The sequence below is a fragment of the Meriones unguiculatus genome, chromosome 4 (genome assembly GCF_030254825.1).
Source record: "Meriones unguiculatus strain TT.TT164.6M chromosome 4, Bangor_MerUng_6.1, whole genome shotgun sequence".
In the NCBI taxonomy this organism is placed as follows: Eukaryota; Metazoa; Chordata; class Mammalia; order Rodentia; family Muridae; genus Meriones; species Meriones unguiculatus.
In genome coordinates, this window is record NC_083352.1 from 76246550 (window position 1) to 76364915 (window position 118366).

Here is a 118366-nt window from a genome sequence, read left to right on the forward strand (position 1 = left end):
AAAGCCTTTATTCCCTAAGAACAAAAAATATAAAGAAAACATAGCAATAATTATAAAACATTTGAAAGAATTAATTCTAGGGAAAATGTCTAGATTCTATTTGAACTCTAGACATCAATCCTATACATTCCAGCTTTTACAGTATAGCATTGTTATAGAAAGACTTTAGTTCAACCTGAGGACATTTCTAACAATTGCCATTTGTTCACATTGTCATTCACAGCAGATTTTAAATGTTTTCAGGAAAGTACCAGCTACCCGTGGCCACTAGCCATGTTGATCGTGCTGATCGTGCTGTGCTTTCATCTTGAGCACATGGATTGAATAACTTCTGAGATGGAGCTGCATATCACGTGCAGGTTAAACTTTTATAGGGAGTGCAGTTATACACAACAGAAAATAATTAACCCAAGCTTAAAATGGCATCTTCTTTGGAAGAAACACTGTGCAGAGGAAAATGTAAATGAATGGAGAATAAATGTTGTCTAGAGATGCAGGTGCAGGCAGGTGCGTGCCTGGGCTCTCTTCTCTCCTCGTTTTCACTTACAGTCATAAGGGGGCGATACATCTTGAAATAATTTCAGTTGACTTACTCACTTCTATGATGTGCCTTTGCATTATAGCATTGGAGACAGTTGATAGTTCCTTTTTTTTTTTTATCAGTCTTTGGTTTTGTGATGGTGAGTGGCAAAGGATCCTGCGTTCATGAGCATCATTAGTCTCTCTGGACCATGCTGTCCTCTTGAGAATCCACTATGGATTTTAGAACTTGAACAGAGGAACATTTTGTTTTGCTTCATTTGTTTCTTTTGTTAAATTTTGAGACAGGGTCTCACTATATAACCCAGTGGGCCTAAAACTTGCTATGGAGACGAGTCTGGCCTTGAGACTTGAGCAGTCCTCCAGACCGGAGTCGGGTCACATGCCACCACTTCCAGTATGATAGTGAAGCTTTTTAATCTTAAATATATGAGTAGCAAAAAATTGTTTATGTTAGATTAAGACCAACAGAGATTTCAAGGAGATGAATTAAAGGGGACTTGGCTTGATCAAATAGATTCCAGTATCCCTAAATACCAACTACTCTTTTAATACTTATGTGCATATATATTTAAACTTGTGACATCAGAATTGCTAAAGAAATGTTATTTCCAGCTAGAATGGAGATGTTCTAAGAAGTATCTTTTAGGGTTATATCTGTTAAATAATAGTCTGTGTGTTAGGTAACTTTTAAAAGTACAGACTTTATTTACTTATTTATTTGATATTTTTGAGGCAGAATTTCTCTGTGTAGCCCTGGCTGCCCTGGAACTCCCTAAGTAGACCAGGCTGGCCTTGAACTCACAGAGATTCACCTGCCTCTGCTTCCCCAGTGCTGGGATTAAAGGTGTGTGCCACCACGCCTGGTTGGATTTTATTTTTTAACATTGAAATATAATATAGAAAAAATGTTGTAATTCGGACTGAGTTAGATTCATAATTCACTTCCATGAAATAGTGTTTGTAGTTAAGTTTAAATACTCCAGCTCTTGCTTTTAAAAGCAAACACATTCATATACTGGAATTTTTAAAGATTTTAAAGAATTTAAAGATAAATTTGTATGAAGTTTTAGATATGTTTATTTATAAATATATAAAGAGTTATAATACCCTAGCCCCCAACATGGAAAAAAACTAGTATGCAATGTTAAGTAAGAGACAGAAGCCTTGGGATGCCACTAAGCCCTGTTACCTGCCAGCTTCCCTGAGAGCGGCTCCCTGAGAGGGCCAGTCAGAGCAGCACTTGCTCGGGAGCTTGCAGTTAAACATTTTCAGAGCTGTTCACTTCAGAGAAAGGCTTTACAAGGTACCAAATGGGAATAAGGGAGTGGGGTACAGTGTGCAAAACTCTCTAAAACACTCTGTGATCTCTGGCCCATTACTAGGATGCTTGAGTGTCAGTTCTGTGCCTTTATTTTAATTTTCAAATACATAATGTTCAGATTTTTATACAAAATAAGTACTTGTTTAGAACATTTCAGTAAAAGAATTGTTTACATAAGAAATAACAGCTGTAGACTGGTACAGCTTTCCCATTTCTATACTTTAAGCTTAGTTGTACATTAAGATTTAAAATTTTAATATTATTTATGTCTCATCTTTGACTAGAAATCATTTTAATTAGAAGTTATTTCTGAAAGCCAGGCATTTATAAACTATCATTTTCCACTTATCCTCTCATATCATTCACACAGACTGTCTAGGATATTTGCAGTTTCAGCCTAGCTAATTGTAAATGCAATGTTAGGGTTGTTTATTTTTTGATAACTCACCAGAAAATTTGATGAGGGGATCAACAGAATCCTGGGCAATGTAGACATCAAAATGCCCAAAGAGTAGAACATGCACTCTGCTTGGCTTTGTTCTAGATGAAAATAAAAGGAGGAACTGATTTGTTAGCCTCTGTTTATTATCTTTTTGCCTGAAGCAACAGTAAAGTAATCCACTTTGAAACATGATAATGACTTTTAAAACACTAAAAAAAGACCATGCTGAATACCCTAGACTCCAGCATATCACAGCGGTGAGAGTTTGAATAAGAATGGCCGCACAGACTCGTGTTCTGAATGCTTGGTCATCAAGAAGTGGCACTACTTGAGAGGGATTGGAAGGTCTGGCCTTGTTAGGGAAGTGTTCACTGGGGATGGGCTTTGGGGTGTCAAAAGCCCAAGCCAGTCCTGGTGAGCCTCTCTTCCTGTGGAAGTTGCCTGTGGATCTGGATGTAAAACTCTCAGCTGCTTCTCCAGCACCGTGTCTGCCCGCCATGATGATAATGGATTAAACCTCTGAAACTGTAGGGCAGCCCCAATCAAATGCTTTTCCTTATAAGAGTTACCGTCATCACAGTGTCTCTTCACTTAGAACACTAAGACAATTGCCATTGCTCAGTAATGAAAAGCCTCAATTTTTTAATACATTTTATTCAAATTTGAATCAACTACTTTTTTATTACTAAAAAAAAAAAATCAATGCACTTTACTATTCCAGTGTTTGGTGAAGTGAAAACACATGCCATGACCTGCATTCATCCCTTCTCAAGATATCTAATGCCTTTAAATCAATTATTTTATGCTTTTCCTGTGCTTAACTCAAAAACCTGTTTTTAGAACAGTGATTAAAGAGGAGAGACTTGGGACAGCAGACACATTAAACACGTGAATACATTCAACCATCGAGTAATAGTGCCTAATGTACATCAATAGCCACAGTAAGCAGTCATTAGATGGTCTCTGTGCACCAAATGCTGGAACTTTTTGTATGGATTTCATATTTATTGTACTTACTGTGCTCACTTACCTATACAAAACTAAAGTTTAGAAATATTGACATAGTCAAATTCACAGAACCAATGTGGCTTCGATACTTTGGTGGAATTATTTATCAAGGCCATATTTTTCTAGATGCTTTTAGCACTTAAAATGTGCTATTTTAAAATACCCATATGCTTAATCCATAACTGAAATAAGCATGCTAAATTTGACATCTCAAATTGAATTCTGTATTTGGTAGATAGATTGTATCTATAATCTGATCTTACATATTTATGAACTCAGTTTAACATAGGCCAAACATGGAAACATGTAGAGAGGTAATTTGAATGTTACGTATTTTTTCAACAAGTTGGTTTTCTCCTGATTTTCAAGCATCTCGATCCTGTCTGATGTGATCTATGTTTTATTCGTGAGCACCCCTTTAGATACATGAAATTAGACACTAATTTTCACCTGAGGAAGACGAGGCAGAGGGTAGGTTATTTCCACTTCAGCGTGGTTTTACCCTGGGTCCTACTTAAAGAATGGTGTTCTGTTTCAACAAATGCATACCATGCTTCACGGCACTACAGGCTTTAAAGATAAGTATAACCACGCCCTCTACTGTGGCTCAGAAAACCTGCCTAGATGAACAGGCATGTGTACTTTAAAATGTTTAAAGGGGAAACCATTTTATGAGCTCAACCATCTCTCTTATGGGCAATTCAAAATCATTTCTATTTCATTAAACTATTTCATTAAACTCTATAAGGTGATTCTTCACCTAAACTATCAATAGACAAATGGTGCATTATGTTAAATTACTGAAAAAGCCGGGTTGGTAAGCAACAGTGCCCTTATGATCCAAAATGCTAGGTTCTTATCAAGTACTGGGTGGTCTTTTTCCCTGTGAAATTTTGATTGCATGGCTCATTCAGATCAGCTTTATCATAAATAATTTTGGTTTTAGAAGTAGTGGTGTTTTTTTAAGATAAAGTTTGAATTATATTTTCTGATTATATAATTCATGACTATGATATATCATGTTATAGTTTGGGTTTTTATTATTTTTGTAATTTTTCATGTAAAATATCTCAGGAGATTTTCTTCATTCATCTTTCTTGTCCACGTCTGCGGGCACCAAGAACATACATGGTGTACAAGCACGTGTGTGCTCACACCTAGAACTCAAACACAGTAGCAGTAACAGGTTCAAATGTCTGCCACAAGACAAGGTCCGGATCTCACTTTCTCTGTACACTGAGGAAATTTCCTAAGAAAACATTTCTTCATTTTCAGTAAACACTCTTGATCCTCAAGATCTGACCATGTAACTTTCAAGTGAAGGTAAAAGATTCTTGGCTTAAATGATCAACACAATTGAGGGAAAATTCCCAAGCTCCCCCCACCCCTCAGGTAAGGAGCTGAAGCCGGTATTTGCTGAGGAAGGGAGAATCAATTTTCTTCAGGGACAAGTCCACTAATTTATTTTTCCAAGCCGTATGACCAACACTAATTGGACTCAATAGACATTCTCGCGCCCCCCATCTCTCTCTGTAGAAATACTGATTTAGTCTAGCTACATTGCAGAAGACAAGGCCAATCAGTATTTTTATTCTTCAGTTATACTTCAACATTCTAAAATGTAAAAAATAATATCACATTTACTTCAGAAAACACAAACTACTGGGAGATAAAATAAAAATGACTTAAAGCCTGTGATCTGAGAAAGTAACAATTAAGTAAAGACAGGTATGTACTGCGTTCACGAATCAAGTGAGCTCATACTGTCTGAATGCCTTTCCAAAGCAATTCCAGATCAAACCTCAGTAAAACAAAACAAAAACAATAACAAGAAACCCAACAGGGACTTCCAAGATGGTTCAGTAGGTAAAGGCATTTGACACTAAGCTGGACTGATGCCTTGAGTACCTGATCCCTGAGATCCACACGGTGGAAGCAGAGAACTGGCTTCCGTAAGTTGTTCTCAGGCTTCAAAATGCATGTCATGACAAACTAAATGAACACGTGTAATTTTAAAACATTTAAATTCCCCAAGTAACAAACCTGGGGTTATTTGTTATTCCTGGGGTTCTGGGTGGCTGCCCTGGTGCTGGCTGCAGATGCAGAGGTCTGTAATGGGTCGTTTTTTCATGGTGATAGGGATGGAATGCAAGCCAGCAACAAATGTGAGGCAATCACTTACAGCCCCTAGGTAAAACTTTTCTCCTGTCACTCACACTGGGCACTTCAATTTTTCCTCTCTCACAAAGGAACATCCCAGGGTCATTCCTGGGTATGTTCATCCCTAGAACCTAGAGGCAGAACATTTAAAGTAGGAAAGCCCAAAATCCTCAGAATATACTATGCACCTGCAAACAAGGAACATTGGGTCTTTGTTTTGGTTTTTCGAGAGAAGGTCTCTCTGTGTAGCTTTGGAACTCCACTTGTCTCTGTCTCCTGAGTGCTGGGATTAAAGGCATGCAGCATTACTGCCAGGCAGTCTTTTTGCTTTGTTTTGAACTTTGAGACAGGATTTCGTTTAACTCTTGATGCGAGGCAGGCATGTTAGCTGGCATTTCCTGCTGTCACGAAGGCACTCTACCAACTGAGCCACCTCCCCAGCCTGGCTGGCTCTTCTCTACTTCTTACCTGTTCTAGGGAAGGAAGGCTGAAGCCAGATCTAATCTTCTAGAAACTACTCCTCAAAGTCCTGATAATGGAAAAAGAGGCAGCCATACCCAGCCTTAGCCCTCCCAACTCCACATTTTTGAGACAGTCTCCCTGTGTAGCCTTGGCTGGCCTGGAACTCACAGAGATGCTCCTGCCTCTGCCTTCTAAGTGCTGAGATCAAAGGCATGTACCACCCCACCCACCTCTTTCTCTGTTTGGTTATATTCTAAAACAAAAGTGCCTGAGCAGGGCACAGTGACACACACCTCTAATCCCAGCAAGTACATCTTTGTGAGTTCAAAGCCAGCCTGGTATTCAGAGCAAGTTCCAGGACAGCCAGGGCTACACCGAGAAACCCTCTCTGAGGGTGGAGAAGAAGCTCTAAGATTAAGATATATATATATATATATATATATATATATATATATATATATATATATGTATAATTTTTTGAGACAGGGTTTCTTTGTGTATCAAGCCCTGGTTGTCCTGGACTCGCTTTGTAGACCAGGCTGGCCTCCAACTCACAGAGACCCACCTATCTCTGCCTCCCAGAGTTATGGGATTATAGGTATGTGCCACCTATAAGGCTGGGCTTTCAAGCAAGTCTTAAAGTTCTCCTCACACATCGGCAAGGATCCCTACCTCCAGGAACAGCCAAGAGCCCCCACATGGAGCCCACTTCTGGTACCATTGTTCTTGGCTCTATCCCTCAGGCCATGCTCGAAGCAGTCCTCGGGAGATCCTGGGCTAAACACCACACACTTGTACTTGCACACTTGTCTATTCTGTGGGACCTGGTTCCAAGCCTCCCTCTGTATACCCCAAAGATGGCACTTTAGTGAGAAGCAGTCAAGCCAATACTCACATTCTAGATCAGTTATTCTCAACCTGTGGGTCGGCAAAAATGACTCATAAGAGCAGCAGAGTTATAGTTGTGAAGTAGCAACGAAAATAATTTTTCAGGTTGGGAGTCCCCACAACATGAGGAAGTGTATTAAAGGGTCGCAGCATTAGGAAGGTGAGAGCCACGGCTCCAGATGGTTCTTTCTCTAGCAACAAGGACAAAGACTACATCAGCTTTGTAAGCTTCAGTAGTACTTGATACCTTGAGACAAAGTCTCACTCTGTAGCTTAGGAGGGTCTGGAACTCACAACCCTAGACTAGTCTCAAACTTAAGGCAATCCTCCTGCCTCTGTCATCTGAATGCTGGGGTTGTAGGAATGAGCCCACCATTTCTAGTTTCTACCGTGGTTTTGGCAGGCCACCCTTATTTGCAGGAGTTTCTGTGCCTCGTGGACAAATTTTCTCGGTTTTGACTTGACCTTGGCTGACCCAAGAATGATACTGCTGCATTGTTTAAAGGATGGGGTTCTCGCCACATACTCAGTTTGGACTTACGTCTTGGGTAGCCTAAGCAGGCCTTGAATGTGTTTCTTGTGGGGTTTTCTTTGTTGAGACAGTAGAGCCTAAGCAGCCTTAGACTCACCATCTAGGTGAGAATGACCTTGAACTCCAACTCTTTCAGCCTCCACCTCCTAGGGGATAGATTACAAGTGTGCTCCAACATGTCTGGTGTAGGGAGTGCTAGGGATCGAACCCGGGGCTTCCTGCACGCTACACAAGCACTCTTCCAACCACGCTGTCCCCAGCCCCGGGTCTTCGAACTTTCCATCTTCCTGCTTCAGCCTCCCATGTTCCGGGGTCACAGATCCGCCCTTCTTCCCGACATTCTGCTTGCCAGTGTTCTTGCCCCACACCTATCGGCCAAGCTGGCCCCTGAATGTCTCCCTAGCGGAGGACAGAAGGCTACATTCCTAAGGGAACCCCTCTGTCACCCGCTGAAGGTATCGTCCGCGTCCGCGGAGGCTGAGGGTTGGCAGTCCATCCTGCTGCGCCCGACAAGCAATCCTGGGAACAAAGGTGCAGCCAGGCGAGGCGGCCGGAGACGGTGGAGTAGGCAGTGTCATTTCCGGCCAGGCTGGGAAGTTAGGCCTAGGAAAGCCTCTCAGGAGCTGGAAATCAGGCAGCTTCTTGGAGGAAGCTGCGGTTGGCCTTGCAGGTCAGTTGAGCTTTGGATGGGCAGGGAAAAGAAGGGCATCGCCATAGGAAGAAGCGCCAGAGCAGAAGAAGGTGTGGAGGCTGGCTGAGGGAGCAAGAGAGGAGGCGGAGCATCATCACCGTCATCCATCAGCACATTTATTGACAGCCCCTAGGAGGCGGGGCTGGGGACAGAACATACAAAGACAAGGACCTGCCCTCAAAAAGGTTCCATTCTAAGGAGACAGGGACAGAAAAATACAGAATGGTCTTTCCTGGGGATGGCAGGCTCTCACTTGTGCAGGTCGGAAGCCTCTCTTCCACCTTGCCCCAGGGCCAGCTGCAAAGCCGTTGGAGGGTGTCCCTGGGCCTGCAGCTGGGGTGTGACAGCCTGGCTCCTAGGCGGAGGGCCCCCAGCTGCAGGAAGGGTTAGCTCAGGATATGAGGAAAACAATCCAGTAAGCCTTGGCGGTTGTTCGAGCCCAGTAGTGTGGCAGAGTGCGACAGGCCCCCAAGCAAGACCTCCCTGGGGGAAGCAGGACCCCATAAAGTTCTCTTTTCATTTGGGGACCTGGCTTGGCACCCTGAATACCCCAGCCGGGGAGACGAAAAAAATAAAATAAAAAAGGCAGAGTTTCCTTGGTGACTGAGGTCCAGCACCCTGCCCACCCCACCCCCAGCCCTTTCGGGCCTCTTCGGGGAGCCCCTCTTCCCCAGCTCAGCCTCCAGGGCCCTGGGCCTGCCTGAGGCTAGGGGGAGGGGCCTGCCCCTCCCCCCACCCAAACAGTGGGGGAGGAGGAGGAGCCACGAATCAAGTTTGTCTGGACCCCCGCTGGGAGGCCGCACCCTGGCTTCTACCGATGAGGGGGTTCAGGCTGAGAGGGTCGTGGGCTCAGCAGAGGGGCTGGGCCGAAGGGGCACCCGGGGGAGCCCTTCAGTGGGGGCACTGGGCGGGAGTCCAAAGGGGGCAGGCTCCGGGGTACTGCTGGAGGTGGGCCCCGGGCGGCCCCAGTGGGCAGCACGGCAGCAGCTGGAAAGGGTTTGGGGGGATCCACGGCGGTGGCAGCGGCGGCAGCGGCAGGAGTGGGAGCCGGCTGGGCGGAGCGCTCCCGACGCCTCAGCACTTCCTGGAGTTTCTCCGCCTGGGTCCGCCTCAGGTGAGCCAGGGCACGGCCTCTCTGGAAGGCTGGCAGGAAGGCCTCGAGGCTCTGTTCCCCCAGCAGCAGCTGCTCCATCTGGACCTGGGTAGTGTCCAGGAGGGAAATGGAGAGTTGGGGAGGCAATCCGATCAGAGACTGACTCCTTCCCCACGGTGACCAGCCAGCCAGCAGAGGCCCTGAGCTTCCAACCTGGCCCAGCCTCTGGGTTACCCAGACTGGACACATGTCCACCGTATTTCCACAGTGAGGGCTGTCCCATGCCCTTCAACTCACTTAAGTGTCTGCTCCCAACCCAGCCCAGAGAAATGGGCCTTACTACCAGCCGACCCTGCCCTCTGTCTGTAGACATCCCTAAGGACTAAGGACATCAAACTCTGCTGTCACCGGCAGAGTCCAGAAAGTTCAGTAGGCAATCATGGTGGGCTTCTCAAAGAAGACACTCTCAAGTCTTTGATGTAATGACAAACCCCAATGAGACAGGACTGGTCTCCCTCCCTGTTCACCTGGACCCAGCCACCTCTACCCCTCACCTCAGCCTCCTGCTCAGCCTCTTCCAGCTCAGCCTGCAGCCAGCCCAGCGCACATTGGGGGCTCCAGCGATGCATGCTCTCCTCTGAGGACCACAGGGAACAGACAGGGACTCTGACTCTCCCCTTGACTGCAGGTGCCTACAGTCCCCAGCTCTGTGGCCTCCAAACCCTCAGCTGGCTTTGATGTTTCTTTTCTCTTGTTCCAGGCAGCCTCTAACCTTGAACTCACTGTGTAGCCCAGGCTAGCCTTGAACTCCTGGCCCTACAGTTTCTAGACCTCAAAGTGCTGAGATTATAGGCAAGCGCAAACAAGTTCAGCTTCTTTTTGTTTGTTTAGAATACTATTATTTCTTTTTCTTTAAAAAATTTTTCATTTTAAATTATATGTCTGTGTCTGTGTGTGGGCATGTCCACTTGAGTGCAGGTTCCTGAGGAGGCCAGATGTTGTCAGACACCCCGTGGAGCTGGAGTCTGTGAGCTGCCCAACATGGGAACTGTAAATCAAATGTCTGTCAATTCCAACTGCTGAGCCATCTCTCCAGCCATCAATGATATTATTATATATTTACTATTGCATAGTATAAACAATATACATATTATTATATTTATTATTATATAATTATTATTATTATTAATTTGAGACAAGTCTTACTGTGTAACCCAGGCTAGACTATCAGATGTGGAAATCTTGCCTCATCTTCCTGAGTGCTAGGATTAAAAGGGTGTGTCACCATGCCTGGCTCAGCTTCTTCAATAACATGGACACTCCAGGGTGTCTAGAGACAGATGTCCACCACCCAGGTCAAACATGACACAGTCTTATATCCTAGGATGAAAAAATAAAGCATTGTGGCTTTGACCACTCTTCGAGTTTCCTGTTTCCTTTTGCTTTCCTCCTCCTCCTCCTTCTTCTTCTTCTTTTTTTTTTTAATTTCTTGTGTATGTGTACCTACAGGTATGTAGGTATGTATGTGAGTGCCTGGTGCCCATGGAGATCAGAGATATCCCTGGACCCCCTGGAAGTGGAATTAAAAGCAGCTGTGAGCTATCATGTGGACATCAAACCCAGGTCCTCTGGAAGAGCAGGCAGTGCTCCTAACCTCTGAGCCATCTCCCCAGTCTCCTTTTCCTGTCTTCTGTTTTGATATTGGGTTTTTAAAAATTGTTTTATATTTTTATTTTGTATTCTTGTGTATATATGTGTGGACGCACTCATACCAACGAATGGTTGTAGAGGTCTGGGACAATTTACGGGAGCTGCCCTCCTATAAGGAGGTCACCTCTGGCCAGGCTGGGAAGTGAGGTTTAGGAAAGCCTCTGTCCCCAGGGACATCCCCCATGTCCGCATATGCGTCCCAGGGAATCAAACTCAAGCTTGGCCCCAAGTGTCTCTACTCAATAAACCATCATCAGCCTTGATGGTTTCTGGGGGGGAGTGGGGGAGAAGGTCTTAGGTAGCCCACACTAGCTGAGAACTCACTCTGTGAGTTTGGCCTTGAGCTACTGATCCTCCTCTGTCTGCCTCCCAAGTGGTGGGATTATGGGCATATGGCCACCATGCCTGGATTGGGCCCCCTTTCTTCTACTTCCCAGGGTTTCCATCAGGCCTCTTCAATACAACCTTTTGTTTTTGAAGCACGGTCTCCCCTCAAGAGACAGTCTGGTCCAGAACTCACTACATAGCTTAGGGCTGGTCTTGACATTTTCTGATCTTCCTGCCTCTCTCTGCCTCCCAAGTACTTAGCTTTACACACATGGGGGACCGAGCCCAGTTTTCCAGGCCTGTTCCTCCACAGCTCACAACTTCACTTTCCAGAAAGCCAAAACCAACTCTCTTCAGATTTTGTCCCAGAGGAGGTGTGCCCCAGTCCCACCCTCGAGAACCTCGCACAAATTAAGGACAACCCCAGCCCAGACATTCTCCTGGGCCACCCCTCACCCAGTCTCTGCAGTTTGTGTGCGCAGTTCTCAGCCACCTCTCGAAGCTCTTGGTACTTGATGGCCAGGGCTGTCCGACCCATCTCCAGGCGGGGCCGCAAGGCCAGGTTCTCCTTGGCCAGCGCGTAGTTAGATGCCAAGCAGGCATCTCGCTCCAGCTGCAGACCCTGGAACTGCCGGTGGAGGAGAGCTAAGAGCCTGGGCTCAGACTGCCCGGGGTCACCTGGAGTCCACCCTTGCAACACCCACCACAGGCCTCGCCAAAGGCCCCCGGGAGTCCCCAGCCTGCAGGGCTGACAGCACCAACAGGTGGAGGGACCACGCTTTGCTTTACATCTTTTCTCTGGGCCCCAGTTTCTTCTACAATTAAAAAGCAAAACAAAAACAAAACAAAACAAAAAACCGGCCTATCTTAGCGAGTTGTTGTGAGACTTAAGTGAACCAAACTATGAAGGCCTTCACAAATGTTAGTTAATTTTTAATTTTTCAATTAATATGTCTGCTCAGGTCCCGGAGGACTAACCCCTCCCTCCTCTGTCCCATTTTCCATGCTTGGACAGCTTGCCTCTCATTCCAGGCCTTTGTCTCGCTTCCTCCTCAGGTGTTTGTGTGGAAAACACTCCCACCCCCTGTTCTGACTCTTGGGGGGAGTGATGTTTTCACTCTGTATCTTCCCAGCACCCCCCACTCAGGTCACCCTCTCATCCCTTATATCCCCCCTTATACGGCTCTCTAATGGAACCCCACAGGCCCCCCTCCTCGCGCGAATACAATACACACCCCCTTTGCTTCTCTGGTCCCCTACACCTGCTGGCTGCTCACGGAGCAGAAGGCAGCACTGGGGCCCTGAAGAAGGCTTTTTGAGCCTGTTTCCAAGAGGGCCAAGCCTAGCTCCCTGCCCCTGGAGAAAGCGCTCCCCTCCATCTGTCCCCTGATCCATGCACATGCCCCTCCTCATCTGGCTCCTTCTAACACACACTTTCTCTTTCTGTACCCCCCCTCCCAACAGACAACCAGCCCGGGCCTATGTCTCCCGTGAAATATACAACTTTCTCTTATGGTGGCCTACAGAATACAAGCCTCTGTATTCAAAGACCCATCCCCAATGGCAGACACAAAGCCCCCTTCCCATCTAATGCATACACCCCCCCTTCCCAGCAATCCTCCCCACCCCAGGTGTCAAGCAGGCCTTCAGTTCTCCCCCTGGCAAGGCGCCTCCCCTTTCTGGCCCTACAGAACGTGGGTGTGATGAGCCAGGGCCCCCCACAACACAGCTCACCCTCCACCTCCCGGCCCCCAGAACACACCTCCCGGGAGCATCCTCGGGAGGGCACGCCTCGCGGCCATCCTGGGGTGCACGGGTGCATCCCCGGGCGACCTCCCCTGCACCACTCGCCCCAGGCCGGATCGGGGCGACCCTCATCCCCCGGGGGCGGCTCCGCGGGGCCCACTCGGACGTGCCAGGCTCCCATGATCCCAAGGCCTGGCAGCTCCAGAGGGGTGGCCTCCGCTGGCTGGGTCTCTGGGTCCCCGCAGGCCGCGGCCCGTCCTCTCCATTCCCCACCACCACCACACACACACACCCTCCTCCTGCCCGCGCCCCCTGCGTTACCTTCCTGCTGAGCCGCACGATCCGGTCCAGCTTGGGCTCATCTTGAAGCAGATCTCGGAGCTGCCCGGTGCTGAGGATCCCAAAGCGCCCCGGGCTGCCGGGCTCCGGCCCCGCCCGCGCCGCCCGGGCCCGGTACATACCGCCCGCCCGCGCCCCCAGCTCGGCTGCTGGCTCGGCCCGATCGGCCCCGCTCCGCTACGGCTCCGCTCCGGGCTCCGGCTCCAGCTCCAGCTCCGGCCGCGCGCTGCGCTGCCGCGTCCCGCCGCCAGGGGGCGTCTCGACCGCTCTTAAAGGGGCCGCCTCCGCGGCCGGCAGGACTGGGGGTGGGGCAGGTAGGGGGCGAGCCGCGCCGGAGATCTCCCGCCGAGGGGCTCGCGCGCCACAGCAAACGTGTTGCTCAAAGCGGTCTCTCTCCACGAGTCCATCCTCCCCCTCCCTCCCGGAACCCAGTCTTCCCCTCCTCACCCCCCTTCATCCCGCCACGCTTCACCGCGGACCCTCCCACCCCAGGCGCCTGCAGTTTGCAAGGCTCTTTTCTTATTTCCCCCTTTGGATTCCTACACTCTCTGGGCTGGGTTGGACACCGAACCCCTGTCTGGCTGCTAACTTAGACGCGTCATTCTTCGCCGCCTTGCCTCAGTTTTTTTCGTCTGTGAAATGGGGAGCGGAAGCACCGCGAGCGTTGAGATAGCGAGTACTGAGTGCCTTGACGCAGGGCAGGTGACTATGTAACTAACTTCTTGAGTTTCTGTTACTTTAGAGATATGGAGGCGTCACAGAGCGCTGCTGCTGCGGCTTGGCTGTAGTGTTGTGTTTGCCTAGCCTAAGCCATATTCCATCCCCCGCACCACCAAAAAATCAAATAATAAAAGGTAACTTACAAGATAAAATAGATTTTAAAATCTCAAAGATGACACAACCTGCCTAAAGTCACATTACAGATGATTGACAATACTGTTCCTTTTTGTGCGATGTCAACGGAGCACAGAGGCTGGGCCACAACCCAGCTGGACACTGTCCTCTCTTTAGAGAGCTCTCAGGTTAAGACCAACTCTCTTCTAGTGCAAGACAGAATGGCAGAGACATGGTGTCGCGCGCCTCTGATTCCAGCACTCAGGAGGCTGAGGCAGGCAGATCTCTGAGTTAGAGGCCAGCCTGGTCTAGAGAATGAGTTCCAAGACAGCCAAGGCTACACAGAGAAACTCTGTCTCAAAACAAACAAAAAACAAAAACAAACAAACCAAAAAAAAAAGAAAGAAAGAAAGAAAGAAAGAAAGAAAGAAAGAAAGAAAAGAAAAGAGAGAAAGTCCTGTCTCAAAAAAATAAAATGAAAACAAACAAAAAAACCCTAGATATGGAGCTCACTTTTCTGCTCACAGTACTGCAAAAGCATCTGGGTTCCTGGGACTAGCAAACGCAGCATGACAGCCAGTGTTGACCTGTTTTCCATGTGCACCCATGCAGCACGTTTTCCCCACTAACATTCAAGCATGTACACATACATAGCGAATGTGTTACCTGTATGTACACACATATTACTGTGAAAGCACACGATCGGTACCAGCCAATTAGAAAGACTTATCTGAGGAGGTGACAATTGAATGGGGTTTCATAGGCTGAATGGGTGAGACAACCATAAGCCAAGGCATAGCTCAGTAAGGACTGTCCCTAATCCAGCTCCATCCTCCTGCCTCAGCCTCCAAGTGTTAAGTCAGGTGTGCACCACCACCTGTGGCTCTTCTGTGAATGAAATCCACTCATACTAACGGTCCCCACCTCTGGAAGCCCTCTCCACCTCCCCAACAGGGCTCCTATCTATTCTTTTCCTGTAAACTCACAATTCTGCTCTCCCTTGACCACAGGCATTATCAACAGTCCATTTCCACACGCCCTGCTGACCTCCCCCCCCCCAATTCTTCCTCTCTAGTGGCAGCTATTTCTGGGAGCTTTTTAGGGGTCTCTTCCTCAGTTCCTCCTACTCTGGACTAGCAACCTTCGTCCTCCTTAGCTGTAAGGTAAGATGGCTGGAAGGGCCCCTCTTCTCTTGTCTGTTTATCAGTCCCCATGCCTCACATAAATGCTCCGTACAAGACAACCCTCTCCCCCCCTCCCCATGCACCACCCCTCAGTCCTAGAGACTGTAGAGATGGCTCAGCAGTTAAGAGCACGTACCATCCACGCAGAGGACCAGGGTTTGGGTCCCAGAATCCACCTGGTGGCTCAGTGCTGCCTGCAATTTCAGTTCCAGGGGATCTAATGGTCTCCTCTAGCCACCTCTGACATCTGCACACCTTCACTCAGACGCGTGCACACGCAAGCAAGCATGTGAACACACACACTAAATAAATAAACCTTTGTTGTTGTTTTGAGACAGAGTCTCACTGTGTAGCCCTGGCTGGCCTGGAATTCACTACCTACACCAGGCTGACTTAGATCTCACAGAGCTCTACCTGCCCTGCCTCCTCAGTGCTGGGATTTAAAGGCGTGTGCCACCATCTCTGGCAATAAATATGTCTTTGTTTTCTTTTCTTTTCTTTTTAAAGACCAATGGTCTTTTCATGCCTCTCCAGAGCTCCACTGTCTATCCTAGAAAAATACCTCTGTTAGTCCCCACCCTTCCTCTCAGGATGCTCTTTGTACCTGCCCTTTGTCCAGCTTCCCTTCAGCCTCTAGGAAGAGTGACCTATCTTCATTCAGAGGTCAACACGTGCAGATACAGTCTTGATCTAGGCTCACCTCAGCCTCAGCGCTCACCTCTAAGGTGACTGGCTAGTCCGTTACTCTTTCCTGATGTTTCCGTCTGTCCTGTTCAATTCAGTTTCTGCTTTAACTGACTTCCTTTTATCCCCACCCCACCCCCACTACTTTTTTAGTAGTTTGAGGTGGTAGGGATAGAAATGGAGGAGGACTCACCACTTACAAAGTAAGTGCTCTATCGCTAAGTCACACCCCAACCCCTCACTGGGGGATTCTAGGCAAGTGCTCTACCACTGAGCCACACCCCAGCCCCTCACTGGTGGATTCTAGGCAATGCTCTACCACTGAGCCACACCCAGCCCCTCACTGGGGGATTCTAGGCAATGCTCTACCACTGAGCCAGACCCCCAGCCCCTCACTGGGGGATTCTAGGCAGGTGCTCTACCACTGAGCCACACTCCAACCCCTCACTGGGGGATTCTAGGTAGGTGCTCTACCACTGAGCCACACCCCAGCCCCTCACTGGGGGATTCTAGGCAGGGGCTCTACTGATGAGTTACATTTCAGTCTTTATTTTTTGCTTAATTTTGTACACGGGATTTCATCATGTAGCCAAGGTTTGTCACTTTGTCAAGTTATGGGTAAATTATTACAGGTGTGTGCCACAATTTTGTTTTGTTTTTTCAAGACAGGGATTCTCTATGTAGCCTTGGCTGTCCTGAACTTGCTTTGTAAACCAGGCTGGCTTTCAACTCACAGCAATCCGCCTGCCTCTGCCTCCCTTAGTGCTGGGATTAAAGGAGTGCATCACCATGCTGCTCCACTCCACAATTTTTTTACTTGTTTATGTATTATTTTTTGAGCAGAGCAAATGCAGATTAAATAAAAGTGACAGACATACAGACAAGTGCATGCCAGAGATCCCACCTGATCCCAGAGAGGCAGGTGGATCTCTGTAAGTTCAAGGTCAGCCTGATCTACAGAGGGAGTCCAGGATAGCCAGGCTACACAGAGAAACTCTGTCTCAAAAAAAAAAAAAAAAAGTGAGAAACAACTTGAGAGTTGGAGGGACTTTAGGGAGGAAGACTGCCATTCCGATTTTTAGGTATAGTATTTGTTTATTTTTTAATATTTAATGATTACTTTTAGTGTCTATGTTCTGCCTGTGTGTTGTATGTGTGAACCTCAGCTCCCCTAGAACTGGAATTGGAGTCAGTTGTGATTTGCTGTGCAGGTACTGGGAATTGAACCCAGATCCTCGGGAAGAGCAGGCTCCTTAAGTGCTGAGCCATCTCTCCATCCCTACTTACTTGTTTTTAGATAGAGTCACACTATATAGCTCTGGCAGGCTGAGAACTCCCTAACTCTCTGTATAGACCAGGCTGGCTTCAAACTCATAGAAATTCCCTGCCTCTGCTTCCTGGGGGATAGGATTAAAGGTGAGGGCCACCACAGCCAACAACTCTTAAAACTCTTTTTGCTTGACTTGGTCTTCTCACTCTCTTCCCACCATCAAGGAAAGGCCAAGGCTAAGGTCTAGCCAAGGCTGACGTCGTTACCCCCGTCACCCACTCTCTTACTACCAGAGCCAAACACTTCATAAGATCGGCAACTCTTTTTGTGGACAGCGTAGCTCGAGCCCAGGCATCTCATGAGCGATGGGGTTGGCAGAAGGAAACGTGCCAGGTGAAGGTGGACTGAGGGGCACACACCTGCAATCGCTGCAATCCAGGGTCTGAGGCAGGAGGAACGTAAGCTCTTACTCAGCTGGGGCTGCAGAGCCGGACTCTATCTCATAAACAAACAAGGGCCTGCAGTGATGGCTTGTCACCAAGCCTAAGGACATGAGCAGAGAACCAAGTCCTGAAAGCTGCTCCATACATGGCTCTATGTGCGTGCACACACACACAGGAATGGATGGACAGACGGCCAGATAGACAGATGTTAAAAACAAACAGGTTTGCAGGGTGTGGTGGAGCACTGCGTTAATATCGGTGCTTAGGAGGCGGAGGTAGTCAGATCTCTGTGAGTTTGAGGCCAGCCCTGTTTGACTTTGTTTTATTTATTTTTTTAATTTTATAATTTTTTCTTTGAGACAGGGTTTCTTTGTATAACAGAGTGTTGACTGTCCTGGACTCACTCTGTAGACCAGTCTGGCCTTGAACTCATAGAGATCCCCCTCCACCCCCCGCATCTCTGCCTCCCTGAGTGCTGGGATCACAGGTGTGTTCTACCAAGCCTGGCTGCATCTTCCATTTTTAAAATTTGTTTTTTACTATTTTTAAATGCATGTGTGTGTGCGCGTGCGCATGTATGCATGTGTGTGCCTCTGTTCGTGTTGTGTGGATGCAGTGCTCATGAATACAGGTGCCCTCGCTAACCTCAAAGGCATCACATTCCCTGGGGCTGGACTTGAAGATGGTTCTGAGCCACCGGAAATAAATACTGGTCCTCGTGTCAGGTGAACTCAGGTCCTCTCCAAGAACAGCACATGCTCTTAAGGTCTGAGCCATCTCCCCAGCGCTGAGGCCCATACCTTTGTTTGACATCTGTCTCCCCTCCACAGAAATTTCCTTTTTCCTTTCCTCATCTCACACTTGACTTGTAGAATTTACCTGCAGCCTAGCTGGACTCAGGACTATTCTTTAATCCGAGGCTTCCTGGCCTCTTCTCTGTCTCTCTCTGTCTCTGTCTGTGTGTGTGTGTGTGTGTGTGTGTATGAGAGAGATACAGAGACAGAGAGAGACAACGAGAGAGAGAGAGAGAGGGCAGAGGTCAAAGGACTACTTCTGGAAGTTTCCACAGTGTGGGTCCTGGGGATTGAACTTGGGTAGTCAGGTTTGGCAGCAAGCACCTTTAACAGCTAAGCCATCGTGCCAGCCTTCCACTTTCGTTTTGAAACAAGTGCTCAAAACAATGATCCTGAGGCTGAACCAACTCTGCTAGGCTGACTGCCCAGCTAGCATCTAGGAATGCGCCCGCCTGCAGCATCTCCAGCACCGGGATGAAGGTTGCTCTGTGTAGGTCTCCTGGGACTTGCTCCATAGACCAGGCTGGCCTCAGACTACCCCACTGGGATCATTTTGTCTCCTGAGTGCTGGATCAAAGGTGCAGCCCACCACCACTCAGACCTTTCTTTCATGCTAGTGCCATGGACTCAGTGAAGGTCCTCAGGCTCCTGTAGCAAGCACTCAACCCACTGACCCATCTTTCTGGGTTTCATTTACCCCACCTCTTCTGTTGTTGCCCAGAGCACCCCTGGACCCAAAACCCTCCCCTCTTTCCTGACCTGTTATCCTAAAGCTGGAGTCACTAGTCCTCAGAGGCATCCTTTCCAGCCTCTCAGGGGCTGCCCTGTCTGTACTTCAGTCGCTTAAGGTTTGCACAGACCATGAGAAAAAAGGGCTGTGTTTTGGCACAGGATCTTTTACACTGCACAGGAAGAGACGTACCACCAAGGGCCAAAGCCCAGCTCTGGCACCTCCCACCTATAGGGACCCAGATAAACTGCAGAGCATCTCTATGCTCTGTGTTTTTCCTCCTATTTCTTTTTCTTTCTTTTTTCTTTCTTTCTTTCTTTCTTTCTTTCTTTTTCTTTCTTTCTTTCATTTCTTTCTTTCCTTTTTTCCTAGACAGGACTGTATAGTTCTGGCTGTCCTAAAACTTGCTCTGTAGACTAGGCTGGCCTCGAACTCACAGAGATCTACCTCCCTCTACATCCTGAGTGCTGGGATTAAAGGATTAAAGGCATCACTGCCCAGTTTCTTCTCTTTCTTTCTTTCTTTCTTTCTTTCTTTCTTTCTTTCTTCCTTCCTTCCTTCCTTCCTTCCTTCCTTCCTTCCTTCCCCCTTTTAGATAGGATTTCATGTACTGGCCTTAAACTCACTATGTAACCCAGGCTTACGTTGAACTCACAGCCTTTTGCTCTCAGCCTCCCAAAGGCTGAGATTACAAGCATGCAACACTGTTCCTGGTTTGTGTGGTGCTGGAGCAGTAACCCTTGGCTTGGGGTATGCTAGGCTGGCATGCTACAAACTGAGCTACATTTCCAGCCCCTCTCTTTTCTTACTAGTAAAGCAGGGAGCAGTCCCCCACCTCCTCTGATTGTTGTGGATATAGTGAGTCTATCTACATAAAGGTCTGAGAAGGTAAGGGAGGGACCCTAGCTGAGCACTGGACAAAAGGCAGAACTGAGAAGCAGCCAGCTGGAGCAGGATTACACAACTCTGTAATCCACAAGATTGGGAGTCTGAGGGCATTGTGGGCTACAAAACAAAATTATCTCTCAATCAAGAACAGATGGATCTTTAGAAGATGGTTCGTGCTGATCTTTAGGGGCCTTCTTCACATAAGGACATCCTACACTCCCCAGCTCTCGATGAGGAAGGGAGAACAGTCCACAAGAAACCGTCTAACCTAGGCTCTTTCTTCCTCAGCATCCAAATAGCCCTAAGAATCTTTCTTCTAAGGCTTCATGTACAGCCCAGCAGTAGAGCACTGGCCTAGAAGCCCCAGTAAGGTGCTGGGAGTGTGCCTCAGAGGTAGCATTTGCCTAGCACACACCAGACTCTGTGTTCCACCCCTTCAACCAGCCTTCCAGGACTAGACTTTTTCTCCAAGTTTCTGCCCCTTTCCACATCTTCTCTCCGACAGAGTCCAGGACTCTGGACTCCGAGTCCAGAGAGCTCCGACAGAGCTCTCCCCACTTCTCATCCCCATCTTTGTCTTGCTTGTCTCTTGCTTTGTGTGAGATTGATAAGATCACACCTGTGCTTTTCCGATCCACCCGAGGTTGTCTGCAGCATGTAGCTAGGGCTAAGAGAGGACAGTGTCATGCCCAAACTTCCTGCTTCCACCATTTTATGAATGGGTAGGGCCAACTCAGATAAACCTGAGTTTTTGTTTGTTTATTTTGAGACAGGTTTTCTCTGTGTAGCCCTGGCTGTCCTGAAATTCACTTTGTAGGGTGGCCTTGCCTGGCTTATTTATTTATTTAGTTATTTACTTATTTTTTACTTTGTTTTTGTTTTTGTTTTTCGAGATAGTTTCTCTCCAAAGCCCTGGCTGTCTCTGTAGACCAACCAGGTTGGCCTCGAACTCACAGAAATCCTTCTGCCTCTGCCTCCAAAGTTCTGGGATTAAAGACAAGCACCACCATGGCCTTGTTTATTTTTGGCTTTTGTTTTTTGTTTCGGTTTGGTCTTTTAAAGAAGTGTCTGGCTATGTAGCTCTGGCTGGTTTGGAATGCATCAGAACCTTTCTATATCTGCCTTCTGAGTGCTGGGACTATGACACGTACCTCTACCTGGACTGAGAATTTTACATAAGTGTTGTGAATAATATTTGATGATTCATAGCATGTGTCCAGATAATGCATGAGAAACAGGGCCAGTTCCTCACTGGCTTTGGTAGTAGATGCTAAACCTGAAAACCCGAGTTTCATACTCAGGACCCACAAGGTGGAAGGAGAGCCAACACACATAAGTTGTCCTCTGACTTCCTCATGTGTGCCTCTGCAGGCATGTGCCCAAACACATACACGTGCATACAAGATAAGTAAGTAAAATGTAATAGCTTTTTCTTTCTTTTTTTCACTATTAGATTTATATGTTTTATTTGATATGAGAGTGTTTTGCCTGCATGTACTATGTGTATGTACTACCATGTGTGCATGCTTAGTGCCCACAGAGGTCAGAAGTGGGCATCAGATACCTTGGAATTGGACTTATGGATGGTTGTGAATCCATGTGTGCTGAGAATCAAACCGTGGTGCTCTGCAAGAGCAGCCCAGTTTCATAACCCTGTTCCGTCTCTCCAGCCCCCTGTAATAACTTCTTAAAGAGAAATACTGAGCCAGGCAGTGGTGGCACACAAACTTGGATGGCAGCCCTCGGGGCTACAGAGCGAGTTCCAGGACAGCCAGAGCTATACAGAGAAGCCCTGTCTGGAAAAACAGAGAGAGGGAGAAAGTAGAAAGCTTTGTTGTTAGATGTGGCGATTCACTCCTCGACAGCCGTTCTTGGGAAATGGAGGCAACAGAATTAGGATTTCATGGTCGATCCACAGCTACATTGAGAGAGTTCCAGGCCAGCCTGGGCTTGAGAGCCCGATTCAAAAAAAGGAGGATTTGAGGCTGGAGAGGTGGCGGGGGGAGGGGGGGCGTTTAAGAGCCTTTGCTGCTCTTGCAGAGGGCCGACCACCAGTTCCCGGCACCCACGTCCAGTCACAGGGTGCCGCAGTCCTCCCAGGCACCAGCACTCCCGTGGACGTGCCCACGCCACACGAGTAAACACGTGCACACACCCATGGATGTGGGACAAGAAGGGAACAGTGTGAGAAGGGGAGGTCGTTCCAGGAGGGGTCTGGTTAGGGGGATGCAACCTTTGGGAAGAGAAGGGCCCTCAGTAGAGGACCCAGGATGAAGGTGACTCAACGGGGATCAGTGAGCATACAGGAGCTGCCGACAAGGGGAACCCAGAGCCCCGGGTGAGTTTCAAATGGGACCTGGGGCTGAGGCGTTGGCTGAGATGCTTCCCACGCTCTCCCTCCTCCCTTCCCTCACCCAGCCTACAGTTTGGGAAGCAGACCTCAAGCCCCGGGGGAGAGGGGGGTTAAAGGTGAGCGCGGCACGAGCGGGACGGCAGAAGGTGATTGGCAGGCTCCTGAGCCCACGGCAAGCGCCACCGCTGCGCCACAGGCCACCAGCCGGAGGAGCGGCTGCCATCCACGTGCTAAGGAGAGAAGGAGGCACCGGACCAAGGGGCAAAGGACACCTCGGAGCGGGAGGGCGGGGGAACCTGCAGCGCCTAGCCGTCCACACCCCAGTCTAAAAGCCGGGCTTCGTGCGGGCGCAGCGCACGGAGCCCTCTGCCGCCGGTGCGGGGAAGGCTCTGGGTGAGGCCGCAGCGGCCTGAGCATCTGCAGCCCCGCGGAGACTCGAGGTCCCAGGATCCGAGCTCAGTCCGAAGCCATCTGCGGATCGCACGGAACTCAGGTGAGCAGGGGAGGTCTTCGGGTCTCAGCGGGACAGAGATGCCTTGCGCAGAAGGACTCAGAACCCTGCCAGATCTCAATGGAAAGGGGTATTCCTTAATCACACCTGGAGTGGGGAGGCTACCTCTCTGTGTCCCCGCCCCCACTTGCTCATGCACAGAGCCAGTGGGGAAAGAGGCAGGCCCACAGGCCAGAAAGGACTGAGCATCAGGAATCTAGTCTGTTTTGCTTGACCTCTTAGAATCACCAAGGCTTCTGTTGCCTCCTGGGTGCCCCATGCTGGCCTGGGATTGTGGGTAACTTGGTGAAGAAGGACATGACTGGCTTCAGAAAGGCAGGAGGGAGGGGACAGATGCCAGTCTACAGCAGGGGGATGGTGCACGCCTGTAATCCCAGCACTCAAGAGGATGGGGCAGGAGGATTGATGAGTTTGAGGGCAGCCTAAGCTTCTGTGTGAGACCCTGTCTCAAAACAAACAAGAAAACCAGGGCCTGTGGATTTCCAGCCACCCAGCTTGGTAGAAGGCAGGGTCTAGGGACCTGGCTGAAGGCCTGCCCACTCACTTGGTCTAACCTGAAAGGGCCAGAGCTTCTTGTTGGCTCTCAGCCACTCTGTCCCCAAGCCTGTTGCTCTTGAGGCTACTCTGGTGGGAGAGGGGACCATGTGGCTAGGTCTGAGCTGTGTTTCGGTCCTTAGATTCCTGTCGTTGTCAGGCTTTGTGACCTTGGCCCTTTCCTGGGCCTGGTTCTTCCTCTGTGACACTGGAAACTTCCTCCTGGGCCACCTGGAGACACGGACAGATTAAAATGGGACACCAAGATGCCTTGGGAGGAAAGGGCATGCACGCCACTCCAATCAAGGTCCCTCTGTGCCCTCGTAAGGGCTTTTACACATTAGCTGGGGTGGAGAACTAGTCCAGCCTGCCATTTGCCCAAGAGCTTTGGCTAGTCTCAGCAACTGGCCTGTCTCTATTCTTGCCCTGGCCCTAAATAGGTCTACAGCAGGGGGATGGTGCACGCCTGTAATCCCAGCACTCAAGAGGATGGGGCAGGAGGATTGTTGAGTTTGAGGGCAACCTAAGCTTCGGTGTGAGACCCTGTCTCAAAACAAACAAGAAAACCAGGGCCGGGACTCTAGCTGTGTTGGTGGAGTGCTGGTGCATGGCTGTAATGAGAGGCTTGTGGGTCTGGAGGCCCAGCTCATCCTGGGTTGCACAGCAAGCTTGAGACCCTGAAGACAAAACAACAAAGAACAGTAAAAATAGGCCACGCATGGTGGCACATGCCTTTCAGTCCAGCACCGTGGAGGCACAAGCAGGCAGGGTTCTCTGAGCTAATGGCTGGCCTTGTTTCCAGAGTGGGTTCAGGCCAGCCACGTTTATACAGTGAGACCCTGTCTCAAAATAACAATACATACCACCAACAACAACAACAACCAAAAAAGGTAAGACTAAAGACTGCCTTTGGCCAGAGAAAGAAGCAATGGGAACTCTTTTATGTTTGCTGCAAACCAGGCACCGTGTGGACCTTTTTCATTCCTCCTTTGTGATCACCCAAGACAGAAAGGATATTACCTACACTGTGTAGTTGAGGAGGCCCAGAGAGGTTGAGGCAGTGGCTGAAGGTCACACAGCCTAGAAGCAACAGAGCTAAGACACGAACCCAGGCAGCCTACTGGCGAGGCTGTCCTCTACTCCCGCCACTGCCTCTGGCTCTTTCCTATCTTTCTCTGGCTTCGTTCACCCAGCTGCACCTGGGACTAGAAACATTGCAGGCAAGTAAGCACGCACTCTGCCTCTGTGGGCTGTGCCGGCTGGTAGCCTGTCCTGAGTCAGATCCTAAGTGTTTGTATGCCATGGCCCTGCCTTCTCCACCTCACCTCCCTCCTGTACAATCTGTCTTAAGCCTGAGACTCCAACAAGATGGCTCTTGCCTGCCTCTCCTCTTCAAAGCTGGTGATACTAACATTGAAGAGGGTTTCCCCACCAGGGCAAGAACAGAACTTCCACAGAGCTAGTTATGACACTGATAAATACCAATGCTTCCTTGGCTAGCCCCGTTGACAGTCCTAGAGCCGCTGCCTCCCGGATGGCCTTGGGGGCACCTCCACTTTTGTTCCCCCATTGACCCCGCCAGGAAGGTGACTCTGGGCAAGAGATTTGTCCCTGTGACCCATTTTCCATTTTGCTCCGGTGGCTTGATACCCTATTATAGCTGTCATGAACTACTCATCCCAGAGGGGACCGGGCTGCCATTCCAGGCAGAAGAAAGGCTACTGCATGTCCCCAGCTGGCTTCAGAGACCTTTCCCATCCCTACGTTCCTTTAAAAGGCTGTCAGACTGTTTGTCTTCTAGGCCCTTATTTCCAGGTTCTTCCGTGGTTTGTTTTTGTTGGTTTTGTGTTTTGTTCACTGGGAGGTAAGGCGTGTGTGCATATGTGGGCAACTCTCTGGTGCCTTTACTGATGAGGCCCCTCCACAGCCCTGTTTTACTTTTTGCAACGACAGTACAAAGTAACTGGCACATCATGTCATAAGCGCAACCGCCAAGATGGCAGAACTGCCTCCCAGGCCACTGAGCTGATCCTGGGCGTAGTCCTCTTTGTGCATGAAGTGTCTGTGCCCTGTACCCCACAGCTCTGTATCAGGGACATTATCTCCTCCATGGCTGTGTCTGACCCTGATCTTCCCCAGGTAGATGGTGACTGGTGATGGGGCAACTTTGACTGTCACCCTAATCCCCAAGTATCCTCACCCCCCACCCTTTCTTCTCAGCAATGTGCACAGAACCCACCCAGGCACACGGGGAAGCTAGAGATAATGTCTTCCAGTAATGCCCAAAGGAAGAGGTTGTCCTGGGGATCATACCTGATGAGTGACCTCAACCTTTCCACCTGGAAAATGGGCAGGTTGTAACCATAGTGTCTGCGCCGAGCCTTCTGGATCTCAGTCTCTCTCTCCCTCTTTCTCTCCATCTCTCCATTTTGTCTTCATCTCCCGCTCTCTAGTCTCTCTTCACTCATCCTGTGTCTCTATCTCTGTATCTGTCTGTCTCTGGATTCATCGCTTTCTCTCTCTGCCACTCTAGCTTTATTTTTGTCTCTGTGTTTTTCTTTTTCCGTGTGTGTTTTTTGTGTCTCACTGTCTTTAATCTCCCTGTTTCTTTCTCTGTTTCAATCTCAGCCTCTCTCCATCTCTGTCTGTTCCTCTTTCCCCCCAACCCAAAGTTTCTCTGTGTAGCTCTGGTTGTCCTGGAATTCACTCTATAGACCAGGCTACCCTCAAACTCACAGAGATCTGCCTGCTTCTGCCTCCTGAGTGCTGGGATAAGAAACTTGTGGCACCACCACCCAGCAGGTCCCTCTCTTTTTTTTTTAAACTGCCTCTCTTTCCTCTTTCATTCTTTCTAACTTTGTCTCTGTCTCTTTCTCCTCTCTCTCTCTCTCTCTCCTGTCTGACTCTCTTGGTTTTTCTGTCCTGTCTTTTTTCTCATCGATCTCTGTTTCCTCTCTGTCTTTTTTTCTTTCTCTCTTTTCTCCACTGGTGCCCAGGAGACTCTTGTTCCCTGGGAAGCGACTGCTGTGACAGACATGGGGCTGGTGTGTCTCCATTGTCTGTTTTTGAGACTTTTTCTGGTCCAGCCTGCCAAACTTCCTGACCAGCAGTGGATGAGCCCTGATTCTCACAGTTCTCTGCCAGAGCCAGGCCATGGACTTTCCAGACCTGCATTGGTACTCCAAGTCTTCTCAGCTTGCTTGCTTCACGCTGACAGCCCCTCTGTAAACAGCAGGTACCCACTGTTCGGCTCAGACTTGCCTAGACTCCCCTGGCACACAATATTGGTGAGAGGAAGCCTAAAAGGCTGGTCACCCTTCTGTTCCCCAGCATCCCTGTGGAAGACACACATTACTGTCAGACGTAACAGGCCTCAAACTGGGGCAATCTCACTATTGTTTTTATTGTTCACACTGTAAACAGTGGTTCTCAAATTGAGGGTCACCTAAGACCACCCTTTTGAACGCTGAACAACCCTTTCAGAGGAGTCACCTAAGACCACCGAAAAACACAGATATTTACATTGTGATTCATAACAGCAGTGAAATTACACTTATGAAGTAACAACAAAAATATTTTTTATGGTTGGGGATCACCACAGCATGAGAAGCTGTATTAAAGGGTAACAGTGTTAGGAAGGTTGAGAACCAGTGGTTTACAGGAATTCACTCATCACTGTTTTGTGATTTTTCTTCTTGGTCCTTGTACTTGAACTCTACCACTGAGCTACCAACACAGATCCAGCTTTCTAAGTAATTTCGGTACAGGATCTTGTTAGGTTGCCCAGGTTAGTGTGTGGAACTCACTATGTAGCCTTGGGTAGCCTGGAATGGATGGTCCTGCTGTCTTGGTTTTCTGGGTGCTGGGATTGCCACCGTATCAAGCTTGATCTGAACTTGTATAATTTAGATGACTGAGGTTATGGTTCAGTGGTTTGATTGTACTAACAGACAGGTCTGCACGCAGCTGAAATGTTTGGCTATGTTATGATGAGTATGTCTTTGCCTTTTTTTTTTTTTTCAAGACAGGGTTTCTCTGTGTAGCTGTCCTAGAACTCACTCTGTAGACCAGGCTGGCCTCAAACTCACAGAGATCCACCTGCCTCTGCCTCCTGAGTACTGGGATTAATTTTTTTCAACAACTCCCTCACTAACTTCTCCATAGGGAAAAAGAGCTGGAGGTTGAATTCAATCACTGTATCAGATGTTTTTTGTTGCTGTAACAAAATACCAAGACTCTAACATTATAAAGAAAAAGGCATGGGCTAGGAATGTGGTGTCGTTGGTTGACTGCTTGGCTAATATGCACAAAACTAGGGGTCCTGCTCCCAACACCACCTAAAATCATTGTTGTGATTGTTGTGAGTTAGAAGCTAGCCTGGGCTATGCAGTGAGTTCCAGTTTCAGACTGCCTGGGACTAAAATAACATTGTATTTTTTTTAAGTTTCTTTCCTTCCTTCTTCCCTCCCTCCCTTCCTTCCTTTCTTTCTTCTTTCTTTCTTGTGAGTATGTGTGAGTGTGTGTGTGTACACGAGTGTGCACACGCACACTCCAACATGATGGGGAGGTGTGCTCACCTCTTCCCTCTGCCTTTATGTGGGTTCTGGAATCAAACTCAAATTTCCAGACTTGTAAGGCAACCCTTACCAGCTGATCCACCTTGCTGCCCAAAGAAAGGGGAAATTTATTTCCACCCTTTCAATACCATTGGCATGTGACTTTGACAGAAAACTGTAATTCAGGGAAACAAATCATATTCAAGCCCCAACATTCACCAATGGCCAAAGACTTAGTCAACAGTGACTGAAAAATACAACCTCTACCAAAACCACTGCATGAGCTGGACTGTAGCGGCACACATCTTTAATCCCAGCACTTGGAAAGCAGAGGCAGGCAGATCTTTGAGTTCGAGGACAACCTGGTCTACAGAGTGAGTTCTGGAACAGGGTTTCTGTCTCAAAAAACTCAAAATCACCACCACCAACAACAAAACCAACTGTACAGTAGACCTTAGGGTGTAAAATTCTTGCCTAGTATTATGAAACCCTGAGTTCCATCTCCAGTATTGCAGGTGTGGTGGTACCAGTTCTGTGACTGCAGGAAAGAAAGAGAGAAAGAGAAAGAAGGAAGGAAGGAAGGAAGGAAGGAAGGAAGGAAGGAAGGAAGGAAGGGGGAGGGAGGGAGGGAGGGAGGGAGGGAGGGAGGGAGGGGAAAGAGAAAGAGAAAGAGAAAGAAAGAAAGAAAGAAAGAAAGAAAGAAAGAAAGAAAGAAAGAAAGAAAGAAAGAAAGAAATTAAGAGAAAGAGAAAGGAAGGAAGGATAAAAAACAAACAGCAACAGCCAGAGTACTCAGGAGGCAGAGGGAGATGGACCTCTGTGGGTTTGAGACCAGCCGGGGCTATGTAGAGACCTGTACATACATCCTACCTCAAAACAAAAAGCAACCCAGAATCTTTTTTTCTTTGTTCTGTTTTCAAAAGCAATGGAGAGGGAAGTGAGGCATGGTAGAGCAGCGTCAGCCATGGGCATCGGTGTGCACGATCTTGCCCCAGTCTTTTTCATATATGTATATATAATTTGTTTATTTATTGTGTTATGGTGTGAGTCTGTATCTATGTGGTGCGGGATCTGTGTCTCTGTGTGTGGTGTTTATGTGGTGTGTGTGATGTTGGAGATAGGCATTCTACACGCTAAACACTCGCTCTATTTCTAAGCTACCCTCCAATGTCTTGGAATAACATCCAAGCTTCTGAGCATCCCTCTCGGCAACAGACAGGCCACAAGCATGTAGCAAATAAATGAAGAAAGGGAATAATAAATAGACTGGTGTAAAGGCCTGCAGATCTAGTATTCAGGATGTAGAGATGGTAGGATTCAGAATTCAAGGTCGTCCTTGGTTACTTAATGAGTTCCAGTCTAGCCCTGGCTATATGACACTTGCCAAGAAGAAGAGAAAGAAAGGAGGGAGGGAGGAAGTGGGTCAGTAAGATGGCTCAGTGGGTAAAGGCCCTTGCATCTGCCTGGGTTTAAACCCTGGAACCCACAGTGGAAGGAGAAAACGGACTCTCAAAAGTTGTCATCTGACTTCCTTATGCACAACATGACACCAAGCTTGCACATACACACACTAATAATTATAACAACAACAACAGTAAATTTAAAATAAAGACTAGGTAAACATACATGGAAATGTGCATTGAGATGGAAAAATTTGACTCGTGGAAGATTGGTAGATGAATGGATAGATAGAGAGATGAAGCCAGGGGAGGTGCCACACACCTGTAACTCCAGCACTTGGGAGGCTTAGGCAGGGGAGAGAGGCAGAAGACAGGCAGAGACAGAGAGACAGAGGAGGGTGGATACGATTGATAGCTGATTTGTTTGGGTCAATAGACAGATGGCTGGAGAGATAATGGCTGTAGATGAACAGCAGATGGACAGACACACTGACAAGAGGGAAACAGACAGGTGAGTAGCTAAATGTCCGTATGTGCAGATGACAGAGAGAAGACGAGATGAGGAGCAGGAGGGGTGCTGCTCGCCCCTTCTCTTTCGTCTTTTCCTCCTCAGCCATCTTACCTTCGGGATCATGTTCTTCAGCAAGGCTAAGAGGCAGTTTACAAGGAGCAGCCATAGTATAAAAAGTGTGAACGAGGTGGCTGCTACTTGTACAGCAGTAGTTTTGCTGTTATTGCTGATTTGAGGCAGAATCTCACTGTGAGGCCTCCAGCTCCCACCCTCCCGCCTCAGGCTCCCAAGTAAGGAAATTAGTGTTCACCATTCCTGACTGAGACAAGGTCTCATGTAGCACAGGCTGTCTTCGCACTTGCTATGTGACTGAGGATGACCTTGAATTTCTGATGCTGCCACCTCCATCTGAGTGCTGGGCTTAAAGGCAGGTGCACCTCATCCAGTTGAGATGGTGCTGAGAATCAAATATAGGACTTTGTGCATTCTAGGTAAGCAAAGGACCAACTGAACCACATCCCCAGCCCCAGGGCTCATTTTTATTATTTTCTTTTTGAGACAGGGTTTACTGTGTAGCCCTGGCTGTCCTGGAACTCACTCTGTAGACCAGGCTGGGATAGAACTCACAGCGGTCCACCTGCCTAGGTGTGCACCACCACCACCCAGCTTCTCATTGTTTTGACTGCACAATTGGATATTTCTGTTATGAAAATTAATCCAGTCTGACTGTCTTTCTTTATCATGTTTACCTTTGTCAATGTGTGGAGTCAGGACAACTTGCAGGAGTCAGTTCTGTCCTCCCACTGTGTGGGTCCTGGCGATTGCATCAGTCTGGCACTGTTTGCATCAATCACTTTTACTTGCTGGGCCATGTTGCTGGCTCACATTTACCAATGACATTTAGACTCATGCAGAAGCTCAAGGCCCACACCTTGACAAGGAATCCTTCTTTGATTCCAGTTAGTCACACAGTTAAGTTCCTCTCTGTTTCTTTCTGTCTGTCTCTCGCCTTCCCCCATCCCAGTCTCTCTTGCCCTTAGTCCCAGCTGGCTTGGAACTCACTCATAGCTTAGACTGGCCTCCAACTCACAGCAATCCTCCTGCTTCAGCCTCCCAAGTGCTGAGATTAGAAGCATGAGGTGTTTATGCCCTGAGTCTTTCCAGCTACAAAAGGCTGTTTTTTGCTTGGTGGTAGTGGCTCAAACCTTTATTCCCAGCACTCAGGAGGCAGAGGCAGGTGGCTCTCTGTGAGTTTGAGGCTAGCCTGGTCTACAGAGGGAGTACCAGGATATACACAGAGAAACCCTGTCTCAAACACACATTCACACAGACACACACACACACACACAGACACACACACACACACAGAACATGTCTTTAAAAATAGGAAAAGAAAAACAAGCCCAAAATTCCTAAAGCAAACCTTCTCTACACTCCTGTGACCTTCAACAGAGCTTCTATTTCCTGTCTACAAAATGGGTATAAAGTCAGGAGGCTGCATTAGGTAATAAATAGTCCATAAATACCAGCTGTTTATTATCAATCCTCACAGCACCCCTCTTAATAACGTCACCCTTAGGAGCCACGATTTTCACCTCAGGTGAGCTCCTAAGGTGAGCTACATATCCACAATTGAAAAGATGACCAGGAAAATAGAATCAGGTATACAAGTCCCTATTTTTGTTTACTTTTCTTTCTTCATTTTTATGTGTTTTCCCTGCATAAGCATGGGCCTGCGCGCCACTTGTGTGCCTCGTGTCCCCAGAAGAGGGTGTCAGATCTTTTCGACCTGGAGTTGCGGACAATGGGCTGCCACGTGGGCGCTGAGAACTGAAGAGTTTCTGGAGGAGCAGCCAGTGCTCTTAATCTCTAAACCACCTCTCCAGTCTCCAAGTCCCTGTTTTTTATTGAGATGCAATTTGTGAATTATAAAATCCATCTGTTTTCTTTTTCATAAAACTTTAATTTATATTTATTCACATTGTGTGTGTGTGTGTGTGTGTGTGTGTGTGTGTGTGTGTGTGTGTAGGTGCATGCCAAGATACACGTGGTACTCAGAGGACAGCTTTTAGGAATTTGTCCTCTGCTTCCACATTTCAGGTTCTGGATATCAAACTCAGATCTTCACGTTTGTCGCCTTTATTCATTGAGCCATCTTGCTGCCCCACCCACCTTTTTAATTTTTAAAAATTTAACCCATTATTCTTTCTCTTTAAAGTTTTACTTTTATTTTATGTGCATCGGCATTTTGCCTACATGTATGACTGTGTGAGGGTAATAGATCCCCTGGAGCTGGAGTTACAGACAGTTGTGAGCTACCATGTGGGTGCTGGGGATTGAACTCTTTCTCTGGAAGAGCTGTGCTCTTAACTGCTGAGGCGTCTCACCAGCCCCCTTAATCCACTTTTCAGTGGTTCTTGGTGTACTCAAAGTTGTGCAACCACTTTCACTATCAAATTTGACCAGTTTCACCACTACAAAGGGAAACCCACATCTGTGCCCTATGCCAGCTGTGGCAGTGACTCCCAGCGGTCTTCAGCACTCGCAAGGTGGAGTTGGAGCCGGGCAGTGGTGGCACACACTTTTAATCCCAGCACTCAGGAAGCAGAGGCACAAAAACCTCTGAGTTCAAGGCCAGCCTTGTCTACAGAATGAGTTCCAGGACTAGCAGAGCTACACAGAAAAACCCTGTCTCAAAAAAACAAAACAAAACAAAAAGTGTTGGAGGTCAGGGGGATCAAAAGTTCAAAGTCACCCACAGTTACATAAAACATTCTTGGCCAGCCTGTTCTACAAGAGATAGGTCTAAAAAACCCAACCAAACAGCAAACAAAAACCTTGCTTCCCCAGAAAGAAACAAACAAAAGAAAACCATATTTATACCCTGTCTGCGTCTCATTCCCCCACTCCTAGCCACTGTTTGTTTGTTTGTTTGTTTGTTTGTTTGTTTTCTCAAGACAGAGTTTCTCTGTGTGCCTGGGGAAGAGGGCATCAGATTTCTTGGAGCTGGCATTACAGGTGTTTATAAGCCACTGTGTGGGTGCTGGGAGTTGAACAAGTGTTCTTAACTGCTGAGCCATCTCTGCAGCTCAACTTAGTTTCCTTTCAAATTAAATTTTTATTTATTTTTGTTCCTGTGAGTTTGTGGGCTTGCACATGGGAAGGTCAGAAGACAACTATAGAAGCTGGATGTCTCCTTCCTCCCTGTGGGGCTCAGGGCTCATACTCAGTTCTTAGGCTTGGCAGCAAGTGCTTTTGCCTGCTGAGCCACCTTGCTGGCTCTTAATGTATTTTCAGTCTTGTGGATAGCAAAGTGCTAGATAATTATTTTTTCTGATTTGTTGTCATTGTTTGGGACAAGGTCTGGATCTGTAGCCCAAGCTGGCCTGGGACTCCTGATTTTCCTGCTTTAGCACCCTGGACTCGGGCACACATCTCCACACATGGTAGTTTTTACAATTGCTGTTTAACAGTGATTGGTCAATAATCCAAAAATGTAGGTTCTTAGTGCATAATTCTGCCCCCCCGCCCGTGTGTGTGTGTGTGTGTGTGTGTCTGTGTGTCTGTGTGTCTGTGTAGACTGACAGGTAGAAAGATAATAAATTAGTAGTGTTTTTATAAATAAACGATTGGATGACATCTGTATGGGTGGATGGGACCAGGTGTTGTTAATTCCAGCACTCAGGAGGCAGAGGCAGACAGAGTCTGTGAGTTCTGGGCAGCCTGGTCTACAGAGTGAATTCCAGTTCAGCCAAGGCTACATAGAGAGACCCTGCCTCAAAAAAAAAAAAAAAGGTAGTTGACTAGGTAGATGATGTGATAGTTTGTTGTCACCTGGACAGAATCTAGAGTGGCTTTTGAGTTAGGCTGTGAACATGTCCAGAACTGGATTCTTTTGATTTTGTTCACTGAGATAAGAAGACCCATCCTCTGTGGGCGACTCCATTCCCTGGCTGGGATCTGGGACTGTATAAATGGAGAAAAGTTGTCAAGCAACAGTAGCAGCAGATTGCATGCCTTCTGCTTCCTGATGGAGGGCAGGACCAGATGTTCAAGCTCCTGCTGCTTTGACCTCTCTTCCATGACATATGAACTATGTGCAAGAGTAAACACTTTCTCCCTTAATTTACATTTGTCAGAGTATTTTATTACAGCAACAGGAAAAGTAACTAAGACACCAAATGGATAGATAACTAATGGAGAGTTTGATCAGTTGATAAATGGATGAATAATAGATGGATAGATATATGGGTAGACAGGTGGATTGGATTGGTAGATGGATGCATCCATGCATAGTTAGATGAGTGGATAATAGATGGATAGATAAAAAATGAGATAGATAAGTAGATGCTTGGATGGATAGATGAACAAATGAGTGGACAATATATTAGAAGAATAAACAATATATGGGCAGATAGATGGATAGATGGATGGGCAATGGGTGAATACAAGGATAAATAGATGATGAGTGAATTGATGGGTGGGTAGATAGATGATGGGTATATGGATGGATGGTGGTAGATGAATAGACAACTAAATACATGGTGGATAGAGAACAGACAGATAAATGAGAGATAGATGATATACAGATAAAATGAATAGATGGATAATAGCTGGAGTAACAGATGACAGATGTATAGAGGGATGGATGAATGATGGTGGTAGATAGATGGACAATAGGTGATCAGATGAACACAACATAGCTAGCAGATCCATGTGACATAAGCTCATCTCTTCAGCAAATACACATCAGCTCGGGATTTGTATGTGTGAGTGCTTTCTGGTGGTTTTGTTTTGGAGACAAGCTCTCCCTATGTAGTCCTGGCTATTCTGAACCTCACTATGTAGATCAGGCTTGAGCTCATAACGATCCTCCTGCTTCTGCCTTCGGAGTGCTGGGATCAAAGTTATGAACCATCACATCCGGCACAGTTGCTCTTGAGAGGAACTTGGACTATAGAGAGGAACAGAGTCCTGTCATGCCAGGAAATTTGCCATCTAGTGGGAAAGAGGCTGTGCAACTTCTGTGGATCCCACGTAGAAGAAAATCCGTTGTACAGTGCTTGGAACCAAGGCATGGGGAACTCAAGGAGGAGCTGACACTTCCGTGTGATCAGCCTAGCAGAAAACCTCGAGAGGCAAGCCTGAGAGGCTGAGGTGTCAGGAAGGCCCCTGGAGAAACTGGGTGTCCTCACCCAGTCAGGACTCACTGTGTAACCTCTGTGGACCGTGAACCACACTTACTTATCTAACAGGCTGTGAACCCTGGGCATCGGGTACTAGAGGGCAAGAGAGAAAGGCCATGAGAGGTGAACCAGGTCAGCTCACATTGTGCCACCTGAAAGAGGCATCATGCCATGTCCTATCGTGGCACCGAGGACAAATCAAAAGTTTGGGACATTCTTGCATGTTGCATGTTACGGTGTTTGTTTGTTTTCGTTTGTTTTATTTTGGGGTTTTGTTTGACTTTTTTTACACTTATTTATTCATTTCTCTGTGTGTGTCTGTGTGTGAGAAAGAGAAAGAGAACGGGGAGAGGGAAATGGAGAGGGAGAAAGAAAGAGAGTGTGTGCCAACAGTGTGCATGGGTGAAGGTCAGGGAACCACTTGTGGGAGTTGATTCTCTTCTTCCACCATGTGGGTTCCAAGGATTGGTCATCAGGCTTGACAGAAGGCACCTTTATCCACTGAGCCATCTCACTGGCTCTCTTTTATTTTGGAGGCACAGGGTCTCACTATGTAACAGCCCAGGGTAACCTCAAACTTGCTGTGTAGCCAAGCATGAGTTTGGACTCTGATCTTCTGCCTGTATCTTCCCAGTGCTGAGTTTACAGACATGTAACACCACACCTGGTTTATGCCATGCTGAGGGAACCCACAGCTTCCTACTGGCTGGACAAGTACTCTACCAACTAAACTACAGGCTCGGCCTTGGTCTGGAGCTATCTCCTTTCCTTCCTTCCTTCCTTCCTTCCTTCCTTCCTTCCTTCCTTCCTTCTTTCCTTTGCCCCTGCCTCCCAAGCGCTGGGATTAGAGGCATGCTCTACCACATGGAGGCCTGGAACTTTCTGTGTAGATTAAGTTGGTCTTTAAATTTGATGATTTTCTTGTTTCTGCTTCCATAGTGCTAAAAGTTTTATAGGCAAGCCTATCTTTTTATTTATTGCTGAGGTCTCCAAAGGTTTTTCTCAGAGCCCAGGAAATAAAATTGAGGTGCAAATGAGGCTGTTTGAAGAGTAACTGATGCTTTGGGGTGTGTGATGAAGTAGAGTCACCCATGATCCTTCCACCCACCTCAGACACAGCTAATCTTTCCCCTGGGGAGAGGAGGCCTGAGGAGCACTGCTGGGGAAGCTAGGGCCACTTAAAGCATTGTTTGAACCAACATCTAGATCAGGCTCTGAGACACTCGGCTGTGTGTTCATTCCTGAGGGGGTGCCCCAGACGAGGGTTTTGTTTATGTAGTGCTGGGGATTGACCCAGAACTGTGAAGGACAGGTAAGCACTTTACCCCTGAGCCATCCCTACCCGGTGCCTCAGAAAAAGGCTTTTACCAGTTCAGTTAGGTGGCTGTTGTGAAGGCCCAGCCTGGTGTCTGTCCTTTAAAACTCAGAAACAGACTGAGCGGTGGTGGCACATGCCCTTAATCTCACTCCAGAGGCAGAGGCAGGCAGATCTCCAAGTTTGAGGCCAGCCTGGTCTACTCAGAGTGAGTTCTAGGACAGCCAAGACTACACAGAGAAATCTTGTCTAGAAAACAGAAGAAAAAAGAAGGAAGGGAGAAAGGAAGGGAGGGAGGGAGGGAGGGAGGAAGGGAGGAAGGGAGGAAGGGAGGAAGGAAGGAAGGAAGGAAGGAAGGAAGGAAGGAAGGAAGGAAGGAAGGAAAAAAAGCAGGAACAGAAGCTTGACCTCAGGGTTAGTAAGAGAACTTTCTGAGCAGAAAACCTGCCTGAGGGCAGGAAGATGATGTAAAGAGGGTGGACTCTTAGGGTCCTCCTCTGAACTTTGCTGCACAGGTGTAGGACAATTGTAGGAGGACCTGGGTGTAAGCTTGCATTGGAGGTCAACCACACAGGACCCTGGAAAAGCGAAAAGCCAGGTGAGAGATAATACTGAGCTCACTATGAAAGAGAGAATGACCTTGAACTTCTGATAGTTTAGCTATCTGTTTATTTATGTGTCTGGGAATGCATGTGCCACGAGCGCAAGTTGAGTTCGAACCCATCATGTGGGTTTCTCAGTGTGGCCTTGGCTGTCCTGGACTCGCTTTGTAAACCAGGCTGGCCTCGAACTCACAGAGATCTGCCTGCCTGTTTCCCAGAGTGCTGAGATTACAGCCGCGCGCCACCACGCTGGGAGAACTTGTGATCTTTTTGCTTCCTCCTCCCGAGGGCTGCGATTACACACCTTCGCCCCACGCTAAACTTCTGTGCTGCCCATGATCGAACCCAGGGTTTTGTGCATGCTAGGCAAGCACTGTACCAACAGAGTTGCAGCCCCAGCCCCAGCCAACTTTTTCTGAGACCGGAGAAGTAGGAACTGAAAAGTGCTCGCGACAGAGAGAATTGCAGCACCGCCAAAGCCCTAGAACCAGTAGATTCACACATGGCTCATTGGTTATGCTAATTTAAGCCCACCTGCCAACCAAGGCCACGCCCACAACATGGGCCTATCAGGAGGGCGGGGCGTGGCCATGGTAATAAGGCCCCGTGGTCTGTGTTAGGCTCGCTAGCTGCTGCCCAGAGCGTAGGGGAGTAGACGACCGTAGTGGCCATGGCGCGCGCGCTGGCGGATCTAGCGGTGAACTTGCAGGTCCCCCGGGTCGTCCCCATCCCGGATTCGGACTCGGATACAGACTTGGAGGATCCGAGTCCCCGGCGCAGTGCGGGTGGTCTGCATCGATCACAGGTCATCCACAGCGGACACTTCATGGTGTCCTCCCCGCATAGCGACTCGCTGACCCGGCGACGCGACCAAGAGGGGCCGGTGGGGCTCTCCGACTTCGGGCCGCGCAGCATCGATCCGACACTCACTCGCCTCTTCGAGTGCTTGAGCCTGGCTTACAGGTGAGGGTGGACTGGGGAGCCCGAGTCCCAGCTTTCTGTGGTGGGCCCGCGTACCGGGGCTGTGGTTTCGAACCACCATGGGGGTCTCTGGACACAACCTCGGCATCATCCCTCTCCCGGGTCCTGAGCCTTCGTAAATCATTTACGTTCCATCACCTGCTGGTGGACCTCTGCAGGTGGGTCCCTCTCTCGGGTAATTCTGCTTCTGCCCCTAAGAAATGCCAGGTGTCCCTCACACTTGCCAAGCTGTAAACCATCCCGTCGACTCCCTCCCTCCATTCGTGTGGTTCCTGGACTGTTTCGTCCGACCACAGCCGTCCCCGCAAAATCCCACTAGTTTCCCTGCACACTGCGGTGTCGCCCTCAGAGCCAGTGTCGACCTACACGGAAACAGTTTCTTGCTCACTTGCTTATGGCCCATACACCATTTGTTTGCTTTGATTTATTGTGATGAGAGAAGTTCAGGCTGACATGGAGCTAGGCCAGGCTGGAGTCCTGTCTCAGACTCCCAAATGCCGGGATTACAGGCATGAGCCACCATGCCTAAATTAGAATGCTATGTCAAAGTTGGCGGGAAGATGGTGCCCGGGACCTGCCTAGAGCCAGCAGGGGGTGCTGCAGTCCGCCCTGGGTTGAGCTGGAAAGCCCGGTCTCCCCGAACCCAGTGTCTGTGGGAGACCATAACGCAGCCAGGGGCCCACTGTTACACTCCTCCCAGTTCCCGGGCCGCACCCAGATCGAGCCCCACCTACGTGTCCCAGAGGAGGGCGCGAACTGGGGTCCTGGCCCAGTGCCCTGGAGCAAAGTTCCCGGGAGTAGAGGGACCAGGATAAATTATCAACCGAAAACAGTAGGAGAAAAAGGGGGACCAGCCGGCCTTGATCTTTCCTCTCTGCAAATACCGCTCTTCTCCAGTGAGCCTCCTCCTCCCCTTCTTAGAATCGCTGGCTCTAGATCGGCACCTGCAGCCTAACAGGGGACCTGGAGCAGGGGTTGGGATTGCAGAAGAGCGTGGTCTACCTCGTGGCTGAAGAGCCTAGCGACCCCATTGGCTGGAGGCAATGTAACCTTGGCCCACAAGTTCTGGCCTCAAGCCCAGGTCATGTTGCAACCTGATAGTTCAAGGCGCTGAGACCGATGTGGAAAGTTCAAATTCCCTGTCCCATTCCCCCTCCCCCGCCCTTGGACATCATGAGACTGCCTGGGAAGGCGGCATCTAAGGTCTCAGAACGGCAGATGCTGCTCACACTGGGACACTGTTGTAGTTATCAAAGTCGTTCAGTTATTGGGGTTACATAGAGGAGAGGAGAATATTCCTTCCTCTCCCCCTCTCTCTGGTTGAGACAGGATCTCACACAGTAGACCAGGCTAGCCTGGAGCTCATAGCAATTCTGCTCCAGCCCCCTCAAGAGCTAGGATTACAGACATGAGCCACAAGAAGCCTAGGATTCCCAGGCTCCCCCAAAGGGGCTCCCATTACCCACTCACTTCCAACTCAGTCTCCCTGCTTTGTTCACACAACATTCCACTTGGGCTGGCTTAGTGGCCCTCCCAACTCAGTCCGTGGGCGTCCAAAAGGGGAGAGGTTATAGGGAGATAGTACTTGGAGGGACAGAAGACACTCCCAGAACTGTTCTCTTTAGAGACCGCCTGAGGTCAAATAACTCCGGGTTGTCCTTGCCCTCCCCCATTTCCCCCCAGGAGGCAGAACATTAAAACCTCTTAAATGGGGTTGTGAGCACCAAGGAGGAGGGTGGCCAGGTACACAGGAGTCTTTAGTTTTGCCCTCTAGGTGAAGGAGAAAACATAAAGCATGGGCTAGTAGATGCTCTGCCAGCAAGGGTGCTTGTTGCCCAGACTGGTGACCTGAGTTCGATTCTCGGGACCCACATCAAAGTGGCTGGAGAGACTTGACTCCAGGGAGATGCCTGTCCTCCGACTTCTACATGTGTGCCATGCACATGCACTCCTCCCAATAATAAAGAAAAATAAAAACAAAAGCAAACACCCCACTCTCAACTCATAAACTCTGTGTGGTTGAGCATGCCTGGAATCCCAGAACTCAGGCTGAGGACGGAGGGACAAGGAGTTCAGGGTTCTTCTCTACTGTACAGGAATTTAAGGTTTTGAGGCCAGCCTGAGATGCATGAGACCCTGTCTCAAATAGATAAACAAGCAAACAAAAACAAGTCCAAGCTCAGATTAGAAGACTCCCAAAGATCCCCTCTGATAAGGGTTCTCTGAAGCAAAGGGGATTTCAGAGAGGGAGACTCTCAGGAGCAGCTAGAAAGGTGGGGTGGGGTGGCCAGGCAGGGGGTCCAGTGGCAGGCAGAAATGGCCAGTTAGACTTGGAGAAAGTCAGCCTGCAGACAGCCTCACCCTTGCCAAGGAGGACTTCCGGCACACTGTGTTCCCTGGTTCTGTGGGTGGAAGCCCCAGGGAGGACAGTTGTAAAAGTTCCAAGAAGGCACTTGTCTAGGGAGTGGTGGCACAGGCCTGTCATCCCAGCACTCTGCAGGCTGAGGCAGGAGATGAGGTTCCAGACCAGCCTGGGTGACACAGCAAGGTTTTGTGTTAAACAGATAAAGATGAAAAGGGGGGGGGGGAGAGAGAGAGAGAGAGAGAGAGAGAGAGAGAGAGAGCTCTGTAGGTTAAGTGGTTGCCTTGCAAGCTTGAGGACATGAGTTCAATCCCCAGAACCAACAGAAAAAAAATCAGGCTTGCTGGTATACACTTGTGATCCCAGGGCTGAAGACGGATGGATGCCTATGGCTCAGTGGCTGGCCAGCTTAGCTTAGTTGGTTGGCAAGTTCCAAGCCAACGAAAGACTGTCTCAGAAACCAAGGTAGATAGCATGATAACATCTGAGGAACCACATCTGAGTTTGTGCTCAAATATGCAAATGCATCTCTTTCTCTCGCCCCTGCCTCCTTCTCTCCTTCCCTTCCTCTCTCTGTTCCTCCCACCTCTCTGAGGTTTTCTGTTTTCCCCCATTGCTCACAGCTTTTGAACCTTGGCCCTAGACTTTTTGCACTAAACCAGACTCTTCCCCTCACATGCATTCAAGCAAATCCTTTCCTCTTGGCTTGTCTGGTATCACAGGTTCATCTCCATCAGCCTAGGCTACCAACCCTCTGAGGGTGCAGGAGGAGGGATGTCAGAAGGCTGGAGTAGGACCCTGGGTGAGCAGAACATAACGGTTGCTGGGCTACCAACAGGGGTCACAAATTCAGAAGTGCCCCCCATTTACCCCACACCACGAAGAAAGCTGGCCCAGGAAGGACCAGCCACCCAGCCGTGTTGCCTTACTAGACAGATGGTATTTATCTAGCTATGGGAGGTAGGGAGCCTGCCATCAGGCTAGGAAGGCCTATTTGGGTAATGAAGCCTGTTGTCTCCTGAGGTGGCAGCCCCTGCCACCCCACATCCCACACCCTGGCAGCCACCATTAGCCCAAAGCAAACACTGGAGCTTAGAGACCAGAAAGGAGAGGAGGCCCAGTGACCCATGCATTCAAGGTAGTACAGGAAGAGAGAAACGGGTGATTCAGATGGTCACCTACCCACCCCTTACCCATAACAAGAGGGAGCCACTGTGAAAGCAGGCCTGATTTTGTGTGTGTAGATGCACTGCCAAAGATGGAATACAGGTTTGTCCAATTCCTGGGAAAGCTCTCTGTTAATGAACGGCATCTCCTGCCCCTCACTGGGGAATTCTAGAAAGCACTTTGTGGCAGAGCCACACCCCCAACCCAAGCCTGGCTTTCCAGAAGATGAAACCTTAGAAGCTCTCTATTTGAGCAAGGAGTAGAAAGACAGACCAGAAGCTGGGTGTGGTGGTGCATGCCTGTGGTCCCAGCACTCTGAGAGGCAGAGGCAGGCGGATCTCTGTGAGTTTGAGGGTAGTCTAGTCTACAAGCGAGTCCTGGACCACCAAGGCTACACAGAAAAACCCTGTCAAAAAAAAAAAAAAGAAAGAAAGAAAAGAGAAAAGAAAAGAAAGACAGACAGACCAGAGTGACTTGGATGCAAGCTTGGCTTGTAGACCATGAGGAAGGAAGGTAGGAAGGAAAAAAGGACACACAAGACAGTGTCCAAGACCTTGATGATTTTCATCTTGGCCTCTTGGGTCAGCTTCTGGGTGGAGGTAATTTGGCCTGTTCTCAGAGAAACAGAGTTGAAGCCATTACCTTCACACCATACACTAGACCCCTAGGATAAGGTCAAGGTTAAGATTCAGTTTCCAGATGGGCTGTGACGGTGCATGCCTTTAATCCCAGCACTAAGGAGGTAGAGGCCAGCCAGCTCTACAGAGCGAATTTCAGGACAGCCAAGGCTACACAGAAACCCTGTCTATAAAACAAAACAAAAGATTCTATTTCCGTACTGTCTTCTTTTGGCCTGCATGGGTCTTTCTATTAAACTACCTGGGAGAAAGGCATGGCTTCCTGCCCACTTCAGATGGCCACACATGGACTATGGAGATACAGGTACTTCCTTCCTTCACTTATTTATTTATTTTATATGTATATGTTCTATCTGAATGTATACCTGCATGTCAGAAGAGAGCACCAGACCTCATTATAGATGGTTGTGAGCCACCATGTAATTGCTGGGAATTGAACTCAGGACCCTTAGGAAGAGCAGCAGTGCTCTTAACCTCTGAGCCATCTCGTCAGCCCCGATACTTCCTTCTTACTCAGGGAAATTGTCTCTCTTCCTCTAAGTCTCTCACAGACCTATGGGAGCCAGTGAGATTGACAAGCAAAAAAGGACTGGAAGTGGGGTGTGGGGTACACACCTTAAATCTCAGCACTCAGGAGGCAGAGGCAGACAGATCTCTGTGAGTTCAAGGCCAGCCTGGCTTACAGGAGTTCCAGGACAGTTAGGGCTATACAGTGAGATGCTGTAAGACTCACTGTGTCCATTTGAGAGTGTCTCATTCCCTCCATGACCCTCAGGAAGATCAGTTCATCCTATCTTTAGGAAGTGTGTGTTTGTGGCGATAGCTGGGTGGGTTGCTGCTCTTACAGAGGACCCAGGTTGGGTGTGTAGAACCCATATGGCAGCTCACTGTCATCTGCAACTAGTTCCAGGGAATCTGATGCCCTCTTCTGTCCTTTGTGGCCACCAGGCATGAGTGTGGTACACCCACACTCATACACATAAAGTAAAAATAAAAAAAGTGGAAGAGCTGGCCTGGTCTACAGAGTGAGAGTTCCAGGACAGTCAGGGCTATAAGAGAAATTCTGTCTTGAAAACCAAATAAATAAATAAATAAAGCTTTAAAAGGTGTAAGAGATGGGTATGAAAAGCTGGGCATGGTGGTGCACACCTGTAATCCCAGCATTCTAGAGGCAGAGGCAGGAGGAGAGTTCAAGGCCAGCCTTGGCTACACATTGAGTCCAAGACTATACACTCAAGACTCACTCTCGGCTATCTGAAGACTACATAAGACACGCTCTGAAAGATAAAAGAAATGGAGGAATTTGAGAGCCCTGAGCAGTGATGCACACTTCCTGTAATCACAGTACTGAGGCTGCCGAGGCAGAAGGATTTCTTTCGTGTATTAATTATACAAGATTATGGCATTTTAATACGTGTAGATAATGTGTTTGGGTTGTTCTCTCTTGTCATCTCCCATTCGAGTTCTTCCTCTTGTTAGTTCCCTTAGATTTTCATGTCTTACTTTTTGGGGGGAGGGGAGATGGTTTCTCTGTGTAGTCCTGACTGTCCTGGAACTCACTCTGTAGAGCAGGCTGGCCCGGAACTCAGAGACCCACCTGCCTCTGCCTCCCAAGTGCTGGGATTAAAGGCGTGTCACTACCACTCAGCATCACGTCTTTTTTGTAATAACATTTATTTCTTGTATGAGGTGGGGGTGGGGGTGAGGAGCATTTCCTGCTGTGTGGTCAGAGGACGACTTCTGGGAGTTTGCTCTGTAGCCTTCCACCAATCAAGTGCAGGTTGGCGGGCCTGGCAGCAAACACCCTTACCTGCCGAGCCATCTAGCTGCCCTCATGCCTTCCTTTGTTGTTGTTACCCAGTGGGTTTAGGGTTGCTACAGGTTCAGGCTGAGGTGTTATTTATAGGAGCGTGAGCACCTTACCAGTATCTATCCCACTGTAGAAGCCATTTCATCCACCCCTGGCAGCTACTAACTGCCGATAAGGTGGGGTGGGACCCAAGGTCTCTATGACTGTAGGTAATATCATTTCTAAGTCTAGGCCAGCCAGTATAGAAACTCTTAGGCTGAAGAGATGGCTCAGGAAGAGCACTGACTGAGTTCAGTTTCTCGAGCCCACATGATGCTCACAGCTGTCTAGTTCCAGAGGATCTGGCACCCAGACATACATGCAGGCAAATAGCAATGCACAGAAAATAAATAAATCTTTAAGAAAAAGAAACTCTTTGCCCTTCTACACTTACACACACACACACACACACACACACACACACTCTTACACACACGGATGTGAAACTCTTCCCCTTGAGGCCAATAGATAGTGTTAATCTGAAGACTGTTGATAAAAAGTGCCTGCCTTAGGGTGGGAAGAGATAAGCAATAAGCAAAAGGTGGGGTCTAATGGCTATTTATAAGGTTTGACTGCTGGCTAGGAACTTTAGGCATGTTAGATAATAGGGATTTGAGGATTCTGGAGAAATTCCAGCTGCAGACTCGCTCCCATCTTCTCTTTCCCTGCCCTACCCTTAAATTCTTTCCTCTTTAACAGTGGCAAGCTGGTTTCTCCCAAGTGGAAGAACTTCAAAGGCCTCAAGTTGCTGTGCCGGGACAAGATCCGCCTAAACAACGCCATCTGGAGAGCGTGGTACACTCAGTGTGAGTTGGTGCTGTGGGTGCCTTGGGATTGGGAGGGTCCACTCTGGACAGAGGGCCAAATGCATGGAACCCAGAGCCAGCACCTCAGAGTACACGAGGCCAACCTTGTGGGGGAGAACAAGCCCTCAGTGCAAGGACTTCCAGCCTTCAAAAGGTTGTGAGGAATATATGCCAAAGGTCAATTTCTACTGTGAGACAAAAGCCCTGAAGGAGGCTGCTATGTGGGTGCCAGTTCAAGACCTCTTCAGCAGTCCCTTCACTGAGGAAGCACTTGAAACGTCCTGGTAAAAGAAGTCTGTTAGGGCCAGACATGTGGCTCAGAGGCAGAACACCTGCCCGGAGTCCCCCAGTGGCAGACTGTGGTGTGGCTAAGTGGATTCTAGGCTCAGAGATCCTAGGCTGGCACTTACCACTGAGCTACATCTCTCAGTCATACTTTACTTTGTTTTTTTGAGACAGCCTTTCTCTGTGTAACTGTGGCTGTCCCGGAACTCCGCCATAGACCGGGCTGGCCTTAAACTCAGAGATCCTGCTGCCTCTGCCTCCTGAGTGCTGGGATTACAGTGAGTGCCATCCCACTCTACCCCACCCCCAGCACCATCAGCCTTTCAGTGACTCAGGCAGATGAGGTCCATAAAGCCATATCGAAAAAGACCCTGCACTTAGGGTCTCCCACACAGCTTTCCTGCCTCTGCATCTTACTGGCTGTGTGACTTCAAACAAGTAGCCTAACTGTTCTTTGAACCCACTTTCCTATCTATCCAAGGAGGCCAACAGTCCTAACCTCTCATTGCTGTGGTAAAAACAGATCTAAGAGGGTTTCTGAGTTGGGATTTCTATTGTTTTGAAGAGACACCATGACCAATGCAACTCTTAGAAGAGGAAAACATTTCACTGAGGCTGGCTAACAGTTTCAGAGGTTGAGTCCCGGCAGAGTACAGGCAGGCATGGTGCTGGAGGAGCTGAGAGTTCTGCATCTTGATCCACAGGCAGCAGAAGGAGGCTGTGTGCCACCCTGTGTGTAGCCTGAGTATAGGAGACCTCAAAGCCCGCCCCACAGTGACAATCTTCCTCCAACAAGACTACAGCACCTAATTGTGCTCCCTAAGGGCCAAGCATTCAAACACATAAGTCTATGGGGGCCAACGCAGAGCCTATCACTGAGGTTCAGTGATGGTATATCCTGAGGAGGTTACAGTCATGTATTTGGGGACAGCCCCCTCTATAGCAAAGCGATAAGATCAAAGGCTGTGCTGAGCCAGGACTATGTCCCTATCCAAACAGAGTGGGGCTTTTAGACTATAGTATCTATCAATCCATGTGCCCAACACTTGAATAAATTATCTTATTTAATACTCAAAAGCAAGCCAGGCGTGGTGGTGTATCCCAGCATTCTGGGATACAGAGGCAGGCAGATTTCAGAGTTCGAGGCCAGCCTGATCTACAAAGCAAGTCCAGGACAGCCAAGACTACACAAAGAAACCCTGTCTTGAAAAACCAAAGCCAAAACAAAAGACTGAAAAGCAGCCAGGCATGGTGACATACTGTAGAGGCAGAGGCAGGAGGATCTCTATGAGTTTGGGGCTAGCTGTCTGCATAGTGAGTTTCAGAAGAGCCAGACATAGTGAGAGGCAAGAGGAGGAGGAGGATGGGGGGGGTGGGGGGTTGGCAGCAGCTGCCATCACTTGATGTGGCCGGGGCAAACTTGGGAGGCCACAGCATGAGGGCACCCTTAATCCACCCTGCTATGTAGCAGGTTCTGGGCCAGCCTAGACTACGCGAAATCCTTTCTGAAAAAAAGAAAAAGAGGTGGGGGTGATAGAACACCTTCTCAGTGAGAGTTTTGAGACTCTCCCGTCCCAGATGTACAGCATCTGGCGCCTTCCCAGAAGCCCCCAGTGAAAAACCTTGGGGCGTGGCTCTGCGGGAAAGCGTGCCCAGATGCCCCCAGTGAGGAACACAGGAAGTACCTGTTTTTTTGCGTGGTTCTCTGAGTCTCTGAGATGTCATCCGACAGGCTCTTGGGAAATTGGGAAGCTGGGATGGGGTGGAGGGTGGCTTTCCCCACCTTGAATTTCTCATTTCATCCTAAAGCTAGATAGGCAGCATACACAGTTGGCACCACAGAAGTTAATGCAGCTTTCTTTTCCTTTCTTCTCTTCCCTTTCCGCTCCTCTCTTTCTCCCTCAGATCCTTGCGTATATGTGTGCAGGTGCACACACACATGCAAAAAGGTCAGCCTTGATTGTTATTCCATCTCATTGCCTGGAACTAAGGAAGTTAGGCTTGCTGGCCAGTGAAGTGAGCCTTAGGGATCCCCTGGGGTGCCAAATATGCACCCAGACATTTTTTTACATAAATTACAGGCAATGAATGTAGATCCTAATGCTTCCAAAGATCTACTGAAGCCAGGCGAGGTGGCACACGCTTGTAATCCCAGCACTCAGGGAGGCAGAGGCAGGCAATTCTCTGTGAGTTTGAGGCCAGCCTGGTCTACAAAGTGAGTGAAAAATAGCCAAGGCTACATAGAGAAACCCTGTCTTGAAATCTCCCCCCCCAAAAAAAAACAAAAAGAAAAAGAAAAGAAAAAAAAGACTCTATCTCAAAATAAAAAGTAAAATATGAGAGAGCTGCAGCTCAGTGCTAGAGTGCCCAGTGAGGTATAATCCCCCAGTGAGGTGCTGGGGGTGTGCCTTAGCATGGTTTAACAGTGTCGAATTTGCAAAACATGCAGGAGGCCTCGGGTTCAATATCCAGCACTGTAATCAGTCAATAAATAAATTTGAAAAATTAGGAAGCTAGAAAGCCAGGTGGACATGACTTCTCTCCATCTTGAGTTTCTGGGGGTTAAGAGCACTTGTTGCTCTTGTAGAGGACTTGGGTTTGGTTCCCAGCACCCACACAATGGCTCCCAGCCCTCTACAGCTCCATTTTCTTCTGACCTCCACTGGTACCAGGCACACACACACACACACACACACACGGAAAACACTCATACATGTAAAATAAAGTAAGTAAACCTTGGAAAAGATAACTGTGGGCTAGATGGTGGTGGCGCATGTATTTAATTCCATCACGTGTGAGGAGGCAGAGGCAGGCAGATCTTTGAGTTCGAGGCCAGCTTGATCTATGTAGTGAGTTCCAGGACAGCCAGAGCTACAAAGAGAAACCCTATCTTGGGGAGAAAAAAAAAATGATTGTGATGTTGTAGACCTGTAATTTCAGCTACTGTAGAGGCTGAGGAAAGAGGATAAAAGGTTGAGTTCAGTCTGTACTACAGGAAGATTGTTTAAAGATTGTATAAAAAGAAACAAACAAGCTATGTGTATGTATATATACATATACATATATGACATCACATGTCTACACTCACACATACACATGACGACAGGCAAGATGGCTTGGTAGATAAAGGTTGTCAGCCTCAGCGGATTCACTTGGGTGCGCCATGGCACACATGTGCCCCTCCTCCCCACCACACAAGATAAATAGCAGTAATAAAAACGTAAATCATCATGATAATGGTAAAGCTGTGGGTGTGGCTTAGTGGTGGAGGCTCTAGGTTGAGTCCCTAGTTGTGGACAGACAGGACCCTGTGGAGGAAGCCTGGCTTACCCACCATGCAGAACGTGCCATCCTCATCTCCCCAGCAGGGGGCGCTACTGCCCCTCTGCAGGTCCCTGACTTCACCCAGACCTCGTCCTTCCTTCCACACTCCCAAAGCCTCTTGGTTTCTCCTTGGAGCTGCAGAGGCACTTTGCGCCTCTCCCTGGGCAAGAGGGACTTTCCACTTTACACTGTCTGTCGAATGTTTGTTTTCCTTATCTCTCCTGCTTTGATCAGCCTGGTTTATCCCTGCCTCTCATCCCAGCTTTGGCCCTGCAAAGGTGCAAAGGGTTAGGTAGTGAATGGCAGATGGAGGGAAAGCACCAACCTAGAACCCCCCAGTGGAGGGGGGAGGCCGGGGGCACTGCACAGTGGCAGAGCAAATGCATGGAGGATGTGATTGGTGCTAAACAAAACCTGTCTTAGCCCTCTGTCCAGAGCACGGGGTCCCTGAGCAAGGGAGACAGCAAGGGCCCATCACTCCTGGATGTACTTAATCTTTCCTGGGGGTCCTCCCCGGGAAGACAGGAGGGAGATGTTCTTCTTTCCTCTTTCCCTCCCTCCTTATGTCCCTTTTTTGTGATACTGGTGTTGGAGCCCAGGGCCTCACATACACTATCCAAGCATCATACCATGGAGCCACAGCCCAGCCCCTCACTGGGGAATTCTAGGCAGGTGCTCTACTACTGAACACAGCCCAGCCCCTCACTGGGGGATTCTAGGCAGGTGCTTTATTATGGAGCCATGCCATCCCAGCACTGTCTGTGATGAAAGCCTGTTAAATCAAAAGACAAAAGAGAAATAATTGATTGGCAGTGTGTAACAGGGGAGAAAAATCACAGTAAGACTTGTAGGAAGGTGTTAAGAGTAGAGAAGAGCTGGTGGCATGGCTCACGCCTGAATATGACTCAAGAAGCTAGGGCTTGGGGAATCATGAGTTTGAGGCCATCCTGGACTATATAAGGACCTGTTTCATAAACCAAACAAAGAAAAGAGAGAGTAGGCTATGGCTTCAAGGTGGAGTACGTGACAAGAGATAAGAAGCTGGGGCAGCCAGGTCAGGAGGAATTTGAAAACCACACTGAGGAGGGGTGTGCTCTCTATCCTGGAGTCTTTAGGGAGCTATGGAGTGTCTTGGAGCTGTAGCAGCAGAAATGGAGAAATGCTGAGTATGTATGAGGCTTGAGCCAGGGAGGTCCATGCAAGGAATGACTCAGACTAATGGATAAGTGAGAAAGGATGGGGAGAGGGGACGGCGGATGGACTGTCATAGATCCTGTGGAATTGGCGTGGTTGGTCTGTGGACTGGACTTGGAACACTGACAGCTCTTAGGAAAGTTTTGCAAGTTTTGGAATATTAGTAAGAAGAGAATTCAGGAATCATCACAGAGCAGCCTGTGGCAGATGAGGAGAAAGCCTGTGGGGCTTGCAGAGGAGGTGGAGGCTCTGCAGGTGGGGTGGAAGGATGGAGTTGCGCCTTCTGGGTGGACTCTGTGTTTCCAGAGCACACGGGACACTTGCAGAACTGGCAAGAGAAATGTGGGATGTCCATTTCCTAGAGTAACAAAGGAAAGAGAATTGGGGGATTAGAAAAGAGCCTGGAGCTAAAGTAAAACAAGAGGAACAAGAGTTTGAGAATAGTCTGGAGAGACAGCTTAGAGGTTAAGAGCACTGGCTGGACTTTCAGAGGTCCAGAATTCAATTCCCAGCACCCACATGGCAGTTCACAATCATCTATAATGAGATCTGGTGTGTGGATGTACTAGCAGACAACACACCCATATATATAATATATATATATATATATATATATATATATATATATAACACATACATACATAAATTTTTTATATATATATATAAAACACATACATACATAAATTTTTTATATATATATATAAAACACATACATACATAAATTTTTTTTAAAGTTTGAGGACAGCCTAGGCTACATAGTAGTTCCAGGCTAGTCCGAACTATAATAAATAGCAATACCCTGTATCAAAATAAAAAATAATTTCCACAAGGCCTGATGGTGTCTATCTCCTTAGTATACTTCCTCAGAACTATTGGTTGAGGGTGGGGGTGTGGCACAACAGTAGGGAGCCCAAAATCTCCCGGTGAGAGGTTGGGGCGTGATTCAGCAGTAGAGCTCATGGATAGAGGGAGAAAGGGGAGAGGTGGCTCAGTGGGTAAAGTGCTTTTCTAGCATTCAGGAAGCCCTGGGCTCCCTGACAAAAATTGCATCAAGTGGAAATGGCGGTGCGCTTGGGAGGTTGAGGCAGAGGAAGCCAGAGCTCACAGTCACCCTTAGCTGCCTAATGAGTTTGAGACCAGCACAGGAAAAATGTCTGAAAAAAGGATCAGGCAGGATTATGAAGTGTCAGCAGACTTCCAGTCTCCCTGGGTGGAGGGTGAGAGGTCGGGTGCTGTGACTTGGCCCTCTTCTCTCAGATGTCCAGCGGAGGAGGAGCCCAGTGTGTGGCTTCGTGACCCCTCTGCAGGGTCCTGAAGCAGATGAGCACCGGAAGCCTGAGGTAGCTGCCCACCCATCCGCGGTGGGACTGTGTGTGAGAGGGGATGGGGCTTGGGGAGATTGACCGTCTGGGGCATCACACTTCTCACTGAGGCCTGACACCTGCCCTACCCCAGGCTGTCGTCCTGGAAGGTAATTACTGGAAGCGGCGCATCGAGGTGGTGATGCGCGAATACCACAAGTGGAGAATCTACTACAAGAAGCGGGTCAGTGGGACTGGCAGGGGCAGAGCGTCCCCTTGGGGCTTAGAAAAGCCCTACAGGGGATCCCGTGACCCCACCTTAACCCATACCCTCGAACCGCCCCATTAGTCCCAGCATGGTAGCTTCCCAAGTGGCCACAGGGTTTCCCCGGGGCCAGCTTCTCTCCCCGGGTGGTAAAATAGAGCGGGCCTCGGGCCTCGGGAAATAGGCGCTCCGACAGACGCGGAGAGCGAGGGACTCAACGGCGGACAGCCGATTCACTGTTCAACTTTGTGTCTCCGCAGCTTCGTAAATCCAGCAGGGAAGGGGATTTCCTAGCTTCCAAGCAGGTGAGTGTTCAGGAAATCTAGCAGGGAAGGACTCCTGGGAAATAGAAAACTGGAGAATTGAAAATGTCTGCCTGGCTGACCAAGGGCAGGGTCTGGGAGAGGTGATTGGGGTGTAAGAACAATGGAAGTGGTCTCTGCGATGGTGTGGGTGATGACCGGAACTTAATCGTTCTGGGAAGATACAGTTGTGAGGCAGGAGGATTGCAGTGAGTTCCAGCCAGCCTGAATTTAATGAGAGTCCAATACAAGTATGGACTGCATAGTGATACCTCCATGTTTGTTTGGTTGGTTGGGTTTTTTGTTTGTTTGTTTGTTTGTTTGTTTGTTTGTTTTGGTTGGTTGTTTTTTTGGTTTTGTTTGGTTTGGTTTTGGTTTTGGTTTTGGTTTTTTTGAGACAGGGTTTCTCTGTGTAGCCTTGTCTGTCCTGGACTTGCTTTGTAGACCAGGCTGGCCTCGAACTCACATGATCCACCTGCCTCTGCTTCCCAGAGAGCTGGGATTAGGGGCGTGGGCCACTGTGCCTGCCCGGCTGAGACCTCCATGTCTTAAGAAAAGCAAGCAGATAGTGGGAAGCCCAAGGTGGGAAAAGGATTCAGAGGAAAAGAAGTCTCTGAAGAAATCAGACAGAAAGCCAGGCAGTGGCTGAGGCCAGAGGATTGCAAATATAGGGTCAGGTCAAGAAGTTTGAGGCTAACATGGAGATCCTGACTTAAAGAAGAAAAATGAAAACAAGTAAAAGTACCTTGGCCTGAGAGGCAGTAGGATCAAGGGTGCCTGTTACACAGAGTCCAGGCTAGCCTGTGCTGCATGAAACCCTGCCTCAAAAAATTAAAGCCAGCAAGATATGATGGTGCATGTGTTTTGTTTTGTTTTGTTTTGTTTTGTTTTGTTTTGTTTTGTTTTGTTTCTTCCAGAGCCTTGTGTAGCCTTGGCTATCCTGGAACTAGCTCTGTATACCAGGCTGGGCTTGAACTCAGAGATCTGACTGCCCCTGCCTCCTGAATGCTGGGATTAAAGATGTGCATGCCCCGCCTCTGCCACCACCACCACCAGCAGCAGCAGCAGCAGCAGCACCTCCACTTAGTGCATGTTTTTAATCCCAGCACTTGGGGAGGCAGAGGCAGGTGGATCACTGTGAGTTCATAGCCAGCCAGGGGGGCTACAGAGAAACCTTGTCTCTAGAAACGAAACAAAAAAAAAAAAAATGTAAAAAGCCAGACTCTAGCATAGAAAGCAGGAAGGGCTATTGGCCATCCTGATCTGCTTCCCAGGAGTCCTTAGAGGCCAGAGGGATGACCTTTGCCTTCTAGTCAGTAAACCAGGCTCTCCAGGGAAAGTGAGGTGCTGTCATTTAGAGAGGCTTTCCAGCCAGGGTGGGGACCCACTTCATTCCCAGGCAAGGGGTAACAGGAAGTTGGACCAAGACAGTGACCTCTGTGTCCTGCCAGGTGGAAGGTGGGTGGCCACCACCAGAGCGATGGTGCGAACAGCTCTTCTCCAGTGTGGTGCCCGTGCTGCTTGGGGGCTCCGAGGAGGAGCCTGGGGGCCGACAGCTTCTGGACCTGGACTGCTTCTTGTCCGATATCTCCGACACGCTCTTCACCATGACGCAGCCCAGCCCCTCGTCCCTGCAGCTGCCCCCAGAAGACGGTAAGAAGGCATAGGGGGAGGGAAGGGGAGGAGGGGCTGAGACATCTCCCCAGCCCGAAGCTTCCAACCTCACCACTGTCCCTCCAGCTTATGTTGGCAATGCTGACATGATCCAGCCAGACCTGACGCCGCTGCAGCCCAGCCTGGATGACATCATGGAGATATCAGGTAGGGCAGGTTCTCCCCAGGAGGGAGATTGAAAGGGACAGTTGAAGAAAACAAACAAACAAACAAAAAACCTCTAGGCAACTATAAGGCTTTATGCCAGAGGGAAGATGAATGGTGCCACAGTTTGTGTGTGTGTACGGTGTTAGAGTTGGAACCCACTAGGCAGATGCTCTACATTTGAACCACACCCCTAACCCCTCACAGTGTGGGGAGGAATTCTAGGTAGGCGCTCTGTCACAGACTTTTTATGGTCTAGCATAGGAGAATCTTTGGGTTCAACCCCGAGCAGTTCCTAAGCCACTATGACTGACAAAAATTACAAACGTCAAATCTGGTTTGTTTATTTTATTTATTCATTTTATTTATTTATTTTTGAGACAAGGTCTCACTGTCTGGCTCTGGTTATTCCAGAACCCATTATGTAGACCAGGCTGACCTTGAACTCACAGAGACTTACCCACCTCTGCCTCCCAGAGGAAGGTTCCTCAGACCCTTGTCTTTTCTCAGGCTACTGAGTCTCTGCTGTGTCTGGGTGTTTCCAGATACACTAACCATGCCAGTATGAGTCCATGAGGACAGACCTCTCTTTCTCTCTCTTTTGTCTCTCCTTGGTTTTTCTTTTGAGACAGGGTGTCCTTCTTTTCTTTCTGTTTTTGTGACAAATGCTCCAACCAAAGTTAGCTTAGGGAAGGAAAGCGTTTATCTCGTTTTGCAGGCCACAGTCCATCAGTGAAGGAAGTCACGACAGGAACCTGGAGGCAGGAGCTTACGCAGAGGTCATGGAGGGATGCTGTTCACTGTCTTGCTTCCCATGGCTTGCTCATCCTGATTTCTTATAGAACCCAGGACCACCTGCCTAGGGGTGGCCCCCCTCACCCCCTACCCACAGTATGCTGGGCCCTTCTCCATCAACCACTAACAGAACACTCTCCAGATTTGCCTGCAGCCTGATCTTATGGAGGCATCTTCTCAGTTAAAGCTCCCTCCTCTCGGGTGACTTTAGCTTGTGTTAAGTAGGCATGAAAGGAGCCAACACACTTAGCTACCTCCTACATCAATTAACGATCAAGACACTCCCCAACAGACATGGCAACTGACCAGTTTGATCTAAGCAATCCCTCAATTCTGGTTACTCTAGGAAATTGTCAAGTTGACTGTTGAAGCAAAGTTTGCCTTATACAGTCCAAGCTGGCCTCAAATTTGCTGTATAGTCAAGCTGCCCTGGACTCTGATCCTCCTGCCTCTACCTCCTGAATACTGGGATTAGAGGATTAGAAGTGTGTATCACCATGCCAGTACTCTGTCTCTCTCCCTCCCCACTTCTCCATCAGTTCCCTTACTTGAGATAGAGTTTCATTGTGTAGCCCAGGCTGGCCTTGAACTCAGGATCCTTCTGTCTCAGCTTCCTGAGTGCTGGGATTCCAGGTGTGAGTCATAATGCCTGGTACAATTTGCTTCCTGGTTTCCCATGAGGATCTTCCCTGTCTTCCCTGCATGCATCTCTCTCTTCCTCTCTCTCATTTGGTTTCTGTTTGTCGAGACAGGGATTCTCTGTGTAGCCTTTGCTGTCCTAGAACTCTGTAGACAAAGCTATCCTTGAGCTCAGAGATCCACTGCCTCTGCCTCCTGAGTGCTGGATTAAAGGCGTGCACCACCACCCAGCCCTGTGTGTATTTCTTCCTCACTGCTCCTTACAGGCACTCATTCAGGGGCCTTAGAGCCATGGTGGGGGTCAGGAGGATATCAGGGCTAAGTCTGTGTAACCCAAACCTGACAAGATAGAGTCTCAGAGAGAAGCCTCATTTATTCTCCCAGCTTCTTCCCTACAGGGTCCTTGGCCTGTCATTCAAGAGGTGAGGCCTATGGGGCGGGTACTAGGGAATGAGGAACCACCCCCATCCCCAGCCATAGCCCTGGGAGGGTGGTGTCTGCCAGGGGCAGAAGTTTTGATGCCAGTGCCCTGGGAGCAGCCCTGCCCCCCCCCCAAGGAGAGCAGCTGCATCTTGGCCCGCAGACCCCTACCACAGGTAGGAGATAAGCTGGCTTTTAGCTCTGGGCAAGTACAGATGAGTTGGAGTTTGCGGTAACTTGTCAATCAATCGCGGGTAGCAGCTGATTGGGGCAAGCATGGCTCTCCCAGAACAAGTGGTTACGATGACCCTCTCAAGCTGGCCATGCTCCAGAAGAGCCTTGAGCTGCAGGGGTTTCCATTCTGTTCTCTTTCTGGAAATCCTGTTGAAGACAGGATTCTACAGGGGCTGGAGGCTGGGGAGGGCAGGTGCAGGGACAAAGAGGCTGGCCACTTTGGGGACTGGGCCAGGCAAAGACTGGGGCTGATGGGAGGAGGCTGGGAGGGGGAAGGGCTCCATGAAGGCCGCTGGGAACAGGTGTGGACAGCTCACAGTAAAGGGTAGCCTGCAGCTATAGCGTCATGTTGGTTTGCCTGTCCAAGTGGCCTGCTAATAAGGGCCATGGACTCTGGGGGAGAGGGGTGGAACTCTAGTGACCCTTTCTGGTCCCCCCTAGATGGGAGGACACAGGGCAGCATAAAAGTACTTCTGATACCAGAAAAGACATGGGCATGCCAGGTGTCTCAGGCACATCCTAGGGACCGTCATTCAGAAAGGTACATAGAAGTTTCACTGTATGCTGATACTAAGAACTGTTGGCTCTTCTAGCCAGGCAGAGCCACCTAAGACAACAAAACAACCACACTCATACATGCTCATGGACACACACATATGCATATACACATGTACACACGACAGCACACATATATACATATACCATACACATATACATGCTCACACATGTGTACAGAAGACTACATGTATTCATATATGCATACCATACACGTGTGTCTACACATATGCATGTGCACACTTTCACATACACTAACACATACATACACATGCTCTCACACTTGCATATACACATACAGTCCCATATTTATTCTCAACATATGTATACATACAAATTCACACACCATGTAGACATACACACACCAATAGACACACACATATACACACACATACACACCCTGACCCTATGACCCTCTCTAACTCACTTGGTCTTGAGAGGTGGTTTATGTCTGAAAGGTCCAGCTCTCCTGGTTTAGGATTCTGGGAAAAAGTTGGGCGCTGCAGCCTACCAAACCCTGTGAGGTCTTTTCTGACTGACTCACGAGGCTTTGGGCACAGAACACAGGCTGTCTAGGGTCAGAGAAAGTTGCCCGGAAGGGAGAGGGTAGGCGGGTGTCGCCCCAGCCCGGGATGTGGTTAAGCCATGAGCAGCTTGCTTCCCAAAACCAGAATAGCCCAGAATTTACACAACTCGCACCCTAAACATTCTGGCTGCCTTGCCTGCCTCTCCCATAAGCTTTTCAGGCTTCCTGGATCCCTTTCACTCCCACCCCAACTCTGAGCCCACTCTGTGTCCCCCACACATCAGCCTAGGCTCCACTCTTACAGCCAGCCCCATCTCATCGATCTTTCAGCAAGTCTAACTTTGCCCCCACCCACTGACCTCATGAACCTGTTCACCCTTGATTCATCCCTGACACACTAGGGCAACTCCCCTGTACCCCACCTTTTTCCTTTCCTGGGCCTTTCTGTGACCCCTTCTGTCTAGAATGCCAAGAGTGTTAAAAAGGGGAGCAGACACAGGGAGGGGAAGTGAGCCAAGAATGGGGCTCCATGGGTGTGCAGCTTCCTGGGGTGCCTGCTCACTCACTCCTAGATCCCACCATCTCCCCCAGGTCCATTCTTCCTCTGTCTGTACTGCAGCTTCCCCTGAGTATGACAGGAACTGTTTCATAGTCTCCCATGGAAGCCTTCCCCATCTCCTGGTCTCTGTCCCACCTCTGCCCAGCGTGGAGACTGTGTCCATGTCCCATTCTGAGTTCTTAATGTCATTTGCTACCCTGTGTGTCCCAAATTACAGATTTCTTCACCAATTACCGCCCTCCGCAGACGCCCACATCTTCAAACTTTCTGGAGCCCCCCAGCTTTGGCCCTATGGCTGACCCCCTCTTTGGCAGTGGGATCCTGGGCCCAGAGATGCCATCTCCAGCCTCCTCTTCCTCCTCCTCGGGAATGACCCCTCTCTCAGGAAATACCCGCCTACAGGTGAGTTTATCCTGTTCTGCCCCAGCCAGCCCAGAGCATGTGTGAGCTAGCTCTGGCTCTGCCTAGGGCCAGAAGGTAGCTAGACACTGGGCCAACCCTGAGAGAACACAGACCCAGCAGAGAAAGAAGATCCTTTAAAGCAGAACTAAATGAACTGAATGAGAAAGAGAGGTAGAGGAAGGCAGGGGACAGAAGAACCACAGAACAGGGTACAAGCCAGAGGAGGGTTTTTTTGTTTTTAAGAGAGTCTCAGGGCCCTGGATGGCCTTGAGCTTGTAGAGGTCAGCTTGCCTCTGCCTCTGCCTCTGCCTCTGCCTCTGCCTCTGCCTCTGCCTCTGCCTCTGCCTCTGCCTCTTGAGTACAGCCATTAAAGGCATGAGCCACCATGCCTGCCTAGCATTCTGGTTCTTAGTGAATGGCAAGCCAGGTGAAGGACAAACCAGATGGGTGGGACAGGAATGTGTGCATGGAAGCAGAATGAGTGTGTGTGTTCAGGCAACTGTTGTTGGCATCTTGTTTCAGTTTGGTTTGTTTTTTTTAGACACAGGATTTCTCTATGTAACAGAGCCCTGGCTATCCTGGACTCTTCTTAGACCAAGCTGGCCTTGAACTCACAGAGATCTGCCTTCCTCTGCCTCCCAAGTGCTGGGGTTGAAGGAGTGTGCTACCACACCCAGCTGGTATCTTGTTTCAAGAACTCTCATGCCCAATTCAGAAGTCATTTCCCTGTAGCTGTTAGGTATCTGTTTTAGTTTCATTTCTATTGTTTTGTTAAAATTATCCAGAGGAAAAAAACAATGTAGGGACAGAAAGGGGTTTATTTTAGCTTGCAACCCCAGGTTACAGTCCATCCTTGTGGGGAAGTCAAGGCAGCAACCTTAACAGACACACCTCATTTACAGCCACACTGAATCTACAAACACACCAAATCTACAGCCATGCCACATCTACAGACATTGCATCTACAACAGTCAAAAGCAGAGAAAAATGATTGTGTGTTCACTTACTCATAGTCAGCTCCACTTCTTTACTCTTATATAGTTCAGGATCCCCTGCCTAGGGAATGGTCCTACCCACAGTGGGCTGGGTCATTCCATATCACCTGACTTAAGACAATTAAGACAATCCCCAATAGACATGCCCATAGGCCAACCCAATGTTGGCAGTTCCTCACTGAGACTCTTGGTTCTAGGTTGCCACGTGGACAGTTAAACCTAACCCCTGCAGTGTCTTTTCCTCCTATCATTGGACTTTTGGGTGCTTTTGCAGTTGATTGTGAGAAGTCTGTCTACTCCAGTAGACAGACAGCTTCTTGATGGAAAGGTTGTTTTAGTCGCCACTGCATTCTCTCTACCTAGTAGTTTCTACACACAGAGTATCATTCAATAAATGGTTGCCCAGTGAGTGAGTGAATGAGAGTACAGAGAGACCTACGCAGCAGTAAATGGACAGTGGTGTGTGCCTACGTGGGTAAGTGAATGTAGAAAGGCCTGGTGAGTAGTTGGGTTGGTGAGTGAATTCCCAGGTAGATAGTTTAGTAGTCTCTCATCACTGCTACACCTAGGAAAGGCACCTCAGGGAAGGAGTTATTCTGCTCATGATTTCAGAAGTTTTAGTCTGCCATGGAGGGGTAGTAACAGAGCAGAGAGGCTAGGAAGCAAAGATAGAGAGGTAGGTGGTGGGGAGGAAGAATGCCTTTACTAGATGGCCTCCACTGGCCCATCTCATTTCTTCCATCTGGACTCCTAGGTTATGAACTGAACATTCATTTCTTTTCCCCTTGCTATGACCAAATGCCTGGAAAGAAAAAGCAACTTAAGGAAAGGTTTCTTTTGGATCATAACTTGAGGAATACAGTGGAGAAGGCAAGGCAGCAACCCATTGAGGCAGCTGGCCACTGCCTCTGTCAGGGAGCAGAGAGGGCAATGCTGGCACTCAGCTTGCTTATTTTTATATGATGATGATGATGATGATGATCATGTGTGTGAGTGTGTGTGCATGATGTAGAGGAGCATGCATGTCATGATGGCATGCATGTGAAGATCAGAAAACAACTTAAACTTAACAGTTTTCTCTTGTGCCATTGTACCATATGGATCCCAGAGACGGAACTCAAGTCAAGGCTTGGTGGAAAGTGTTTTACCCACTGAGCCATCTTACCAGTCCCCTACTTATTATTTATTTCATGTGTGTGCACACATGTGTATATGTGGTTGTTCAAGTGGAGGTCAGAGAATAACTTTTAGGAGTTGGTTCTCTCCTTCCCCCATGTGAGTTCCTGGGATCACTCAACTCATCAAGTTTGGCAGCAAGAGCGTTAAGTTTCTGAGCCATCATGCTGGCCTACTTTTTATTCAGTCTGGGATCCCACCCCATGGAATGGTTCTACCCACACCCAGAGTGAGTCTTTTCTCTTAGTTAACCCTCTCTGGAAACCTCCTCAGAGACACACCTGAGAGGTGTGTTTCACTAATGCACTACCCCTTTCTTAACTGAATCAAGTTGACAATGGAATTTAACCAGCACACCCTGGCCTCTTTGTTTATCCCCTCTGGAAATGCCCTCAATGAAACACCAGTGTACCTCACCCATCTCCTGGTCATTCCTCAGTCCTATCAAATCGACACTCCACCAGATTAGCCATGCAGCTGGGGTTGAAATAGAGCAATGGGTGAGTTCATAAATGAGAGAATAAGTCAGTGAATGGATGCAGAAGGTAGATGAATGGACAGGTGGATGGATGGATAGTACATAGATTAATGGGTAGGTTAGTGGGGCTGGGCAGATGGATGGAGGGATGGATAGATGGATGGGTGGGTGGGTAGTCGGTAGAATGCATAGATGGATAAAGAATGAACAAATGGGAGGATTGGTGAATGAGTTAGTATTTTGATGGATGAAAAATAGATAAATGGAAGGATAGACTGGTGGATAATTAGTAGATGGATGGATGGATGGATGGATGGATGGATGGATGGATGGATGTCTAGAAGGCTAGATAAATAAAGACCAGATTAATAGCGGTATTGGACAAATTATTTGATGGGTGAGTGGATCATGAATCATCAGTAAGACTGGTGCTCTGTGCCATGCCTAATTTATACAGAAAGGTTATTCTAGACGACAGCTGTACATTAGATTATAATTTCCAGTGTGTGCACGTATGCATATATGAATGCATGTGTGTGCACCTATATGGATCACTTCTCTTTGGTCCTTGGTACTCAGTCTAGTACATAGCCAGGACAGAGCTCTCTGAGTACCCTCTTGTCTCTTCCTGCCCCTTACCTAGGCTCGAACCAGCTGTCCTGGACCGTTGGATCCCAGTGCCTTTTTGAATTCTGAATTCCTTCTTCCTGAAGATCCTAAGACCAAAATCCCACCTACTCCTATGCCGACTCCTCTCCTTTCATACCCCACCCCTGTCAAGGTGCACGGCCTGGAGCCCTGCACCCCATCTCCCTTCCCTACGATGGCTCCACCTCCCACTCTGTTGCCAGAAGAGCCCCTCTTCTCTGCCAGGTTTCCCCTCACCACAGTCCCTCCTGCTCCAGGAGTGTCTACACTTCCTGCACCTTCGACCTTTGTTCCCACCCCACAGCCTGGCCCTGCCCCCGGCCCTGCCCCTTTCTCCATAGACCATCTGCCTCCTGGGTACCCAGAACCTGTCTTTGGGCCTCACTTCACCATGCCTCCGGGTGTGCAGACCAGATGCAAGCCCTCCGCCACCCCATCCCCTGGGGGAAGGAAAGCCAGTCCCCCCACCTTGGCCTCGGCCACTGCCAGAGACAACAACCCCTGCCTTACACAGCTGCTCAGGGCAGGTGAGATGGGAGAGACGCGTGGACGAGGTTCTGGGAGGGGGCAACTCTGACAGGAGTGGGGAGGCTATAAGGGCAGAAGGCTGGGGTTTTAGGGTGGTCTTGGGAAACAGAGAGGGTGGAAAGATATTAGGGATATGAGCTATGTCTGATAGGGGTGTGTGGGCTACCGGGAACAGGAAGAGGTCTTAATTGGTGATGGACTTGATTAGGCCAGTCTAGTGGCCCTCATAGTCCTGCCTGTACCCAGCCAAGCCTGAGCAAGCACTGGAACCTCCAACTGTGCCCAGCACCTTCCTCCAGCCTCCAGAGTCCCTGGTAAGATGGCGGGCACTGGGTCATAGGGGTCAGTCTAGGGCCTTTGCTCCAACCTTCTGCCCTTCTCCATCCCAGCAGGATACAGTTTCTGAAATCCCCTGTGCGCGTGCCTTCTTCCCCCCAATCCCGGCCCATACACCACCCCGGCCATCTCTGGGGCAAGCCACATTGGTTCCTCCCAGGTCCCTGGTTGTCCCCAAAGCAGAGCGGCTGTCACCCCCAGCACCCAGCGGTAAATAGGGGCTAGAGGGATTGTGGGAGGGAGGGGGAAGGATGAAAGGGACAGGGCAAGGGGATTTTCTCCCTTGTATGTCGGTCTGTCTGTGGGATTGTCCCTGCCACAGGCAGTGAGCGGCGGCTATCAGGGGATCTGAGCTCCATATCACCTCCGGGGATACTGAGTGTCCACCTATCTCCCCCTCAAACTATCCTAAGTCGAGGTCGTGCAGACAACAAGGTATGTGTCATCCTTTGACTTCAAAGACCCAGTTGCTACCAATCCTTCCCCCTGGCTCTCCTTCTCAGTCTCCTCTCACGTTGTTCTGCTTTCTAAGATGGAAAATCGACGCATCACACACATCTCTGCGGAGCAGAAGAGGCGTTTCAATATTAAGCTAGGATTTGACACCCTTCACACGCTTGTGAGCACTCTCAGTGCCCAGCCCAGCCTAAAGGTGAGCCCCCGACAGAGATGCATACTCCCTTAGAGTTGTGGAGCCCCTCCTTGGACCAACACCAGATCCCAGGGCCTGCCAACACAGAGGCCCACACTGGTGGCGCCCGCAGGTGAGCAAAGCGACAACGCTGCAGAAGACTGCCGAGTACATCGTGATGCTACAGCAGGAACGGGCAGCCATGCAGGAGGAGGCGCAGCAGCTGCGGGATGAGATAGAGGAGCTCAATGCTGCCATCAAGTAAGCGGGGGGGGGGGGGGGGGGGGGGAGGAGCCCAGTGAGGAATGGGCACCTGCCTTCAGTGTGTGGGCTAGGGGCGTGGCTTAGATGTAGAGCCTGGAACACCTCAGTGAAGGGCTGGGGGTGCGCTCCTAAAAATCTACCAGTAAGGGGTTGGGGTTGTAGCTCAGTGGTGGAGCAACTGCCTAAAATCCTCAAGTGAGGAACTAGAGTTGTGGTTTGTCTTACACAGCATATACAAGAACTGGGTTTCCCTGAGCAAGTGGTGCAGGCCTGTAATCCCAGCACTCAGAGAGGCAGAGGCAGGTTGGATCTCTGAGTTCAAGGCCAGCCTGGCCTACAAAGTCCAGGCCAGCCAAGGCTACAGAGAAAAACCCTGTCTCAAAAAACCAAACAAACAGTAAAAAAAAAAAAAGAAAAAAAGAAAAAGGAGAACTGGGCTTCAGCCTCAGCATTTTAAAAAGGAAAACAAAAACAACAAATGTACTCAAGGGCTGGGGTAAAGGAGACATGTCCTCACATTCCCTGCACCGCAACTCTTTGCATTCCCAGCTTGTGCCAGCAGCAGCTACCGGCCACTGGGGTGCCCATCACACATCAGCGCTTTGACCAGATGCGAGACATGTTTGACGACTATGTCAGGACCCGCACACTGCACAACTGGAAATTCTGGGTAGTATCCTTATTTGGGCCGGTGGCCTGAAGACAGTGCTGGCTGCTGTTGCTGTTACAGTCAGCCCAGGCTGTGTCTCAGACCACAGGTTGAGCTTTGGTTCTGTCCTCTACTGTCAGGCCCTGGGATTGCAAGATCGCATGGCAAATGGGACTGGGAGCTGAGAGGGAGGCAGAGTAGGGGAGGAGGTTAGGGGATACCCTAAGGCAGTCTGGAAGGATCTAAAAGTCCAAATTGTATGAGGCCTAGAGAAGGCAGGGTACCCACTCTTCCCTGGATTCAGGGTCAAGTTGGTGATTGTTTTCCCATATTGGAGACTGAGCATGAGCTCTGTGCCAGCCCTCTTATAACTTTTTATTTTGAGACAAATTCTCACTAACTTGTCCAGGCTACCCTTGAACTTGTAGTCCTCCTGCTTGGCTGAGATTACAGACTGTGCCATTAGGCCAGTATTCAAGTTCTTGACTGAGCCTAGAGATGTGGGACAGACTAATACTGAATGGGGGCTCTGGCGGCTCTGAGAGATGAGTGAAAAAACGTTGGCAGGGCTGGGGAGGGGAGCAGAGTGGCTCTCCATGGGGTTAATAGTTCAACAGTGACAGGTCTTTCTTGGCACTAGCTTGGGTCAGTTGTAATAGTCCTATGTGAAATGGTGAAATGCTGTCTGGACCACCTATGTGTTCCCTGACTCCAAGCACAGTTCAGCATCCTCATCCGGCCTTTGTTTGAGTCCTTCAATGGGATGGTGTCTACCGCAAGCTTGCACAGTCTCCACCAGACCTCGCTAGCCTGGCTAGACCAGTACTGTTCCCTGCCTGCTCTCCGGCCAAGTACGTGAGCCACCTTTCTGCCCACTAAATTGTGAGGCCTTGTAGAGCACCTGCCTAGAATCCCCCAGTGAGGGGCTGGGGTGTGGCTCAGTGGTAGAACACCTGCCTAGAATGCCCCAGTGAGGGGCTGGAGGTGTGGCTCAGCAGAAGAGCACTTATATTATCATGTACAAAACCCTGAGTTCAGTCTTCAGTAACACATCACACATACACACACACGCACACACATGTGATTTCAGAGTAGAGAGTTCAAACCCAGCCTGTTTGGTCCCAAAGTCTAGTCTATCTTGTATACAACCTAGGGTTTGAGGCTATTCCACCATGTCACACCCTGGAGAGTCCTCTAGTCTCTAAAATACCTAAAGGTGGAGGTTCTGGGACTAGCCACCTGTTTAGCAAACTAGTCCATGTTCCTGACTTCATCTCTCACCTTAAAGGCATCTCATCCTCTTTTCCCAGCTGTCCTGAATTCCCTTCGCCAACTCAGCACATCCACCAGCATCCTGTCGGACCCAAGCCGTGTGCCTGAGCAAGCCACACGGGCAGTCACAGAAGGCACCCTGGGAAGACCATTATAATCCTGGTGAAGGTTGCCAAGCTTCAGACATAGCTAGTGGGCACTCCCCTCCTGATCCTGGCTAGCCCATTCCCTGAGAGTCAGGCAGGTTCCGGGTTTTACACTTACCACCTCCTGGGGATGGAGAAGAACCTAGTTCCCATCCCTGCACCATCACTAATGCTTGGTCCCTGGTGACTCATATCCCATCTTTGGACCTCCATTTAATCACAGAGAACCCTAAAGGCATTAGCAGCTGTGACTCTGGGGACTCGGGCTACCCAGGGAGCTCTGAGGAGAGAAGATTCCAATCTGATTCCCTACAACTCCCTGCTTCGGACAGAGGGTACCACCCCTTAGTTCCTGAGCAGGGAGGCACACAGGAGAGCCCCTCTCTTTGTTCCTGCACTGGTGACATGGGGAGCTATAGGGTGGCTTTGGGGTATGGTCACCAAGGTCTGATGCAAGGAGAGATCAGGGCAAGGGGTGGCCACAGCAAGGCAGGCATCTTGCATGTATGTAGATGTGTGTGTGAGTATGTGGATTTTATAAAAATATTTTTGATCAATAAAGGCAAAAACTGTCTGCAAGGATGTTGGTGTGACTGGCAGCATGTCTCAGTGTTAGCAGTGAAAAGTGGCTTTGTAGAGGACCCTGTGGGTCTTTAAAAAAAAAAAGTACTCAAAGATTGTTTTGTTCTCTTTTCTGATTCAAGGTTTCTCTCTGTACCTCTGGCTGTCCTGAAACTCTCCCTGTAGACCAGAATGGCCTTGAACTCAGAGATCTGTGTCCTCTGCCTCCCAAGTAGTGGATAAAAGGCATGTGCCACCACTGCCTGGCCTCTGCCCTGCCCCCTACTTCTGGCTTTTACATGGGTGTTGTGGTTCTGAACTCAGGTCCTCATGTTTACACAGTAAGCACTTTACCTACTGAGCCATCTCCCCAGCCTACCACCCTTGCTTTCATGAGGTGAAAGCTACTGGCAAATTCTGGGTAAAGATAAGACAAAAATCAAGTAAAAGTTTGTTGTTTTTTTATTTAAAATTTTTTAAATTATGTGTGTCTGTCTGTCTGTATGTGCATGAGTGCAGGTCCAAGTGGAGGCCAGAAGAGGGCGTGGTATCCCCTGCAGCTGAGTTCCTGGGTGTGCCAGCTGCCACATGGGAGTTCTGGGAACCAAGTGGGGGACCTCTGCAAGAGCAGTTCCTGCTCTTAACAGCTAAGTTATCTTCCAGCCCATTTTTTTTCCTTCTTGATACAGGGTCCAGCTGTGTATCCTAGGCTGATCTCAAACTTAAAATTCTCCTGCCTCAGCCTCCCCTAAGATTTCAAACTTCTGTGCCGCCACACTGAGCCTCACACAGGAAATCCTCTTGTCTTTAGTCAAGATGGAGGGCTTGTGCCATCAGGCAGGCCTCGAACTCACAGAGATCTGACTGCCTTTGCCTCCAGGATGCCTGGATAAAAGGTATGTGCCACCACCCCCAGTCCCCAGCATGGTCTTCAATAACTGAGGTTGGCCTTCATGGCCTGCTCCTGCCTTCGTAAGTGCTGGGATTTCAGATGGGTTTCTCAGTTGTTATAAGGATTTAAAAGTCAAGGTAAGTCCAAGCAGAAACAGGTGGATCTCTGTGAGTTTTAAGGCCAGCCTGATCTACCTAGTTCCAGGTGAGCTACAGCTCGTGGTCCTATCTCAAAAAACAAAAACAACACTAACACACACACTGGGGCTGTAAGTCAGTATACAGAGTGCTTGTCTAATGTGCGTGCGACCCCAAGTTTAACCCACAACTGCTAATAAATAAATAAACATTTTTTTAAGTGGTGTTTCAAGGATTTCTACCCTGTAGTGGGAACTAGGGAAACATGAACCCCTCCTCATAAGGTTCCAATCCAAACCAAAGTTCAGTTCCACCAAGGTTCACTCGGGTAGGTGACATTAAAGCAGGCACACTGGGAGGTCTACATCCATCAGGGTTGATGGCTTCCCCCATAGCTGCACATACAGAGCCTCCTTCCCCTCCTCCGCCCCTTTAGGGACTGGGTGAAGGCCATAATGGATATGTGTTGCACATGGCCACAGCCAGGTTAAGAACCCCAGTGCCTTGGCCTCGTGGGTTTGGCAAAGCCTTCCTCAGTAGTCCAGGAAGGGTGAATGTTGAGTGTGGGCAGAAAATGTCAGCCACAGCTTCCTCCCCGACATGTTCCCGAGGGCTCCCCACAGGGACTACTGGACCAAGGTTAGACCCACCTCCTTGTTTGTCTGTATGGAATAACCCCACCTCCTGTCCAACTGCACATAACACGCATGCAGCACTTCATCAGAGCGAGACAGGCCAGCCCAGCTTTTCTCTGTCCCTGTGTCTGTTCTTTTTCCATCCCCTTGACATCCCTAGTCAGGGTTCCAGGAAACGGGGCACGCAAGGACTCAGCACTGACCTATATACGCTAGTCCCTAAGGCCGTGTGCAACTGGGGTAAGATTGCAATAATTGGGTAATAGGGGTGGCTAGATACTCAGGTGTGGGTCCCTCCCTGTCCCTTATGTGAGGGCCGTCAGCAGGCCTTGAAAAGAAAAACTCCCATCTGTGGTTTTTTTTTGTTTTTTTTTTTTTTTTGTTTTTTTTTTTTTGCATCAGTCTCATTTGAACTTCTGAGGATGGTAGCAATTTAGCTTGTATGATACATGGTCAAAATGGTAAATGTGGCTGGGTGTGGTAGTGCAAGCCTTTCATCTCAGCAGCCCAGCCTTGTCTATCTAAGAGTTCCAAGTCAGAGAGGGCTCATAGTAAGACTGCCTAAAATAATTTTATAAGACTGTCAAGCATGGTGGCTCCCTCTGCCATCCCAGTATCATGTGTGCTCTCTCTCTTTCTCTCGCTTTCACTATCTCTCTCTCTCTTCCCCATTCCTGCTGTCCTGGATGGAGCTGTATCACAACACCTTAGTCTTTTACTTTGTTTTGTTTTGTTAAGGCAGGGTCTCCCTAATTTGTCCATGTTGGCTTCTTATGACCCTTCTTTCTCAGCTTCCTGAGGAGCTGGGATCCCTGCTTTGTACCACCACAAACACCTAAGACCATATCTTTTTAAAAGAAAGTTAAAATGAAAGATGCTAGGGATGTCATTTGCTTGGTGGAGTTTGACCAGCATGCCAGCAGCCCTGAGCTCAAGTCTCCGGCTCCGCACTGAATAAACATGCCTGAAATCCCAGCACTTCGGAGATGAAGGTAGGATGATGAGGAGTTCAGGGTCACCCTCAGCTACATAGTGACTTGGATGCCAGTGTGGGCTATATGAGATCCACTCCACCCCTCACACACATACAGACATTCACATACACACAAATTCATCAGAGTAGCATATTGTCACCTGCATTTTACAAGTGGAAAACTGAAGGGGCTTAATGCCTTGTAGACATGCCTCTCTCCAGAGTCTCTGCTCTGCTCCCTGTAGTGGTTTGAATGAGAATGTCCCCCATAGGCTCAGGAATTTGACCACTTGGTCCCAGGTTGGAGGATGTGTGGCCTTGTTGGTGGAAGTATGTAGCTGGAGGAGGGTTTTAAAGAGTTTCATTGTGCTTGGTGGCATGCCTTTAATCCCAGCACTTAGAAGACAGGCAAGCAAATTTCTGTGAATTCGAGGCCAGCCTAATCAACAGAGTAAGTTCCTGCAGAGCCAGGGCTACATAGAGAAACCCTGTCTCAAAAACGACAAGGGTTTAAAGATTCACATCGCTTCCAGCTCTCTCTCTCTCTCTCTCTTTCTCTCTCTCGTGTATATGTGTGTATGTGTGTGTGTGTGTGTCTGTCTCTCCTTCCTGCTTGTGTTTGAGGATGTGAGCTGTCAGCTTCCTGTTCCTGCCATGTCTGCCACCTGCTGTCCTGACTCCCAGCCACAGTGGACTCATCACTGTGGAATCATATGCCAAAATAAACTCTTTGGTAAGTTGCTTTGATCATGTCATTTTATCAAAGAGACAAAAAAATAAACACACCTCCTTTCTACAGTGTGTGTGCCAGGCATGCCCAGTTCTGTGAGCTCTCTGCCACTGAAGATGGGCTTGAAGGGGATTTCTAAAGTTACATTTGAACAGTATATTATTTAGTTAGTTTTGAGACAGGCTCTCACTATATCTAGCCTTGGCTGGCCTGGAACTTGCTCTGTAGACCAGATGATCTTTAACTCAAAGAGATTTGCCTGCCTCTGCCTCCTGAGTGCTGAAAGGAAAGGCCTACACCATGCTGGTTTGCATCCTATTTGAAAGCAGTACAGTTTTTACCAACCCATCTCCTTCCAGAAGGCTTTCCTGTAAAATAACCCCTTTGCACATGTGTAATCTAATAGGAGGCTGAATCAGAAGATCATGAGTTAGAGACAGCAGAAGACACAGAGTGAGTTCAAGGCTACCTTAAGATATTTTGGGAAAACCTGCCCACCCCCACCCCCACAAAAAAAGGCAGGAAGGTTCCAGAGATATGGTCCAGTGGTCAAATGTGCTTTCTGCCCTTCCAAAGGACCTAAGTCCAGTTCCTAGCACCCACATCAGGTGCGTCACTATTGCCTGTAACTCCAGCTCCTGCTCCAGAGGAGCTCACTCCCACTGCTGGTCTTCTTTGGGACCTGGCACAAGTGACAGACAAATAAATAAAATAATTTTTAACTGCAATGGTGGTACAGGCCTTTAATTCCAGCACTCAGGAGGCAAAGGCAGGTGGATCTCTGTGAGTTTGAGATCAACCTGTTCTACAAAGTGAGTTTCAGGACAGCCAGGGCTACACAGAGAAACCTTGTCTCAAAAAAAAAAAAAAATCAACAGCAAAAAGCAAGGGTTTGGGGATGTAGCTCATTTGTTAAAGTCCTTGCCCAGCACACATGAAGCCCCAACATTTACAGGACTGTATAAACTGGACCCATTTTTTTTTTGAGACAGAGTTTATCTGTGTAGTCTTGGCTGTTTGTCCTGAACCCAATTTGTATACCAGTCTGGCCTTGAACTCACAGAGATCCGCCTGCCTCTGAGTGCTAGGATTAGAGGTGTGCACCATCACACCTGGCTACCTGGACCCATTTTTATACCTGTAATCCCAGCATTTGGAGGTGGAGGCAGGAGGATCAAGCATTCAATGTCATCCTTAGCTGAAAAGTGAGATGGATGCCATTGTGGCTTACATGAGCCGCTATCTAAGAAAGCTAACCAGAGGTTAGAGAAATAGCTTAGTAATTCAAAGCACTAGATGCTCTTTCAAAGGAACCGGATTCAGTTCCCAGCTCCCTGATCAGGAAGTTCACAGCCACCTACAACTACAGCTCCAGGGAATCCAGTGCCTCACTTGCACATCCCCTCACCTCCCCCCTCCTATACACAGATACACATAATAAATACACACACGCTGAAAAAGTAGGCAAGCAAAAAGAGGACCCACCTTGGCCCTGGGTCTTCTTTTTTTGTTTGTTTTTTCAAGACTGGGTTTCTCTGTGTAGCTTTGGCTGTCCTGGACTCACTTTTAGACCAGTCTGGCCTCAGACTCACAGAGATCCACCTGCCTCCTGAGTGCTGGGATTCCAGGTGTGAGCCACTGTGCCCAGTGCCCTGGGTCCTCTTATTGATGGCCCTCTGTGGTGGTTTGAATAGGAATGGTCCCCATAGACTCATGTGTTTGAATGCTTGGCCAATAGGTACTATTAAGAGGTATGGTCTTGTTGGAGAAAGTGTGTCACTGTGGGGGCAGGCTTTGGGGTCTCATAGGCTCAAGCTATACACATTGTGACATGTGACACGCGGTCTCCTTCTGCTGCCTGTGGATCAAAATGTAGAACTCTCAGCTCCTTCTCCAGCACCATTTCTGCCTGCACACCACTATGCTTCCTGCAATAATGGTAATGGACTAAACCTCTGAAACTGTAAGCCAGCCCCAACTGTTTTCCTTTATAAGGGTTACCATGGTCACAGTGTCTCTTCATAACAATAAAAGCCCAAGACACCCTCCATGTATAGCTTTCCCTCTGCTCCCTCGGCCTTCTTTCTACACGTGAGCAACTCTTCCCGGTCCTTCACTACCTACACCTCTGCATTCTTTCTGTGCCTGCTGCAATCACATGCTCCACCCCTGCCAAATCCAGGCATTCCCAGGCAAACATCTTGCTTTCCCTGGGTCCTTAAAGCACTCTCTCTGAGGCCCCAGAAATCTGGCCATTCCTCCCCTTCTTCCTCCTTGACAATGTCTTCCCAGTTCCTGCTGCCTCTTCCTTGACTTGTCCTTCATCAGCCAATTTATCCTCTTGCAGTAGTATATACTACGTGCTTCAGTCTTGCTGCTGGGGTCCCTCCTCTGTATCTGACTCCCTTTCTTCCCAGAGCGAGACAGCCATGAATCCCACTGGCACCACCTTGCCTGCTCCCTATGAATGCTGCCCTGCTCCCTTGAGATAAACTATAGAGAATTCCCCATTTCTCTTGTCTTGCTCTTTCATCCTAAGTTGAACGATCTCCTTCTCCACCATCTCCAGGACAGAAGTCAGTACCAAGACTGTGAAACTAGATGTCTTTAAACCTCTCTTGTCCCTAGCCCCTTGAGCCACCTGTTCTTGAAGGTGGCTCACTAAGTCCTACCTCCTCAAGCCAGCCCCTGGTCAGTAGGGCATCCCCTTTCCCTCATTTGGCATTAGCCTCCCATATACCCTCCAGCTGCTTCTCAAGCTTGGATGGCTGTTGGCACAACCAGAGCCGCTGTGGAAAAATCTCATCTGGAGCAGTCTGGACTACTCAGGTCAGAATCACAGACGTGATATTTAGCCAACAATTTTAAAGGTGATTCCAACTGCATTCAAGAACTGTTGTGAGAGAGGCTTTGAGGTGTAAATAGCTTATGCTTGGGACTCAAATTAGCTGAGGTTCTTAAGCTGTAGGGTGGGGCTACAGTGGGGCTAGGATAGAACTCAGTGCTATAGTGCTTGCCTAGAGTTTCCCTATGAGACACTGGGGCCATGGCCCAGTGGTAGAGCACCTGCCTAGAATCCCCCAGTGAGGGGCTGGGGTGTGGCTCAGTGGTAGAGCACCTGCCTAGAATCCCCAGTGACAGGATAATGGTGACAGATCAGGAGTAACATGCCTAGCATGTGTAAACCCCTAGGCTTAATTCTTAATATTACACAACTAAAGCAATTATAAGTTGAACTATAATGTTAAAATACAGCTCACTGTTGGCATGTTGGCACAGGTGTGTACTCCCAGTTTTTGAGAGGCAGATCTATGTGAGTTAGAGTTCATCCTGGTCTACACAGTAAGCTATAGACCAACCACAGCTACACAATGAGAGGCTGTCTCCAAAACAAAAGAACAACAAAAAGAGGTGGGGTAAGAAAGATGGCTCAGCAATCAAAAGCATGTACTGCTCTTGAGAACACTGGAATTTGGTTCCAGCACCCTCATTGGGAGGCTCACAACTGCCTGTCGCTACAGCTCTAGAGGGTGCCCTCTTCTGGTCTCTGTGGGCACCTAGATAAACATGGCATACATATATATTCAATATATGACATATGCAAACCTGAATACACGCTCTGGTGGTTTAAAAAAGAATGCTCTCCTCCATAGGCTCAACTGTTTGCATACTTGATCCTCAGTTGGTGGAACTGTGTGGGAAGGATTTGAAGGTGTGGCTTCATTGGAGGAGGTGAATCACTTGGACTTTGAGATTTGAAGATGCACTCACTCTATTTCCAGCATATTCTCTGCCTCCTACTTGCTGACCAAGATGTGAACTCTCACTTGTTCCTGCGTTTGCTCTGCCATCATGGACTCTAGTGCTCTGAAATTGTAAGCCCAATTAGATACTTTCTCTTGGAAGTTGCCTTGGTCATAGTGTTGTCACAGCAACAGAAAAGTAACTAAGACATGCTCTGCCCCACCCGTGTCAGCATCCACTCCTGAAGGTACAGCCAGAGCTCTGTGTTCTCAACCACCCACGCCCTCTATGATCCATCCCACTCTCCTGAGTCCTGCCTTGTGCCAGTTGTCCCCCTTCACACTATTGGCTTCAGGCTGGGCTATGAACCCTAAGGGCACGGGGTGGCTGTATGCAGCCTCTCTCCTTAACTTGGCTAGGGGGAGATTGCATCTTGGAGTGTGGCCCACCAAGGGCTGTTACTGGCTTCTCTCTCTTGCTTCTTTGACAGCGTCTGTTACCTTTGTGTCACCGTGACCACAACACCTGACAGAAATAAACTTGGGGAAAGATTTATTTGGGCTCATGCTTTCAGAGCAGCACATTGTGGGGAAGGAATGGCTGTGGACGTGTGTAGTTGAGCCTGTTCATGTCATGGCTGACCAGAAAGCAGAGAGGCTGGAACCAGGAATGTACTCTAATCTTCAACTGTCTGCCCCCAGCAACCTACTTCCTCTAGGTAGGCCCCACTTCTAATTGTTTCCTGTATAGCCACTTAACCAGGTCCTAGAGTTTGTCTTCTGATCTTGGGATGGGACCTGTGGGAAGATTAAATGAAGCCAAAAGCTTGAGGCCAGCAAGATGGCTTAGCTCAACTGGACACAATGGCACACACCTGTCATCCCAGCACTTCAGGAGACAGAGGCAGGTGGATCTCTGTGAGTTCAAGGCCAGCCTGGTTTATAGAGAAACCCTGTCTTAAAAAACAAAAGCAAACAAACAGAAAAGATTGTTCAGCTCCTTCAGGGGCTTGCTGCCAAGTCTGATGTACTAAATCCTATCTTTTAGATCTCTAGACCCAAGTGGTAGGGAAAAAGGACCAGTTTCCATAGTTGTTCTGGTCTTCAGAGGAGTGTCAAAGCATGTACCCTCCAGCCACACATGTGTACACGAACTGAATGTGATTTAAAAAGTATTAGTACTTATAATTCTGGATCCCAGGATAGGGACTATCATCCCCTTTACTACCTGGGGAGGACAGAGGTCAGAGTAGAGGCAAGAAGGAGCCAGGCAAGATTTTTTTTTTTTTTTTTTGAGACAGGGTTTCTCTTGGACTTGTTCTGTAAACCAAGCTGGCCTGGAACTTAGAGATCCATCTGCATCTGCCTCTGCCTCTGCCTCCTGAGTACTGGGATTAAAAGTGTGTGCCGCGGCCACCTGGTGCCAGGCAAGATCTGTCAGCAGTCCCTGGTCTGGTTTTGGTTGGGAAGTGGATATCCAAGGGGTCATTCTAATAGTCATTTAGTCTGGATACCTTCAGTCGTGGTGGTGGCTCCTTGGAGGAGAGTGGGCTTAATGTGACCCTTAGCAAAAATCCAGACTATGTTTTGAGGTGGCATTTCTCACTGAACCTGGAGCTGGCTGACTCAGCTAGACTGCTTAACTAGCAAGCCTCACATCTCCACATCTTCAACACTGGGTTTTGCACAGCACCATGCCTGGCTTGTACATGGATGCTGAGGAACTGAACTCAAACCTCACGCTTGTGGACACAGAATTATAATCCAACTGCTAGTAAAAACTCATTGAAAAGTGGACTGGAAAAGAGAAAGTGACTGAGAAAGATGCTTTGTGGCAACTTCTTGCCTGTACTTGCACTTATGCATATGACACACACACACACAAATATCCATTTCATTCACCAAACACTTCACTGAGGAATTCCCCCTGCTCTGAAATGTTTTTCTCAAGCTAGGTGAAGCAGGATGATCATGGGTTCGAAGCCAGACTGGACTACCTAGTTTGTTTCTCTATTGTTCAATAAAGACAGAAGCAACTTAGAGAGGCAAAGGTGTATTTGGCTTATACTTGCATGTCAGTCCTCACTGAGGTGAGAGGTGGAGCTGAAGTAGAGGCCATGGAGGGATGCTGCTTAGTAGCTTGTTCAGCTACCTTTCTTTTTAATAATTTATTTAATTTTATTATCTGTGCATTGGTATAAAAGTGTCAGAATCCGCAGAACCTGGAGTTACAGAGTGTTGCGAGCTGCCATGTGGGTGCTGGCAATTGAACCTGGGTCATTTGGAACAGTAGACAGTGCTCGGAACCAGAGCCATCTCTCCAGGCTGCTACTTTTCTTATACAGCCACACCCACGTGCTCAGAAGCCTGTCCCACCCCTGCCCTGCCCTGCACTCCCTGCTATTAAGAAAATCCCCACTGTCATGGCCACAGGGTAGCCTGAGTCAGTTCCTCATCTGAGAGTCCCTCTTCCCAGGTGACTCTATTTGTGTCAAGTTGACAAAAAGCAACCAGCCCAACAGACTGACAAAAACCCAGACAGCCTTATCTGTAGATGGCAGGGAGACAAGTACTCTGCCCCCACTGCCCAGAATTGAACTGATGCCAGTTCCCAGAAAAGGGCTCAAAAGGGAAGGAAATGGGTCCTCTCATAGTTCCTCACCACAGAGCCAATGTGTCTGTCTGTCCACTTCTGTCGTTGCCTGCGTCCTTGTAATGAACACAGGGCTGGAACTGTGAGGCCAGGCAGTTGGGGTGTGATGGGGTTAGTGGAGGCTGGACAGCCCATCTTAGAAGTGTTAGGCTCACTGTGGATGTGGGGACCAGGCAGCCCACAGGGCAGACCAACCAGGAACATTCCTTTCCATTGGAGCAGGTCTAACCCAAATGTTATCTTTCAGGATATGTCTTTCTGTAAATGTGTGTGTGAAGTCTGTGGATTATATCCATGTCAAGTTTCTGATTATATCTGGATTTTTTTTGGTTTTGTTTTCTGAGATATTACTAATAGGAGAAACAGAGGGCAAAGGTCCATAAGATGACACTGTTCGTTGTTTTCTAGAACCACCTTTTAAAAATTACATTTACTCCTTTGTGTGTTGGTGGAGCGATGCATGCTTGTAGTGGTCATACAGAGCTTGTGTGAGGTCAGAAGACAATTTGGAGTTCATCTTCAAATTTGAGCCTCTTGGCCTTTTTGTTTTGCTTTTTGAGACAGGGTTTCACTGTGTAGTCTTGGCTGTCCTTGATTATTTTGTAGACCAGGCTGGCTATCAAATTCATCTTCTGGACCCTGGGACTCAAAATCAAGCTGTCAAGCTTTGCAAAGCGCTTTCATCTGCTCAGCCATCTTGCTGGCCTTGAGCTCTGGATCCTCCTGCCTCTACCTCCTAAATATAGGAATTACAGACAAGTGTTAGGAATCACAGACAAGTGTCTCTATGCCTAGGAGGTTCATTTTTCTTTCAGTGCTTTGCAAATCTGTAATTATTTTTAAATAAACTAGTTTTAAAATGATGTGCTTAGTGGTATATGCCTGTATTTAAAGTACTTGCGAGGCTGGAGCAAAAGGGTTGCTTCAAGTACAAGGCCAGCCTGGCTTGCAAAGTGAGTTCCAGGACAGCCACAGTTACACAGTGACCCTGTCTCATCACCCCAAAATTAAAAGCTCCCAAATCAAACCAAAGAACTCCTGTAATGCCAGTCCTCGGAAGGTTGAGGAAGGAGTGTGGCTAGTTCAAGGGCGGCCTGGGGTACAGTATGAAACTGTTTTAGGAAACAACAAAAACCTCCTCTTTTTGTGCTGTGGAGTGGGTAAAGCATTTACTTTGTATGGGGATTGGAGTCTGGATATCAGAAATGATCCTAAACACTGGGTGGGTGTGTCCTGTCAGCCTGCTTGTAATCCCAGTATCAGGGAGAGATGGGGAAATTGTGCACTACAGGAGCAAGATATCTTGTCCCAGCACTCAGTATATAATGTGGAGAACAATCATGAAAACCAACAGACATCAACATCTGGCCTCCACACAAATTTATGTACACACATGAACACATGCAAACACACAAACATTCACGTATGACATACAGACATATGCAAAAAAAAAAATTTTTTTTTTTAAAGACAGGAGTCTCAGATGAGCATGGTGCCATACATCTTTAATCCCAGCACTGAGGGTGGGTAGGTGGGGGAACAGAGGCAGGCAGATCTTTGTGAATTCCAGGCCAGCCTGGTCTACAAAATAATCAAGGACAGCCAAGACTACACAGTGAAACCCTGTCTCAAAAAGCAAAACAAAAAGGCCAAGAGGCTCACTATTAAGCCTTCTCTGGCATGGAGTTTGCTGAGTAGACCATGCTGACCTCGAACTCAAGAGAAATCTACCTGTCTCTGCTTCCCAAATGCTGGGATTAATTGAGTATGCCACCAAAATTGGTGCAAAAAACAAACAAAAAAACCCACACAAAAAAAACCTTTTTAGGGACGAGATAGTAGCTTCCGTTGTAGAGCAGCTGCTTAGCATAATGAATGTCCTAGATTCGATCTCTAGCATGGCCAAATAATAACTGTATCTCCTTTTCACTCTCCAGCCTACCTCCTAATCCAGGCACTTACCACCTCGGACTTTTGCAACGACTTCCAGTTTTCTGGGTTTTTGTTTGTTTGTTTGGTTGGTTGGTTGGTTGTTGAGAATCTCGCATAGCTCAGACTGCTCTGGAACTCACTACATAGTCTAAGAAGACCTTGAATTTCAATTTCCGATCTTCCTACCTCCAGCTCCCAAGTGTGGGATTACAGGCAAATACTATTAAAGCGGGTTTTTAGGGTGCTGAAAGAACTATGCAAGCTATGCAGACACTGCCAACGGAGCTACATCCCCAGCTGCAATACATAAATTCTGGTGTTGTTGTCTGTCTTTTCAGCGCTGGGGATCGAACCCAAGTCCTTGTACAAGCTAGGCAAGTGATCTACCACCATGCTATCACCCTGGCTTGCATTCTACCTTCAGTTTTTGTTCAAAATACTCCATCCATGGATTTTGCTTCATGCTCTCCTATGATAAGCAGCGTGCCGGAATGAAGTCAATATTCTAAGGTCTCCAGATCTTTCCGACCTTAATAGCTGTTTCTTTCTCTAATGCACACGCCTTTGCCTCTCCACTACACCTCGCTGTTCAGAGCTTTGCGCGGCTGTCCCACACCAACGGAAGGGTCCTTTATCTTCCCCAATAGCGAAAGCACAGGTCAAGTGGGAATAAGAACCCCTGTCCTGCTCCTTGGAAGGATCCAGTGTAACGACGCTTTAGTAAAGTTCTTAATAAAGGACCAAGATGTGGCTGGAGCGGAACCGGCGGAGTGCGCAGCCGGGACGTACCCGACAGACACACCCTCTAGTCCAATAGCTAGGCCTCTTCAGGCCGATCGCTTAGTGCCACCCCTCCGAAGGCTTAGCCGGAAGACGCTGCCCCTCTAGACGTTCAAAATCCAAGGCCCCACCCTCAGGAGCACACGAAGCCACTCAAATCGGCGCGGTCCCGCCCCCAGGACGCATGGCCGCTAAGCCCCGCCCTTCTAGGAGCGTCAACGGCCGCGTCTGGCGTCTTCTAACACTCACGCTACCAACTATTCCTTCTCAAACACGAAAACTGTCAAGATCGGCTCCTCAAGACGCCTTGAAGGCCAAGATCCGCCTCACAGAATGCAAAACCGGCCCCGTCTGTCGAAGCGCGCCAACAGGCCCCGCCCCTCGGGGGGCCTCAAACTGCCAGGCCTCGTCCCACAAAACTCCCTAACGGCGAAAGCGGCCAGGCTCCGCCCTAGTGGGCGCTCCAACCGCCAGGCCCCGCCTCCCAGAGCGCGCGAACGACCTGGCCACGCCCTCCAGATGCCCAAGCGGCCAAGCTCCGCCCTGTGGAGCCCGCCAACCGCCAGGTTCCTTGCCATAGGACCGTGTAAGCGGTTAGGCCCCGCCTCCCGAGGCGCGCTTAGGCCAGGCCACGCCCCTCGAGGTGCGCCAACTGTCCTCCCCCGCCCCCTCGTGCGCCGAGACGTGAGGACGCCGGCGTCGTAGGCTGAGGTGGCAGCCGTCCTGCCGGCATGGAGCTGCCGCAGATGCCGGAGCTGGTGGGGCTGTCGGTGCTGGTGGGGCTGCTGGCCCTGGTGGCCACGGCGGCGGTGGCGCGCGGCTGGCTGCGGGCCGAGGAGGACAAGGCCAGCCAGCCCGTCTGTAAGTACACCGGGCCGAGTGGCCGTGTCTCTGTGAGGACTCTGCGCCCGGACGCCGCGTGGTCTGAGGAGCCTGGAGGATCACGGACCTCAGTTTCCCCGGGTGTGAGATGAACTTTTCCCGTGCAGATATTGGGTTGCATGTCCCGGGCTGGTTGCACCCCAGGGACAGAACTCTGGAATCTCCGCTGCTAGGTTGTCGGTGACTTTTTCTGGGATAATGCAATGCCCCCCAACCCCCTTGTTCCCGGGGCTGCTAGGAAAACTCAATCAATTACCGAAGTTTGCTGTGTTCGTGTTTCTGGAAAATGGGAGTCATTTGAAAATACTTCTCGGCCAACTCTGACGGGCAGGAACGTTTTCCGAGATCTTTATTGCAAAGCTTCAGAGTCTTTTTAATTCGTTTGAGTAAGAAGCATATAAAAGTGTAGATTTGAATTGTAAGCATCTGAAAACGCAGTAGGAATATAAAGCATATTAAATTTCACAGAGCAGTTAATACTGTAAAGGGAACGAGAGCCTGAATGGTCCTAGTGGGTTTTTTTTGGGGGGTTTTTGTTGTTGTTGTTGTTTTGAGAAAGTGGAAGTTTTGGACTTTGGAAACTTCATTGAGTCTAGGGAACTCATTGTGGTGGGTTTATTTGTTTTGAGACAGGCTTTCATACAGACTGGCATTGAACTCTGCATATTCCTGCCTTAGTCTGTGGAGCTCTAGAATATACAGGTGTGTCCCCTCTCCATACCTAGCCTTGTTTGGTGCTGGGTATGTGGAACCCAGGGTCTCATGCAAAGTGCTGTTCCACTGAGCTACACCTCCCAGTCTTTGATGTGAGATATTCAAGGATAGAAGTGTAGGATTTTACCTGGGAAAACAGAGAAGAAAGACAGTTCTGCATGTGGCAAAACTCAAAAAGGCAGGGACTCCAAAACATTTGGAGGCTGGGGATAGGGCCCAGCCTTAGACCACCTGCCTAGGATCCCCCAGTGAGGAGCTGAGGTGTAGCTCAATCTTAAAACACCTGCTTAGAGTCTCCCTAGTGAGGGCCCCGGAGCAGAGCTCAGCCGTAGAGCTCTTGCCTGTGGTACCCAAGCTCTGAGTTTTATCCTGTTCCTGAAAGAATAAAAGAACCAGCTTCTGGTGTGACTCCAAAGGTCAACGTGGGCAAGTTAGAGGCAGATTATATGCAGCAAGTTCAATAGGTTTTAATTCCTGTAAGATTTAGGGAGCATCTATTGCCACCTAACATGTCAGCTTTGTGTGAAAACCTGGTTCTCTCAAGACATTTTTTATTTAACTTCATTTATTTGTGGTTTTTTGAGACAGGGTTTCTCTGTGTAGCCCTGGCTGTCAGAAACCCACCTGCCTACAAGTGCTAGGATTAAAGGTGTGCACCACCACCGCCTGCCTTGTGTGTGTGTGTGTGTGTGTGTGTGTGTGTCTGTCTGTCTCCCTGTGTGTCTGTGGAGGTTAGAGGAAAGCTTTGGGGAGTCAGTTATCTTCTACCACATGGGCTTAAAGTTGGGTGTCAGGCTTGTTGGCTTACCAGCTGAGCCATCTCCAGCCCAGTTCTCCAAGGTGTTGATGGTTTAGATTGCCTTAAACTTTGTTTCTGTCAGATAAAGTGATAGTTGACTTAGATATAGGGTATCACTGTGTAGCCCAGGCTAGCCTGAAATCCTTGCAATCCTTCTGCCTAACACTCAAGTTCTGGGATTACTTGTGTGTGACACTTTAAGTCTATGTGGCTTCTCTTGAGCTTTCTCATTAATGCAGGAAGGCTTTTAGCTTGTAACTTGGTTCTGTAGCTAGAGATTGGACTTGTGACTTTGCACATGGTAGGCAAGCCCTCTACCATTAAGCTATATCCCTAGCTCCCTGTTCCCCCACTTAAGTGAACTTGTGTGGGGGTAGATGTGCATACATTTTGTCCACATGGAGATCAGAGAACAACCTTTCATACCATTAAGAATGCAAGTTCCAGGTTGGAGAAATAACTCAGAGGTTAAGAACACTTGCTGTTCTTCCAAAGGTCCTAAATTCAATTCCTGGCAACCACATGGTGGCTCATAACCATCTATAGTAAGATCTGGTGTGCAGGCAGAATGTTGAATAAATAATAAATAAATTAAAAAAAAAAAAAACCTTGTTAAAAAAAAAGAACACAAGTTGCTTCCACTGAAACCGGTTCTCATATTGACCTGGGGCTCATGAATTAGGTCAGGCTGGTTGGCCAGAGAGCCCAAGTGACCTTCCTGATTCCAGCTTCCTTACCTGGCATCTTTATGTGGATTTTGGTTATTAAACTCAACTCCCTTACACTTGCCTATCAAATACCCCATTCCCCTCAGACCACCCAAGCCTGTTTCTGCACACATCACTTTCTCTCCTCAAGGACAAGGGTCCTACCTGGATCATGTCAAGGTGCTCCATTCAGAGCCTGAGTAGTCCTAGGTACTGCATGGGTAGTCCTAGGTACTCAGTAGATACTTCTGAGTGCATGGATAAGTGACATGATCCTTCCTTCTAGGCCAGAAAGCAAATGAATCCAAGAAGTCAGGATCCAAGAAGCAGAAACAGAGTCAGAGGGTTCGCAAGGAGAAGCCTCAGCAGCACAACTTCACCCACCACCTTCTGGCCGCGGCACTGAAGGTACTTTGGTACTGCTGGGCATGCTGTATGTGTATACAAATACCTTTTAACGCTTACCAAGAGGGTAGGCATACACCATTCTGTCCCTTCTGCTTTTTTTTCCTCTTGTAGTACCTAGGGTTGAATCTGGGGCCTTGTGACTGTTAGTTAGACTAGCACTCTACCACTCAGTTACACTTCCAGTCCTTGGTTGGCAGATTCTCCATAAGTGCTCCGCAGTTGAGCACCTAACTGGGACATTCTAGGCAGGCACTTTCTACTTTATTTTATTTTTGGTTTTTTTCTACTTTTAACTTTGAGATTGTTTCACTAAATTGCTTGAATTAGCTTCAGACTCACTCTGTAGCCCAGGCAGGCCTTGAACTTGAGATCCATCTGCTTTAGCTCAAGAGGAGCTGGGATTATAGAACTGAACTACCAGGACTAGCTTACCCAGTTCTATCCTCAGCTTGTTGGTCATCCAAGCACCGGAGCCACAGAATTGCAGCTGTAGGTTCAGCCTCCCAAGCCTCTTGAGAGTTTCTCATGATACTTCATGCATCCTTTTCCCTAGAGCCACAGTGGGAATATATCTTGCATGGACTTCAGCAGCAATGGCAAGTATCTGGCCACTTGTGCAGATGACCGTACTGTCCGTATCTGGAGCACCAAAGAGTTTCTTCAGCGGGAACACCACAGCATGCGAGCCAATGTGGAGCTGGACCATGCCACCTTAGTGCGCTTCAGCCCTGACTGCAGGTGGGACAGGACTGAGCCTCAGGCTTACTTGCAAAAAGGCCAGCTCCTGGCTTTCACGTATCTGGTTGAGGTTTAGTGAGGAGGGATCAAGAGTCTACCTTGGGGTGACGTAAAGAAAGCATCCAGGTAGTACTGGCACCTCCTGGGGCCTCTTGGAGATTCTGCTCTATAAGAAAGCAGACACAGGAAAATATCCCTGCCCTGGATGTTCCAACATCTAGCTTTGCCATGAGTTTTAGACACGCTTCTGACATCCTAAGCTCTAGAAGTGAACCAAAGCTATAAGGATTCTTTTTCTTTTTTGCTTTTTGTAGTGTAGAGCTACACCCTCAGCCTTTCTTGCATTTGGGTTTCTGTGGTTTGATTGTTTGAGACAGGACACAGGGCCTTGCTATGTTGCTCTGACTATATAATGCAGCTTGGCCCTGACTTGTGAGATCTTTCTGCCCTAGTTTCCCTAGTGCTGGGATTCAGTGTGGTCTTGGGTTCCTTTGTTCAGAAAACACGAGCAAACATCTGTTTACCCTAGATAGGGCATCAACCACAGACCAGAGAGTAACTGCGTCACTTGTAGCATGGTGAACCAGAGTTCATTGGATTGCTTACGGGAGTATAGATAAGATGTTTAAAAGAACATAGACAATTCTTTGGGAGCCGAATCATAAAAAGCCCACCTCACTGTGGGGGATGACTCAAAACAGCTGTATTCTTGGAGCAGCACGTTGTGCTTTAAGGCTGCCCCCCGCCAGGCACTCCTCTCTCCCCAGAAGTTGTTCACTGTTTCTGTCACCTTGAGAGGGGCCTTATGAGTCTTGTGATTCTCCGAGCTTCTTGCTCCTTAAGTGTCAAGCCTCTTCTTTCTATGGAGGGTATTTATGTGTTACTACTAAGGATCAAGCACAGGGCCTACCAGTGAGATACATTTCTTGATTGTTTTGTTCCTTTTATGTTTGTGGGGGGAAGATATGTCACAGGACAACAGAAATTAGGTTTTTTTCCTTCCACTATATGGGTTCCTGAGTATTGAACATGAGTGACCTATACCTTGCCAAGCAAGTGCTTTTTTTTTAACCTGTTGAACCATCTTGTTGGTCCTGTGAATAGTTTTTATGAGATTTTGAGAGGCTGGAGTTAATAGCACTGACTACTTTTATACAGGACCAGGTTCAATTCCCACATCCACATGACAGTTCATAACTGTCTACAACTCAAGAGTAAGGGAAGACTCTAATAGATTTTGAACCAAGGGATCTTTTGTACAACTGAACAGTAGGGCACAAGGGACAGTCTTGATTTTCCCTAGAATCTACGACACACAGGCCTCTGTCCAGGTAAGGGAATGACCTCTGCTTTGCCTGTCTCTAGAGCCTTCATTGTTTGGCTGGCCAATGGAGATACCCTTCGTGTCTTTAAGATGACCAAACGAGAAGAAGGGGGCTTTACTTTCACCGCCACCCCAGAGGATTTCCCTAAAAAGCACAAGGCACCCATTGTCAACATTGGCATTGCTGACACAGGTAGGGGAAGTCTTGTGGATGGAATTTACTCAAGGCATGAAGTGCCCAAGTTATAACTTGTTTGTTTGTTTTGTTTGAAAGATTTATTTTTACTTTGTGTGATGGGTGTTTTACCTGAAAGAATGTCTGTGTACCACCTGAGTACAGTGCTCACAGAGGCCAGAAGAGGCATGGGTGACCTGGGATTAGAGTTACAGCCAATTGTAAGCTGCCCTGTGGGTTCTGGGGATCAAACCCAGGTCCTCTGCTAGAGCAGCCATTGCTCTTAACTGCTGAGCCACCTCTCCAGGATTCTCTCCTCCCTCTTTTTTAATTAAATTTGTGTTTATCATAACACATGGAGGTCAGAGGCCAACCTATGGAAGTCAGCTCAATCCTGGGGTTTAAACTCAGTTCATCAGGCTTGTGGCAAGTATCTTCAGCTGAACTATCTTGCTAGTGTCAGAATTGTGTTTGTTGAATGAGTTGGTGCTGCCTGAGTTTTGCTTGGCTCTGGTCTTGTGCCTCCCATGAGAGCCATACAGTAAGAGCCACACTTCTTAGCACCTGTGGCAACCTTTGGCCTGGGAAAGCATGGCTTGGAGCATGGACACTTAGAGCAGTGCCTCATTGTTTCTTTGGGAGGTGACAGTTGGTCTGGTCACGACCCTGACTCACAACTTCTCTCTGCTCATCAGGGAAGTTCATCATGACAGCCTCCAGTGACACGACTGTCCTCATCTGGAACCTAAAAGGTCAGGTGCTGTCCACCATCAACACCAACCAGATGAACAACACTTACGCTGTTATCTCTCCGTGTAGCAGGTGAGGAGGAGGGACAGAGTAGGTACAGAAGACAGACAGTTTAGAGGAGGGGGTGGGGATGCCTAGGTACAAGTCTTAGCTCTCCAAACAGTGAAGGGGTGTCACAAAGCTCCATAGTCCTTGGTGTTTGTTTCTTCAGCTGTAATGTGGTTAATCTGTAGTGCTCAGGCTGGAAACCAGAGCACTGTACTTGTTAGGCAAACACTCAACCACCACACAACATCCGCAGCCTCATCCAGGGGCTTCATTTCACTTGTTTTGTTTTGAGTCAGGGGTCTTACTTTGTATCTCTGGCTGACACAGAACTCCTTATGTAGACCAGATGACCTGAAACTCAATGAGATCCACCTGGCACTCTCTACTAAGTATGGATTAAAAGTGTGTGCTGACATGCTGTGCCTTTTTAAAATGTTTGTTTTGTTTTGCTTTTCGAGACAGGGTTTCTCTGTGTAACCCTGGCTCTCTTGGACTCACTTTGTAGACCAGGCTATCCTCAAACTCAGAGATCTGTCTGCTTCTGCCTTCTGAGTGTTGGGATTAAAGGTGTGTGCTATTATGCACAGCTTTTTTTTTTTTTTTTTTTTTTTTTTTTAAACAGGGTCTGTCTTTTGTCTTTGTTTCCTTTCACACCCCACCCCATCCTCTATTTCCTGAGTGCTGGGGTACTAGGCAGGCACAACCAAGCTAGGTGTATGTGGTGCTGGGAGTAGAAAGCAGGGCTTTGGTCATGTTAGACAGGTCTCTCCCAACTGAGACGCTTCTGTACTGTGGATCTTGAAGTGCACCGTAACCTCAGACTGAGAATATTTATCCCAAGCTTCCCCAAATTTCTATTCATTTCCTTCCTTCCTTCCTCCCTCCCTTCCGCCCTCTTTCCTTCCTTCTTTCCTTCCTTCCTTTCTTTCAGATAGATTTGCTATGGAGTACAGGCTGTCCTAGAACTAGCTATGTAGACCAGGCCTTGAACCTGTGATACTCCTGCATCAGTCTGCTCGGTATTGGGGTTACAGACAAGTGCCTCCATACCTGCCTTTCTTTGTTCTTTTCTTTTTTTTCTTTTTGTTTGGTTGGTTTTATTGTTCTGAGATAGGATCTCAGTCAGTAGCCCTGGCCAGCCTGGAACTCACTATATAAACTAGGGTGGTCTCAAACTCACAAGATAATCTGCCTATTCTTGTCTACTGAGCATTGGGATTAAAAGTATGTATCACCACACCGAGTCTTACTAATTTTAATTTTAGTTAAAGGTCCTAAGTTACCCATTCTGCTTTCCAGTTTACTCAGCCTAATTAACCCTTGAACTTGAGTTCCTCCTGCCTCTATACTAGCTGATATTGCAGGGTATACCTCCATGCCTGGCACAGAAAGACGCTAAAACGTTTCATTAGGCTGCAGCTAGCTGGAGCTGTAGGTTGATTGCCTTGTATATATGAAACTCTAGGTCTATGCCTAGCATCCCCAAAAGCTACTCTTTCTCAGGAAAGAGGTCTAGGATTTGTTAGGAGCAAGATGCCTTTTTACATTTGTGTTTTTTGAGTGTGGATTACATGACAGGTTTGTGGGTTCGTGTGGCTTCACCCCAGATGTGAAGGTCTGGGAGGTCTGCTTCGGGAAGAAGGGGGAGTTCCAGGAGGTGCTGCGTGCCTTTGAACTGAAGGGCCACTCTGCATCTGTCCATTCTTTCGCCTTCTCCAACGACTCTCGGAGGTGAGTGCATCAGTGCAGCTCCATTTTTTTTTTCTTTTTTCTTTTTTCTTTTTCTGTTGTTCAGTTTTATTTAATACAGATAGCCAAGGCCGGCCTGGAAGTCCTAGTTTACCTGCCTCTCTCCCTCTTAAGTACTGAGATACAGATGTGTACTATCTTACCTCACAATTTTTTGTTTTGTTGTGATTGTGTTTTATAGACAGGATCTCACTTGGTAGCCCAGGCTGCACTTGAACTCGCAGAGATCTTCCTGCCTCGCCTCAGCCTCCATTGCTGAGGTTATAGGTGTTTACCACCAAGCTGGGCCGAGCAGTGAGTAGTTCTGAGGTTCTTCTCCCTGTCTGGGCTACAGTTCTGAAAAGGGTGGAGGACTTGATTCTCAGCAGGATGTAGACTTGACTTCCTATCTTCAGTCACTCAGGCTGCTCCAGTGCCTTCCTACTCTAGCTGTGATTTCCCACATTGCAGGATGGCCTCTGTCTCCAAGGATGGCACATGGAAGCTGTGGGACACCAATGTGGAATACAAGAAGCAGCAGGACCCCTACTTGTTAAGGACAGGCCGATTTGAAGAGGCAAGCACCATGCCTTGCCGCCTGGCACTCTCCCCTGACACCCATGTCCTGGCCTTGGCCACTGGCACCAGTATTCATCTCTTCAACACGAGGCATGGGGAGAAGGAGGAGTGCTTTGAGTGTGTCCATGGGGAGTGTATTACTGATTTGACTTTTGACATCACTGGCCGCTTCCTGGCCTCCTGTGGGGACCGTGTGGTTCGGGTCTTCCACAACACCCCTGGCCACCGGGCTGTGGTGGAGGAGATGCAGGGCCTCCTGAAGCGGGCATCCAGTGAGAGTACCCGCCAGAGGCTGCAGCAGCAGCTGACCCAGGCCCAGGAGACCCTAAAGAGCCTCAGTGCCCTGAAGAAGTGACTCTGGCTCTGGATGGGTCTGGCTGCCTGCCCCAGTGGCTGCTATACTTCCCAGGGGCCCCTGGGGGAGCCTCCCACCTTTCTTCTTGGTGGGCCCCACTTTTTCCCATTGAAACTATTCTTGTATACTTAGATCTCTCTCTCTCTCTCTCTCATTTGCCTCCTCCCAGACTAAAAGGTGCTGTTTTTTTCACAGACCTAAGGGTTGCAATCTATCTTCACCCAGCACTAAGAAGAAGGGGTATAGAGAAGAGAGAGCAAAGCTTTTGACTGTGTGGCAAATGACCCTAACACCCAAAGAAGTTTGTGAGTGTAGAGGTAAAACCTGAGGGTTGCCAGGGGACAATGTTCCATAAGGGTGCAGAATGTGTTTTATAATGCAGCAAAGTGAGTCTCCATCTGGACCAGGCTCCTAATATCAACAAGGACTGGTCTTTGTTGGCACTGGTCTGTTATCTCAGCACTCTACAGACAGGCAAGAGAATCGGGTTCGAGGCCAGTTTGGACTACATAGTGAATTTCAGGTCCTCCTGGGCTCCATATGGAGAGAGACTCAAGATTTTTTTTTACCCTGGGCTTCAGCTTTCTTATTTGTAAAATGGGGAACGATGCTCTCTGTGGCCTTCCTGCAAAGATGCTGTGAGGCTAGGAGCGTTACAAAGTTCCCACACATGGAGCATAACAGTGGTGTCCAGTGTTATTAACTACCAGGTAAATGTGGCCCTCAAATTGCTCCGCAACCAACAAGAATCAGCTCTTGGGAAGGCCAGGTTTCCTAGGGGCTGGCTTACTAGTTCCTCTTGGATAAATATGGTGGTTTGGTTCACATGCCATCTCAAGATGGTGTTCCTCTCTGCTGGAGACCTCTTGGACTCATCAGTTCAGTGCCTGCTTCATGGGATGAGCTAGTGATGCTGGCTGACACACACACAAGACTAGGCCTGTGGCCAAAGAGAAAAGCTGGTGGGAAGGACCCATAGGCTGGTGTCTGAAGTGCTTTTTGTTCATCACAGCTGTAAGCCATGTTGAAGACATGAAGCTTGACAGTACTGAATCCAGGGCAATAATGGGGATGAATGGAACAGATCCAATAAGAGAGCAGATTAAATTTGAAGACTGCTTGGATCCAAGGGGTAGAGAAGATGTCAAGAATCTAGGAAGGCTTGAATCTAGCAAAAAGTATCCATCCCAGTTAGTTTTGATCTCTCACTTAAAAGTAGGGCCTCTTCCAGTCATCCTCAACGCTACAGAATGTTAGAATAAGGCACAACCCTGAAGTTGACCTTGATGGCTCCCTTGTCGTCACCCTCTCCTTCCACCACCACTGCTGCATCCAGATGACCTGCAGCATCTGCTGTCTGTCTGCCTTTTCTGTTATCATCCTGGTCTTAGTTACTGTTGCATACTATATGTATAGTACTTCTGTTTTCAACCACATTACTTCCAAGTCACTTTTCTACATTGTTTAGCCAATTTGGAAAACAAAACAGATCATGCCATTTCCCCAAAAGGCTTCAAAGGCTTCCTTCTACTCTTAGAAAAAAACCTGAACTCTAGTCTATATAATGCCATGGAATTTAGCCCCTCCTGTGATCTTTCTCTGTGGTGGTCCAACCTACCCCATTTTTCTGTTTCTTTACTAACCCAAACAGTTTGTAGTCTCCAGGTCTGGGCTGGTCCCTCTTGTGTGCTACAAGCATTTTCCCTTTCTGTTGGCAGAAATGTCAATGCGATTCAGTCCTTGGTAACTTTCACTCCAAACAGTTGCCTCTTCAACCACCTCATCCGAAGTAGCCCTTTCCACCGATCCTGTCCTATCTGTTGCATTGCTCCTTTTCTTTCTTTTGTATGACTTGGTGCTTTCTGAATCCATCTTGTTTGACTATCTGTTTGTTTCAGTGTCAGGGACAAGGGCAGTCACAAATGGGTATCAGGAGTGGGAATTAGGCTGCTCACTTGTTTGTGACATGGGAGGAAATGGTAGAGACTGCAGTGGGCATTTGTTCTGGGTGCACAGTGGGTGGTAACTGCTACTTATCGCAAAAGTTGCCAGTTTCAGAGAAGTTAGATGTTGGTGCTGTGCTTTGAAATGGGGTGACATTGTGACTGCACCAAACAACTGATGTAGGAGGGTGCCGCTCATCAGTCTCGTTGGCACTTAAGGATTGTTCCTTGCTTTCCTTTTGCAGTCCTGGGGTTGGACCCCAGAGCCTCATGCAGGACAGACAGTTGGCTCTGCTGCCGAGCCATGCCCCATCTTCTCACAGGGAGATGCTAGACAAAGGCTTTCCCACTCAGCCACAGCCACAGCCCCTCACTGGGCAAACACTTTGACACTGAGCCTTTAGCACCAGTTGGTGAAATTGCTGAAGAATGCATTGAAACATGAGCTCCACAAAGGCAGAGTCCATGTTTGTCTGCCTTGTTCTGGGTCCCAAGTGAAGTAGCCAGGGCAGAGTAAGCTCTCAATAAATGGAACTCAGACTAGAAGTAATTGACAAAAATTTGATATTTTCTGCACTCTGCTCTCTACTGTGGATCCAGTTCTCTGATGAGATCAGCCATACTGAGGGCAGTATGGCCACACACAGCTCTGCTTCCTGCTGTGAATGCTTGTGGGGTGCTGGTAGGGGTCTGCTTTGGTTGACAGAAGCAGCTGAAAACACTTTCACTTGCTTCTGGGCTACCATTTTGAGAAGTAACTGGTGTCATGGCTGCAGAGAGAAGGTAGGGAACCCAAGAATGCTGAGCCACTGAAGTCAAAAGTCCGTGACCTGTGTGTGGTCATCACAGAAGCTGCCTGAGTTTGTCTCCTCATCTGTAAAATGGGAATAAATGTTGTCCTATATACCTTGCTGTGTTGATTCTTTGGGTGTGTTCATGCTTGTGTATTACACTGGGGATTACACATGTGATCTTGTCCCAACTCCATTGTGTGTGTGTGTGTGTGTTTGAGACAGGGACTCACTTTGTAACCTTGGCTGACTTGGAATTCATAGAGCTCCACCTGCCTCTGAGTTGTGGGATGTGCTTGCACAGCTTTTTTACCTTTACTTTGAGCTAATATCTCACTAAATTGTCTTTGAACTTGTGATCTGGCTTGATCCTCCTGCAGAGCAGGGCTGACAGGCCTCCATTTCCATGTCCAGTAGCTGTTTCTAATGGGTGGGAGCATTACAAAAGGTTATTGCACAGACTGTCCAGGGATCGAACAGAGCTGTTCTTGTTGCTCTAGGAAAAGTGTCTGCCTGTAAAAAGACTGCAACATTGATCTACTAATTTTACACAGGGTGTGGCAGTGCATGCTTGGAACCTGATGCTTGGCAGGCTGAAGTTGAAGAACCATGAGTCAGCCCTGTGCTATATTGTCTAAAACACAATTATTTTATATATTACTTTTTTCAAGACTGTGTAGCACTGGCCATCCTGGAACTCTGTAGACCAGGCTGGCCTGGAACTCAGAGATCACCTTTCTCTGCCTCACAGGTGCTGGGATTAAAGGTGTGCACTTATCCGTCACTATAACAAAGTGTAATACTACTGAAGGTTTTTAATTTTTCAAAAAAAAAAAGTGAGAGCTGAACATGGTGGTACTTACCTAACAACCCCATCACTCAGGAAGCTGAGGCAGGAAGATAGCAAGTTTGAGAACAGCTTGACTACACAGCAATACCCTGTCTTAGATAATACAGAGGTCAGAGAGATGGTTCAGTAGATAAAGGATCTTGCTACACAAGCCTGTCAACCTGAGTTTAAACCCCAGGTTCTACATGAAGGTAGAAAGAGATCAGCAACTCTGTTCTTCAACTATGAGTATCATGCATGCACAAAGTAAATTTTTAAGGAAGAGTCTGGAGAGAAGGCTCAGTGGTCAAGAGCACTGGCTGCTCTTCCAGAGGGCCCAAATTCACTTGCCATCACCCACATGGTGGCTCACAACTGTAACTCCAGTCCAGTGGGATCTGATGCCTGCTTCTACATGTACATGATGCATGGATATGTATGCAGGCAAAACATGCATATACATAAAAAGCTTTTTTTAACTAAAGGAAAAATTATGGCTAGAGGGAAGAGAACTTAATTGCTCTTTCAGTGGGCCAGGGTTCAATTCCCTCTGACTTCGGCAGGTATCAGGCATTCACATGGTGCATGTACGTGCATACAGGCAAAAAACAAATTTTTAAAAGAAAAAAAGATGATGTGCAACCTATTTTTTTACCAGTCACTTAAAATTGAAAAAATCTGCACAGAAAGTTGATCCTTAGTGATATGTCCAAGTTATAAAAACGTGAAAAGTTCACGCCTTTAATCCCAGCACTCAAGGAAGCAGAGGCGGGCAGATCACTGTGAGTTCTAGACCAGCCTGGTCTACAAAGCAAGTCCAGGACAGCCAAGGCTACATAGGGAAGGCCTGTCTCAAAAAACCAAAATAAAATGAAAATTGTTCTAGCTATTGTAGTGGTGCATGCCTATATCCTTGAATTTGGGAGGCAGAAGCAGGAGGATCACTTCAAGATCTGTGTGTAGCAGTTATTTTTCGGGGGTTCGTTATGCCCCCCTTTGCTCCTAAATATCTGTTTGGGTTTTCTATCCCACTTCAGGGCATTTAGTTCCCAAATAAAAGACAGGGACCTTTTAGATTCTTTTTTATTTTTATATTTTAATTTTATGTAAGTCATGTTTTGCCTCCACATATGTCAATGTAAGGGTATCAGATTTCCTAAAACTGGAGTTCAGACAGTTGTGGACTACCATGTGGATGCTGGGGTTTGAACCTGGGTTCCCTGGAAAAAAACCAGTGCTCTGGAGCCATCTCTCCACCCCCTTAACCATTGTTCTTTTGGAAATATGGAGGCTTTTTTTCTTCTTCTTTTTGTTGACCCTCCTCTTTCCAGACCGGATACTGGTTAGTGTCTACTTCTCCCCAAACGAGCCTGGGGGTGGTTTTCCACAGTGAAGTACAGAATATATGGAGAGCTGCCTCCACAGTTTCCCTAGGATGGGGGTCGGCTTTTAGATTCATAAAGACTTTAAGACACAGTACCTGGACAGGTATTTTTCTATTTCCCAGCTACACACCCCAAGTTACTTGCTATAATTATTCCTGCCTGGGCTGCTTCTGTTCCGTTAAGCCTTATGACCTCAGCCTTCTGCTTCTCTCTCCTGCCTGGTGCATTGGTATTTTGCCTGAATGTATGTCTGTGTGAGAATATTAGATCTTGGAGTTATAGACAGTTCTTATCTGCCATGTGGGTGCTGGGAATTGAAGCCGGGTCCTCTGGGAGAGCAGCCAGTGCTCTTAACCTCTGAGCCATCTCTCCAGTCCCATGAGCAACTTCCTTTATGTTATATCAACCCAGTGTTGTCCCCACTTATCCCAATGTCCTAGAAACTTAGGCTGGAGACTCTACAAATTACAGAAGCAGGTCCTTCTTAGCTTGCCCCAAAGGCATGCCTTTTGGGACCCAGGTTCATGGAACAGAGACTGGCGTAGTGTCCTGTAGTGTCCTGAAGTTTAGAAGACACATGATTTATCACAAACATGTGCCTGTCTTCTGATGATGACCCCATCCCCAATGTCAGGTTTCACAGGCTGTCCCAGAGTTCAGGAAAAATTTAAGCTTGGGAAATAATTATGTTTTTTTATATTATTGATTGATTTTTATTTTATGTGCATTGGTGTCTTATTTGTATGTGTATCTGTGTGAGGGTGCTGGATGCCCTGGAACCCAGAGTTTTATAACAGTTGCAAGCTGCCATGTGGGTGCTGAGAATTGAACCCGGGTCCTCTGGAAGAGCGCCTGTGCTCTCAACCAGTACGCCATCTTTCCAACCCCATAACTATGGTTTCCACTTGCCTTTTGGTACACAAATTGCTGGTGCTTCTTGCAGTTTTTGTGGGTTGGGTTTTATTTAAGCACAAATAAAGAAGCTATCCATTCCTTCCATGTACAGCGTGGCCTTGGGACTGGTGACTGATACTGCTCCTTCCAAGATGGCTTGCAGTTCTTGGTGGAAGAACAGTGTGCCATCTCAGCATAATAAGACCGGCCCTACACCAGGAGCAGTAACAGCTCCTTGATGCTGTATACCAGGAACTCCTGGAAGGCACTGGGCAGCATGGGTGTTGCTTTCGTGTTGCTTCCATAACCAGTGTTGGCTATCAGGTCCTGGCCCTTGAATCTTCTTGGCACCCTGGTGTCACACATCTCTGGGTTTCCACCAGTTGCACTTATAACTGGTCTGACTGGGGAGGGTGGACTTCTTGGTCCTCTTTTTGAGGATCTTATTTCATCAGAGACCAAAGGATAGCTATGATGCTTGGAAAATGAAAGCAGCCACCTCACAGGCAACTGGGAGGAAGAAGACAATATCTGCTTTTAACTTTGGGGGGTTGTGTTTTGAGACAGTATTTCACTATGTAGTCCTGGCTGCCCTTAAACTCAGATATCTGTCTCCCAAGTGGGCTTAAGGGCATGTGCCACCACACCTAGCCAAAATATAAATTTTTTTTTTTTTATTTTCTGAGACAGGGTTTCTCTGTGTAGCCTTGGCCATCCTAAAACTCACTATATAGACCAGGCTGGCCTTGAACTCCGAGATCCACCTGCCTGTGTCTCCTGAATGATGGAATTAAAGGCCTGTGCCACCAACTTGAACTGCCTCACCATGCCTACCTGGCTTGTTTTATTATTTATTAGTTTTTCAAGACAGGGTTTCTTTATGTTGCCTTGGCTGTCCTGGACCACTTTGTAGATCAGGCTGGCCTTGAACTCATAGATTTCTGCCTATCTTTGCCTCCCTGAGTGCTGGGATTACAGGCATGTGCCACCACACCAGGCTTCCCACCTGGCTTTTCACATCTATTTCTATCTAGTGAACTACCACTTGCAAACTTACATAGCTGGCCTTGAACGCTGGCAATCCAGCAGCTTCAGCTTCCTGAGAGCCCTGAGACACCACAGCCAACACATTTAGTCTTTCACACTAAACACAGAGATAAAAATAGTGGTACTAGTTAACAGTGGCCTGTCATATTCCAGAGGGAGTATATGTGTGCATGTGTGTGCACGTATGCTACATGGCATAGATGTGACAGGACAACTTTCAGGAGTAGGTACTTTCCACTCTGGGTTCCAGGGTCAAACTGAGGACTTCAGGTTTGCACAGCAAGTGTTTTTATCCACTGGGCGATCTTGCCAGCCCAAGTCTTTCCTTCTTTCAGCATGCCCTTATATTGGCCATTATTATGCTGTGTGCCTGCATTCAGCCCTTCAGGAGTGTACAGTTCAAACATCATATATGAGTGTGTGTGTGTGTGTGTGTGTGTGTGTGTGTGTGTGCGCGCACACATGTTGTGGGAATCAGCATTCTACATGGTAAATACGTGCTCTATTTCTGAGCTATCTTCTAAGTCTGGACATTTCATATTTGAGGCTTAACACGGTAAACAAACATGTTTATGCCCTAATGCCCTGAGGGGATGGATGCAGCCAGAGATGCTATCTGAGCATTTGAAGATCAAGAGAGTGACTTGCCAATGGGCCATTTCCAACACCCCGTGTCAGACTTTCACATCTTAGAAATGATACAAAGTTTTAGTTCTGTGTTCTGTGTATTTGTGTAGTTTTCTACAATAAGCTTGCCTTTTGCTCATGTCAGTAACATACTGGAAGAGGTACTAACCTACGAAGACTAGGGATGCAGGTCAGTAAACAAGTACTTGTCTGCCATGTGCAGGGGCCTGGGTTCCAGCCTCCATATCATCACAGCAAATAACCTCTTATAATCTCTCTGTGTGGTCTAGAACTTGAGATCTGGTTACTAAGCCTACAACTGGATTAGAACTTGAGATCCTCCTGCCTCCTGAGTCCTGAGATTATAGGCTTGTGCTACCAGAGTTGCCTCACTTTTACTTAGCACTAGTTTTTCTGAGGTATCACGGAACTATGACCACACTGCAGGTGGAGAAACTAGGACTTCTGGAGCTGAAATGGCAAGCACAAATTCAATGTCTGAGCTCAAACTTGCTCCTAGGGTTTCTTCATAGAGCCTTTGACTTTGCCATCCATGAGGTGATCCCTTAAGGGCAAAGACTTTATAAGACTTAGGAGTCCATTGTCCATGTGTGCACATGCATTAGCACAGGTGTGCAAGTGCTAATGTGTGATAACTGGTATGGAACTCAAGCCACATGTTCTAATGCTGGGCCATATCTCCAGCTCCCCGTTGGCTGATTCTAGCAGGTGCTGACAACTGAGCCATTCCCCATCTTTTACTGGATGATTCTAGGCAAGTGCCCCACCATTGAACCCTTCTCTAGTTCCAAGCCTGTTTCTTTTTTCCCCCAAACCAAGGTCTTCTGGAGCCAAGGCTGGTCTTAAAACCACCATGTAGCCGAGTTAATTCAAACAGAAGAAAATTTCAGATGGGCAACAGAGAAATCAACGATGGAAAGTCAAGATGAAAAAAGGTGTGATATTGACTCTGGAACACATTTAGACACTCATGACACAGGTCTTTGGTTACATGAAGATGAAGAACATAATTCCTTGAAGGGCTGGGGGCCATCAAGGGGTTAATGCGTTTGATGTGAACTTGAAACTCATGGGAGAACCAGTTCCCACAAATTGTTCACTGTACCATACACACACTTATTTTTTTTTTTTTCCAGCAGATGTGGCACACTACTGGAATCCGGGCACTCAGGGATGCAGAGGCAGGTGGATCTCTGTGAGTTCCAGGCCAGCCTGTCTATAAAGTGAGTCCAGGACAGCCAAGGATACACAGGGAAACCCTGTAGCAAAAAAACCCAAAAATTTCCCCCAAAAAATGCGGTGGTGGACATCTTTGATCCCAGCACTTAAGAGACAGAGACGGGCAGATCTTTGAGTAGGCCAGCCTGGTCTACAGAGTGAGTTCCAGGCCACCCAGGATACACAGAAAAACCGTGTGAAATGAAATAAAATTTCCCAGTCGGATGCAGTGGCACACAGTAACACTGGAGTGGCAGAATCAGGTGACTCTCCGGGTTCGAGGTTGGCCTGGTCTACATAGCAAGTTCCAGGGCATACACAGTGAGTCCTTGTTTCAAAAATAATAATTTAAGCAGCAGAATAAAGTGGTGACGTCGAGATTCCAACCCACCGCCACCACCACCGCAGACTGGCCCGGCACACACCACGTGCGGGCGACACGAGGGTCTGCCTGCCAGTGAGGGGTCAAAGGGCCTCTCGACGCACACAGCAGGGAGGCTCCGGGCGGGGTGCGCAAGCGCGCTGAGGCTCCAAGGGCCCAAGGGGCGGGCGGGAGCGCGCGCTCCCTCACGCACGCGCGCACGGAGGGGGCGACGGCCGCGGTGACGTGCTGCGGTGGCGGCGGGTGGACGGTGGCGCATGAGGTGCGTGATATCCCGCGTCTTGGGAGCAGTGTCCCGGCCCCCAGCCACTCCCCGCCGCCGCCATGTCGGGCCGTTCGGTCCGGGCCGAGACCCGTAGCCGGGCCAAAGATGACATCAAGAAGGTGATGGCGGCCATCGAGAAAGTGCGGAAATGGTGAGGGGCGGGAGCGGAGGGGGTGCTGACGCGGGGTTGCGGGAAACCCGGCGCGGAGGATTACCAGGCACGTCCAGGGGTGGGAACCGAGAGGCCGGCTCTTGGGGGGAGGGGGCCGGAGCAAGAAAAGCGAAAGGAGGGCGCGCCGGCGTCGGCGTGAAGTCAGGACTGCGCGTTCGCAGTAGCCAATCAGGAGGACAGGCAGTTCGCAGCCCCGCCCACTCGTTGTCATTAGTCGTTTCCGGGCACCTGGCGCTGTGCAGTTCCACTTCCGGCGGGTTCCAGGACCTCGCGGAAGGGCTGCCTGTCGCCGTCCGGTTCAGCTTCCGCTCCTGCGCGTTGCAGCTGCCCGGCGCCGTCGGTTAAGTGTTATGCGGTATAAGTGCTTGAAATTAGTTGGGAGTTTGTAAACTCGTGTCTGTCGGAACAGAAATCTCTGACATCGTATATCTGGGGCTCTCAGCCTGCCCACTCTGGATATGTTTGCTCTTGGCATCCAGGGGACTGTCCCAGCAAATGTGTATTGCAAACCTAGACTGAGCGAACAATTTAGGTGAGGCTCTTCTTGCATTAAACTGTTCTGAATCAACTGTTGGAGCCATTGTTTTGACTGGCTCTTTCTCTACTGCAGGCTGGCATCACGCTTTTCTTCCGCCTCAGTTTCCCCAGTGGCTAAGATTTCGCTACAATGACATTTGCTTTTGTTTTGTTTTTGAATCAGGATCTCATTCTGTACCCTTGGCTGTCCTGGAACTTTACTTTGTAGATCAGGCTGACCTTGAACCCTCAAGGGAGGCCTGTCTGCCTCCCAAGTGCTAGGACTAAACACGCAGCCAATTTTTAAGTCCACATCTCATGGCATTCCTCTGCTTCGTATGTAATTCTCTAGGCTCCCCACCCCCCTCTCATTTTTCAATGGTAAGGAAATAAATGAAGCAGGCTCATCTGTTCCCGGTTAACATCTAGTTCTACCGAAAAGTTGTTTCTAGCCTGAACAGGTGGCTTATTGGTTAAATGTACATACTATTGCAGAAGACACAAGTAGTTTTTCTTTTCCTTTTTTAAGTTTGGAGGCTGGAGAAATGGCTCAATGGTTAAAAGCACTTGTCTGCTCTTGGAGAAGACCTGCATTCAGTTTCTGGCACCACATGGCACCCACAACCCACTCCAGTGGCCTCTTCTGGCATATGCACACATGCATTTAAAGCACCCACATGCAGAAAAATAATAATAATAATAAATAATAAAATGTGTACTATATTTTTTAAATGTTGGAGCCACATTTTGAAATTCTAGAAAAAGTCATGTTCATAGAATTTTTCTTAATTGTGTTAGGCTGAACTGCAAGACATTTCACATATTTGAACCAACTCTCATTTCCTATTTCTGAGGATAAAGCCAACAACCTTATTTATGTTATGATTTCTCACTATATACTATACTATATATAGTGCAGCCCTGTTTGACTTTTATTTCAAAAATACTAACATTGCAGCAAACACTTTGGTCCCCTAGCTGCTCAAGGAATACCACTTGAGTCTAGGGGCTTCTGGGCTAAGCAACATAGTGAAGCGTGCCTAACGTCTAAGGCCTGTGATCCCCGCAACTCAGGAAGCTGAGGCAGGAGGATCACACGTTGAAGGCCAGTCTAGATGCTTTAAGAGTCCCTGCCATAAAACAAGCATTTTGAGTGGCTAGGGATGTTGTTTGCTGGTAGAGCACTTGCCTAGTTTGGCCAAGGCCCTGGGTTCCATCCCTAGTTCTCCTATGCCCCCTCCCCCAAAAGAGAAATGCTGAATGAGTTGAGGGTGCACCTGGTTCAGCTGGGTTTAGAGACATGTGAGGCTTTAGTAGTTTGTCTTAGGCTGACCTTGGGCAAGCCATCTAACTTTCCCTTGCTTTGCTAGTACGGTGGTAGTTCTGCATTTCTACCTCACCAGGGCAGACAAGAATGTTGGAGGAAGGGATTGGTTTTGTTTGTATGCTGGTGATGGAGCCCATAGCCTGGCCATGCTAGACTAGAGCTTCCCACTGTGTCGTAGCCCCAGACTGGAGACACAAGGGAAACTACAAGGGTTTGAAATTCAAGAGTAAAATCTGCAGATTTAGCATGGCATGGTGGCACATACCTATAAACCCAGCACTCAGGGAGGCAGAGGCAGGAGGATACCTGTGATTTCGAGGCCAGCCAGATTTAAACAGTGAGTCCAGGACAGTCAAGGGTACACAGAGAAACCCTGTCATGAAAACCCAGAAACACACAAATAAATAAATAAGTACACGAATGAATGAATGAAGCAAGTTGCATATTTCTCTTTCTCTGTGAGTAGTCTTGATTAGCTAGCATACAAATGGTACCAGTTTCTTTCTTTTGATAGTTCTTCCTTTGGAGGAACCGATATATGCAAAATGAACAAAACCAACCTAGAGAGATTTAGAAATTATCTTCATAATCCTCATTGACTTTTGTTTGCCCGTGATCAAAATCCATTCAATTCTTAGGACCATGTGGCCCCCCCAACCAGCTGTAACTCCAGTTCCACAGGACCTCGTGCCCTCTTCTGGCATATGTGGGCACAGCATGTGTGTGATTCAGACACACATGCACTTAAAGCACCCACATGCATAAAAATAATACAATGTTTAAATTTTTTTTTAAATATTGGTTCCTCAGAGCCACATTTTGATATTCTAGAAAAAGTCACATTCATAAAATGAGCATGCAAATCAGGAGCTGTGCGTGCTAAGCAAGCCTGTTGAGACTGAGCCACACTCACTGCCTTTCAAAGCCTCCCCTACACCCAATTTGTGGTAGTCCTCCTGCCTTAGCCTCCAGGTGCTAAGGTTACAAGCATACATGTGAAAGCTGCCACTTCTGGCCTCACTCCTACTTTGGTTACTCCCTATTGTCCAAACCTGTTTTCAGGTGTAATTTGATAAGGAAGTCTAAAAGGCATTCCACATCAAAGGAGCAATCTGTTGAAAAGCAGAAAGCATAGTTAATAAAGAAAATATGTTTTATTAACTCTGATTAATGCTTATCTTCTAGGGAGAAGAAATGGGTGACTGTAGGTGACACATCCCTGAGAATATTCAAATGGGTGCCTGTGACTGATAGCAAGGAGGTAAGTATAGGAGGGAAACAACAGTTAAATATAGCGTTTTCTTTTCACTGGTTGCCTCTTTTAATTATAAAGGAATTTATTTCTCTGGAACTGAGTTGACAGTACCTTCAGCTCTGTTATGATCTGTGCAAGGCCTTCCTCTGTTTTTCTGTTTCTTCATTCTATTGTATTTTTCAGCATAGTTTGTCTTTTCCCCATTGTGGGTGTTCTGCCCAATGTATACAAGTGTACCATACTCGTGCCTGATACTCAGGAAGAGGGCATCAGATCCCTTGGAACTGGAGTCACGGATGACTGTGAGTCACCATCAGGTACTAGACATCAAACCCAGGTCCTGTGCAAGAGCAGTAAGCACTCTTTAACTGCTGAGGTATCTCTCCAGCTCCTCCAAAATATTTTCTAATATTTTGAAAATATTTATTTTTATTTTATGCATGTGTGTGCTTGCCTGCATACTACACATGTGCACTACTTACAGAGGCGAGGAGAGGATGTCAGATCCCCTGGATCTAAAATTACAGTTGCTAGTTGCCATGTTGGTGCCGGACTTGAGTGTGAGTCCTCTGGAAAAGCAGCAAATGTGCTTAGCCACTGACCAGTCGCTCTAGTCCCTTATTTGCTTTTTAGACTGGGTCTTTCTGAGTAGCTCAGCACTGACTCAAAAGGCATATGTAGCCCACAATGGTTTTGAATTCACCATCCTCTTTTCTCCTCCTGGATGCTGGGATTTCAGCGGTCAGTCTGTAACTTCAACTACAAGAGATTTGATGCTCTCTTCTTCTGCTCTCCACAGATGGGCCACAGATGGGCATATGCACTTTCGCACACGAGCGCACACACACATGCACACAAATAAAAAGTAAAATAAATCTTTTAAAGAAAAACATATAGGGTTCTGATGGTTGCCACATATGCCTGGCAACCTTATTTCAATACGTGCACAATTCTCTGGAGTCAGCTCTCTCCCTGTACCTTTATATGGATGGGTTCCAAGTATTGAAATACTTGTAAAGGTCCCATGTAAAGGTGGAGGGAGAGAGCTGACTCCACAGAATTGTCCTTTAAGCTCCACATGTGTGTAATGGCATGTGATCCCCCTTTTGTACACATAATAATTCATTTATTAAAAATATAAAATAAGGGCTGGAGAAATGGCTCAGGGGTTAAGAGCACTTTCTGCTCTTGCAGAGTACCTAGGTTCAGTTTACAGCTCCCAAACTGCCTGGAACTCCAGTTCTAGGGATCCAAAGTCAGGCAGGCACACGGTACACAGACATACATGCAGGCACACGGTACACAGACATACATGCAGGCAAAGCACTCATACACGTACACACACCTTTTAAAAATATATACAGTGAGCTGGGGGTGTGGCTGTGGTTGATCTTTTGCGTAATGCTTGAGGGTGTAGATTCCTTCTCGAGCACTGAAAAACAACTGTGTATATGTCTAGAAACATTTAAGGCAGAATTCTGCAGTCTAGTAACTATAAGCGAACATCCTTATAGTATATATCTAGGTATAGCTGGGGGACAGCTGATGCACACCTGTAACCCCAGCCCTCAGAAGTGGGAATTCTAGGCCAACCTGGGCCGCACAGTGATCCCTGTCTCGAATAAATAGAAACAGTAGGGTCCAAGAATAGAGCATCACTGACTCTGAAGACCCTTTGCTGTTTTGCCTTCCTCTTTAGGAGTGGCCACTCTCTTATGTATTTCTTTCCACCACTCTGGTCATTTTTAGGGATTTTGAACTTTATACAAACGAATCGTAGGGCTGGAGAGATGGCTCAGCAGTTTAGAGCACTGGATGATGTTCCGGAGGACCCAAGTTCAGTTCCCAGCACCCACATGGTGGCTTACACCCATCTGTAACTCCAGTTCCAGGAGATCTGACCTCTGCTGGCACCAGGTACATATGTGGTGCACAGACATACATGCAGGCAGTGCACCCATACACATAAAATAAAAATTAAACTAAGAAATGAATCGTAAAGTGTCTTTTTGTGTCTTAATTTTTTCTTTGTTGTTATTTTTGTGTTTCTTGTTTTGCCCAGCACTGTATTTATGATATCAATTCATGTTGTCTCTGATCCTATTTTTCCCTCCTTTCTATTTTTAATTTTTTGTTTATAAGTTTTCTTTGTGGGGCTGGGGATGGGAGTGAGACAAAGTCTCTCTGCGTAGCGCTGAATATTCTGAATTTGTTATGTAGACTCACAAAGATCTGCCTGCCTCTTCCTCCTGAGTCCTGGGATTAAGGGTGTGTGCCATTATTCCTGGCTGTGTTTTCTTTTATTGATGCATGATTTCCCTCTGAATTGTAGGCTGACCTCATACTTTGATATCCCGTCTGAATCTTCAGGTTACTGGGATTACAGGCAAACTCCATCAGACCTGCCCATAATTACTCTCTCTTCCTCTTGTGTGTAGTATGTGTGCATGTGTTTGCACATGAGGAGGCCATAGGTCAGTGACAGATGTCTCTCTATTACTCTCCACCTGAGTTACTGAGGTAGACTCTGAATAAACCCCAGCTAAGTTAGCTGGCCAGATTGTCTCAGGATTCTTGGTCCCCACCTTCTCAGCAGTAGGGTAGCAGGAAAGGCTGCCTTGTCTGCCCAGCTTTTCTTTGCAACCTGGGGATATAAGCTCCCTCGTGCCTATGTGGCAAGCATGTGTGCTGTCTGGTCTTATGTCAACTTGACACACAAACTAGATTTATCTGAGAGGAGGGAACCCCAATTAGAAATGTCTCCATAAGACTGGGCTGTAGGCAAGCCTGTATATCGTTGTCTTAATTAGCGATTAGTGGGGGAGGGCCCAGTCCGTTGTGGCTAAAACCCTGGCCTGTTGGTCCTGGGTTTTGTAAGAAAGCAAGCTGCCTATGAGGTGGTGATGCTTGCCTTTCATCCTGGCACTTGGGAGGCAAAGGCAAGTGATTCTCTGAGTTTGAAGCCAGTGTGGTCTACAAAACTAGTTTGAGTACAACCAAAATCCTGTCTTGAAAAAACCTAACCCACCCCCTCCCCCCCAAAAAAAAAAGATTGCATTATCTCTTAAGGTTCTAGCCCTGCTTGTGTTCTTGTTGTGGCTTCCTTCAGTGGTAAGCAGTGCTGAGGAAGTGTAGGCTAAATAAACTTCTCCCCAGCTTGCTTTGGTTATGGTGTTTCATCACAGCAATAGCAACCCTAACTAAGACAGCAACCAGACAATCTTCCCAATCCTCTCTCTTACTGCCCTGTATGTGGATGTCTAGATCACTTCTGGTTTGGGTGTCACAGAACAGACAGTGCCCCTAGAGCATTTGTGTTCAATGTCTGGATTAGTAGCATTCCTAGCATTCTGGACCCTGGGCTTCCACTGTGTGTTTTGGCCTGTACTAGCTAATGCTGAACTGTTTTCCAGAATGAAGACACCAGTTTCTGTTTCAACCAGGACCACACTGCAGTGGAAATACGGCTTCACACTCTCAGCTGGGTGCAGCTTTGCCAAACCCAACTACCTACTCAGCCATGACTTTTTTCTGGAGCAGAAGCCCTTTCAGTCCTTGAAGGAAGGTCCTGTCTAGGTCTTTTGCCCATCTTTTTCTTTTTTTTTTTTTTTTTTTTTTTGAGGCAGGGTTTCATGTAACCCAGGCTGGCCCAAACCCACAGTGTAGCAGAGAATAGTCTTTTAATATCTGATCATCCTGCCTTTACCCTCTAAGTGCTGAGATTACAGGCATGTATCGCCAGGACTGGCAATTTCCTTACATAGTCTTTTTCTTATGAATTGTGGGAATTGTGCTTATTGTCCATTAAGCTGTTCATGTTTCTCTTCATTTATAACTTATTTTTAAAAAAATACTCTGTAGTGTCCTGAGTATTTAATTTTATTTCTTCATTTTGGAGAGTTTTGTAGCAGAATCTCACTATATAGCTCAGGCAGTACTTGAACTTGTACATTTCTCCTCTGCTAGCCTCCAGAGTGCTAGGATCACAGGTATGAGCCACAGTGCCCAGGTAAAGTGCTCAAACTTAACATAAATAAAACAAATCTTTTAAAATATAGTTTGTGCATATACATTAAGCCTTAAGAAAAAATTCCTTCTGCATCTGGTAGTGCATACTTGAGATCCTAGCACCTGGGAGGCTAAGGCAGGATTCTTATGAGCCTGGGCTTCATACTGTCTAAACATTCAAAATGGATGTTGCACTAATTGGACCTGGTGCAACAGGCCTGTAATCTTAGCCACTTGGGAGGCAGAAGCAGGAAGACCACGTGGTCACTGCCTGCCTGGACTACAGAGTTTGAGGTCAGAGGAAAGTGACTGAAATGGAAGGTCAGGGGAAAGTGAAATGCAGGCTGGTAGTGCAGGTCAGTGGTAGGACACTTGTCTCCACACTGAAGGAAACAGAAAGACTCTGTCCCTTCGAGGCCACAGAGATGTTCTTCCATGTAATCTACAGGCTGGCTGTTCTCTTTCCATTTATAAGACACCTGGGGCAGTGCAAATGTGTCCATCATTTCCATGTAGATGAATGTTCATCCTGGCTCCTTACTGGGGACAGTGCCAAGTTCCCCCTTCTCCTCACAAGTGTCCACTGATGTGGCCACCACATTCTGACGACCACTGACACTCTGTTTCCTGTCCTGTTTGCCTACTTGGGAAGCTTGGCTATCTGGAATCTGAAATGTCCTTGGTCCACTGCTCTTAGTTCTCAATGGCTGGTGTGTAGTTTTTTTTGGAAGATTCTTTTGTGTTTTAAAACCTGTCATGATGGCTGGGCACGGTGGTGTACGCCTTTAATCACAGCACTGAATAGGCAAGGGTGTTGAGGTCATCCTGTTGTACATCAAGCCTTAGTTAATTTTCTTTTGCTGTGATGAGACACCATGACCAAGGCAATTTATACAAGAAAGAGTTTAGTTGGGCTTCTGGTTTCAGAGAGTGAGAGTCTGTAATGGCAGAGCTAAGGCTGGGGCAGCTGAGAGCTCACATAAGCAAGAGGCAGAGAGTATACTGGGAGAGTGTGAGTCTTTTGAAAACTCACCCCCACCTCCTGTGTTGGAGTTTTCACTGGTGTGATAAAGACCTTGACCCTAAGTGGCTTGGGTGGGGAGGGGAGGGCTTGTTAAAAGCTTATAGATCTCAGGTGACAGTCATTGGCTGAGCCATGGTGGGAACTCAAGGTGGGAACCTGGAGGCAGGAACTGAAGCAGAGACCATGAAGGAGTGCTGCTTTCTGCCTTGCTCAGTCTGCTTTCTCATAGCACACAGGACCACCAGCTCAGGGGTGGCATTATCATCCATCAAGAAAATGCAGCACAGGCTTGCCTGCAGGCCACTGATGGGAACATTTTCTCAATTAAGGCTCCCTCTTCCTAAATGATTCTGGCTTGTGTCAGGTTGACCTAAAACTAGCTATCACATCTTTCAAAAAGGTCATGTCTCTTAAAATTTTCCTCTCAGTTCTACCAACTGGGGACCAAGTATTGAAACATATTAACCTATAGGGACTTTTCTTATTCAAATCACTACACATAAGCCATCTAGCCAGGGCTGTATACTGAGACTTTGTCTTAAAAACAAAACCAACAAACAGAAAAAAAGCAACTAAACAAATAGACATATTACATGCATGCTTACTGTGCCTTTCCTCATTTTTGATGTGTTTGTGGCTTTTCGAATAGGTGATCTTGTTGCTTCTGAAACCTGTATAAAGAATAATTCTGTATTTATCTATCTCTGGTATTTTTGGCTATTGTTATTCCTTTTTATTAGTTTACTCTTGTTCATTTTCTAGCTTATTGAATTGGATGCTTAGCTTTTAGGGATATTTTTGTTTGTTTAATTCTTTTATTTTGGGTGGGTGAGTGTTCTGACTGCATGTAAGCCTGTGTACCACGTGCTTCTGCAGAGGGTAGAAAGGGCATCACATACCCTGAAAATTGAATTACAGATGGTTGTGAGCTGCCCTGTGGGTGCTGAACCCAGGTCTGTGGAAGAGCAGCCAGTGTTCTCAACTGCTGATCCATCTCTCCAGCCCATTTGGTCTTGTTTTGTTTGTTTTGTTTTGTTTTGTTTTGTTTTGTTTTGTTTTGTTTTTGAAACAGTCGGGTGGAGCCCAGGCTGGCCTCAAACTTTGATACGTTATCTGTCTGTCTGTCTATCTGTATCTATCTATAGATATCTATCTTTATAGCTATCTATCTATATTGATAGATATCTATCTATATTGATAGATAGATAGCTATATAGATAGAAATCTATAGATATCTATATCTATATTAATAGATATAGATATAATAGATATGGATATCTATTATAGATAGATATCCATATATGTATCTATAGATGCAGATAGATAGATAGACAGACAGACAGATAGATACAAATACATGTACATTGACACACACACACACACACACACACCTTGAAGGTCTGGTCCTCTTGCCTCCCAGGTGCTGGGATTACTATCATGCCTGACTTCCTGCAGTGCTGGGGATGGAACCCAGAGCATCATGCGTGCTACGCAAGCACTCTGTCACTGAACTACATCCCACTCTGATGTGTGCCTGTCTTTCTGTGTCTGTGTGAGTGTGTGTATGCATGCCCTCACACCTGGCTTTTAGGTGGCTGCTGGAGGTCTGAGCTGAGGTCCTGGTGCCTGTGTGGCAAGCACTGTATGACAGCCATCTCCCTAGCCTCCAGCCCTTTTTAAAGACTGGGGTTTTATTTGTTCTATAAAGTTTACTTGCCCACGTTGTTGCTGAATACAGTTGGCATCAATGAATGTCAAAACAGCTCTGACAGTGTTACAGTTACAGAGTTCTCTTAACTTCCTCGTTGATTTTCTCTTTAACTCAAGGGCATAATTTACTGGAACAATTTTGAGATGTGATTGATTGACTGATTGTACTCAGTGGTAAGTGCTTACTACCTTAGCATGCATGAGATCCTGGGTTTGATCTCCACTGCTGCAAAAAATGCAAAAAGAGACATGGACATTCCAAAAATAGTAACCATATCTGTATACTTATGACCTAAAATGAATAGAGTTATTTTGTTTCTTTGTGTTTTTTTCCCCACAATTATTTGAGTAGAAAATAATTCAAACCAGGGCACAGTGGTACTTGCCTGTAATCCCAGCACTCAGGGAAACAGAGACAGATAACGTATCTCTGTGAGTCAAGGCCAATCTCCTCTACAAAGTGAGTTCAGGACAGCCAAGGCTACACAGAAAAACCCTGTCTTGAAAACAAAACAAACAAAAATTCAGAACAAAAATTCATGGTCTTTGTAGTAATAAACATAATTATAACTATGTGAAAGCTAAATATCCAGTAGCTAGGGAGCAGTGGTGAATCATGGCGTATAAAATATTATGTAACTACTACGAAGTATGTTTATGTAGGTAAGTGGTGACATGTTTACCATTACAGTAAAATTAGGGCCACATAGGCAGGCAGGGTTGGTGCAACAGATAAAGGCCCCTGTCACTAAGCCTGATGACTCAAGTTCAATTCCCAGGAAGGGAAGAACTGACTCTCCCAAGTTGTCCTGTGACCGCCACACAAGTTCACATATATTCATATACAAAAGAAATAATTCAATGTAATTTAACTCAATTAAAGAAATAGGTCTGCATATGAAAAATAAAGGTGAAGGCAAAAATAGATATAAGAGAATTTTTATAGGGCTGGATTTGAGGGTTACTAACTGCTCTTTGTACACTAGTGCCTCAAGTGTGTAGGTGAGTACAGGTTGGTGGATCTGAGACTGTGATTTCAGCATTTGCTTTTGGTGCTCTCTGCTGTGTGAGGGGCCAGTGGCCATGCCTTCCCACTGAGGTCCTTTACGAACAGCCTCTGTCTGTAGGAAGGGCTGTCCCAGGGGAAAGCAAGGATAGTGATCCTGAGTAATAGATGCTAGCAATTGCAGCAGAGCCAGCAGGTGCTTTTTGCCCTACCCTACCCTGTTATATCGATAGTGTTTCATTTTGCCTAACTAGGGGTCAGAAAATAGAAAACCAAGGGTCTGCGCAACCGTGCGTATTTTGTATCTCATCCTGCCGTGCAGGGAAAGGCTTGGTGGAGTGCTGAATGCTGCAGTCAGGGCAGAAGAGAACCATGGACCTGTAGGCCGAGTACCTGTCCCCTATCGCTTAGCTGCTTGTTGTGGAGTTCACTTTCAGCTACAGATGCTGAGTCTAGAGGAAACGGTTGTATGGGTCTTTGTCATTCTCCACCTCTTGGGTTCCTGGTTTCCCCCATTACTTCTGTTTAGACCTCTGAGGGCTTTCAAACAGCAAGTGTCTTGTCCCTCCTTATGAGTCTTCTGCTTACCTATGTCATATATATGTATACATATATACATACATACATGTATACAGATATATATATATATATATACACACACACACACACACACTTTTTTTTTTTTTTTATAGAAAGAAAAAAAATCGAACAGTTCAGCCTCCCGGGAACCCAATGGTTTTCCGTCTGATGCCTCAGCCAATTCCTCCCTCCTTCTTGAATTTCAGGGTGAGTTGATTTTGCATGTCTCCCTTACAGAAAATAGAAAACTTGGGGGTGGAAAGGTAACTCGATGGTTAAGAGCATGTGCTATTTTTGTAAGGACCCAGGTTCAGTTTTCAGCATGTGGTTGCTCCCATCCAGAACTCTAGTTCCAGAGAGTTCTGATGCCTTCTGAAATCCACAGGTACCAGGCACGCAAATGGTACACATGTGAACACACTGGCAAAACGTTCATACACATAAAATAAAAATTAATCTAAAAAATAATCAGAAAAATTCAGTGAAGTCACAGGGATAAGAACATACCTAGGAGCCATGTGTGGTAGCCTAGCACTTGGGAGGCAGAGGCAAGTGGATCTCTTGAGTTCAAGGCCAGCTAGAAACCCTGTCTTTAAAAAAACAAAAACTAGCCTGGAACAGCAGTTCAGTGTTTAAGAGTACAAATTGCAAACTGCCTGTGTGCTCTCACTCTCTCTCTTTATTTATTTGTTTTTTGAGACAGGGTTTCTCTGTATAGCCTTGGCTGTCCTGGACTTTGTAGACCAGGATGGCCTTGAATTTGTCTAGTGTTGGAAGATGAGGCTTGCAGCTGAGGATACCAGTTATCTACAGTTTTCTAACAGTCTGCATCACCCTGACAGACATCATGTGAGGGTGTTATCTTCAGGTAGCATGTGTCAGAAAATAAAAATAATAAAATAAAAAAAATTAAATGTCCAACACTGGCTTGTAGTTAATGAGGTTACGAAAGCACATCCTCTCATGAGGCCAGAAGCTATAGGGTTTTGTTTATGTGTTTTTGTTTTCAAGACAAACAAACAAACAGCCTTGGCTGTCCTGGAACTCACTTACTCTAGACCAGACTGGCCTCGAACTCATAGATATCATCCTGCCTCTGCCTCCCTAGTACTGGGATTAAAGGCATGTGCCACCACTGCCCTTTAGAAGCTGTCTCTTTCTTAGAGTGATGACTTTATCATGCTGCTCTTGAGTAGGCCACCCACAGCCAAGATTGCTGCCTCTTTGGCAGCCAGCCTGGGTGTCCCCTGTACCTATAGCACTACCTTCTAGTGTAGCAGTTTTCAACCTGTAGGGTTGTGACTTCTTTAGAGTCAAATGGTCCTTTCTCAGGGCCCCATCAGAAGAAGGGCCGCCTAAGACCACCACACAGATATTTACACTACGATTCATAACAGTAGTAAAATTACAGTTCTGAAGTAGCAATGAAAATAATGGTATGGTTGGGGCTCTCCACAACATGAGGGGCTGTATTAAAGGGACCCAGCACTGGGAAGGCTGAGGACTGCTGCTCTCTGTACCTCTTCTACCTATACAGCATTGTACTCAGAAGGCAGTTTCACATCGACCCTCATTTTTATCCTCTGTCAGCCCATGATACAATCTGTGTGGTTGTTGTCATCTCCACTTAAGGAATCTAACACTCAGAGCCAGAGTGCACAGGTGACAGAACTTTGCTGTTCTTTTCTTTCATTTTGGCAGTACTTGAACTTACCGTCTCAGAAGTGGGAGGCAATCTCTAGCCTTTGAGCTGTTACCTGCAGCCCCTTTATGTTTAATTTTGAGACAAAATCTCTATAAGTTCCCCAGGCTAGCCTTAAATTTGCATCCTTCTGCCTCAGCCTCCCAAGCAGCTGTTGTACAAGTCTGTGCCACCAGGCCTGGATCAGAACTTTAGGTTTTTCACACAAAAAAAATGCCACTTCCATTTTAGTGTGGCAGATAGTGGTCCTGGAGAGAAGGAAGGCTCCAGCGGCCTCATGCTGTCTCTCAGGGACTGTCTGTGAAGCTTCCCAGCATACAGTTGTCCCTGCTCTTCTCAGTCGTCCCCACAAGCGTCTTAGAGTACAGGGCCACAGCGCACTCTGCACATAGGAGCCCTGCATGGGTTGGAGTGTTCACTTTGCCTGTGGTACGAGGCAGAGATTCAAGGCAGTCAAATCAGGCTAGGCCACTGATCTGGACTGAGGCACCTTTGAGGAAGGAGCAAGTGCAAGTGATCAGACTGTGACTGCTGGGGGCAATGGGGGAGGGGAACTGTAGGTTCCTCAGCATTTAACTGCCTCAGTGACCTTAAACCTTTAGACAGAGCCGCAGTGGTAATCTCTCATCCTTGGGGCAGTCAGGTGTCTGAGAGCCTGAGGTGACCACCTACAGACACCACAGCCTCCTTCAGGAACTCTGAGGTCCAGACATGTGGTGCTACCGTTCTGAGAGCCATGGGAAGGCACAGATGGTGCCCCTGCCTCCCACCGTGCAGCGAGAAGCTGCAGGCCAGAGCTGTAATTGGTAGGCAATAGAAACATGGTTATATAAGCAGAGCTCCACATTCCTGGCCTAGAAATGTTGTGTTCACAGGTTCTGGCTGTATGTACTGTATATTATCAAATAGAAAATGCTTGGGTTGGGAATATGACTCAGTTGTTAGAGAGCTCCCTCAGTACACAGGAAGCCCTGGGTTCCATCCTCAGGCAACACACAATGCAGTTGTGGAGGTGCATGCCTCCAGGCTCAGCACTGGAGCTGTGAAGGCAAGAAGATCAGAGTTCACAGTGAGTTCAGCTACATAGTGAGTTCTCGCCAGGTGTGCCAAGTCCCACCTGTAATTAGGCTTGGGAAGCAGAGCCAGGAGTATCGATGTGAGGTTGAAGCCAGCCTAGGCTACCATGACACCTGTCTCAGATCAGCTTAGAGTCTGCAGGTAATTCCCAGGGCACGGGAGTGCCCCTCCAGCTTCCCTTTTAGGACCATCTGCAGCCATGGTAACTGTCGGTGGCTCTGGCTGAGCTCCTTGGATGGTGCCACCCCAGCTGTTGCTTCACTGTTTTTTGTTTCCAGATGAGAACAGCAACCAGAGTTCCATGTCAGATGTTTATCAACTCAAGGTGGACAGCAGCACCAACTCGAGCCCCAGCCCCCAGCAGAGCGAGTCCCTGAGCCCTGCACACACCTCAGACTTCCGCACAGATGACTCCCAGCCACCCACCCTGGGCCAGGAGATTCTTGAGGGTGAGTCATGGACAAGAGCCAATGTATCTTTGGCTCTTGTTAGCTTCTGGTTTGGGGCCTGAACTGGTTTTGATGTGGATAATGTGTGCTTGCTATGGGCCATGTGCTGTTCTAGCTCCTTTCCTGTGTTGTTTTATCTAGTATAACAGCCCTCTCAGAGCAGGGAGGCCCTAGTAGGAATGCTGATGTTTGGAATGGCAGATGAGCCTTGGTTCCTAGTGTCTGTCACCCAGGCTGGGGTGGTGGTTCTCTGTGATCTAGTCATACTTTGTCTATCTTACATTAGGGACAGTGGCTCCTTAGCTAGGCCCTGCATATGTGGTTCCCAGGCCTGCATCCTCTTGACATGACTCAGGAAGTTTTCCCAGCCCAAGGCTGAGGACAGACCTACGTTGGGCTAACATTGCTTCTCTTGCAGAGCCATCACTGCCTGCATCTGAAGTTGCAGATGAACCTCCTACCCTCACAAAGGAAGAACCAGTTCCAGTAGAGACACAGGTAAGAGGAAGAGAAGGAAAGACCCTAGGAATTGAGTGGCCAGCACAGCTGTGCTATGATAAGATGTAGAGTCTACTGGGGAAACAGATTCACCAGTTTCTAAAATAGGGGCAGGGTTTGGACCCTTTGAGCAGGTGGAGGGTAGGCTGCAGTCTGCAGTGTGGTGCATGGATAAGCTACTCATCATGTAGCCTGTCATGCATGGACATGCCTGTCTGCTACTTCTAGACCACTGAGGAAGAGGAGGACTCGGGTGCCCCGCCCTTGAAGCGGTTCTGTGTGGACCAGCCTGCAGTGCAGCAGACCACGTCGGAAAGCTAGCACCGTCCCGGCCCTTTGCCTCTGGGCCCCTGCCTCTATTTATTGCATTCTGGTCTGGCCGAGCTCTGCTGCTGGGGTCCGGGCAAGCACTGGGTCCAGAGCCTGTACGTGGGAGCCCTCTGGGCTAGAAGGCTGAAGGAAGGCGTAGGGTCATCGCATCATCTTCCTGTCCCTCACACTTGTGTTTGCTTGCTCTTGAGCAGAGGAGCACTCACATCCTTTCTGCACCCCATGTAAGGCCAGAGCATCAGGGTTCATTTGTCACCCCCAGAACCACTGCATGGAGCTGCTGGCAACACCGCCATGAGGAGAAATGTGTGGAAGGCACCCTAGAGAACGTGCCTAGGATTACTTGAACTTCAGTGGAGACTGTAGATTATGGACTTTGCCACAGGGCCAGGCCCTGCAGGCTGTTGGAAGGAGGACTAAGTGGTAGAGATGTGGAGAAGAATGGGGGAGGCTCTTCCAGGAGGGGAGGTCTCCGCCTGTGGGCAGGAAACCCATGAGGGATTGCATCCTGTCCCTGAGGCAGGCCTGCCTCTGTTGGATGCCCCAGCTGCTCCTAGCCCTGTGCCTGCTTCCCCACATTCACTAAGCGAGCACACACACACACAGCACACACACATATATACACACACACACAGCTTCCTGATTCCTCCTGTCCATTGCATTCCAACATCTGTGCCTCCTGCTGCAGAAAACCCCAGCCAGGATTGGAGGTTCTGACCGCAGTACCTGCCTCAGCTCAGACTTTCTAGAAAGTTCCCTTTTCTTTGAAATCTGCATGTTTAATTGAACTTTATGATTTTATTTTTTTGTCTGAAGAAAAGAAAAGTTTAAGAAAAATGGAAATGGGCAACAGCAAGTGAAGACCTATTTTAGCACTGAATAGAGTATTTTTAAAATTAAACTATTTGAAATATGTCTTGTTATTATCTGAGTGCTTCTTTCAACAAGGTTGTGGAATCAGGGTTTGGGTGGGTGAGTGCTTGTGAGGTCATCATGGGCTGGCCTTGTCCATTGTCCCTCCATGGACTGCCCTCCCAGATTAGAATGGTTTCAAGACTGCCCTTGAAATGTGTGAATGGTGAGTACAATAGCAGCCTGGAATGCCAGCACTCAGGAGCCTGAGGCAGGTGGATCTTGAGGTCTGGGTCAGCCTGGGCTACTTACTGAGTTCAAGGTCTGGATGGGCTTCATGGAAAGATCCTGTCTCGGGAAAATAGGGGAAAAAAATTAGACTTGAGGCAGTGGCTCAGTAAAGCATTTACTTGGAAAGAGTTCTTGGACTGAATTCCAGCCCCACCTACATAAGGCCAAATGCAGTGGTGATTTCCAAAATACCAGTCTTCCTATGAGAGATAAGTGGCAGAACCAGGATTTCCTGGGAGTTCAAGGGCCAGCTAGCCTGGACCACACAGGTGAACAAGAAACAAGGTGGAAGATGAAGACCAAACTTCAGGTGATCCTCTCACCACCATGTGAACTCTGGCACAGTGCAGGTGCTCACATGAATACCCATCATACATGAAGATAATATATATATAAACGTGTATACACGTTTGTGTGTGTATATATATATATGTGTATGTATGTATATACACACATGTACATATTAGGCTGGAGAGATGGCAGGATGGCTAAGGGCAGTGTGTACTGCTCTTGCAGAGGATCTGAGTTCAGTTACCAGCACCCACATGGGAGCTCCAAACCAGGGGTTCTATCTTATGCATCAGTTAAAACAAGGCAAAATGGGGGGTGGGGGGCTAGAGAGTTGGCTCAGTGCTTAAGTGTCTGCTCTTCAAGAGGTCCTGAGTTCGATTCCCAGCAACCATATGGTGGCTCACAACCATCTGTAATGAGATCTGGTGCCCTCTTCTGCAGGTTTACCTGCAGATAGAAACACACACACACACACATAATATGTACACATATATATATGTATATACCTTTAAAAAAAAAAAAAGGAGAAGGTACACTGGTATACTCCAACTCCAAGCACTGGAGATGTGTAGGCAGGAAGACCAGAAGTTCAGAGTCAGCCCTAGTGTGGTGGCACACACCTTTAATCTCAGGACTTGGGAGGCAGATGCAGGAGGATTTCCAGGAATTCGAGATTGACCTGGTCTACATAGTTCCATCCAAGACAGCCAGAGCTACATTCTGACTCCAAAAAAGTTAAATAAAACCTCTGGGTCATCTTTTAGGCCACATGGATTCCATGAGATTCTTTATAAGAGTTTTTGCTGATGTTTTTTAAGTAAGCGTTAATCCTGGTGTCTTATAGCAATGGGAACCCTAACTCAGACGTGTGGAGTTTAGCAACTAAGAGCAACTCTAGTTCCAGGACATTTGACATGCTCTTCTGGTCTGTGAGAGTGTGGCACACAAGGTAGTGCAGAGTCGCACACAAGCTAAATGCCCATCCTCATAAAATAACAAAATTTGCCAGGCATAGTGGCACACACCTTTAATCCCTGCAGTTTGGAGACAGGGGCCGGTGGATCTCTGGGAGTTTGAGGCCAGCCTGGTCTACAGGGTGAGTCCAGGCCAGCCAGGGCTCTGTTGCCCATGGCAATGCTAAACAGTGCTTTTCCCAGCAGGAAACCACAGCCTGGGAGCAGAGACTGGAAGAGGTCTGTAGAGGATGATAGGAACTGACAGTTTTAATCTTTGTCATTTAGTGTTTGTTGGTTTATTCAAATGAGAGAGGCTCCTTGGAATGAGTAATCATGTTAAAAAAAATTTTTTTTAAAGGCTTGCACTGGGGGATGTAGCTCAGTTGGTTGAGAGCTTGCCTTGCATACAGGAAACCATGCTGTTCAGAGCACCACACACCTTTAAGCCCAGCTCTGGGTGGTGGAAGCAGATCAGAGGTTCAAGGTCATTCAGCTACACAGTAAGATAGAGGCGAGCCTAGCTTCAAAGAGATCCCATCTCAAAATAAATAAACAAATAAGCCTTGAGTGAGTTGTGACTGCATAAGACCTTAGAAAGTTCGAAGGACTGGGCCCATCAACATTTTCTTATAGGTCACGTGGTGCTGCATGCCTTTAATCCCAGCATTAGGAAGGTAGAGGCAGGTGAATCTTCCTGAGTTCGAGGCCAGCCTGGTCTACAGAGTGAGTCCAGGACACAGAGAAGCCCTGCCTGGAAAACAACAACAAAACCCCTTAAGACATTTTGTCATAGATGGGGAGGGACTCAGGGGCCCTGTCCCTCCCTGGGAATCTATTGGAGCCAATGGCTGCTAGGGGAGGGAGAGGCATCTTCAGTGGTGTAGTAACTGGTAAGTTGCCCATGTTCCTGAAAGCATCCCTCATGAACCTCATTCTCTGGACCCCCACCCCTTACCCACAAACCATACAGAAGCACACACACACACACACACACACACACACACATACACACAACTTTACCGATAACAATAACAAAAACAACAAAACATTAAAGTAGAAAGGGGTAGTATTGGTTCTGGTTCAGAATAAAGAATCAGAGAGAGTAGGAAGGAGAAAAGAAAGGGTAATGGGAGTGAGTATGATAAAAATATATACTATGGGCCTACAAGATGGCTTAGTGGGGTGCTTGTTGCCAAACCTGAGGACCTGAGTTCAGTCCCTAGGATCCACATTGGGGAAGGACAGAACTAACTCCTGTCACATTGTCCACTGACCTCCACTTGTACAGTAGCATCCATGCTCCCCCCAGAAATAAATTCAGCCAGGGCAGTGTTGGTTTGAAACAAAATCCCCCAAATGTTCAAGAGCCAGGTACTGGGGTAAAAAGCCTGCTAGCTCAGAGAGGCAGAGAAAGCACCTTCTTACTTAGCTTAGCCCCAACATTTTCCAGAAGGAAAACGTCCCTTCTCCACCATGTCTTAAAACCCTTCAAATTAAATGTCTCTCCCTTCTACTTCCTGTGCATCTCTCTATCCATCCTCCAGACTTCCTCCCACTCTCTATGGTTTTAGCCTACTCACTCCTTGTCAACTGGTTGCCTGCTCTGCCTCTTGACCTGTGGATGACTTTATTTAATACTGTTTACAGAAAGCTCTTGGATTAAAGGTATGTGTTAGGGCTGAACCACACCACAACTAGATATAGGTTTGTCCAGTCCACAATTGGAGTTCACAGTGTGGTCAAATATCCTATAACTGGGCATCGGTGGTGCACATCTTTAATTCCAGCACTCAGGAGGCAGAGGCAGGTGGATCTCTGTGAGTTCGAGAGGCCAGTTTGGGTCTACAGAACAAGTTCCGGGACAGCCAGGGATACGTAGAGAAGCCATGTTTTCAAAAACAAAAAACAAAAAAGCAACAAACAAAACACACAAACCCAAATGAAAATGTTATGAACCCCATTATTATGTAATTATATAAATAATACATGCTGATAATCTATACATATAACTAAATAATAAGCATTGATCAAGGCCTGATAACTGAGGGAAAAGGGGCGTACTTGGTGCTTGGAACATTTAGGGAATGGGATTCAGAAGGCAAGTGAGCATCCAGAGGCACAGAGGTGAGGCAGAGGCAGATGCAGTTGTGAGACTGAGGCAGGATCCCTGTGAGTTTGAGGCTGGCCTGGCTACACAGCAGGAACCTGCCTCACAGAAACAGAAGAGTAGTGTTGCATAATTGTGCCCCTGCCAAGTAAGAGTGTTTTTTTTCTTTACTTTTCCTTTTTGCTTTCATTTCTCCTTTCGTTTTCTCTTTCCCTGGCCCCTGACCCTTATAAAATAGCCCCCAGTGCTGAGACGCTGATAGCCACAGTTGCCAATGTCAGATCCTAGTCTCCACTTCTTTATTTTATTTGTATGTACGTTTTGCCTGTGTGTCTGTGCAATACCCAAGGAGACTAGAAGACGGGACTTACATACTGTTGTGAGCTACCATATGGAATTCTGGCATTCAAATTCTGGTCCCTTGGAAGAATAGCCAGTACTCGTAACTGTGAGCCATCTCTCCAGCCCCATTTTTGTTATTTTTTTGAGACAGGGTTTCTCCGTGGAGCCCAGCTGAATTGGAACTGTCTGTAGACTAGGTTGGCCTCAAACTCACTGAGATATACCTGCCTCTGCCTTCAGAGTGCTGGGACTGAAGGCATGTGCTACCACCCCCCAGCTTAGCACCAACAATTAATGTATATGCCCTTTAATGTAACTTTAATGAATGCTCCACAATTAAATTTATCGAGTCTTACTATGGACTTATTTTTAATCGTGTGCACGTGTGGGGTTGGGGGATTGTTGTAGGAGGGTGACTCCAGTTTAAAGGGGTCCAGCGACCCCTTCAGGACCTCTTCAGGCAGTTGTGAGTCATCCAATGTGGGTGCTGGCACCCAACTCAGGTCCTCTGCAAGAGTACTATGTGTTCTTAACCTTAAGTTGTTAAAAATTAAAAAGAAGCAGGAGGCAACCGATATTATCTGCGAGAGATTTATTAGGAGGGTAAGGAGGTAGTGGGAAGCAGGACATGGTGGGGAGAGAAAAAAGGGAAAGGAAAGGGGGGCACCCCGAAAGAGAGAGAAAGATAAAGTGAGAGAAAGAGTGCAAGAGAGAGAAAATAAGAGAGGGACCTCGTGTCGGTTATCAGCCCTTTTAAGGGGCATGATAACCACGCCTTCCAGGTGTGGCCACCTGGTTGTCGACACATGATGACGACATAGGTTGCTGGGTAACCCAGGAGCAGGTTGTGTTCCAAATACTAACATAAGTCATGCTCTTTAATAACGCACTTATTTTTATGTTAAATTATGCATATGAGGGATATGTATACAGGACTGCAAGTATGTATCAGTCTGGAGTTACAGGCAGTTGTGAACCTCTGATGCTGTGAATCAGTCTCAGCGCCTCTTGAGGAACCGGAAGTCCTCTTGATCGCTGAGCCACTTCTCCAGTCCCATTATCTTAATATATGTCCTTTAATGTGATTTTATTTATTTACTTATTGCGATAGGGTCTTCCTATTCAGCCCAAGCTGGCTTGTAGGAAAGACTGTTTGTAGCCCAAGGAGCCACGAACTCACGTAGGATCCTCCAGGTTCAAGTGCATATATACATATAAAAGAAACATCTACGTTATTCTTCCACTTACTGTTTTCCAAAGATTTTAAAATTGTATCTATGCTCGTGCGTGGCGGGGGTGTTATGTGCATGTGAGTGTTGTTGCCTGAGGAGGCAGGAGGAATGGGAACCCCTGGAGCGGTAGCTACAGGCAGTTTCGAGCTCCTTTGTGGGAGCTCGGAATTGAACTTGGGTCCTCCAAAGGAGAGTATAAGATCTTCACCCTTCCCCTTCAGCGGGCTCTGCAGCCCCTCTTTCATTTATTTTTAAAGAAACTTCTACAATAGCCTTTCCTGTAAATCCTTAGAAACGGGCCGATTGTTAGTCTCCGTTTCTCAACCCTACCGACGTCTCGAGAGCAAGGTTGGGTCCCAGCGGCCCTAATGTGGAACTTGTGTTAAGGGAGGGCC

At 47.8% G+C, this 118366-nt stretch overlaps 4 protein-coding genes across 12 annotated transcripts; 3 read left to right on the forward strand and 1 right to left on the reverse strand.

Annotated features, from left to right (window-relative positions):
• Nucleotides 1-8141: 8141 nt before the first annotated feature.
• Vps37d (VPS37D subunit of ESCRT-I) lies at nt 8142-13625 on the reverse strand. Of its 3 annotated transcripts, none has more exons than XM_021661771.2 (4): nt 13245-13625; nt 11634-11805; nt 9695-9777; nt 8142-9245 (listed from the first exon to the last, which is right to left on the reverse strand). In XM_021661771.2, the coding sequence occupies exons 1-4, from the start codon at nt 13380-13382 to the stop codon at nt 8859-8861; spliced, it is 780 nt and encodes a 259-aa protein (XP_021517446.1). In that variant the 5' UTR covers nt 13383-13625; the 3' UTR covers nt 8142-8858. The 3 variants fall into 3 exon arrangements, with proteins under 3 accessions (XP_021517446.1, XP_060238172.1, XP_060238173.1); XM_060382189.1 differs by lacking the exon at nt 13245-13625 and adding an exon at nt 12940-13154; XM_060382190.1 differs by lacking the exons at nt 9695-9777; nt 13245-13625 and adding an exon at nt 12940-13140.
• Nucleotides 13626-37672: 24047 nt separating this feature from the next.
• Mlxipl (MLX interacting protein like) lies at nt 37673-72829 on the forward strand. 2 transcript variants are annotated; one of them, XM_021661779.2, is made up of 18 exons: nt 37673-38020; nt 44754-44860; nt 50921-51003; nt 51119-51208; nt 51490-51534; nt 52983-53184; nt 53272-53352; nt 57295-57479; nt 60772-61303; nt 61551-61618; nt 61694-61850; nt 61963-62075; nt 62173-62292; nt 62405-62532; nt 63085-63208; nt 63906-64035; nt 64495-66059; nt 72184-72829. In XM_021661779.2, exons 1-17 carry the CDS (start codon nt 37728-37730, stop codon nt 64611-64613), a joined length of 2577 nt encoding a protein of 858 aa, XP_021517454.1. In that variant the 5' UTR covers nt 37673-37727; the 3' UTR covers nt 64614-66059; nt 72184-72829. The 2 variants fall into 2 exon arrangements, with proteins under 2 accessions (XP_021517454.1, XP_021517456.1); XM_021661781.2 differs by lacking the exons at nt 63085-63208; nt 63906-64035; nt 64495-66059; nt 72184-72829 and having other exon boundaries at nt 62365-62505.
• A 9-nt stretch (nt 72830-72838) lies between these two features.
• Tbl2 (transducin beta like 2) lies at nt 72839-89694 on the forward strand. Of its 3 annotated transcripts, XM_021661775.2 has the most exons (8): nt 72876-72992; nt 76864-78499; nt 81027-81148; nt 81702-81886; nt 83252-83403; nt 84081-84207; nt 85762-85914; nt 86383-89694. In XM_021661775.2, exons 2-8 carry the CDS (start codon nt 78370-78372, stop codon nt 86843-86845), a joined length of 1332 nt encoding a protein of 443 aa, XP_021517450.1. In that variant the 5' UTR covers nt 72876-72992; nt 76864-78369; the 3' UTR covers nt 86846-89694. The 3 variants fall into 3 exon arrangements, with proteins under 3 accessions (XP_021517449.1, XP_021517450.1, XP_060238174.1); XM_021661774.2 differs by lacking the exon at nt 76864-78499 and having other exon boundaries at nt 72839-72992; XM_060382191.1 differs by lacking the exon at nt 72876-72992 and having other exon boundaries at nt 78357-79883.
• A 6446-nt stretch (nt 89695-96140) lies between these two features.
• Nucleotides 96141-112815, forward strand: Bcl7b (BAF chromatin remodeling complex subunit BCL7B). Of its 4 annotated transcripts, none has more exons than XM_021661783.2 (6): nt 96141-96398; nt 99448-99523; nt 107958-108051; nt 110902-111072; nt 111491-111570; nt 111799-112815. In XM_021661783.2, the coding sequence occupies exons 1-6, from the start codon at nt 96307-96309 to the stop codon at nt 111889-111891; spliced, it is 606 nt and encodes a 201-aa protein (XP_021517458.1). In that variant the 5' UTR covers nt 96141-96306; the 3' UTR covers nt 111892-112815. The 4 variants fall into 4 exon arrangements, with proteins under 4 accessions (XP_021517458.1, XP_021517460.1, XP_021517459.1 ...); XM_021661785.2 differs by having other exon boundaries at nt 96171-96244; XM_021661784.2 differs by lacking the exon at nt 96141-96398 and adding an exon at nt 96760-96951.
• Nucleotides 112816-118366: the final 5551 nt, after the last annotated feature.

Bases quoted from the DNA above. Each gene is read 5' to 3' on its own strand.
- Vps37d (XM_060382189.1), bottom strand. From the start codon at position 13,104: ATGGGAGCCTGGCACGTCCGAGTGGGCCCCGCGGAGCCGCCCCCGGGG. The intron at 11,806-12,939 runs GTGTGTTCTGGG...CTCCACCGGCAG, and splicing joins CCCGAGGATGCTCCCGGGAG to TTCCAGGGTCTGCAGCTGGA. The intron at 9,778-11,633 runs GTGAGGGGTGGC...TGTGGTCCTCAG, and splicing joins ACACAAACTGCAGAGACTGG to AGGAGAGCATGCATCGCTGG.
- Mlxipl (XM_021661779.2), top strand. From the start codon at position 37,728: ATGGCGCGCGCGCTGGCGGATCTAGCGGTGAACTTGCAGGTCCCCCGG. The intron at 53,185-53,271 runs GTAAGAAGGCAT...CTGTCCCTCCAG, and splicing joins GCAGCTGCCCCCAGAAGACG to CTTATGTTGGCAATGCTGAC. The intron at 57,480-60,771 runs GTGAGTTTATCC...CCCCTTACCTAG, and splicing joins CAGGAAATACCCGCCTACAG to GCTCGAACCAGCTGTCCTGG.
- Tbl2 (XM_021661774.2), top strand. From the start codon at position 72,839: ATGCTTTCAGAGCAGCACATTGTGGGGAAGGAATGGCTGTGGACGTGT. The intron at 81,149-81,701 runs GTACTTTGGTAC...CCTTTTCCCTAG, and splicing joins TTCTGGCCGCGGCACTGAAG to AGCCACAGTGGGAATATATC. The intron at 83,404-84,080 runs GTAGGGGAAGTC...TCTGCTCATCAG, and splicing joins CATTGGCATTGCTGACACAG to GGAAGTTCATCATGACAGCC.
- Bcl7b (XM_021661783.2), top strand. From the start codon at position 96,307: ATGTCGGGCCGTTCGGTCCGGGCCGAGACCCGTAGCCGGGCCAAAGAT. The intron at 96,399-99,447 runs GTGAGGGGCGGG...CTTATCTTCTAG, and splicing joins ATCGAGAAAGTGCGGAAATG to GGAGAAGAAATGGGTGACTG. The intron at 111,073-111,490 runs GTGAGTCATGGA...CTTCTCTTGCAG, and splicing joins GGGCCAGGAGATTCTTGAGG to AGCCATCACTGCCTGCATCT.